At 49.8% G+C, this 116,592-nt stretch overlaps 3 protein-coding genes across 3 annotated transcripts; 1 reads left to right on the forward strand and 2 right to left on the reverse strand.

Moving 5' to 3' along the window:
* The first annotated feature begins 9,317 nt into the window (after positions 1 to 9,317).
* On the forward strand, positions 9,318 to 49,021 carry PNPLA1 (patatin like phospholipase domain containing 1). Its single transcript, XM_069488519.1, is given in 9 exon segments — positions 9,318 to 9,522; positions 30,616 to 30,848; positions 32,319 to 32,384; positions 33,408 to 33,617; positions 34,549 to 34,609; positions 44,375 to 44,959; positions 47,659 to 47,734; positions 48,894 to 48,983; positions 48,985 to 49,021. Coding segments are annotated over 9 exon segments (1,563 nt in total).
* Positions 49,022 to 58,332: 9,311 nt separating this feature from the next.
* BNIP5 (BCL2 interacting protein 5) lies at positions 58,333 to 70,890 on the reverse strand. Its single transcript, XM_069487991.1, has 12 exons — positions 70,257 to 70,890; positions 69,224 to 69,343; positions 67,784 to 67,848; positions 67,560 to 67,589; positions 67,293 to 67,515; positions 66,090 to 66,221; positions 64,224 to 64,285; positions 63,706 to 63,937; positions 62,807 to 62,938; positions 61,817 to 61,881; positions 60,027 to 60,281; positions 58,333 to 58,368 (listed from the first exon to the last, which is right to left on the reverse strand). Exons 1-12 carry the CDS (start codon positions 70,888 to 70,890, stop codon positions 58,333 to 58,335), a joined length of 1,986 nt encoding a protein of 661 aa, XP_069344092.1.
* A 29,838-nt stretch (positions 70,891 to 100,728) lies between these two features.
* ETV7 (ETS variant transcription factor 7) lies at positions 100,729 to 108,314 on the reverse strand. The gene is made up of 6 exons (XM_069488453.1): positions 108,193 to 108,314; positions 106,529 to 106,660; positions 104,128 to 104,358; positions 102,685 to 102,827; positions 100,949 to 101,049; positions 100,729 to 100,852 (listed from the first exon to the last, which is right to left on the reverse strand). Exons 1-6 carry the CDS (start codon positions 108,254 to 108,256, stop codon positions 100,750 to 100,752), a joined length of 774 nt encoding a protein of 257 aa, XP_069344554.1. The 5' UTR covers positions 108,257 to 108,314; the 3' UTR covers positions 100,729 to 100,749.
* Between the last annotated feature and the right edge of the window lie 8,278 nt (positions 108,315 to 116,592).

Consider the following 116,592-nt stretch of genomic DNA (forward strand, 5'->3'; position numbering starts at 1 on the left):
CCGCGCCGGGCCTGATTTTTTTGTTTTTCTAAGATTGCATCACAAGCATTTCTCTATCTTTCTGTACAATTGTTTTCATTATCCTTTTCAATGACTGATTTTGTGAGGTGACTGGACTACCATTTAATAACAACTCCCAAGTGAATATTTAGGTCTTTCCCAGCGTTTTGCTATCACCGAGAACACGGCGATGACCACTTACTCATTCAACAGATATTTATTTGACAACCACAAACCGAGATCCTCCTATGTGCCAAAGTGTCTTCCCCTAAGGGGCTTAGAGTCAGCAGTGGGGACAGCCCTGGAAATAAATAAGGCGCAGTGGTGTTCCCATCGCCCCAGGGAGCCTCTGAGTACAGGCTGCGCTCCCACATGGGGGAAAGAAAGAAAACCGAGGAAGCATTTACCTGCCTGCACTGGCGAGTGAATTAACGAGCTGGCTACGGCTTATTCATCAGGCTCGTGATCCTGGCTACCGCGCATCCACCTCCCGGGTAGACTCGGTCTCCGTGCACTGACGACATCACTGTCCAAGGCCCCAGCCGTGCTGAATTTACAAAGGTTCAATAAATCAATAAAGAACAACGACGGTTAGCACTGTGCAAGCACTTGCCACGTGCCAGGGCAGCCCCCTACGAGGTATTAGTATTTTTCCATTTTCTAGATGAGAAAACCAAGGAACAGAGATACTAGATAACTTGCCAGGGGTGCAGCTAACATCGATGTGACTTGAAGCAGACAGCCCTGCTCCCTCACCGCCACACCGCACTGCCCTGAGAAAGGCAGCTGGACCTACCCCTGGCGACAGATTCTGTCTTTGCTCTGTGGATGCCGACCCGTCCCTTCCTTTTCTCAAATTCGACAAGGGTACCCTTGGGTTCCTTTAATTCTCACTCATTGGGTGAGCATTTTCCCGGGTTGAACTTTCCCAGCCTCTCTCCCTCTGGAGGAATTACCTGCCAGAACCTTTGAGGTTGGGGTCCCCTCCTGCCCTGGGGCAGGGGTGCAGAGCGTCTCCGACCCAGCAGCCTGGGAGCCTCGGGGCTCCCAGACAGACCTCCAGACTCACACTTGGTTGGATCCTCTTGGCTCCCACCCATCCCACCTTCAATCCGCTCTCCCCCGTGCCCCCACCTCATCCTGTCCCCCGCCCCGTCGCACAGACCACCCTCACGGCCCCACTTCTCCCACCCGCCCTCGGTCCACAGGCAGCAGCGGGCCTGGCTCTCCGCCGGCTCTGCAGCATGTGATGCAACCTCCTGCTCACTTGTGATAACTCAATTTCTTCTTAGCTGCTGGAACAAAAGGCCCTCTTCACCTCAGAGTATTCCAAATGCCAAAACAAACAGCAGCAGCAAACAGGATGGCACAATGTGGCCATCCACAGCGATTCTTCTTTGTTTACCGTAAGGGAAGTAGCAATGGAAGCAGCTGCAGGCGATTGCCGTGGAAAGTGGGTTTCCCTCCACCCTCAAACCCCAGTCCCCCTCCTCACAGGGAACTATCCTCAGCAGTTTTATTTCTGAAATTTTGCATGCATATACATAGAGAATCTATTTTTTTTTTCCTTTTAGACATAAATGGTAGCATACTATACTTACTGTTTGGATCCTTGTTTTTTTTAATTTTTATTTTTCTTACTTACCAATCTATCTTGGAGAACGTTCCCTGTGAGTACATCCGGATCGACATTATTCTTTTCAATAGCTGCAAAGAATTGCATTCTGTGGCTAGACCATAAGTCATTGAACTAGCTTGCCACCAATAGATATCGAGGTTACTTCTAGATCTTTGCTGTCACAGTTGACACTGTATTTAACAACCCTGTGCATATACTTTTTTTGGAGGGTTCCTATGAGTATTGCTGCAGGATAAATTCCTGCAAGCAGTGATTTTTAAATAGATGGTGTCCCCCAAACTGCAGTTTTTCAATGGAGACTGAATGAATAGCTTAGACTAGATGGGAAAATCATTTAAAATAACCAAGACTTGGCCGGGCGTGGTGGCTCATGCCCGTAATCCTAGCACTCTGGAAGGCTGAGGTGGGAGGATCGCTTCAGCTCAGGAGTTCGAGACCAGCCTGAGCAAGAGCGAGACCCATCTCTACTAAAAAAAAAAAAAAACAAACAGAAAGAAATTAGCTGGGCAACTAAAAATAGAAAAACAAATTAGCTGGGTGTGGTCGCTCACGCCCATAGCCCCAGCTAGTTGGGAGGCTGAGGCAGGAGGATTGCTTGAGCCCAGGAGTTTGAGGTTGCTGTGAGCTGGGCTGATGCCACGGCACTCTAGCCCGGGCAACAGAGTGAGACTCTGTCTCAAAATAAATAAATAAATAAATAAAATAACCAAGACTCTATTTTATATGAGAGAGCATCTTAATGCATTTAAAACACAAAAATATAAATCATAAAAGGAAAAGAATGATACATTTTATTACATTAAAATTTAAAACTTTAGTACCACAGAAGACATCATTACAACGTTGAAAGAAAAGCCGCAAACCACACGAGGATATTTACAATGCATTCAATGGAGCTAATATTAGTACCAAAGTCTACACATTATTAACGAAAAGACAAATACTCTCCCACCCCAAGTGGGAAAAGGCTAAGAACAAGCGACTCAGAGAACAGGAAACTGGAATAACCAATGAACACAGGAAACGATGCGTAGCTTCACAGCTAATCATGAAAATGCACATTAAACGGCAGTGAGGTAGCACTTCACATCCCTCAGACTGGCGAAATTTTTTTAATCTGGTCATAGCAGAGAAGTGAGGCAATTAGATCTCTTATAAACGCTCCGTGGGAGTATGAACTGGCAGGACACTCTGGAGAGCAATTAGGCAACACCCCATAGAATTGAAGTGCACAACGTATTAACTATATTGCTTTATTTTGCGTGTTCTTGATGCTCTGGCATTTGTGGCGTGTGTGTGTGTGTGTGTGTGTGTGTGTGTATGTGTGTGTCAGACTGCCCCTCCCAGGGCTAGCCAATTCTTAGTAAAGGGCACACGTCTCCCATGTGTAAACTAGCCAATCCGGAGCCCTACTCTGAAGCACCTCTTCCATCTGGCTCTCACCCTCCAGGAGGCAATACTCCTCTGCCCTAATCGCGCAGGGCCACGTACCAGTCAGCTAGGGACCACCCTAGAGCCTGCCAACTTTACTCAAACTAGCCAACCCGAAGATGTTTCCCTGCCTCTCCCACGGCAAACACAACAAAGGCTGTGGCCCTACTCTTTCCCCACTGCTTCCGCCACCGGAACAAACCTGGGGCAGATGTGGCCCTCTGTGGCAAGGAATGTAAGTATCTGAAGCAGAAATGTCCTATCAATGGCATTGGCCTCTCTGTGTCACAACTCAGTCACCTCCATAAATGGAAATCCCCTGGGTACAGTAGAGACACCCACACTGTGAGCGGAGAAATTGCTGTACAATGCAAACGGAGATGTATGCAAAAGTGCTCACTGCAGCAAAACACTGGGAACGTCCATCAGTAGAATGACAAATATGTTGTCCCGTGGTCTCAGAGTGGGTCACCAGAAAGCAGTAAAATGAAAAAGGCTAGAGCTATGTATCATAATGTTGAGTAAAAATAGCAAATTGCAAAATAAATGCAATGCGTTTATGTGAAATTGAAAAAGATTTATAAAATAATATCATATATCGTTTATAGAATGTATTCACATAATAAAAGCACAAAAACATGGAAGGGAAGAATTCTCGTCGATCTGGGACATAGTTTTCCATGGGGATGAGGAAAGAGAGAGTGAGATTAGGAAGGAGTTCAAAGGAGGTTTCACCTCTATCTGTGATGTTTCATTTCTTTAAAACCAAAGAAATATTTGGGTGAAATGTAGTAAAACGTTAAGATTTGTTCCATCTGGCTGGTGGGTACGCAGAGGTTTGCTGTACTAGTTTTGGGACTTTAGTCTGTTAGAGCTATTTCATTATGAGTGAAAGATACTACTTAGGATGCCTGAGGGATCTCAAGGTCACACGAAAGGACAAGAGGATGGGATGCCAACAAGCCCTGTACCTATCTCAACTGTGTCGAAATTTCTTCTCTCTCCTTAAGTTGTATCTTTTAAAATTCCTGACTTTTCAGAAGAGCTTTAAATACTTGCACCCCCCACAGAGGATAAATCTGTATGTTTAGTGATCAAATATTCAAAAATTAAGTCACACACCTCAAACAGCAAGTGCTACATTAGAGGGTTGTTCAATTAATTATTTGTTCTTCTCAAAATACAGGCTGCATTTTACTAGAAATATTTAATAGCCCTTGCATGGGTCATGAGGTTTTCAGCAACAAATATCAAGTGAACAGTGGGTTAAGCAATAACAATTTGTTATCTGACATAACCGGAAGGTGTAGACAAATGATCTGGGGGTCGGTACTGTCACTCAACAGTCTCCTTAAGGACGCAGGCTCTTTCTGGCTTTCTCATATGCTGTCCCTACTGCCTTAGCCAGCCTCCAAATTGGCCCTCAATAATCCCCACCTTCTGGTATTCTCACCATTCCTACATTCTCACGTTCCTACATTTTACCAGGGTTGGTCTATATGACCAATAGGATGTGGCAGAGATGTTAGCATCACTTCTGAGATTAAGTTATAAAAAGACTGCAGCTACCATCTTGTGGTCACACACACTCTCTCTCCTCGTTCTATCTCTTTCTTTCTCTCACTAACTCTCTTGCATCCTACACTGTGGGAAAAGCAAGCTGCCAACCCATGAGCAGCCCAGTGGAGAGGCCCGTGTGGTGAGGCACTGAGGTGAGGATTTCTGCTAATAGCCAGCTAAGAACAGATGCCCACAACCATGACAGTGAGATGCAAGTGGATTTGCAGCTCCAATGAGCCTTAAGGGTATTGCAGCCCTGGCTGTGAGCTTGAATGCAACCTCACAAGAGAAGCCAGAACCACCCAGTTAAGCCATTTTCAGGTTCCTGGCCCTCAAAAATTCTGTGAAATAATATGTTTGTCGCTTGAAAGTGCTACATTTGGGGGTTATTTGTTACGCAGCAATAGATAACTAATACACTCAATGTGCCTGCCCAGTTTCCCAGGACGGGTTCAGATGGCTACCATAGGACCAAACACCATGTTCTAACAGGGCAGTGCCTCAGGCAGGAAGAAAGGGGGATGGAAAGGGGGCCTTTTATGTGCCTTTCACCTTTTATCAAGGAGGAAAATCTTTCTTAGGAGCCCCCAGCAGACTTCCCCTACTTCTCATTGTCCAGAAGTGGGTCTCGTGGTCACCTTTAGCTGTAAGGGAGGCTGGGAAATCAAGTCTCAGGCCTTTTCAGCTGCTTTATAGGGAGGTGGCAGGGAATGGGGGCTGGGGAGTGTCTGCTGGTAGCCAGCAACGGTCCCCACCCGCCCACGGCCTCAATCTGTCTGATTGTTTCCACCTGGCATCATTTTTTATTTATTTATTTTTTTCTTTTTTCTTTTTTATGGAACACAGTATGGAGTTATCCACCTGGCATCATTCAACTCGTTCCCTCATACTCTGCATTTTACTGAAAACTGGAAGTTAGGCCTCAGTTAGATTCATGTTAAGTATTTCTGGCAAGAATATTTATAGGTGGTTTTGTGAACTTCATATCATATCACATCAAGAAACAACCAGTTTTTTCACTATATTAAAATTTTCAAGCCGGGTCCGGTGGCTCACGCCTGTAATCCTAGCACTCTGGGAGGCCGAGGTGGGAGGATCGCTTGAGCTCAGGAGTTCGAGATCAGCTTGAGCAACATTGAGACCCCGTCTCTATAAAAAACAATAAAAATAAAAATAAAATTTTCAAGATGTAAGCAACGGATGGCACACTGTCAACGAAAAGCCCACCCAGGATCTATATACGTCTTTCTCCCCAATATTGTCCCCGGTGCCTTCGCATCTCTTACACTTATGGGAAGTCCAGGTTCCCCCGTTGATCCATTTTGGGTGGTCTCGTTGGACTTCTGTGATAAGCAATCTGTTTCTCGCATGTGATTTCCTCAGGGACTGATGAGCCACCAAGCCTGTTAACTTACTTAGAAAAACACCTGCAAAGACTATGAGATGACTTTTAAAATCAAATACAGAAATTTTAGAAAGTGATTCTTCCTTGAGGTCGTTCACTGGAAGGTCTCAGGGCTTTAAGTTGAATGTCTGGAACAAAGGGAGATGAAACTAGCCTTCCCTATGGTTTAACCCCGAGACACAGGCCAAGCTGAGGCCTGGGGCTCACCAGCCCTCATCAGCGCCAGGGCCAGCACTTGGGGTCCCCGTGAACGGCTGCTCTGGGGCCTTCTCACGTACAATCGTGAATTTCTAGTTGGTTTGTTTGCATAGAGGCTGTCTGCGCATCCCCAGGAAACCGAAGCATATGCACATTCACAGAGGACAGGCGGGCCTGAGGGCTGGCATGCCAGGGCCTGTGCAGGGATGAGGAGATACCTTGGAAGGGGTGGTGGGCCCCGGCCTCCTGGGACCCCCTGCAGCCTGTGGACAGCAGGAGGCCTCACTTCCTATTTCGCTGAGAACATGGAGATGACAGGAGGAGAAACTTGTCCACGGCTGTCTTCCCTTCCCCGTACCCCATGCCCACCTCCTCTGCCTACCCCTCTCTGCTGCCTCAATGGCAGGGGTCTCTGTGTCCCTCTCTGGAGCCATCCCTTCCCCTGGTGGGCAGCACCAACATCTTGCTGCTATTTCGGATGCGTCTTAATGTAAAGTCATCCTCCACCTGGTTTCTCAACTCTGCCAAAGGCAGCCCCACTCCTCCCTGTCCCCAGGCTAAAAGCACGGCAGCGGCCGTGACTCAGCCAGCCCATCCAACCAGTCCCGGTCCTCAGAGCCTTCTGTGGCAATAACTTCATTAACTTGTCTTCCTTCAGCTGTCAGCCTGCCTGCCTGGTGTGTCATCCCCCAGGAGGTGGGCCACCGCCCTCCCTCTCTGTCCTCCAGCTTGCTGTCATCTCCCTGCCAAGGCTCTCTTGCCTGGGAACTCCCCGAGCTCCTCCTGCTGTCGCTCCGGGTCGAGCCTTCCTCTTCCGAATCTCCCCCCGCCCCTCCGTCTATCCCACCTTGGGGCCCATCTGTTCCAGAAGCCTCGACTCTTACTACCGTCGATAATGACAGATGTGCCACGTGCGCGCGTTTTGCAGCCATATGACTTTAGCCTTTACAGCTGCAGTGCAGAGTAGGAATCGTAGCATCGTCCTTTTCACTAATGAGAAAACTGGGGCCTGGAGAGACCACATGGGTCACACTCACTTAAGTGGCAGAGCTGGGATCCAAAGCAAAGCCCTTGATCCGGTGACTCTGACCCCATCACACCCTCCCCCCTCTGTAAGGAGCTCCTCCTGTTCCTTGCCCTCCCCCTCCTCCCAGCTTCCTCAAGTCCCAGCCCACAGCTCCCCTGCGCTCCTCAGACGGCTCCAGCCCACACTGCTCACCCGCGCTTCTTAACTTTCTGGCAGGAATCTCAGCCTTGCACAATTTGGTGCTTAATTATAGATTGCCTTGTGCAGTTCTCTGGTTCTTCCACATTTGCCTGTCTTGTTCCCAAGAAGCCTGAGAGTGTCTGAGCTGGGGATGGACCTTCCACTTCCTCCCGTCTGCAGGGCCCGACACAGGGCAGGGCACACTGCCCTCCGGGGAGCTGACCTGACCCCCAGGAAGGGGACGGGGTCTCTGCTGTTCCAAAAGCTGACCGGATTCCACCCTGACACACCCGCTCCCTCCACGCCCGTGGTCTGCCCCAGATCTCTGCGTGGGTGCGCGCACGCACACACGCACACACACACATTTTCTCTGTTACACGCACATCTAATCAAAAGCTCTCTTCCCACACTGAGGTGATGACATGCCTGGAACTGCCCACTCAAGACAGAAAACTCCTCACTGAATCCCGGGCATTGTCCTCATTGTGGAATTCCAAGGTGGCCCCGAGAGGCTGCCAGAGTTGCTGGGAGCTCCCCAGGGCCGGGAGAGCCATAGATGTCACATCCTGACAGACAGACTAGAGCTGGATCAGGCATTAGGCGGGGCCTTGGTGGCTTGATTGTACTTCTAGTCCTATCGCTGAGGTCTTGGTGGGGGAGTGGGGAGATGTGATCTTGCCACATCAGTCTTTGCAATATTCCCATGGGGTGACACTTGGTCCTCACCAGGACCACATTGCTCAGCCAGGGGGCGCGTAACAGCGGCCCCTGAGCCAACCCTGGTCCCCTTGCACCACCTCCCTTACCAAAACATCTCTCTCTGACCCCGATGTCTCCACCTGTGACCTCCTAAGCTGTTCCTCCTTGGGGTTAAATGCCGCCATCTCAAACTTCTCGTTTCAAAGTCAGAAGAGGAGCGTACAATATGAAGCCCCAAGCACTTAGAATGATCTAGATTTCAGACTGATTTCTTTCCAGACACTTGGGAGACAGCACGAGGGCACAGGGCTTGGTGAGGGGCACTGACCACAGGTCAAAGGGTCAGTGAAGGGCCCCGGAGAAGACACAGGGAGAGGTGGAGAGGCCGTGGTGGGACGTGCCCCTGAAACCAAACTTCTCTTCCTTTACAATTTTGCCCGTGGCCATTCCTAACCTGTAAATAAGCAAGCAAGTGAATAAACAAAGGAGTCCTTCTGTAAGAAGAGCAAATAAAAATAATTGTGTAATATGTCACCCATAGACACAGCCTGGAGGAACTGGGGCTGGGGGCACTGTTGGGGAGCTGTGGATGGTGTGTGTGCCTTTGGAAAACCAGAGCCGCACTCTGGGGGCGGGGACACCCTCCTCCGGGAGGAGGCAGGCTTATAAGTCCTTTACTGATGTGGCCATCGCGAGGGAGGCCCCGCCGATAACCATTGCAGAGGTTTTGCAACTGGGTGCATGAGGCTGAGGGTTGGGCAGTGCCGCCTCCTTGGGCATGCCCTGCCGGAGCCGTGAGCGCGCCTAGGTGTACCAAGGATGGGCAGAGTGCCGCCGAGCCTGCGCCCGAGATGAATCTAGCCAAGCAATGAAGCCGGCAGGGGCCCCTCAGGACCAAGACCCTGTTCTCGCACCCGAGGGGCCTTCTGCACCCCGCCCCGGGCCTGGGGCCCCTTACCGACCTTTGGGGCCGCCCCCTGGCAGAGCTTAGCAGGCCCAGGCGGTGGCTGCCTGAACCTCCTGCTTTGCCCCAGCCGCCCGGGCAGAGGCGGCCACATTCCAGGCTGCGGGCTGGCAGGGAAGCCGGGCGGCGAGTTCCACAGGGAGCGGCAGCCCGAGCCCGGCCAGGCAAGCGCTGAAGGGTGGTTCCTCCCCCGGGGAGGCCGGAGGCTGAGGAGATGGAAGAACAGGTGTTCAAGGGGGACCCGGACACCCCGCATTCCATCTCCTTCTCGGGCAGTGGATTCCTCTCCTTCTACCAGGCGGGGGCCGTGGATGCGCTGCGGGACCTGGCCCCCCGGATGCTGGAAACGGCCCATCGCTTCGCCGGGACGTCGGCGGGCGCCGTGATCGCCGCCCTGGCCATCTGCGGCATTGAAATGGGTAAGGCCTTTGTTCTGGTTTTCTGGGGGTCTCCGGAAGGATTCCACAAAGCGGAGCCTGAGGGAGGCTCGGGGGTGCTTTGGGGAGCAAAGCCAGGCGTGGGTGGCAGGAAAGGAAAGGGAGGCGGAGGAGGACAGTGGCAGCTGTGGCATCTGAAGGTTGGGGTCCGCCGGGTCCCAGTCTCTGACCCACGGGCTGAGCTTGGACCTGTCTCTCCCTCTGCCCCGGTGCCCTTCCCGGTGGGATGCACCGTCTCCCGGGCACCGGGGAGGCAAGGGCAGCATCTCCCCCAAACATCCCCGTGTCAGAAGTTACGCCACGGCACAGCCATACACTGGGGTCAACTGCTGCTCCGGCCCGGCCTCTTCTACCATGCCAATACCCTTGCTGGGGCAGCACTTCAAACCTCCGTCACCTTGGTGGGGATGGGTTTGTCAGCCAGCTTTCAGGTGGCTGGAAATATGAAAAGCGTGTGTGTGTGTGTGTGTGTGTGTGTGTGTGTGTGGCGGGGGGGTTGGACAGGAGGGGCCCCGAGGGAGAGACACCGGGAAGGACGGGTGGGGAGAGAACATGGAAGATGTCCCCTCACCTTCTGCCCTCCTGGTCCAGGGGCCCCAGAGAGGGGGACGGGGCCACACTGCGGACCCAGAGGGGGAAGTGCCGTCGCGGGCTGGGAGCAGACCCATCCAGCAGCCACGAGAACAGGCCCGGCAGCCGCATGGGCTGCCTGGGGGTGGTGGGGGAGGCCTTTATCCACCTACTGAGCTCCTGTTCTGTGCCAGGCTCTGTTCCAGGCACTGGGGACAAAGCTGCTGCCCTGTGGAGCAGAAATCCTAGCGAAAAAAGATAGTAAACCTTCAAACGAGGAACCTTCTAATGTAATGTCTAAGATCTATGAGTAAAATAAGATCTACGTTAGGAGTGAGATTACAGCGGGAAAGGGACAGAGAATAAAGTGGGTACTATTTTAAAAAGGTGGGAGGGGAAGCCTTTCGGAGGAGGTGACAGTCAAGCTGAACACAGTGAGAGAACAGGTCACCTGGAGATCCTGAAAAAGGACCTGCCCGGTGGGGGGGGCAGCTGGGCGCCCGTGGGCGGCAGAGTGGGGAGGGGGCGCGGGGGGCAGCAGGATGCAGACACCGAGGCGGGAGACAGCACCTGCTGCTCACATCTGATCCCAGCTCTGCCATTTCACAATGCGGCCCCGAGGCAAGTTATTGAACTTTCTGTGCCTCAGTTTCTCCATCTGTGAAAGGGCGATCCTAGTGGTTCGCTGATTCCCAGCTTGTTAAGGGATTGACTGAGCTAATATGAGTGACCTGCTTGGACCAGGGCCTGGCACGTGGCAATCGCTCGAGTGAGTCAATGATCTGATCTGTGTTTTCGGATCCCTGATGGCTGGGCAGGGAGGGCATGCTGGAGGAGGCAGGGGAGAAACGAGGTGAGGGAAGATTGGATTCAGGATGTACTCTGGAGGTAGAGCCAATGAGACTTGCTCTCTTGCCAGCTGCGGGGTAGGAGACCGTGGCTGCAGCCTTATCCCGGTGCAAGCAGGGCGCCTTCCTGCCTGGGGGTCCCCACGCTGGGTGGCGGGTCTGTTTTAAAGAATAACAGTAATGCTCATTCACTGAGTATCTCCTATGTGCAGGATAATTTTTTCTTTTTAATAATAATTTTACTTGTGAAATACACAAGTAAAAAACAAATTCTTTCTCAATGGACAAAATTCAAACAGTACGAAAGTGTAGAGTAGCAGTATGTATACAGAGTAGAAAGAAAGCCTCTACTCTCCGCTGTCTCTGATCCCACTCTCCCTCTGGTAGCCAGTGCTAAGGGCTCCACACCAATCTTTTTTTTTTGAGACAGAGTCTCTGTTGCCCGGGCTAGAGTGCCATGGCATCAGCCTAGCTCACAGCAACCTCAAACTCCCGGGCTCAAGCGATCCTCCTGCCTCAGCCTCCCCAGTAGCTGGGACTACAGGCGTGTGCCACCATGCCTGGCTAATTTTTTCTATATATATTTTTAGTTGTCCAGCTAATTTCTTTCTATTTTTAGTAGAGACGGGATCTCGCTCTTGCTCAGGCTGGTCTCGAACTCCTGAGCTCAGATGATCTACCCGCCTTGGCCTCCCAGAGTGCTAGGATTACAGGCGTGAGCCACCGCACCGGGCCCTTCCAGAGCTGTTTTAATGCACAGAGGCGTCTGTGAATGTAGCAGTTAATGCCCCATCACCCAGTGGACTCTAGGACAAGCCTTCAGAAAGGGGCCTGGGGCGAGCACCTCCCCCCGCCCCCCGCCCCCGCACTGTCCTGGAGTCACAGAACTCCTGCCCCAGACTCCTGGTTCGGAGATGCTCTCTCCCTTTCCAGGTGCCTGCGTTGTTCACCTGCCCCATCACCCTCACCCTCCTCTTGTCTTTGTATCAGCTTCTTAAAATACACCTTCTGAGCAAGTCATTGTAGTCTTCACACTCTGGCATTAAAAGACTTTTCAGAATTTATTCAATTCACTCGATTCCATAAATACTGCCAGGCTGTGATGGTCATGGACAGCAGGCAGGGGAACTAACACCCGTCAAAAGGATACCTAATTGTAGAGTGTCATCAAGGACTAGGCTGTGGGCTGCTTGTAACAGCGGCAGAAGGTCAGGGAAGGGTGAGGTGTGTGGGACTTGCTCTGTCCACGCGACAACATGTTTATGAGACTTAGGCACGTCACCCCCATCTAGCTCATTGATTTGAACTGCCAAGCAATTTACCATTAACTAGCATGTCCCGTGTGTCAGGCACTGCTCTCCCTCTTTGGCATATTAACTCATTCACGCCTCACACCAGCCCTTCCAGGTGAAAACTGTTATTATCCCCATTTTACAGAGGAGGAAACTGAGTCATGGAAATCTTAAATAACTTGCCCAAGGTCACACAAGCAGTACTTGGTAAAGCTAGAATTTGAACCCCGTCTGGCCAGAGACTACACTCTTACTCTTGAAACTACTCTGCTTGACAAAGCAGTGTTGGAGGAGGGGATGCTGGTTGTCTGGATGGCAGGTTCAGGGAAGTCTCTCTGAGCAGGTAGAGTGTGCACACCTGAGGATGTGACCGAGCATGTGAGCGAATGAGCCCAGGAATACCTTGGGGAGAGCGTTCTATGCAGAAGCAAGAGTGACTTCATGCAAGTCCCATCACCAGTTAGAAGCAGAGAAAGTACCAGGACTAGCTCTCCTGACTTTGCAAGTCTCCCATTAAGACTATGCCACAGTTCAGTTAGCCATTTTATTTAAAGACAGGGCCAATATTCTGTTGTAATAAAGAACACTGCAATGAACATCCTCATTTGTGTCTGTCATGCCCACGTGGAATGTGTATCATTCTAGAGTGTGCATGTCACTGACTTTGCTGGACTTTGACAAATTACTCTCTAAAGTGGTTGTAACTATTTAAGTACTAACAGCATTTACAAGTTCTAATTTCCCCACAATGTCAGACCCGAAAGTTTTATGCCAGTCTAATGAATGGTAAATTATATCTCATTTATTTTGTTTAATCTGCATATCCTGATTGCTAGTGATGCTAATCATCTCTATGTATCTATTGATCATTTCTGTTTCCTCTTCTGTAACTTACCTGCTCAACACTTTTCCAGTTTTTTCCTACTGAGTTATCTTTTTTTCTTTAACTTGTAGATGTTCTTTATAGATTCTACACACTTATCATTTGTCTGTGATAGCAACTGCACCTGTCTTTTCCCACTCTATGGCTTGTCTTTTTATTTTGCTTTGATGTCTTTTGACACTTAGAAAATTTTAATTTTAATGCAATCAAATGTATCCATCTTTTGCTCTTACAATTTGTGGATTTTTTGGTTTGTTTTCCAGGTTTTTTGTTGTTGTCTTTTTTTTTTTTTTGAGACATGATCTTGCTCTGTTGCCCAGGCTAGAGTGCAGTAGTGTGATCATAGATCACTGCAGCCTTGAATGGGCTCAAGCAATCCCTGCTTCAGCCTCCCAAGTAGCTAGGACTACTGGCACAGCACCACACCCAGCTATTTTTTCTATTTTGTTGTAGAGACAGGGTCTCACTATGTTGCCCAGGCTGGTCTCAAACTCCTGACCTCAAGCAATCCTCCACTTTGGCCCTCCAAAATGTTGGGACTAAAGGCATGAGCTACCATGCCCGGCCATATTTGTGTTTTTAAATATCTTTCTTTATTACAATGATTTCTTCTACATTGTCTTTCAAAAGTTTTTAAGTTTTCATATGTAGGGCAATGCATCTGGAATTTATTTTGTTGATGGTTGAAGTAGAGATCTAATTTTTAAGTTATTTTGCCATATGGTAACCAATTAAAAGCAGCTCTCTCCACACTTGTTTGAAATGCTGTCTCTGGTATATTAACAGAAAAAAAAAACACAAAAAAACGAAACAAAAAAAAAACCCAAGCTCTGTAAAATAATTTAGAGAGGCTTATTTTGAGCCCAATGTGTGTGACTGGTCTGGAGTACATGGCCTCAACAGATCCTGAGAAAATATGTCCACAGTAGCTGGGTTTGGTTTTACACATTCATGGAGACAGGAATTACACGTAAGATCTAAGTCAATATGTGGAAGGCGTACAGTGCTTTGGCCTGAAAAGGCCGGACATCTCTAAGCGTGTGGCGGGGAAGGATTACAGGTGACGGTGGGTTTAAAGATTCTGTGATTTGCAATTGGTTAAAGAAATGAAGCTTTGTCTACAGGCTTGGAATATTTTAATTGAAGATAAGGATGTCTGTTAGTCAGAGACAAGCCGCCTGACCTTTACTGAAACTTAAGTGATCTGTTAAACACACTGATGGCCTGTAGGTGTGGTTTAAGCTTTGTCTGGCGTGGCCTTAGGCCTGTTAAGGATTTAGTATCTTGTTACAAAGAGTAACTCTAAAAGGGAGGAGGCATAAGGAGGCATGTCTAACCTCCCTTCTCCTCATGGCCGGCTACTCAACTTTAAGGTTTTTCTGGGGTTTCTTTGGCCAAGAGGGGGTCCATTTAGTTGGCTGGGGGGCTTAGGATTTCATTTTAATTTACAGGTATATTCAAGTTCCTGAATTTCCATGAGCCTTTCTTAGAGTCTCTCTTCTCTTCCTTTGGCTAATTTGTCTATTTCTGTACCAAATTCCACTGTTTTAATCAGGATAGCTGTAAGGTTTTTGGATGGCTGGCACCAGAGAAAGAAAGACGAGCAGAGTAGAAAGGGGTAAGCAACGAGGCTTTATTTGAGCGCTCGGGGCGAGGGTAACGGGTCCCAGGAGAGAGGCCTAAGCAAGGTTCACGGGTCCTGGGAGAGAGGGGCCCGAGAAGTCGTGCTGCCCAGAGGTTTTGTGTGGGCTTATATATGTTTTACAGCTGGGGGGTGGGGGTTTCTTTGGCGGGAAGATTTTTGGCGCGAAGAGTTAGGAATTTTCCGTTACGGTTTTAGGGTGGGTATTGAGAACTAGGAGGGGCTGGTGGTATGCATAGATTCCAGGAACTGAGACCCTTATCAGGGTAACCATCCAGGTGTGGCTATTCTTTAACTTAGCTGGGCCTTGCAGGTGTTGTTCTCGGAAAGTCTCATGGGCTTCTTTTTTTTTTTTCGTTAGGGAGGGGAGGGGTGCCCGCCACCAGCCTTACAATAGCCTCATAATAAGGGGGTCGCTGTATATGGCAAGCCCTCTCCTCCCCTCCCTCCTGTCTTCTTCATACATTGCCTCTATTATTTTGGGCCCTTTTTTCCCCCATATGAAAAGCTCTGTTGGGATTTTGACTGAAATCACATTTATAAATATAGTTTATCTCTCTATTCTGGTCTTTTTTTGTCCTTCAATAAAGATTTTGTGTCTTTTATTAGATTTATTTCTTAGAACCTTATAGTTTTTGTTGCTATGGGAAATGGGGTCTTTTTTATCTATGGCATTTTCTAATCTAATTGATTATCACTGATATAAAGGAATGCTGATGGTTTTTGCATATTGATCTTGTTTTGAGCAACCTATTTACTTATTTCTTTAGCAAGACAGGATCTCACTCTGTTGCCCAGGCTAGAGTGCTGTGGCATTGTCATAGCTCACAGCAACCTCAAACTCCTGGGCTCAAGCGATCCTCCTGCCTCAGCCTCCTGGGTAGCTGGGACTACAGGCATGCACCACCACGCCCGGCTAATTTTTTTAAAAAGTTTTTTGTAGAGATGAGGTCTTGCGATATTGCCCAGGCTGGTCTCAAACTCCTGGCCTCAAGTGATCCTTCCACCTCAGCCTCCCAAAGTGCTGGGATTACAGGTGTGAGTGCCCAGCCAACATTCTTAATAGTTGTAAAAGCTTGTCAGTAGATTATCTCATGTTTTGTGTAAACAGTCACACTATCTTCCTATGATGAGAGTCTTGTCTCTTTTTCTCAAAAAAAAAAAAAAAAACATTCTTAAACACGTGGCCTCAGGGCCTCTCTCCTCAAAGCCACACCCCCTCTTTTTTCCTGGCCTGGTTCTTCCCTGTCCTGAGATTGTATGTTTTATTCCTGGAAAGGCTGAGGCCACAGAAGGTCCATCCTCTGGCCTGTGTGCTTAGTTCTGTGAGAGGGCCAATTTGGGAGACATGAAAATGTTTGTGAAAGCACTTAACACACGGTCTGATTTTCCTTAGAGATGCAGTAAACCTTCATTCATTCATTCATTCACCTAGGAAAGGTGGTCTCCATGACAACCAGTACAGGATCTAGAATTTCCAATCTGGTAGGAAGTGGGGTTGGAAACTTGCCTCAAAGCTGCGTTTACATAATTTTGAAAAATAAAATTTTTTCTTATCAGAGAATGGAAATTTAGCAGATTTAAAACCCTATCCCCGCTTCAGCTATCATTTGGCACATTTCTCCCCATAAAAACTGCACAGCAAGCCAGTTCCCTCCCTCCCTCCCTCCTTCCCTCCTTCCTTCCTTCCTTTCTTCCTTCTTTGCCCAAGTGTTAGCTGAGCATATACTAGGCCCTGCGAAGGATACAAAGATATCATACAAAATGAAACTGTGGTCTTGCCCACAAGGAGCTTACCTGAAGGCAGCCACTGAATAGTTATAATGCGAGAAAAGTCCAGTTGACCATTAGAGAACGAAAAGGCACAGGAGTGCAGAGGGAGAGAGGAAACACCTCTCATCATGGAAGGCCTCATGGACGTGGCAGTTGAGCTAGTGCTTGAAAGGCAAGTGGAAGTGGGACAGGTAGAGACAGGTTAGGCAGGAACCGAGGCTTGTAGCAAGGACAGGGCATGACAACATGACAAAGCCATGCAGTGGAGAAATGTGGTGCCGCCAGAGGGTGGTGAATAGTGCAGGTCGACTGACGCTGGGAGTCGACAGGCATTGCCTTTTCCTGTGGTTCCAGAGGGCCCCCGCCATATCTGCACCCCAGCTAGCCAGAAAGCGAAAAGGGGAGGGCATACCGCTTCCCTTTAAGGGCAGGGCTTGGAGGTGACACACATCCTGTTAGCTACATTCCGTGGGTCAGAATTTAGTCACATGGCCGTACTTGGCTGCACGGGAGGCTGGAAAATGAAGACTTTATTTTGGGAGGCCATGTGTCCAGCTAAAAGTTGAAGATTCCATTACTTAGGAGGAAGCAGAGAACGGACACAGGGGATGACTAGCGGTCTTTGTCGTCATAACCATATTGGTGATGGTGATATGAGGATGGTGGAGAAAACCTGTCGGTTGCCTGAGACCAGGACCACGACTCCGAAACCACCAGGTCAGGTGCAGTCTGTCATGTGTGGGTGGCTCTGCTCTGAGCCACCAGCAGCTGCCCTCCTGGTAGCAGGGGCACGAGTGCCTCAGTCCTGCAGGGGGCCTGGGCAGTACACACAGCACCCACCGTGTCCCCTGCCTAGAATGACCTTCTGCTCTCCAGGGAGATCACCTCCTGCCAAGACACCATCAATTTTACTCCCTCGAGCTCTCCTTTCCGAGACGTCTAGTTCGCCCGTAGTACCTGTCCACCTCTTCTGGCACTTGACGTTGTATAGTCTTAACTGTTCAGATGCTGTGTCTCATTTCACCAACTAGATTGTTTGAGAAATCTGAGGTGTGTGCGTCCCATAACTCCCACAAATTGCTCATCAAACAAGAGCTGCTTGATAACTCCTGATAGCTGCTGGCTGCTGGCAGGTGTGACACTGAATGTGTCTTTGCAATTTGTATTTTGGGGTTTGCCTGGCTCTTGGATAGTTTTCTGTAGTTATGGATGTGATGTATAGCACTAGAATGTCATAGCAAAAGATCAGTAAGTCCAACTCCCTCATTTTAGGAAGTGCCTCGTTGGAGGTGGACCTCACTTAGGCCAATGGTTTCCAAACTGTGTTCCAAGGAGCCCCTGGGTTCTGCGGAAGGGGCTAGAGAGCAGGTGCGGGCATACCTGAAGCCCTGGCGTCATTAGTGCAGCCCCACTGTTGTCCATCTCATACGTGGGGATCTTTCAAAATTTTATTTAAAGAAGTCTTTATTTATTTATTTAATTTTGAAAATCACTCTTTGAGCCTAATTCCCTCAAGGTGCAGACAAAGAGGTTGAGGACCAAGTCTGGCTGGGTTCCAATGCTGAAATAGCCCACGCGTGCACTTGCTCATTCTGGGTCCCGGGGAGCCGGCAGCGAACAGGCAGTTGGATGAAGGCCCTTGCAAAGCCGGCACGCTCTTGATGGCATCAGACCACAGATAACTAAGCACATAGAAAATGCCAGCATGTGGCTCCAAAGAGGAAATAAAGCAGGGGAAGGGTGGGAGGATGATGGGAGGGTGCAGTTTTAGGTGGGCTGGTCAGGGAAGTCCTCTCTGAGGTGGACGAAGCTCGGGGACTAAGCTGCTCGCTCTGAGGGATGCGCTCCAGGCTGGGAGGTCAGCCGGCACAACTGCCCCGAGGCAGAAACGTGCTTGCACTCTCAGAAAGGAAGGCGGCTTGTCCTTCGCACAGGAAACAGGCTCCAAAACCACCTTGCACAGCAATGCAGGGGCCAAAGGGGTGGCAGGAGACCCTGGTTCACACGTGTGGGTCCCACAGCTCCCAGAACCACTCCTCTGACGCAGACAGTGTTACTAAAGTTCGGCCCTTGTCCCAGAGGCCGAATCAGTGAGAACTAAGAATGAGGACAAGTGGTTTGAGGAAAAGGAAAGAGAAGTTTATTAATTTGCTGACAAATGAGGAGGGCAGCAGTCTAGCGTCTAAAAAGACCACCATCCTGCCTTTGTAGAGCCGGCTCCTGTGGTTTAAGATGCTGGAAAACCAATAGCAAAGAACAATTTCCTGCCCCTTGGATCACTGGCCTCGGGCAGAAATGCAAGTTTTAATTCCCAAAAAGGTTGGGGTTTTAAAGAGACAACTCATAATACATGTGCCGTTTTTCAGACCTTTACCTCTGTTACAAGGGGAGCTAGCAGTATTCTGCTCTGCCCTCCACCTGGGTCCAGTGCCGCCTCGGGCAGCTCCTGCCCTCCCAGTGACTAAAGGCCTCTTGGGGCCCTGGAGCCAGAGTGGCTGAAGTTATCGTCACTGGTAGGTGGCTCAAGGTGTATTCCAGGCCCACTGGGGACTCCGGGCCTGGCACGAGGGGAACAAGGCTACCTCTGTGAGAACCTGACTTTGGTAATTCCCTTCCTTAGTCACTCGTGCGCCTGTCTCTGTCACTCAGTTGAGGAATGAGACACTGCCAGGAGTGGGGGAGAACACAGTTCCCAGGAAGGAAGAGGGCTGAGCTGGATTCTAGCTCTGCCACTGAGCACTGTGGGTTCTTGGCTAGCCCGTAACCTGCCTCAGCCTTGGTTTTCCCACCTGTAACCTGGGGTTGGGAAAACATCCCTTGGACATAAAATAACGGTGAGGGACGAAAGAAGTCATGGATGTGTTCTAGGCACGGTGCGTGGCAGATATTCATCACAAAATAAGTCTTTGATGAATGAAGGTTGGATGAATGGATGAATAAGTGGAAAGAAAATTATCTCGAAATACAAAAGCATAGGTAAAGCAGTATTTTCCAAACTCATGGATGTCCTAGAGAACTGATTAAACTTTATTAAAATAAATAAACAAAGGTGACTGGAATCCAACCTGGTCCAGTTAATGTTTTTACTATTGTAATTGTGAGCTCATCTGCACAAGGACTTGGTTTTTCTTTTTATTTATTATTGTTTTGTTTTGTTTTTGAGACAGAATCTCCCTTTTTCACCCAAGCTGGAGTGCAGTGGTATCATCATTGTTCACTGCAACCTTGAACTCCTGGGCTCAAGTGATCCTCCTGCCTCAGCCTACCAAGTAGCTGGGACTATAGGCACAAGCCCCAACACCTGGCTAATTTTTCTATTTTTTATGGAGATGGGGATCTCACTCTTGCTCGGGGTGGTCTCAAACTCCTAGCCTCAAGCAATCTTCTTACCTCGGCCTCCCAGAGTGCTAGGATTATAAGTGTGAACGTTTTTTCTTTTTATTAAAAAAAATTTTTTTATAGAAATGGGGTCTTGCTATGTTGCTCAGGCTGATCTCGAACTCCTGGGCTCAAACGATCCTCCTGCCTCAGCCTGCCGAGTAGCTGAAACTGCAGATGCTCATCACTATACTCAGCAAGGACTTGGTTTTTCTGTGGGACTTCTGTGTGGCCTGGGCGATGGGAGGACCCATTTCAGCTGGTTTGCTTTGGTCCTGGGCAGGCACCCCATGGTTATTGCCAAGTTGGGACCAATTTTCATGTTAATTACTCTGCAGGTTGTACCAATTCAAGCTCTAAACTACATGTAATGCAGGCTTAGGGCTTTGATCTTTTTGTGGGACACTTTGGTTTTTTTTTTACCCAGAGCCCTGGCAGGCACAAGCCACTGGCACCTTTCAATGGTCAGGTGGCCTTTGGAGGGTCCTGGCTTTAAGCGGAGGTCTCAGTTCACCCAGCTCAAGACCATAGTCCCTGTTCCTGCCAGTTTCTGGTCTGGTAACAGTCTCTCCAGCCACCATATCATTAGCTTTCCTTCTCGTACCACTGGTTTTTGTTCCCTCTGCCTTTCTTCCCTTTCTTTCTCATGAGTTCCACTATGTCTTACAATTTTGTTTTATATTTTATTTTATATTGGACTTTTTGTTGTTATTGCTCTTGTTTCTGAAGCTGAAGTGGTTCCTCTTTAGCTCAGCTCACAAGACCATTGGAGTTGGAAGTTTCTCCAATGTTCTTCAAGACATGAACGAGAACCTCCGTATTTTCCTGTTACAGGTATGTGTGTGCCTGTGCGTGTGCGTGTTGCCCAGATGTACCTTGGATTTCGGTCCCAGCTGCTGGGTGCACTTTCAGAATCAAAATGTCTTTATTAAAAATCATTCGCAGAATTAGCCGTCTGAGATGGCAGTGTTTTCTGTAAAAAGGTAGACTGCTCAGATTCCATCCTAGTGTCATGCTAATGATAGCTATTTGCCAAGCACTTAGAATGTGCCAAGGACTGTGCTGAGTGCTTTGTATGCCTCATTTACTTTAATCCCTTAAAACCCTATCAAGCAGATAATACGTTATACTCAGTTACAAATGAGGAAACAGGGATTTAGAGAGATGAGATAATTTTCCCAGGTTTATACAACAGAGCCAAGACAGATTTCTCTCAATTTCTACATTCTACACCCTCTCTACTCATGATTTCAGAAGGTGCTTTGCAAACAACACAACTGTCTTGCTAAACTCCAGGGCCAGGTAATTATTTCCACATTGGTTAAGAAAGTGAGATCGAATGGCATGACAAATGCAAAAAGGACTTTTAATAAATACTATAGAAATGATGTTATTATGGGGTGGTTGTTGAAACTCCCACTACCGTTTGGGAATCAGCATCTTTCAACTCATTGGAAGGAACTTGTGTCTCACATGTTTAAACCTCTCCAGCCAAATGGACAAAGATTTATCTTCCCCAAACAATTCCTTGGACTTTTAAGTAGAACATAGGGTGGAAAATCTGGTGAAGCTCTGAACGTATGGATTACACAGTGGAAACATCTATTTGGAAAGCGACTCACATAGGTGACATACATTAATCCCTCCCCTCGCAGCAGCACTAGCTGAGCCCTGTGGGGTGCCAGGCACTGTGCGCCTAACAGCCTTGCTTGATCTGTGGGTTTTCTTAATTTAATAATAACAACCTTTTTGTTTTGGAATAATGTTAGATTTATAGAAAAGTTGCTAAAATAGTACAGATAGTTCTATATATCCTTCACCTGGTTTCCCCCAATGTTAACACCTTACACTTGTTAACACTAAGACATCAGTACCGGTGCATTACTATTAAACACACTGCAGGCTTTATTAGAATTTCACCCGTTTTCCCACTAATGTCTTTTCTTTGTCCTGGGATCCAATCCAGGATCCCACACTGCATTTGGTGGATCCATTTTTAAACGAGCTCACTTAGACTGTGCTAAAATAACATTGTTTGCTTCACTTTGGGCTCAAATTCAGGAAAGACAGTTGAGCTTCATTTCCAGTTTTAGGGGGACGATATGCAAACACACGGTGCACAAACCTCCAGACTTTTTTGGCTCCGGTGAGTTGGGAGTTGACCCGTCGATCCCGAGGGTAACCCAACTCTGTCCTGCTGAAACCACCACGTAAGGAAGAATCTTCTCCTCCGCCGGGCTTAGAGTCTCGTGTCCCTCCACGTGGGAGCACGAGTGGGAAGGAGGCTGGGCGGAGCAGAGGGCTCCGTCATTTGCTCTATCAGACCTCAAGTCTGGCCGCGTCGCCAAAGAATTCCCCTGTCCTCAGACCACTCGGAAAGATTCTTGTCAGCCCGGCAGAGTGGAAACCCTCTTCAGTCTCCTCTTCAGTTTGTTCATTCATTCACTCATCTTTCACTCATTTATCATGAGTTTATTCAGCAAACATTTCCTACCGTGTCCCAGGTACTAAATTATTAATAAGTGCCGGGCAGCAAAACAAAAATAGTCCCTGCTTTTAGCATTAAATAGTTCATTTACTCATTCTTGAATACCTACTTACCTTGAATTCAACACTGAGCTAGGCAATGGTGGTGGAGAAGGGTACTCATTTTTTTTTTTTTTTTTTTTTTTTTTTTTGAGACAGAGTCTCTCTCTGTTGCCCAGGCTAGAGTGCCGTGGCATCAGCCTAGCTCACAGCAACCTCAGACTCCTGGGCTCAAGCGATCCTCCTGCCTCAGCCCCCCGAGTAGCTGGGACTACAGGCATGTGCCACCACGCCCTGCTAATTTTTTCTATATATTTTTAGTTTTATATATAATTTCTTTCTATTTTTAGTAGAGACGGGGTCTCGCTCTTGCTCAGGCTGGTCTCGAACTCCTGAGCTCAAACAATCCGCCCACCTCGGCCTCCCAGAGTGCTAGGATTACAGTCGTGAGCCACCGCGCCCGGCCCGAGAAGGGTACTCTTGATTTAGGCCCTGTCCTCAAGGGATGTCGCCAGCCAGAGAGATAGGGCAGCGGCTGGGCAGCCTGAGATCAGTGGTGTAGACCATACGTGCCAGAGGCAGTTGTTCAGGGCACGGAGAGGGCTCAGCTCAGGTGACTGGGGAAGGCTTTATGGAGGAGGCAGATCTTAAACTGGGCTTTAGGGTAAGGTCTGGAGAGATGGCAAAAAATAAAAGTGGCAGTGGGTGGGTGGAGAGTAGCAGGAGTTTTCAGGAGGTGTTTATCACTGACCTGGCTTAAGAAGTGGTCGGGGGCCCACATTTCAATGTGTGATTTGGGTTCAGTTTCTCTAAAGAGAGTCTTCCTGTCTCCCGGGGACATCTGAGCCCGTAGGAGGTGGTGCCTAAGCTGGATCCTGGAGAGGCAGGTCCCCACGGGCCTTCGTGGAGCTATCTGGTCCCACCTTCTCATGCCACAGTGGGTCACGGAGGCTCTGAGGGGTGACATGCATGTCCCTGGTGGAGGCAGCGAGCTGTGGTAGAAACAGCACTGGCTTCAGGCCCTCAGGGGTTGGAGCCCAGCGCTGCTGGTTTTTAGCTGGGTGACTTTGGGCAAGTTACTCTTCAGCCTCAGTTTCCTCATCTGTAAAGAGGAGGTAACCATAGCACTTACCTGCAAAGAGTGTTGTGAAAATTAAATGAGACAGGCCTCAGGACCTGGCACAGAGGCTGGAAACAAGGAGGTACCAAAAAGCAGTAGCTATTAAGAGCAGTCAATCCTGTGGTTTCACGAGGACTTCAAGGTGCACGTAACATAGATGGAGAGAGACTCAGGTGACAGCCCCAACAACTGGAGCCTCAGATGTCTGGGGCATGAATAACTCCAGGTGGCGGAAATTAGCCTTATTCACCGTGGTTTCGAAAGAGGGAGGGAACCCGGCTGGCAGGGAGGCCGGGCCTTCCTCTGCAGTGGCGCCCTAATTGGAGAGAATGCCAAGTGAGGACACGCTCTGAGATGACCTCCTCTGGAGGTCCCCTGACCACACACACAGGTGAAACAACTCCTAAGACTAGGCGGTGACTGCTTCACAGCAGGCACATCATCCTGGTGTCCCCTGGGAGGTACAGGCAGCATCTATAGGGCAGGATGGGCCACAGCCTAGATGGAGGCAATACTGGTTTCTACCTTGGAGCAGGATCCTGAGGGGACTTCTAGGTCCACCAAAGAAAACAGAGGGAAAAGGATGGGGGCAATGGCCCTGAGCACATTATAGTTTCCAGAGAACTTTCTAGACACAGCACCTCTCCACCTGCTTCACCCGAGGGTGCTGAGTAATAACCTGCAGTGCAACGTTGGGAGGTGGTGCCTGGGTTCTCGGGGAGAGGAACATGGGAGCGGGATGAGGCCCCGGGCCCTGTACCCGAGGACTGGGAAAGAGGCTGGGGACGCCTTGCTAGGAGCCCAGGTGATGAACCAGCCCGAGACACTTCTGTTTCCATAGCAACCAGATATAAGACAATCTGAACTTTTAAACCCAATTCTTTAGCAAACTCCTAGAGTTAGAGAAAGGTCTGTGTGGAGGATTGTTATTATCCATAAAAAAAATATTGTTTGTTTTGATTTGGTTTGGTTTGAAGTGCTAAGTAGGTCAGAGTTGCTTTGCTTTTGGCTAAAGCCTATAATGCATTCAGAACAGAGCAGAAAAACGCAAGTTTTCTCATATGCTCTAGTCTGCTCACAAAAACTGTGTGCCCTAGGGTATACCCACCCCTTATCATTTATCCACCTGTCTAGCCAATATTCAACGATCTTAACCTACATCCTGGGTGAGATGTCTTGCCTCTACAATGAGAGAATTAGTTGGGACTATTTTGATTCCGGCTCATAGAATCTGAAGAGTTTCAGGGTGGTGCTTGAAGGGGCTTCCTTCCTAAGATGAGGAGGGGCGATGGGACAGAGTTTAGGACCCCATCTAGCTTCAACCCAGAACAGCTCTATTTCTAGCTGTTTTATATATTGGGTTTCCATTTAAGGTTTGTTTTGAACAAAGGCTTCCTGACTGAAAATTTGCTGACCCAGAGCGTCTCTATGGGCCTCCCAGTAGGGACACTGTAGCTTCAAGCCACATTGTTTTTCAGGCAATGCCCCTGCAGTGCAGGGTAGAGAAATAAAATGGTGACTAAACCAGGGTCGTTGCTCCTCAGGGGCTCGCTGTCACTGTGAGGATAAACTGAGATCACAGATGCGAAAGCCTGCTTGGGTAAACGGCTGTTGTTAAGGCATTCATTATTATTATGGTGGAGCCGGGCAGTCAGGATATACCCACAGGAAAATGCAGCCTCAGTTCATCCTGCAATTAGGGACCAGTAGGAGCAGCAGACTCCCAGGTGCTCCAAGCAGGGATTCCGAGACTTGCCAGGGCTTTCCTGCTAAAGCGCCGCTCGCAGGAGCCTCCCCAGGGGCGTGCGCTCCCCTCCCGGCTGGGCTCGCTGCTCCCGGTGCCCCCGCCCCCCGCCCCAGCTGCTCGGGAGCACCGCCGCCGGCGGCTGCGCCTCGCGGTGATTGGTCGAGCTGGAGGCTGTTGCTAGGCTACCGGTCCCACAGTCCCATCCTTATCCTCCGCGCAGATCATCCCGCAGGGCAGACCTAATTCCCGCACCCTGCAGAGAGGATCCCCAGCAGCTTCAATTGTCAGCCCAAGCGCCCGTCTTTCTAGGATTTTCCACTTAGAAGAGGCCGTGTGGAGGAGGGGAAGAGAAACCCTCTATTTTTACCCTCTGGGTCATCTTGAATAGCTACTTTTCTCTCTTGGCCTCAGTGTCCCCCTTCGATTTCTGGAGTCCGTTTATTTATTCATTATTCATGCGTACATGCATGCTTATTAAGTGCTTACCATGTTCTAGGGGAAAAGGAATGAGTAAGGCAGAGACCATCCTTGCCCTCCTGAAGGGGGGAATATTATCCACTTAAATAAGATAAGCACATATCCAATTATCCCTTTTCTTCCCCTGCAATAATTTTGCTAGCCCCCTTTTCCCCTACTAAACCTCCAGGGTCCCCCAAGTTGACAGGAGAGCGAGTGCACTGCCAACCATGCCCAACTACTCTGAAGCAGGGCAATGCCCCCCTCACGCCACGCTTTTACTTTGGTCCTTTGATTCCACACGTGAGCCTGGCCACAACTGGACGAGGACGTGGGGCAGGGGCATTGTTCCCTGCTCAGATGAGCAAGGTGAGAGTCAGAAACATCAAGAATCCTTGTCCATGATCACATAGGCGTTTACTGGAATGACCAATACTGGAGCACTTACTGTGTACAGGCACTTTGAAAAAAAAAGTGCTTCATAGCAACCCAGTAAGGTAGGTATTCTTATACCCATTTTACAGGTGGCAAAATTGAGGCTAAAAGAAGTTATGTAACTGGCCAGTGATGACCCAGATAGTATGTGGTGAAGCTGGGATTTGAAGCAAAGCTGCCTGACTCCAAAGACTGAGCTCTTTCCAAGAAATGGATGTGTTCACAAAACAGAGTAAAGACTTTCTGAGTGGCTGAAACTTGGAAATATGGCTTGAAGTGCCCTTCAAAATCTCCCAGTCCCAGCGTCCTAGTATTTTTCTACTGAAGTTCTTGGCCCAATAGATTCTTAAAACCTGATGAGCTGACCACACTAATCAGCACGGTTAACTCTGTTATCTACCCATCTATCTGGGATAACCTTGCCTTTGAACTTTTATTGGGTAATTAACTTAAGTAGTTCTTCCCTAGGAGCATCTCCATAATTCTCAGGTTTTCTTTTCCTTTGTTCACACATTGAACAAACACTAAGCACCCACCAAGTGTTGTGGGAGGCTTGGTGGGTGAAATGAGTATGGTTCATCTCTTCCCTGGAGGAGTTTCCAGCCTACAGGGAAGGTTTCTGAAGGGTCTTCAATGGGCAAAGCACAGTGATAGGCCATTGAGAGGGAGGAGGAAGACCACAAAGATCAGCCCTCAGACTTTCATTCTCTGAGTGGAAGCAGGTGTGGTAGTGTGAGCTAGGGGTGGGCATGGGCACCCTGGAGTTCTTCTATCAGGATGCCTTGGGCCTGCAGTGCTGCTTCTAAATCCCACCTTGCTATGGTCTGTGTGGGACACTGGCAGCCTGCAGCGTGGAGGAAGGAGGCCTTTAAATTGGAGAAGGTGCTGGAAAGTATTGAGATGTATAAAGAAGGAAGCTAAATTTATTCCTTCTCCCAGCACCCAGCAATCGCTGCGCTTAACACTTGACTTTCTACCAACATAGACTTGTTTAACCAGAAGGTTAGTTGCTTCTCCCCCAAGTGGGAAAAGAAAGAGTGAGAAGAGAGAGAGGAAGAGAGAGACAGACAGCCAGACTGAGACAAAGAGAGACACAGAGGGAGACCGACCCACACATAGACAGAGACCTGGAGAGAGGCAGGAAGATGCAAAGATAAAGGCAGCCTTTGGGCCGGGCGCGGTGGCTCACGCCTGTAATCCTAGCACTCTGGGAGGCCGAGGTGGGCGGATCGTTTGAGCTCAGGAGTTCGAGACCAGCCTGAGCAAGAGCGAGACCCCATCTCTACTAAAAATAGAAAGAAATTATATGGACAGCTAAAAATATATATAGAAAAAATTAGCCGGGCATGGTGGTGCATGCCTGTAGTCCCAGCTACTCGGGAGGCTGAGACAGGAGGATCCCTTGAGCTCAGGAGTTTGAGGTTGCTGTGAGCCAGGCTGACGCCACGGCACTCACTCTAGCCTGGGCAACAAAGTGAGACTCTGTCTCAAAAAAAAAAAAAAAAAAAAAAAAGGCAGCCTTTGGTTTGTGGCTCCAGGGAGCAGCAGGAAAGAATTTTATACTGAGCACCAGTATAAAATTGTCTGGGAGAAATCAGACAACCTCTTGCCCCCTCCCTCCCTGGCTACATGACTGGCTAGAGCAATGCTAATTCCCAGATAGCACTATTTTCAGATGTGAGTACACTGGAAATGTCAATACTGTTTCCATTATCTTGTCCACTGTTTTGTCTCTGTCACCCACCCCCAGTCCTGAATAGCTGAGAATTGACTGTAGATGAATGCTATACCAAAGCCGCAATTAAAATAAGCATTACAAGACTTTAATATGCATACCTTTGACCTAGCATTCTCACTTCTAGGAATTTATCCTAAGGAAAATAATTAAGGACATGGGCAAAGAATATAGCCTGAGATTGTTTATGGCACCATTATTTAGAAAAGCAAGAGAACAAACAAAAAAGGAAACAAACTAAATAGCCAACCCCTACTGGAGACCTGATCAATAATAATGGTATAACTTTACAATAGCTTTCCATGTTGCTTTTAAAATTGGGGTATAAATGGATATTTATTGAACTGGAAAGACACTCGTGATACATTAGGTGAAAAAAGCAAGTCATAAATAGTGTATATAGTATGATTTCCTATAAGTAAGAATAAAAATGAAATATATAATCTAGGAAGACAGACAAATGTTAGTCTCTGGGTGGTGGGATTATAAGACACTTTATTTATTTATTTTTTTCCTTTTTGCTTATCTACATTAAAGAAATTTTTTCCCCACAGTGAGCATGTGTGATCTATGCAGTAAGAACAAATCTCCTTGCATCTATCCAGTGGTGCCTCCTGCTGGGAGTCCAGGAGTGCTCGGGCAAGCTGGATCCTGTGCCCCTGGCTGCAAGGCATTGTGGGAAAAGCCACTGACCCACATGGAGCATTAAGCTGCTCATTAAGCATTCCAAAAGCAGCATGTCCCCACCCTGGTTAGACTCCCCAGCCCAGTTGGTCTTATGGGTGAGACCTCAGTGACCCAACACCTTGGCATCCAAATGTTTCATAACCTGAAGGAAAACATGACATGTGTGTCCATGTCAGCACATGGTAAAGCCAACCGCGCTAAGACTGCAGGGCCTTCCCCCCTGCCAGGAGCACCCTGCCCTCTAAGAGGTGACAGAAAAGATGCTCTGTTGCTCAGGTCTGTCCTACTACACACTACACACATGCAGGTGTGATTCTGAATGTTGGCAAGAAAAGGCCATCACCGTGGCAACCTGGCTCACTCAGCCTCTTCATCCCTGGGATGAGTCCAACACCCAGGGAGAAAAGGTGGGATTTGGAGCCAGAAGAATCACTGCCTGGCTGTGTGACCTCAGGCAAGGCACTTCGCTTTTCCTCTGCCTCAGTGTCCACATCTGCAAAATGGTGCTGAAGCTCCTTATCTAGCGACCTCTAAGGCTGGTGTGCACTAATCTGTGAACTGTAAAGCACAAGAGGAGTAGAGCATCCCTGGTTTTGATTTGTCTCCAGATTTCTGTGTGTGATTTTGGGTAAATTGCTTAACCTCTCTGTGCCTCAGCTGCTCTCTTTATAAATAAGAGAGAGAGGTACATGGTGATGACTCCGAGGTAAACTGTGAGGCGCCAGTGAGAATCCCAGAGTCTTAAAGCGGGAAGGAGTCTTAGGCCTTACCACCCACGTGGGAATCCCTTTGATAAGTTCTCCAACAGAGATACCTGTCCAGCCTCTGCTTGGTTACCTCCCGCAGCAGAGAGCTCACGACTGCACAACTTCCCAGGTAGCCAGTGCTACCTGGCACTCACTGTAAGAAAGTTCTTCCATATAGGATGTTTTATAATTAGATGTTTGGTTTAAAAATGTAGCATTCCTTTACAGAGCTGTTTCCACTCCGGATTTCCCAGGGGGCTTGCACAGGGTAGGAATGAGCAGCAGTCGGCAAAAAGCAGAGGCAGGCTCGGCTCTGGAAGCAGCTTAGGCTTAGCGTAGTCAAAGGAGCCTGGGTTCTGGGGTCTCACATCCTCGGTTAAAAATCCCACTTTGTCCACTTACTCACTGGCTGACCCTGGGCAAGTTATATTACCTCTCTGAGCCTCAGTTTCCCTATCAGTAAAATGAAGATCGAAATACCTACCTCACAGTATTGTTGTAAAGAATTATGCAAGTTAGCAATTTTCATTAAGCTTACAACCCAGACTTCCCTGGTGGCATTCTGGGGACTTGGGGTGGGGAAGGTTACACCCTCTCTGCCACCCTGGAACAGCACATCTGCCCACGGAGCGCCTGGCGTGTGTGAGCCTGCGTGTGCTCCTTCAGGGCCATCCCCCTCTCAGCCTTGTGCCAGGGGCCATGAGGGAAAGAGGACGTAATGGCTTCAAGACAAAGTTCACCCCCTCCTGGCAATTCACCTGCCTCAAGGCCAACACCCCCTCCCTGCCCACAGACTCAGTGGGCGCTAAGCAAGTGTCCCAGGGTGTCATTTGGTAAAGACTTTCGACTGTGTCAGTGTTTTAATAGGAATCTCATAGAGGGCCCACAAAAGTGTGGTCTAGCAGTGGGCTTCCAGGAAGGAAAGCTATCTTGGGGTGGGAAAGTGTTCCTTTAGCCATTGATGTGAAAGTTTCTGTTGCACAGCCACTCCTGGACAGGGACTCAGGGTGTCCAGCTCTGCCACACCCGGCTGTGGGCTCTCTGGAGCCACTGACTTCATTCTTCAGCGCTGTGCTTTCCCCCGCTGCAAAATGGCAGGCTGACTGCCGGGACCTTGCAGGCTTCAGAATTCTAGGTTTCCCCATCAGTCTGGTGCAGGATGAGACGACAAAATCACCCTAGACCCACTGGCCCCCGGATGCCGCCGACCACCTCCTGCTCTCTGCTTCCTCCGCAGATGAGTACCTCAGGGTCCTCAACCTGGGCGTGTACGAGGTGAGGAAATCCTTCCTGGGGCCCTTTTCTCCGACCTGCAATATGGTGAAGATGATGAGGAACTTTCTGTACCGGGTCCTGCCGGATGACTCCTACAAGGCCACCACGGGGAAGCTCCACGTGACCCTCACCCGCTTCACGGATGGAGAGAATGTCGTGGTTTCAGAGTACACCTCCAAGGAAGAGCTCATCGAGGTGAGAGGCTGGGCCTGGGGAGGGGAGGCTGGGCCTGGGGAGGGGGGGCTGGGGGCGGCTGGAGGCTGCACCTGCTCTCTCAAGACAGCGCGGGGTGCTCCATCTGTCTGCCGTGGTTCCCTAGTCCTCCCCTTCCTTCGTGCTCCTCATCTCTCTGTGCAGGGCGCAGAGGTAGAGGATACGGGACCAGAGAAGCCCAAGACAAAGCAGGCTTGGTCACTGTCCTCAGCACCTCAACACCCAGAGTCCCCAGGGCTCAGCCCCTGCTTTCGCCTGTGTCCTGCCCGCCCCTCTGTGCTAATCCTGAAGCTTCTCAGAGGCCCGGGTGCGACCCAGAGAGGACCATGCCTCCTTTAGGGCCTCCCAGCCTGGGTTGCAGTGAGTCCTCCCTGAATTACTCCCAGTTTTGGGGGACAGTCAGGCGACATGGGCCCTTCTGCCCCCTCTCTTTCAGTGGCCCTTGTTAAAGGATTGAATTATCTATCACTGAATCAGTTATTGTTTAGAAAAGTGCATGCTAACCCAACAGTGCACTGTTCTTGTTCTAAGCTCATTACTCTAAGTTTTATCTATGCATTATAATACAGTTGCTGGAGAGTGCCATGGCCAGGCCCAATTTCCTTTCAGGACAAAGAGGGTAAACTGCATCGACCTCCATCCCATATTTCCACTCTCCTCCTCTCCTCCAAATACAGGCCCTTTGCCACCCCATTCCCACATCCCACACTGGCCTGGCCATGGTCCTGGGGGTGGGAGATGAACAGGCAGTGGGCACGGACCCCCTCCACATGGCTCATGGCCCTTGAAGTTCATTGGCACCCTAATATTCAGATCTGCCTCCTCATACCCTCCCGCATTCTGACGTCATCTCTGACTGTGTCAGTTTTCTCTCCCCAGCCCTCTCCCCAATCCGCCCACTGCCACCAGGCCACCATAGCACACCTCATACACACCGGACCTCTGGGCACCCTCTGCCTGCATCCCCTCCTTCCCTCTCCCCTGCTTCTCCTCTGCAGAACAGGCACTCCTGCCCCGCCCCACCCTGGGGCCACAGTGCCCATGTCACCTCCATCAAAGCACCTGTCACCCCACTGTACTGTCACCTCCTTGCTTGCTTCCTCTCTTTGACATTCCCGGGCCTGGCCTGGGACCAACACACACACTAATGGCTGTTGAGTCCCATTGGTTTCATAAAAATTTTGGCATCAAAAGTGACCCTGGAGTGCTCGCTTCGGCAGCACATATACAAAAGTGACCCTGGTGACATTGGAGCCACCCTCCCCCTTTCAAGTTCTGATGTCAGGCCCAGACTGACCAAGTAGGGAATTGAACCCAGGGCTCTGCTCCTCAGGGCGGTGCCTTCACCATGGGTTTCAGGAGGTCCAGGCTGCTGGTGGGTGGTCTGGGGCGGACAGGTGACTTGTCCCCGCCCAGCCGGCCTCCACCTCTCAGGCCTGTCCCCTCCCACAGGCGCTGTACTGCAGCTGCTTCATCCCGGTCTACTGTGGCCTCATCCCCCCCACCTACCGCGGCGTGGTGAGTGCTCCCTCGTGGTGAGGGGGTGAGCTGGGATCCTGGGGCACCTCGGGGTCCCTGTAACCCACATCTGGGGGAGAGCTGAGGGGTCGTCTCAGAATGCAGTGGGAGGCCCCAGAGTTAGAACGTTTTTCTTTTTTTTTTAAACTCAGAATTCCCAATGTGGGTGGATTTGGGAGGCTTTAAGATGAACTTCCCCAGCTGGTTGGGCTTCTCTCTAGACCCACCAACCCATCACCGAGCCCGGCACATCAAGGCTCCCCACGCTTGTCTGATTCTCCCAGACTTGACCGACAGTGTAGAACACTGGCCCTGAGCGCTGGGACCCGGAGTCTCAAAGGATGAGGATATCTGAGACCTTCTAGGCCAGTGCCTCACGGACTTTCATGGCCCAGGAATCTCGGGGAGCTGTGAAATAATCCAAATGCTGACCCAGCCAGTCTGGGGAGGGGCTGAGATTGTGCACCTCTAACCAGCCTCAGGTCACGCCAGTGCTGTGGGCCCACGGGCCACACTCAGAGTAGTGAGGGTCTAATCCACGCCCCCCCTCATTTCATATACAGAGAGAATAAGGCCCAGAGATTAGCATTCACGTAGTAGATGGAGCCCACATTGCATGTGGACAATCCTCAGGCACCCCAAGAGTTAGAGCCTTGGTGTTTGTTGTCCTTCGTTTTTAGGTGAGGACGTGGAGGCCCCAGGAAGGGCAGGGCCCTGAGGGTGGACACACAGTGAGGCTGTGGCAGGGAAGCACGGTCCCCCTCACAGATCCCGGGAGCCCCACTCTCAGCACCATTAAGATGCTGGGGGCAGGGGGCAGTGCAGGAACAGAACACTGGGCTGGGAGTCCAGAGGCCAGTGTGGACTCGCCAAGTGGCCTTGGGCACACCACTCACCCACCAGGACCCCAGGCTCAGGGCTCATGCTGAAGGGTCTTCTGTCCCTGCTGCCTCTTGATGTGCTCCCTAAGTGGGGATGAGACCTCCGACCCCAAATGAGCATTTTGCACTCCACCCCTCACAGAGGTACATCGATGGGGGCTTCACGGGCATGCAGCCCTGCTCCTTCTGGACCGACTCCATCACCATCTCCACCTTCAGCGGGCAGCAGGACATCTGCCCCCGGGACTGTCCCGCCATCTTCAACGACTTCCGCATGTTCAACTGCTCCTTCCAGTTCTCCCTGGAGAACGTGGCCAGGATGACCCAAGCACTGTTCCCACCGGACCTGGTGGTGAGAGGCAGGGGGGGCCTAGGAGACAGGGGAATCGGGGGAAGGTGACAGGGCCTGGGGCTGGGATCAGGGACCAGTTGGCCGCACTCAACTTCCATCTGTGTCTCCTCCCCTCAAATGATCCCTTAAACCTCCTCCTAGACCAGCATCTTGGCCGTGCTGCCAGCTAGCTATATGAACTTCAGTAAGTCCCCTACGCTCTCCCAGCCTCAATTTCCTCCCCTGTTAAATGAGCTGGTGACAGAACCACTGATAGATGTCAACTGAACCCTTCTACCCTGACAGTCAATGTACCAAAGCAAGGGTCAGCATACTGTAGCCACGGGCCACATCCAGCCTATGGCTTGTTTTTGTGCAGCCTGTGAGCTAAGGATGGGTTTTCCATTTTTAAAGAGTTGTAAAAAAAAAAAAGAAGAAGAAGAAGAAGAAGAAGAAGAAGAAGAAATAGAAGAACATATGTCAGAGATTGTATGTGGCCAGCAAAGTCCCAAATACTTTGTGTCTGGCCCTTTACAGAAAAGGCTTCCTAGGCAATATCTCATGTAATCCTCCCGCATCCTCTGCGATAGGTGCTATTACTGCCCGTATTCGACAGGTGAAGAAATTGAGGCTGTGAGAGGTTACATCCGCAGAGCCCAGATCTGAGCACAGACTCCAAATCGGGCTCTTCCTATGGCCTGAATGCGCCTTCTCTGGTTCCGCCATAAAATCTCACCCTCTCCCGCCCAGGGGCGGCTGCGGACCAGCTGGGAATGGTGTGACTCATTAATGCAGCTCTCCTGGGTCATGGGACCAGGAATTGCTGCCCAGTTCTTCTTAGCAGATAGTGAGGGAGGGGACACTGGATGGGACGTTTTGCAAAACCCGTCAAATAAAGTTCAAGAGCAGTGAAAGTAGCTGCAGCCGTATTTTCCTGGCGCCCCACCCTCAGATCCTGCACAATTACTACTACCGAGGCTACGACGACACCGTCCTGTACTTGAGGCGGCTGAGTAAGTACCCAGGAGGGCCCCGGGACGGGAAGTGTTGGGGGGTAGGACAGGACAGGAAGCAGAAGGTCTGAGTAGAGGGGCATCCTTCTGCTCCCCCCGTCTGTGACGTGGAGACCCCCTTCACCCGGGAGGGCTGGAAACGGGGGTGGGGACCTGACAGCCCACATTGTCCAGGACACGCCACTGGGGCCAGAAATCAGGATCTCCGTGGAAAGGGGGCTTTGGGGTCAGCTAACCGCACGGTGTCTAGGTGTTCGTGCACATGTATTTATGAATTTAAAAACTATGTTTGGGAAGTATGTAGTTCAAATCGTCCTGGAGAATTCCATTTTCATGTTATGTCCCTCTCTTCTACTTTATTCTCTTTCCAATAAAACCATACTGTTCATGTAGAACTAGCTGTGACTAGTTTATATCGTGTAAGACGTTGAGTGACATTGATCAACAAGTCAGAGAGCAGAGCCCCTGCCCTGCGCTGGCTGGAAAGGTGCGTCCTCCGCGCATTACCAGGGCGGTGGCGCCGGATGCGCCCGCTCCATTAGGCCGTGGCAAGCATCTTCGCTGAGACAAAGGAACAAAAGCTTTGCCATATTGAGAATTAATTCCTTCGAACGCGTTTTCAGAACAAGGGATTATTAGATCCAAGAGTGCTTTCCTAATGCTCTGCCTGAAGCTTTCTCCACGCTGCCACGTGGTCCGCGGGAGGGGCCCGCTGGCAGTCGTGTGATGTCCCCCGCAGCGTGTGGCAGGCTTGGCTCGATTGTTGTCTGAGTTTCCAGATGTTCCCTATTAGAAGCAAGGCTGTGGTGACCTTTTTTGTGTGCGCGTAGGTTTAAACAATACTTTCATGGTGAGATGAAGGGGTCGAATGAGATCTTTCTTCCTCGGATATGTTTACTTTTTTTTCTTCTTCAAAATTGCTTCTTGCTTTCCCGAACTCCCCTTATCCTATCTCTTTACTTTCTCCCGGTCCTTCTCCCCGAGTGGGCTGGGGAGGAGAGCCGGGGAGCGGGGTGGGGAGAACGTGGGCTCCGGAGCAAGAGGCCCTGGACCCCACCTGCCCCCAGTGGCGCAACCTTAGGAAACTTCCTTCTGCTTTCTGAGTCTTGGTTGCCTAATCTACAAAAAAGGGCTTAGATCTTAGTTCCTAAAATCTACCCACTTGAGCTGGTAATTGATAGTCTGGGGCCTCAGTTTCCTCATCTGTAAAAGGGGGCTAACCGTGGAACCCACCGCAGAGTTGTGTTATGCACGTAAAGCAGTGAAGCCACATAAAGTCCTTAGCGTGATGCTCAGTAAGTGTCGCCCGTGACGAGAAGGGCAGCGTGCTGAGTCCTAGCCTAGGTCCATCCAGCCCAGCGCCGGGTGGAACCTGGCGGTAGCGCTTCAGGAACCCACCCCAGACCTCGGGCAGTGCGTGGAGGATGGCAGCTTCTCCCACGGCCCTGAAATCACTCCAAGTAGGAGCAGGTACAACTCACCCAGAAGAAAATGGCTGGTGCTGCCTACCAGCTATTTTTGCCTCTTCCGATTTGCCAGTGTGTGCACGGCTTTCTCAGCGCAGGTTCCGCCTCCACCACCTAAATCCTCTTGGATTTGTTGGGCTGGATTTTTCTCCTGCATCACATGTGCGCAGGAACTACTGACACATACTCAGAAACTGTGGGTGGTGCCCAGAGCCACACTCATCCCCACCTGCCATCAGGGAACAGAAACGGGAGGCCGCCTGCCTGCTTATTGGATGGGGGGCATCTTGGCAGGAAGCCACACCCCCAAAAAGTGTCACTCTCACCTCCTCAACTCACATTCTCACATCCTCTTCCTCCTCCCTCCGGAGGCCTTGCATTCACCTAATTATTCCCGCGGCCAGGCAAGCCACCCTCTCCACACTTGGCCTCTGCCAAAGGGAAAGGCGCTGCAAGTTGGCATGCTTGGAAACCCACGTTCCCCACAGTGTGTGAGTGGGGGTGTCCACTGAGGTTGGAGCTCAGAGGATGCTGTGTCTAAAACATCCACCCGGCATCCAATCCAGGCATACCCGGCCAGACCTTCCTCCTTCCCTCCTCCTTCCCTCCTTTGTCTCTTCCCTCCTTCTTTTCCTCCTCCTCACAATTTGATAAATTCTCTCTCTCTCTCTCTCTCTCTCTCTCCCTGTCTCGCTCTCACCCCTGTGACACCATTATGATAATCAAGACAGTAAACATTCCAACATCCCCAAATTCCATCATGTCTTTTTATAATCCCTCCCACCTTCCTTCACCCCCATTCCCAAGCAATCCCTGATCTGCTTTCTGTCGTCATAGATTAGGCAGCATTTTCTGAAGTTTTTGATACATAGAAACTTACAATGTGAACTCTTTTTTGTCTGAACTCTTGCACTCTGCATAATTAGTCTAAGACTCATTCATGTTATTGCATGTATAAATAGTTCATTTCTTTTTTCATTCCATGGCACTGTAGGAATATACCATAGCTCGTTTATCCACTCACCTGTTATTTCCAGATTTGGGCTCTTACGAATAAAGCTGCTAGGAACACTCATGCGTAAGTGTTTATATGGACACATGCTGTCATTTCTCTTGGTAAACACCCAGGGGTGGAATGAGTGGCTTGTATGGTATGTGTATGTTTAACATACGTACATAAATATTTAAAAAACACATATCATAAAATTTACCATCTTAACCATTTTTAAGTGCACAGTTCAGTAGTGTTAACTATATTCATACTGTTGTGCAATAGATCTCTAGAACTTTTTCATCTTGCAAAACTGAAACTCTAGACCCATTGTTCAACAAGCTTTTCTCCCCACCCCCCAGGCCTGGCAACCCTCACATAGTATTTTTTGTGACTAGCTTATTTCACTTAGCATAATGTCCTTAAGGTTCATCCATGTTATGGCATTTGAAAGGATTTTCTTCCCTTTTAAGTCTGAATAATGTTCCACTGTACATACAGGTTACAATTTCTTTATCCATCCATCCATCCATTGAAGGACACTTGGGTGGCTTCCACGCTTTGACTATTGTGAATAATGCTGCAACAAACACGGGTGTGTACATATCTCTTTGAGATCCTATTTTCAATGCTTTTGCATATATAACCAGAATGTATATTTGACTTTTTAAGAAACCGCCAAATTGTTTTCCAAAGTGGTTTCACCATTTTACATTCCCACCAGCAGTGGATGAGTTTCAGTTTCTCCAAATTCTCACCAATACTTAGTATGCTCAGTCTTTTTAATTTTAGCCATTCTAATAGGTGTGTGGTGGTATCCTTAGAGGTTTTAATCTGCATTTCCCTAAGGACTAGTGATGGTGACCATGTTTTCATTTGCATATTTGCCATCCACGTATCTTCTTTGGTGAAGTGTCTTTCCACTCTTTTGCCCATGTCCCCCCAGACCTTTAAGAGGGTTAGTTTTTTAGAATAGTTTTAGATTTATGGAAAAATTACAAAAACAGTTCAGGTTAGGGCATTTCCATGTACTCCACACTCAGTTTCACCTATTATTAATGTCTCACATTTGTTAGATGTTATAGTATGGTACATATATACATAGTACAGTACATTTGTTACAATTAATGAACCAATATTGATATATTATTATTAATAAAAGGCCATGGTTTATTCAGCTTTTCTTAGTTTTTACCTAATGTCCTTTTTCTATCCAAGATCCCATCCAGACACATTACATTTTATTTATTTATTTATTTATTAAACCACACATGGTCAAGTCAAACCACATTACACTTAGTTGTCCTGTCTCCTCAGGCTCCTCTTGGTCATGACAGTTTCTCAGACTTTTCTTGTTTTTGATGACCCTGACAGATTTGACTCCTGGTCAGGTATTTTGTAGAACATCCCTCAGTGGGGGTTTGTCTAATGTTTTCCTCATGATTAGCCTGGGGTTATGGGTGTCTGGGAGGAAGGTCACAGGGATAAAGTGCCATTCTCATCACATCATATCAAGGGCACATGCCATCAACATGACTTATCCCTGTTGATGAGGACCTTGATCACCTGGCTGAGGGCATTTGTCAGGTTTCTCCATTGTGAAGTTACTCTCTTCTCCCTCCATCCCTACCATAGTCTTGGGGAGGAAGTCACTACATGCAGTCCACGCTTAAGGAGTGAGGAGTTACGCTTCACTTCCTTAGGGGCCAAATATCTACATAAATTCTTTGGAATTCTTCTGCACAGGAGGTTTCTCTCTTCTCCCTGATTTGTTTACTTATTATATCATTTGTTTATATCAGTATGGACTCCTGGATAGTTTTTCTTTCTTTTTTTTTTTTTTTTAAAGACAGGATCTCATTCTCTTGCCCAGGCTGGAGTGCAGTGGCACAATCATAGCTCACTGCAACCTCAAACTCCTGGGTTCAAGTGATCCTCCTTCCTCAGTCTCCTGAGTAGCTAGGACTACAGGTGTGCAACACTGCATTTGGCTAATTTTTAAAAAATTTTTTGTAGAAATGAGGTCTCACGATGTTGCCCATGCTGGTGGCAAACTATTGACCTCAAGTAATCCTCCTGCCTCAGCCTCCCAAAGTGTTAGGATTTACAGGCATGAGCCACTGCACCTGGCCAGATAGTTATTTTATACTTTGGGTTATTATTCAGTACTAGTTTATTTATTTTGTTTCTCAAATTGTTCCAGCTGTAGCCACTGAAAGCCCTTTCAGCTGGCTCTTTTATCCCTTTTAAAAATTGAATTGTTCGTTTTCCTATGTAAAAGATTTTATATAGTCTAGATCAGGGACAGGGAACCTTTTCATGTTGGAAGGCCACATTCATTCAGCTATAATCAAATAAGGCTGCATTCAAGAAACTTCAATTAGATATGCTTAAAAATGTATATTATTTTGTAAAAATCTAACTACTATGTACTTAATACTTTTAAAAAAATGAAAACTATTTGTTAATTTTAAAGGTAACTAACCTTTTAATGACTTTGTTGTGTCTGCTTTTTGTCGGGTGCATTTGAATATTTGGTTGTATCATAGAGGTCCACAGTTTCAGCTGATCCTCTAGAAGGGTATCAGTCATTTGTGACCATAAGGGCATCTTGATTTGGGTTAGGTAGGAGAATGTAGATTCACAGCAATAAGTGGTTGAAAAGCAAGAAAGCATTTTTCAAGCATGTTGCTGAAGGCTTGTGTATTCTACTGCATTTTTCCATATTGCAATTGAATCTTTCTTAGCACCAAACAATGACTTTAAAATGTCATCTACTGAGAGCTCATTCAATTCCACCTGTAGTTCTTTAAGTGCCTTGGTGATATCAACGAAGTGAGGCTGAAATGCTAATTTGAGTGTGATGTCATGATCTCAAAGTCAGTGAACCTTTCATTGCATTCTCCAATTAATAGGTCTATAACAGCTATGTATTCTTCAAATGATTCACATATATCATCCTGCTCATCAATGACCTCTGCTAACTGGGGAAAATGTTCATCTGAAATTTCCTTTTGAAGAAGTGTTTTGAAAAAAGATAGCTTTTTATAGACCAGGTGCAGTGGCTCACGCCTGTAATCCTAGCACTCTGAGAGGCCGAGGTGGGAGAATTGCTCGAGGTCAGGAGTTCGAGACCAGCCTGAGCAAGAGTGAGACCCTGTCTCTACTAAAAATAGAAAGAAATTATATGGACAACTAAAAATATATATATAGAAAAAATTAGCCAGGCATGGTGGCACATGCCTGTAGTCCCAGCTACTTGGGAGGTTGAGGCAGGAGGATCGTTTGAGCCCAGGTGTTTGAGGTTGCTGTGAGCTAGGCTGACGCCATGGCACTCACTCTAGCCTGGGCAACAGAGTAAGACTCTGTCTCAAAAAAATAAATAAATAAACAAATAATAATAAATAAAAAATGAAAAAAGATAGCTTTTTACGAAATTCTTGGATTTTTGCCACATATCATATATAGACTTAGTTTTACCTTGCAAAGAAATATTCACGTTGTTTTGATTTTACAAGATATCATACAGATATTCTGCATTCCTATAGAAATCTTCTTTCAATAATTCACATTGCTGATCCTGTTCTTCATAAAATTTAACTATCTGGTTCTTGCAGAGATAAAACTTTGGCTAACACCTGTCCCTGAAATAGCCAATGCACTTTAGAATGATACAGCAAATCCATACTGAATACCTTATCCCTCAACTTTAGCATGTTATGAAACTGACGATGCAGTGTTGCATTTGCATGAATGTAGTTAACAATACTTATAACTTGTTGCAAAGTGTCACTTAAAATAGTAGCTTTAGCACAAAGATTTTGCTGATGCAAGATACAATGAAAAGGAATGAGAGCATCTGTATCTGTTAATGCTTTTTTTAAATCTGTGCAATAAACCCTCTATGTTTTCCTGTCATGGAAGGTGCACCGCCTGTATGTACACTCACTAAATTTACCAAATTCAATCCAACTTCATGACACTTATCTTGAAAGTTTTTGAAGATATCTATTCCCTGTGTTCTGGGGAACACTCTCTGCAAGAGTTCCCAAAGTGAGTAACTCTTCATAGCAAAGAAAATCTTCTGTTATGACTCAAATGAAGTATTAAACCTGCACCAAGTCAGTAGTATCGTTGATTCATTCAAAGCGATTGAGTAATATATTAATATATTTTCTTTTCGGAGTATTCATGAGTTGTTCTGTTAAGTTTAAGGCTAATTCATGCTGCTGATCAGTTATGGTTCTCCTTGAAAGAGGCAGTAGTTTGTACTTTAAGACATCATCAGGGTCTAAGCATCCTACAACTTTGACAATACATTCTTTCACAATTTCTACATCACTGCATGTCTTCCTTTTTTTCCTGAGTATATAAGCTACTTTCCAAGTTGCTTCAGTGACATTATTTCCAGGTCTTATTGCTGCTTGGAAGAATTGTCTTTGCTTTTGCTTTTCATCTTTTAATTTCTGCAATACAACCTTTCATGCCTCTCCCCCTAATTTAAAATATGTGTGGTCCTCATGAGTGTTATAATGCTGATGAGCATTGAATTTCTTTAATGTTGATATTGCAGTATCATAAAGCAAGCAAATCATCTTATCTTTAGCAGAAACAAGGTAATATTGCAATCCTCATTAAAAATTTGTTTTCTTCCTTCAGCATTCTCTTGGTCTTCTTTGACATCATGGGCTGTTAAGCAGATAGAACTAAGAAATACTGCGAGCTGTGCAACTATTCACAAATTCCACTTCAAACAGAAACACAGTGCATGGTTGTCAAAAATGATAACAGACTGGCATACTCGACCCCTAAAAACTCTCACCAACCAGCCTCGTGCAGTAGTGGCCCAGTCAGGCAAGAGAAGTTAGAACTAAATCATGAGCATAGCAGCCGTCAATTTAGCCTTTGTGGCTTCCTAATGTTCTAATTGTGTTGATCAATCTGGGAGGATTATTTCATTGAAACTTATTTTATTCTTTGGTATTTTAAATACATTCATTTAAGAAATAAAATGAAAATATAAAAGATGAACAAAGATGTACTAATAAAAATAAAAGGATTTGTTGGGTAAAATGTGGACTCAGTCCAAAGGCTACACTTAAGGACCTAGAAGGCCACAGGTTCCCCACCCCTCCCTGGTCTAGATAAATGCCCTTTATCAGAAATATGATTTGCAAATATTTTCTCCTAGTTTCTGACCTGCCTTTCCAATTACCTACTAGCATCATTGAAAGACAAGAAGTTTTAAATTTTTATGGTGTCCATATTATTAGTTTTTCCCTTTTATGGATCATGCTTTTGGTGTCTTATCTAAGAAACCTTTACTCAAGGCCACAAGGATTTTTTTCCTCCTATGTTTTCTTCTGGAAGTTTTTGTTTTTAGTTTTTTCATTTTTTGATGACTTATTCTGAGTTAATTTTTGGATACGGCATGAGATATAAATCAAAGGGGGTTTGGTCTTTTTTTTGGCAGGGGGTTGTTTTGTTGGATATTCAATTGTTCCAGCATTGTTTGTTGAAAAGACTATCCTCCATTGAAATGGTTTTGCACCTTTGACTAAAATCGGTTGTCCATTTTATTTTGTACCTTGATAGATTTCTCTCTTTTTACACCAATACCGTCACACTTGGTCACTGTAGCTTTATAAAAAATCTTGAAACCAGGTAATGTTAGTCCTCCTCCAACTTTGTTCTTTTCCAAAGTTGTTTTGGCTAGTCTAGGTCTTTGTATTTGCATATGAATTTTAGAATTAGCTTGCCCATTTCTACACCAAAAGCAATCGCACTATATTTCTCTTGTCCAGCTACTCTCTCATTCTCCCCAATTATCAGCTCAGGCCTTCCACGTTCCCTGCTTTCCAGCAGAGGACCTTCCTTGCCTCCTGCTTCACAGAAAAAATCAAAGCCATCAGAGGGAAGTTCCCTGCTACCATGTACACAGACTCACCTCTTCCTGTGCCCTCCCTCCCGGCACACTGAGCAAGCATCCCTCTTCCTGCCCAAAGCCTACCCCTCCCTTCAGACCCTTCCCCATTTCAGGGCCCTCCCTGAGACACAGCTCTCTTCCTCTCACATATCCAACCTTCCCCTCTCAACTCCTCCCTGTCCATACCAGCAACTTTTAAACCTCCCGATTCTTGCCTATTTTAGAAAACTTGCGCTGTGTTCTGCTCTCACCCTCTCCTGACTCAACCCTGGCTCCTTCCCTTCTCGCTCTGCATTTCCTCCTAGGCAAGCTCCTCCACAGCCTCCACCCTGGCTTCCGTTGGCACCCATGTGCGGTGCTCCCAACTACACATCTCTAACCCTGATGATCTCTCTTCTGAGATCCAAACCCAACTTCCCACTGTCCTCTCTCCTTGAACATCTCACAGGTCCCTTAAACTCAACATGTCCCCAAACAAACTCGTAGTCTGTGCTCTCCCACTCCTCCCAGACCCAGTCCCCTTCCACGGTTACCCCCTCAGCAAACAGCACCAGCATCCACGGGCCATGCAAGTCACGAACCTCCCCTCCCACCCCCAGTCAGTCCATCATCAATTTTCATTTATTTTACCTCCTAAACAGAATCTACTACTTCTTTCTATGTTCTTCCAGGCGCAAGCCCCAAACACCACTCAGCAGCACCCTGGCAGGTTTGCCTGGGTCCCCTCTTGCCCCTCTCAGTCAGTCTGCATGGCCACAGTGTCCTTCTCGAGACCAGTCAGCTCATCACCTCCCCTGCCTAAAGGTCACACCATGAAATGGTGTCCACGGAAACCAAGGATCCTTACTGCTGCCTACAAGCGCTTATGTGCCCTGGCCCCTGCAGCCTCCTCAGCTCCCTGTTCCACCACAGACCCCAGCCCCCACCCTTGCTCCAGCCACAATGACCTCTGACCTTTTAGGCCCCGCCTCCTAGTTCATCCTCAAGCCCTATGGCTGTTGTGGGTTTTGTTCCCGCTGCTGAAGTCCTCCTCCCTGTCCTGCCCAGGCCATCCCGGACCACTCACCCTTCAGAGCTCACTGTCATTCCCTCAGGGAAGCGTCCCTCCCTCATATACCACCTTCCTCTCTTTCCTAGCACTTGCCTCAGTTAAGACTTTAGATTATTTGCGGGGGCAATGCCTGCTTCCCCACACTAGCTCCAAGGGCCCAGGGACCATCACAGTTGTTTTTACTCACTACAAATTCAAGTAAGTAAAGAACAGCCATTGCAAAGCACTAATCCTGTTTAAGAAAACAACTTGGGAAAGCAGTTTTTGCAACGCCATGCTGATACAGGGGTCAATAACGCCACCTGTGACCCCACGGTGTTGTTTCTCCTAGATGCTGCCTACCTTAATTCTCCCTCCAAGAGAGTGATTTTTCCCCGGGTGGAAGTGTACTGCCAGATAGAACTCGCCCTTGGCAATGAGTGCCCCGAACACAGTCAACCAAGCCTCCAAACGAAGCAGGCCAGTCTGGAAGGATCCACACAACTTCACAAGCAGTGGGCTCCCAAAGGGGATGGAAGTGGTGGCCATGTTCTACCTGTGTCCCCACCTGTGCAGGCACCTGCACCCACATGTGAGTGGCCTGTGGAGTCACCTGTTTCACCACCTGTCTCTTCATTTGAGCAGTCACCTGCATGGCCACTGGTCTCATCCCTGCCACATTCTCCAGCTGACTGGCAGCCTGGGTCACTCCCAGCTACGCACTCACCTCCTGGCTCACCACAGCCCATCACACCACCTGGGTTGTCACCTGTGTCACCTGAGCAGCAGGTACAATCATCTGGATCAACACCCAGACCCCCACCCTCCCAGGCGGCCATATCACCCAGGCCATCCCTGGGGCCTTCAGCTGTGAGGGCACCTCCAGCGTCACCTGCACAGCCACCTGTGGAGGAACTGGGCCCAGAAGAGCCCCAAGGTAAGAACATTCTGTTTCCTCAAGCTGTCTTCGTGTCTGGAGCCCCTCGGCAAGTGTGCAACAACACCGTGGCTGGGCCGGGTGCGGTGGCTCACGCCTGTAATCCTAGCACTCTGGGAGGCCGAGGCGAGAGGATCGCTCGAGGTCAGGAGTTCGAGACCAGCCTGAGCAAGAGCAAGACCCCCGTCTCTACTAAAAAATAGAAAGAAATTATCTGGACAACTAAAAATATATATATAAAAGAAAATTAGCTGGGCATGGTGGCACGTGCCTATAGTCCCAGCTACTTGGGAGGCTGAGGCAGGAGGATCGCTTGAGTCCAGGAGTTTGAGGTTGCTGTGAGCTAGGCTGACACCACGGCACTCTAGCCTGGGCAACAGCGCAAGACTCTGTCTCAAAAAAAAAAATAAAAATAAAAACAAACAAACAAACAAACAAACAACCACCGTGGTTGATAATCGCTGCTATAGGGGGTAGACTGAGGTCAGTTTCAGCGGCTCTGCCTGGTGGAGGACAGGCTACCACCACAGGGAGCAGTGTTGTTGACATGTGTTTGTTCCCTTGGCGTCATGTTTCTCAAAGTGTGGTTCCTCCCATGCAACAAAAGCATCACCTGGGAACTTGTTAGAAACGACAATTCTGAGCCCCTAAATCACAAAACTAAATCACAAACTTTGGGGGCTTGGCCCAGCTGTCTTTTTACAAGCCCTCCGGGTGATATTTTTGCCTGCTCACATTTGAGAACCACCGTTGCAGTAGAGTCCTACTGTGAAAGCCACTGCGCCGGGCAGTGCTGCTCAAAGAGCCGTCCGCAGACCAGTCAGCCCCGGAACTGCTGGTGCCCAGCTCACGATGGAATGAGAGCAGAGACTGAGAGTAAGCACTTAGAAACGTTTACGGCACTAAGATACAGCCACGACATCCAAGAGGTTGACCATTTTTTTTACTAATCATTTGCACTGTATTTCACAAAAGTGCTAGTCTGTTAAGAATTGCAAATACATTTTTTCAAGAAAACAGGTTCTTCACTACAGATCGTTTGAGAAGGGCTTCTAAAGAGGCTGCAGAGATGGACAGATTTCAACTGTCCCTACTCTCAGGAAACCTCTAGCAGAGGAGATGACATGGATATTAACCTCAAAAATATAAGAAGTATTAAGTACCATTATATATAATTAATAAAAACATGGTGTTGGAGAGTATTTGTAGAGAATAAGATCACTTCTTCCTGGGGGAATATGAAAGGCTTCTTGGAGGCGACAGGTGAGTTAAAATGGGCAGGATCTGGACAATCGTGGTTTGTGGGATTGGATGGGATGGAGTAGAAAGAGCATTCCCGAGTTTGTTTATTCACGAGGCTCAGGTGCAGGGTAGGAAAGTGCAAGGTACACTCAGGATGAAGAGGACATGTGTGTGACCACCATGGATGGGGACAGAGGAGACGGAGCCAAACGATGGACTGAAACCAGGTTGTAGAGTCCCCACAGCCCATCAGCCAAACTTCCATTGTTATTATGATAAACATCACAGCAAGGTCTCCTTCTCCGGGGATCTGCCCCAAGTCAGGGGTGACCCCTTCCTCTGGAATTGATTTACTTTGGTTCTTTTAATTACAGTGAGACAAAAATATCAGGACATTAAGAGTCAGAAAATTGGTCAAAATGTTTTATATGCTTTCTTATGTCCTGTTAAATGCAATGCATTTGTTTTACGTTATTTACACCTGTGCATAAAGGTGGGCATCTTCAGGTGCCTGGGCAATCCTGGACCTGAGTTGGTATTCTTCACGCCAGGGGTGGGCAGAGGGTGCATAGAGCCCAGTGGTTCTCAACTTGGAGTGATTTTGCACACACACACACCCAGGAGACATTTAGCAATACCTGTAGACACTTTTGGTTGTCACCTAGTGGATAGAGGTCAGGGATACTGCTAAATATCCTATAATGCGCAGAACAGCCCCTAAAGTGAAGAATTATCTAACTCTTAATGTCAGTAGTATGCACTAAGGTTGAGAAACCGTGTTATAGGACCCAGCTGAGCCTCAGCAGCGACGTCCATCTGTGGGAGCTGGACAGAGCAGACCCTGCCCAGACTTAGTGGGGGACAGGAGAATTGTAAAAAGCCCTAGGAAAATCCATAAACAAGGAGACAAGCCTCACTACAAACAGATTTGGGAGAACTAGGGACATCCAGCAGGTTCCTAACAAAAAAATTCCAAGTGGGAAAATCTAAATATATTTTATATTTCTTTATTTACATACATTACATCATTACATATTAACATATATCATGTACCCCATACTCACTGAAAACATGCAAAGAGCTTAGTTAAGAACAATGGTCATAAAACTATTACTATTCTTTATTCCAAGAGAAAGGAAAAAAGCACGACATAAAGCGTGTGACGGGAAGTTCGGATCCCTCCAGGGAGCTTCCTGACAGCATCCCCTAGCGCGCTGCCTTGTGAGGGAGTCGCCTGTCACTGGGCAGCCAGGGTCAGCATCGGCCCTTCCCAGACCCTCTGGGCTGCGCCTTTGTCAAACCCAGTAACACGATTGTGGCTGGAAGTATGAGAATCTGAGAGCAGGCGAGTTCTTGACTGTTTTGAAACGTGCTAGCTTACTAACTATCGTTGTTTCAAAATGACCAAGTATGCCCTCATTTCACTCATGGCTCCCGTATGTCACTTTCGGCTCTAGCTCCCCTTGCCTCTGCAAGTCAAAGTGACCCCGCACCTCCACGTCACGCGAGGGGAGCCACCAGCAAGTCTTTCCTGTGAGTTTCTCCTTCATTGGAAACATGTTCTTTCCTTTGGGCAGGGGATCGGGGCCGGCCTAGGGAATGTTTTCCGTCTCTTTAGCTGCCCCGGGAACCCTGGGATCCTTTCCTAGGACGGTGCACCCCTTTACGTCTCACAAACCACCCCCTTCCTCTTGCTCAGTGAGGGCGATGCGTGGGGAATGACGGAGCCCGTCCATGTGGGCAGTGTCGTTCTCTGCAGCTCCCTCCTGTGCACACCGGGACGCTCCTGTGAGTGCAGGGGGTGAACGTGCAAACACCCCCAATTTACATTTCACTCTCTAGTGGTGCCACAGTCCAAGAGGGCTAGCAGGCATCCCACACCCCAGCCTTAGGTAGCTCCTGATGGCATGAATTGAGGGACTCTATCGAAAGCCCCCCTTGGTCCAAATTATTTTCTGTCAGCATGATGAGGACCTAATAGTCCTATGTTGTAGATTGTCCCCAGAAAATCTTGTTTATAATGCCTATCAACTGTCTGGGCTGTGTAACATAGACTCTGTTGTCACCTTTGCAATAAGTTCTAGAGGGCCTGAGGATCTGTATTTGGGGGCCGCATTTCCCAAGCTCCCTGCTGGCTGAAGGCCAGTTGGATCAGCCAGAGGAAGGCCCTGCGGATCAGAGGGCGGGTCAAGGGTGTTTCTCACCCCAATCCCACCCTGAACCTCACCCCTCCCTGCCCTCGGGCTGCTCTGGCACTGGCTGGGTGTCTCTGGAGGGCAGGGCCGGAGGCATTCTTACTTTTGACGTTTGCACTTAGCAAGTCAAACATTAAAATTTACCTGCTTCTCGCATTAAGTATAATTTTAACTATAAAACTTTTTGAAAGAGCTTGTGTAAATTTAATAACTTAGAGCTTAGGCATAAACTATTTATTTTGTTCGCATGATTTAAACTTTTTTGCATTTATATATAACTGTATAAAAGCTTGAGTTTCAGTTGACTGGTTGGGGTGATGTCATAATACTTGGGTAAATATTCATTGATTATAAAAAAAAAAAGTTTGCCAGGAACTGTGATGCTCAGAGTTGAGAGCCACGGCTTGGGTGTGTGTACCTTCCAAGCTGAGCAGGGCTGGTATTGGAGCTCCCAGGACAGGGCAATAACGAACCATCCTCTTCTTCTCTTTGCCCAGGGAGAGCCCTGCTGAAGACTCAAACTGGGTGAATAAGCTCTTCAAGAAGAACATGCAAAAGACAAGTGGCACCAGAAAAGGCTTCCCAAGACCTGGGATCCAAAAAGCCAAGCAGCGGAGTGCAGTGAGCATGACTAATGTTTCTTAAATCCCACAGGGAGGAGCAGTTTCGGGAACTATCTGCCAGGAGATTGCAAGGAGCAGAGGGGGAGGGGAGCTTGGGCTTTGGAGTCAGGCACGCCCAACACAACGTCCCTGCTCTGCCAGTCTTGTTTAGTGATCATGGTTAGGACACTTGGTCTCTCTGAGCCTCGGTTTCCAGATCTGTAAAGTGGAGATGATGCCAGCTCATCAGGTGAGAGTCTAACGCGATCAACTGTGTCCATTGCCTCCCAGAGCGCAGGATGTGTGATGCACTCAGTAATACGCAGATGTTGCGGTTACACAACTCCCAGAGGTTAACTAGCTCCTGCTCGGCTTCTGAATAGTCTCTGTTAAAAGCCCAACTAGACGTGTCAGTGCCTACGTGACCCTCCACATGTGTACCTCCCAGCTGGTGCCAACGTACAGCTAAGAGCCCTAATCCATGCAGGCCTGCTTCTTATAGCTTTTAGACTATATTACATTGTCATTGATTTAGTCAACTTTTATTGAGCACCTACTAAGTGCCAAACACTCTCCTGGGCTCCGGCAATATCAAAAATGAATTAAACTCTATCTCCAACTTTCAACATTTGACCCCAAATCTTTACTTTAGACAAAAGGGAAGAATAAAACCTACTAATTTGCTGGACTTTGAACCCTATCTAAACCAAGTCTTATTTATTTATTTATTTTTAATTTTTTTATTTTTTAGAGACAGGGTCTCGTTCTGTCACCCAGGCTGGAGTGCAGTGGCACAATCACAGCTCACTGCAGCCCTGAACTCATAGTCTCAGGTGATCTTCCCATGTCGGCCTCCCAAAGTGCCAGGATTACAGGCGTGGGCCACCACACCCAGCCCCAAGTTTTATTTTTTTGCTGAACCATAGTATTTTCATTAAAGGCACATGTATCTGTATATTCAAAATGCCTGGTCAGACACAAACCAAGCTGGGTGCCATCCAGTTATTTCACTGGGTAATGAAAGTGTTCTCTGAATGGAACAGGCCCACACTGCTTTTTAATTTGCTTCAAGTCTTTGTTGGTCAGAGAAATCTCTAATCATTCTAAGCAACATCCCTCCTGGTTGCTCTTGTCCCCAGTGAGGGTTCTTGGTAGGCACAGGGATTTATCAGATATATGGGGGTCAGAGGCTCAGCCTGCTGGCCAAAGGCCCACCCTGAATCTGGGCAAGTGTGTACATGGTGGGGGGGAAGCATATGGTGGGGAGAGCTTCCCAGAGCTGCTGCCGGAAGTGGGGCAAACCCATGCGACCCTTTCTGGACTGAAGGTGGGCAGGGAGGGTGCAGGTGGGCAGCTGGGAGTCCCGGAGGTCATGGGGTCAGTAATCCCAGCCTGGGATTATTTTCACTCCATTCCTTGGCCTCCAGCCCCAGGACTTCCCTTGACCTTTGAGTCTCCCTATCTCTGTCTCTAGGAGCTCAGGGTCAAGTTCGTCCCGGGGAGGTTAGGCAGCCTGCGGCAGGTGTGGGGAGCCTCCGTGGGGCTAGGAGTGCTATCTGGGAGCCAGGCCCAGACTCCCGTCCCTTGATTCCAGGGCCAGTTCTCTGTCCACCACGGCAGGGCAGTGGGAACTGTGCGATGCAGCCAGAGCCACCTTCACTGATGACCCGTCTAGGAATAAAGGTGCTTTACAAAGAAGCAGGCTGTGGGGAAGACAAACAAGACAGCATTCGTAAGCTACGGGAAGCACTGTTGCCAGCGGGTCACACCCCTTGCACCACGCAGGTGGTCGTCTGCCTGCTCCTTTATAGAACAGGTGATGAGACTCCTCCATCACCAATTGATGATCTTAAGCAAGTCCAGGCTTTGAGCTTCAAAGGCCAGGGCAAGGGGTAGAAAGGAGAATCTGAAAGATATTAGGGACAGAGAAGGGAGAGTGATCCAGAAAGAGGCGAAATCTGCTCATTTCTTCCCCAACTACAATCACAAGAGACACTGTCATATCCACGGGCTGGTCCCGTGCAAACTCCTGGTCCCCAGCTGATATCCCTGCCAACAAGAGGAGAGAGGCTAGAATAAAAGCTAAAGGGTAGATGTTCCATAGACGAAGCAGTGGTGTTTTTAAATCAGAGTTTCAAATTCATACTTTGATGCAGGTTGTATTAGTCAGTTATTGCTGCTATAATACTGCATAACAAGCAACCTGCCCAATCCCAGCAGGTTACAACAGCAAACATCTATTTCTCTCTTTCATGAGTATGTGAGTTGGCTGGGATGGCTCTACTCGGGCTGCAGGTTGAGGGCAGGTCTGCTCCAGGCCCCTTTCATGCCAGGACCAGTAGCGATGCCAGACTTGCTCTTGTCCGGGAGCATGGCTGGAGGTATCAGCCCAGCGTTCCTCTGCTGGCCTTGTCTCCCCTGCAATGAAAGCTCAGTGGCCATCTGACTCTGGACTGTGTCACTGCTCTCAAAGTAGAGAGACAGACTGAGAAGTTAAGAGACTACTTACAGGCTACAAGTGGGAAAGGAGGAGGCCCATCTTGCCCCCCAATTCTCCTAATTGCTACCAAGTCTTTCAGACTCCCAAAATTTCCACGCTGAGAGAGCCCCTCCTTTGAATTTCTATGGAATTTCCCTCATTGAAATGTGGATGTAATAGTAACAGCTAAAACTTACATAGTACTTGTTACCTTCCCAGCACTGTGGCACAGAGAGGTTAAGAAACATGCCCAAAGTTACACAGTTAGTAGGTTGCAGAGCCAGGATCCCAATCCAGGTTGTCTGTCACCGGTGCATAATGTTATCACTAAGTGACACAGCCTCCCAGGGTGGTAGGAGCACTGGAGCAAGAGTCAGAAGTCACAGGGTCAGCCCTGGTTTTTCCATTCGGGCAAATCACGTAATAGGAGCCTCAGTTTCTCTCTATGACATCTACCCTGCCCTCATGCCGTGGCTATTCGGAGCTTAAACGAGAAGCTGAATGTGCAAGCATACCGTGTAATCCTGGGTAACAAAGACTAGCGTCCAGGCCGGTGTGGGACATCTAGGGGGTTCTGGGGTGGCTCGCAAGCCTGGGGCACTGAGAGAAAGGAGCAGAGAGAGAGGGTCTTTGAATGCATGGAGGAAGGACACAAGGAAGTCACCTGCTTGTGATTCTGGACAGGGTAATAAATATAGATGTATTAAGTTTATAATGGATCCATAATATTCCATTGCTGTGGATATACTATTAATGTTATTGATTTCATCTGTCCTCTACTCACGGACATTTAGGTTGCTTCCAATTTTTTGCTATTATCAATATTGCTATGACAAATATGCCATTGCGGGGCATGGTGGCATGCGCCTGTAGTCCCAGCTATTCTAGAGGGTAAGGCAGGAGGATCACTTGGGGCCAGGAGTTCGAGGCTGCAGTGCACAATTATCCTGTCTGTGAATAGCCACTGCCCTCCAGCCTGGGCAACATCGCGAGACCTCGTCACTGCATTAGAATAAATAAATATCCCCATAAACACATCCTTGTACACACAGCCAGTGGTCCCCTTGGCATACATTTCTAGAACTGGGATTTCTCGGTCACAAGGTATGTGAGAGAAAAGTTTTGATGCATGTTGCCAAATTGTCCTCAAGGGATTATAATGCTTAACATGGCAACACTTCCACCAGCAAACGAACCGGAGGCGGCTGTCCCCACCACATGCTCCCCAAGCTGGAGCGTCACAGGCCCATCATCCCTTATCTGGAATTCCGAAAGTGAAGAAGCTCTGAACGAACAAAAATTGATGGCCACTCTTTTGAAGCTGTAAGGGGTGTCCTCAGTGGAACTAAGGTGAGGGAGTCCTAGGTAAGGGACTCAGAAATGATGAATCTATGTCCTTTTCCTAGAAAGCTGTGAGCCAAACGGGGAAAGCCGAGCTGGCCCAGGAGAGAAGCTGAGCACCCCGAGGCTGAGCCTGCTCCCCACTGCTCTCAGACACCCTCCCCCGATCCCGGGCCTTTCGGGGGCCGGGGCGACACCTGCTGCCAGTCCTGATGGTGCGGAGGGTCTCCTTGCAAACGGCCTCTACTTCCCTGCGGTCCTTCCCACCCCTCCACTGCCCTGCTCTGGACAGACTGATGGACGGCAACGCTGCCCGGTGCCGATGGGCCTTGCTCCCAACCTCGGCCTGAGTTTGCTTCTTGCAGATGGGCCAGATCCTTCCTAGTCTGCCCAGGACCCAGCCCACAGCGCGAAACTCTTGGGGGTCCAGCAGGACGGAGCCAAGAACACCGTTTCCCTGTTTCCTGTGGTGTCAGGAAACCAAGCTCTTCTACTTCTGTTTTGTTTTTGTTCTTGTTGTTTTTGAGAAAGAGTCTCACTCTGTCATCTGGGCTAGAGTGCCGTGGCATCAGCCTAGCTCACAGCAACCTCAAACTCCTGGGCTCAAGCGATCCTCCTGCCTCAGCCTCCCGAGTAGCTGGGACTACAGTCTCGTGCCACCACACCCAGCTAATTTTTTTTTTATTTTTACTAGAGACGGGGTCTCTCTCTTGCTCAGGCTGGTCTCAAATTCCTGACCTCAAGCAATCCTCCCACCTCGGCCTCCCAGAGTGCTAGGATTACAGCCGTGAGCCACCACACCCGGCCCTATTTTGTTTTGAACTCCCCCAGTGAACTAAAGGTTGACTTGGGAGCACCGGCCCCCCCTCAGCTGGTCACTGGACTCGCCTGATGGAGCCTGTCTGGCAGCAGGGACAGCGGGATCCTTAACAGCCCCCCTGGGATTATGTGGCGCCGCCGCGCTGGGACAGGCTGCCCCCACTTCCCAGGTCCCGGTGTGGTTGCAGAGGGACGTAGAGGAAATGGAGGCCAAATGTCCCTTCTCCCCGCCCACACACGCGAGGGCAGACTCTGCTGTTCGCAGCTCCGTGAAAACGTTCACTGAGAAACATTCCTTCAGACTCACATTTTCCAGACTGTCCAGAAAAAAATTACCACCCCCCACCCCCGCTCCCCACCCCCTGCTCCCCAAAGAGCAGACAGCCTCCCGCCCCAGCCCGGCCAGTGAGGAAGCCTAGGCTGCCCGCGGGCCTCAGGTGCATTTGCTTCCCGAGTCCCGGAACGCAAGCCCGGGAGCGGGTGGGTGGAGGGCGCCCCGTGCAGACGTGCCCCCTGGGGCGGGGGTGTTCAGCAGCAGGCCCTGGGTGGAGGGCGCCCCGTGCAGACGTGCCCCCTGGGGCGGGGGTGTTCAGCAGCAGGCCCTGGGTGGAGGGCGCCCCGTGCAGACGTGCCCCCTGGGGCGGGGGTGTTCAGCAGCAGGCCCTGGGTGGAGGGCGCCCCGTGCAGACGTGCCCCCTGGGGCGGGGGTGTTCAGCAGCAGGCCCTGGGTGGAGGGCGCCCCGTGCAGACGTGCCCCCTGGGGCGGGGGTGTTCAGCAGCAGGCCCTGGGTGGAGGGCGCCCCGTGCAGACGTGCCCCCTGGGGCGGGGGTGTTCAGCAGCAGGCCCTGGGTGGAGGGCGCCCCCTGCAGATGTGCCCCCTGGGGCGGGGGTGTTCAGCAGCAGGCCCTGGGTGGAGGGCGCCCCCTGCAGACGTGCCCCCTGGGGCGGGGGTGTTCAGCAGCAGGCCCTGGGTGGAGGGCGCCCCCTGCAGATGTGCCCCCTGGGGCGGGGGTGTTCAGCAGCAGACCCTGCGGCGCCTACGTCTGAACAAAATGCACCTTTGCGTGCCCGAGAAGGAGCAAAGTCCTGGGCGTCTGGCATCCTTTGCCCACTCTGGCCGGACCAGCCACGGGAGGAAGCCGCCGGAGGTCTGTGTGGTGGCACCGAGTTGACCAAGTGGCCCAGGTGGCCACCGCCCCTCGTCCAGGACTGGTCTCCGCGTTGGCAGAGGCCTGAGGCGCGGGGCAGTGGGAAGGACGGTCTCTCTCTTGCTTACTTCCTGGTACCCAGGGCGGACTCCAGCTCAGTAACAATGATGACAGCTCAAAGCCCGGCTTTACGGCCCAGGCCTCTCAATGTCAGTTCTGCTACATTATCAGTGAATCCCTTTGCATATTCTCCCTCACTTCGGTCACTTTCTCTTTTTCTCCTTTTGAGGTAATTATTAATAAAAGAATTTTTATATTAGTTTCAGAGTTGCCAGATAAAATACAGGACATCTTGTTAAATTTGAATTTCAGATAAACAATGAATAATTATTTAGTAGAAGTATGCTGCCAATGTTGCAATTATTTATTGTTTATCTGAAATTCAAATTTAACTGGGGCTCCGGTATTTTTGTTTGCTAAATCTGGCAACCCTAAATTAGTTCCTTTCTCTTTTCTTTCTCTCTCTCTCTCTTTTTAATAAACACTAATGGGTTGTTTTTAACGTGCCAGCCGCTGTGCTTTGAAATTGGAGGGTCTCCGAGTGCCACGGGCAAGGCCAGGATGCCGTCTCGCCTTCCAAACAATCATATCTGAACGGCCCAGCCCTCCCTGGCACCGGGCTAACACCTCCAGCTCAACCGGTTCTGACTCCATTAGCTCTGACTCACCCACTTTGGCTCCTGACTTCCCAGAGGGAGGACATTTAGGTTAATTATGTCCTGATGTCACTTGCCCACCTTTTAAAAACCTTACACAGCCACAGGATCTCCATGCACCTCAGTGTTCTCATAAAAGCATCCGTGGTGGGAGTTGAGGGGGCCCACCCTTACAGAGCACCCTCACCGCTGTCCCACCCCCCATACTCCTATTGGGGCAAGAGCCCCGTAACCAGTGGGGTCCGTGAGCGTCCTGAGGGCAGGGGCCGTGTCTTTTGCGTTTGTGTATTCCATAGAGTTAGCATCCTGCCTGGTACATAGTGAGTGCTCAATAAATACTGGTTGAATAAATGAACTAATGGATTAGGCCAGGGGTGTCCAACCTATGGTGAATTGTATAAGGTTACAATGTAATAATAAAAGAAATAAAGTACACAATAAATGTAATGCACTTGAATCATCCTGAAACCATTTCCTCCCTTCCCCATCCATGGAAAAATTGTCTTCCGTGAAAACGGTCCCTGGTGCCAACCAGGTTGGGGACCATTGGATTAGACAATAAGGGAGAGGGCGCTAAAATAGGAGCTCACAGAGGTGAGTCCTGGCCTGGTTCTTTCTGAAGCTGGCTGTGTGATCTCGAAAAAAGCACTTCACTACTCTGAGCCTGGGTTTCCTTGTCTGTAGAGGAGGATGATAATGCCACCTTCTCCTGCTGTCCTCAGAGCAGCACGGTGAGCCTGCCAGGGTTGGGGAATGGGCATTCACGTGTTATGCGAGAGAGGGGAAGGATGCCTTTGATGTCTTTCCATGGAGAACACATTTCATGGACCAAAAACCTAGTGCTGCATTCTGACAATTTTTACCCTGGTTCTAAGTGACAGAATTTGGTCACCAGAGTTTAGGAACTAATAAGAGATGATACAGAATCAGGACTGGTCCAGATTTTCCCAGACGTATAAAGAACTGTCACCTTGACAGTCACAGTGTTGTAGAATGTCAATTCTGGAGAGTATCTTGTCCCCCAGGTCTCCTAGCCTGGGGGCAGCTGGACTAAAACCCAGGTCTCCTGATAGCCGGCCCAGGACACTTTCCCTCACTGCCTTGGCGAGGTGGCACTCTCTGGGTCCCAGCTCCAGGTGTCCCGTCCCGGAGAGGATCCAGAGAGAGCCCCAGGCAGGGACAAGGAGGCTGACCCCACAGCCCTGCAGGCACCAGAGTGCCAGACATGTGTCAGGTGGATATCTGTCTTGCCTCCATGGTGAATAATCCAGATCACAGCTTTGTGCGAGTCAATTTCTTTATTTGCTCAAATAATACAAGTACAAAAATGAGAGTCAGACGCCAGCATCGGGAACTCATAGCAAATACTCACACGGCTTAAAGAACATCATTCCAAATAAGAAAACTATGTACAAAAGGTCCCTGACCTTCATTTCCAAACTTATTCCAATTCTTCAGATTTTGGTGCTGTGTTCCTGAACACTGCCTAAAACCCATAAATAACTCACCTCTCCCCCACTCCCCAGAAGCAGCAATAAAACCTAAATGACTTTCAGCATATGTTTAGCTGAGCTTCCTAAAACTTTGTCTCATGTTTGAGGCCAATCCCATCTAAGTGGCCTCTCTACCCTTGGCTTCTCCTCCCCCCCAGTCCCACCCCACGGCGCCTACCACAGGTTCCACACGGCAACACCGTATCCTCCGTGGGTAACATGATTTAGTTTGCCACTCAGGTTGTGACATCCTCTCCCCTATGACCACATGTTCCAGGCAAAGTCCAAGGGAGCTGGACGTCTGTTTTCAGTCTTGTTGGGCCTGCTTGTAGATATGAAATGGCAAATTGCCCACCTGAGTCAAGCTGTTGAAACTGTTCAGCTGTGTAGAAGGCAGAGCCTCTAGCACCCTACATCTCACCTTTGTGCAAATACAAAAAAGAGCCCTTTGCTCAAGACACTTTACTGCCATCAGCTGGAACACTGTCATCATACATCTAGAAATCTACAATGCCTAGGATGTGAATGGCAACCCCGGGGGTATGATGCTCTTGAGCAGTGCACATCTGTGCAACCATCCATGGAAGTCCGACTTGAAGCCATCCTCTACTTCCTGAAAACCATCTAGATGTAGCTATAATAAGAATAATAACATACATGGACGTGGCACTATGTAATTTTTGGAATTCTTCACATCCATTTTCTCGCTGACTCAGCAAACTCCACGAGATGGGAGAGGTAAAAGGTATCAGCTTCATTTCTCTGGTCATAGAATTATAGGACACAGAGTTAGAAGGATTCTGCGAGACCAGGAGTCCCCAGTTTATAGGTCTTTCCTATCTGGGTCCTGCAGAGCTCCTGGGAGGCATCTATAAATCCATATGAGCATTAAGCACTGTTGACCAACTGAATAAATGATGTGTTGCACATAGATGCACATCTGTTTGTGTGTGGATGTTCTGGTTAGAGATTAAATAAAAAAATTATTTTTAAAACATCTGGAAAACTGTCAGTAGGCCTTCTGAATGACAGTCTAGAATCCAGGGTCTAGAGAGGAGAGGGGACATGTTCAGGGTCCTGCAGGAGGTTTGAGGCAGGGAGACTTCCAGTCTGGGGCAAGATTTCCCCCACCACGGCCTCTGCATCTCGCCCCGTGGGAAAGTGCTTTGCGCTTTCTCAGACGATAGTGTGTGGACACAGAGTAGCTGTCTGCTCTTGTCTTCAGTCATCTTTGTGAAGCATGGGCTTGGGACATCACGGAGCGTCTTCAGGGTCTCCTGGCTAAGGCTGCCAATTGTCTGGCCAGTCCAAGGGGAACCTAGCACGAGGCACAACTTTCAATCTGGACTTTGACTCTCAGGACTTACGATGTTCTGGGAGGAGAAAAAGAACATAGGTGTTAGCTACGGCCCAGTTATTTGTGGGTCCCACTCTGGTAACAACAGACGTCCCATTATCCCCTCAACACCCCACATTAGCCCACACCTCTGTTCCTGCAGCGCCTCCTGCCGACACTGCTCTCCCAATCCCTCCTCCCCAGACGGCCTCCTCGCTTCAAAGGTCAAAATCAGTGCCTGCCACCTCCCGGAAGTCTCCCAGAACCAACTCGCTTTTTTGGCCTCAGCTACTAGTCATTTGGCATTTGATTGCTATTTAATTTTGTCATCAGTAAACAGTTGTCTTTTCTATTAACAGATGAAGTCTTTGAAAGCAGAAGGTTGCACAAGCCCTCACTGCACTTTGCACGGCTAAGCGCCCAGGAGGCTGTCGGTGTCTACTGACTGGGTGCATAAATGCATGAATGAATGGTCAGGAAAACCAGACATGCAGTCACGGCAGCTGTTTGTATAATACCTTTCACAAAGAAGTCGGATCACTCTGGAAGCTATTACCTACCCCACCCTAATTACCCGGGCAAATTACCCGGAACATCCGCATTCTTGGGGAAAAGACAGTGAGGAGGTGAAAAGAGAGGTCTGTGGTCATGAGGAGCTCCCGCCAGGAAGACAAGCCACGGCAGAGTAGCGCATTCTAGTGACAAGGCGAAACTGTCCTGAAATAGACTAATTTTCTTAAGAGACTTCTCAAAGAAGTCTCGAGAGGCTTCTAAAGGTAACTGCAGGAGAGGAAGACAGAAGTACTTTGGTGATCGTAACTTCACTGCAAGAAGGGTCTGGTTTCCCAGGGGACCATCCAGATGCAGAGTCCTGGTCCTGTTTATCCAACACCAGCAAACAGAATATTTCCTTCCTTTAAAGCCACGCCTTCACTCAGTAGCTTCTACACTACAGATCTGGGCCACATGTTTGTAAGCAGGTTATCGTAAGTGAGTTAGAGAAGGATGGGGAAGTCTGTTCATCAGAGTCCATCAGAAAACATAAAAGCTCAGAATTTTTAAAAAATTAGTGGCAGACATCATCTCTAAATAGAGTATCTCAAAGCCTTAGGGGAGGGAGGATGATCAGCCATAGCACGGAAGCGATCAGAGCAGTGCGGTGCTGGCAGGGGAGAGGCTGTTCTTAATCAGCAAGGCGAGGTCCAGGAGTGGTGGCCTCCTGGCAGCCTTCCAGGACCAAACAGCCCCTGGAGCCTTCTGGTCTACCTCAGCCACCCCTTACTGGATATAGAACCTTGCTTTGTTAGTTAAATTTTATGACAGTCTAGAACTAGGAAGCCGAGCAGCAGAACCTGTGAAATAATAACAAGGCAAGCTAAGATAGTGGCCGGCCCAATGTACCACACTGATCTCAAAAAGTGTGAGGATGTACACACGATTGGAGACCAGAGCCAGATAAAATGATGGTAATAATGGGGTAAAATCAGTGAGGTTTGGGAAAAGAAAAAAAATCATTGTGGTATAAAATTGTCTCAGAAGGTCCCATCAAGGAGGAAGTGGCGTTTGAGCAGAACTCGGAAAGTTCTGAACTAAGCAGGGGAGGGGAGAGGACAGTAAGTAGATCCCCCTGGAGGCCGACTGTGAGCCCGTGGTCACTTGTGCCACACTGCCACTGCCCTTCCCGCCCTCTCTCACCGGCTGGGACTCCCTGTATGGGAACTCGGTGCAACTGTAGTGGCTTCTTAAGCCCATGAGGATGGACATGGTGTGGCTCTTGTGGCCGGCAAATTTGCTAGTCAAGCCAAAGCCAAACTGGTAGGGTCTCTTGGCGAGGCTCCTGTCCAGCTCAGAGGATTGGGCCACCTGGCCGCGCAGGGTGGCTACCAGCTTGCTGAGGGAGGAGTCTGAGAACTCGTAAAAAAATCTCTTAAAGCTGGGGTGTCGTCTGATCTGGAGGCAGAAAGAAGGCAGGCCGTTAGTGCTGCAGGCAGTACCCCTCTCCCAGCTCCACGCAGCCAGGCTGGCACCTCCGTGTCCCTGGGATGAGCGCCCCTTGTTGAGTTCCTCTACCACCTGCCCCCGCCCCAGCCTCCCAGAATGGGTCCTGCGAGGTCCCGCTCAGAGCAGCAGGACAAAGTTGGGGCGAGGAGGGAGAAAGTACAGGTCCTTAGACTCAGGTAATTCGGAACCAAATGGCCCCAGAGCCTTCTCTTCTCCCTCAGCCACCCCCCATTTTATATATAACCTTACTTTGTTGTTTAAATTTTATGAAGTGGAGAATCTGGGTGCTTAAGTATCATTTACTAGCCATGTGGCCTCTCTGAGCCTCTGTTTGGTCATCTGTAAAATGGAGTAATGATATCCCCCCACCCCCAGATTGTTGGGGGGGAATTAAGTGAGATAGTTGGCGTAAAATCTTTAGTGCAGAGCAGATGTGAGATAAATTTTGGTTCCCACTCTAGGGTTCCTCCAGTAAGCTCTGTCCTCTTAACACCTAAATGTGTTGGGTTGTTTTTCCCCAGAGGCAGACCCAGACACAAGGCCTTGGACATGGCTAGTTTATTTGTTAGGTGAACCCGGGGAGCACTGAGGGAGGACTGGAGAGCTGGGACATGGGTGACACAGCAGCCCATTCAGTGCAGCAATTGGAGCTTAACCCACAGAGCAGGCCGGGACCCAGCACAGCACACGCTGCTCAGAGTTATGTCTCCCCAGGGCGAGGGAGCGGGGATCTTCGTACACCAGCTCCCTTCAGCCGCAGGTGGAAGGCTGTGCTTGGGAAAGTGCGGGCTGTTAGTTCTGCCTATCACACGGACAGGAAGTGGCTCCGGGTCCACAGGCAAAAGGATGCAGGTGCTGGCAGTTGGGAGCGGGGCCGGTGTGCACTCTGGCGGTAAGGTGAGGTGCCAACAGCGTCAGCCACCCTGATGACTCATCTACAACCTGCCCCCTTCGCGTGTGATCTGTTTGCCTCTCCAAGGAGACTGCTTTTCAAGGGCAGGGAGTCTTTTGTTACAGGCTATCTAGCAGGGGAGGAAAATCAACAAGCTTGAAAGAATCGGAGACCGTAGAAATGCTGAAGTGTGTGCCCAAGACGGAGAGTCAACAGCGAGACAGCCAAGGACGGGTCAGCCAGGCTGGTGGCCGGGCGCGGGCAGAGGAGGCCTCCAGGGAAGGGGACAAGAGCTGAACTTCAGTGGTGGATTTGGATAGGGGGAGGTCCTGGCTGGCAGAGGGACCGCCATGAGCACTATGCTATTTTAAACTGTTACCCCATCTGCTACATGGCTGGAACTTTCTACATATGCACTAAGCTTGGTCAAGTAGATAATTATCCCTCTTTTTGCAAAAGAGGAAACCGAGGCTCAGAGAGGTTAAGGGACATGGCCAAAGTTGCCCGGAGACCCAGATTGGGGACTGAACCCAGGTCTCAGCTGGGGGCAGTGAGGCCCTGCAGTTGGCCCGGGGGACTGTGTGGTGCTCACCTGCCGCCCCAGCTGGCCGTCCACCTCCTGGAGAAGCACCACCAGCTCCTGGATGATGAGCTCCTCTAAGGGAGATAAAGAAGGACTGAGCTATGGTGACCAGGTGACACCTAGTCCCCTTTCAACAACAAAGTGCCGCGACAACACATCCATCAGTAAAAGACAGTCTTTTATCTCTAAACCTAAGCACACAGATTGGTTACGACAGGACCCAAAAAAATCTTCCCTTAAACTAGAGTGGGGGCGTGAGAGCTTTGTTTGCATTTGCTTTATAGAACTAGAAGGACTCAGGCTTGCGAGCCTCTCCTGTAACCATATTCAGCTCCATTTGACAGGTGGGAAACCGAGGCCTCCCCAGCGTCCCTTACCCGGGCTACCGTGGGGTTCCGTGGTCAGAAATGGGAATTTGGACTAGAAGCAGCTAATCAGAACACCAGGAGGGGAAAACCCAAGGCTACTGACGCGGCGGGAACGCACCCATCGGCCTGGGTTATAAGCAGTGATGTGCTGGGACTGGCTCGTACTACGTTCGTTGTAATATTCATGAAATTTGTGAACCAGTTGTTATGAACTCTTGGCAGCTTGAAATCGGCCAAGGTAGAAATATTTATACCATGGAAACGTGCAGATGCTACACAGCAGGGCTTCCCCACAGAGAGCCTGTTTGCCAGCACACCGCTGGCTACAGACCCAGCGCGGGCCAGGAATTTTACACGGAATATCCAGGCAAACTAATGGGGGATGTCAGTTACCTCCCACGGGATGCGGGATAGACAGGCGTCCTCTGTCTGGAGGAGGCTCCACTGCAACTCTGCCCCAACAGCCCCCGGTTAAAGGCCAGGCCTCTGCCCTCTGCCCTGAGCTAGAGTCTCCTGGGGTATTTGTCCTTCCCAATTCCCTCCCCAGAACCATTCCCTGCTCAGCCTGTGAAATCCACGAGAAAGAGAAGCCCCAAGAAGCTGTCCCCGGGAGAGCAGGGGCAGTACTAACTGGATTCACATGCTCCGTCCGGCTGAGGTCCCCCTTCTGGCTTGTGGCTTCTGGCCTGGGAAGGTGCTTCTGAGAGCCCAGCTGGCCCCCCTTCTGCAGGTGAGGGCTCCTGCAACTCGAGACCTTCTGCATCTGAGGGCAGGAAAGAGTTGGTGTGTTTTGCACCAGGCTCAAATCCACATGCACAAGCCGATCCCAGGTCCTGAGAAGACACTGTTCACGCTCGAGCACGAGAGGGCTCCTGGCTTCCAGGCTCCTCGGTGAGCGCCCGCCCAGCTCTGCCTCACAGGCGGGCGCAGCGCCGTCATGGCCTCCACCAACTCCTCTGCCTCCTCACCGTCTGGGAGTGCGCACAAGCACGCCCACGGGCCCCACCAAGGGAACCCCCTTCCCCTTTAACTCTTCGAGGCTTTTCAAGCCACTTAGCCTGTCTGAACCTCACTTTTCCCATCTGTCAGATGGGAGTGATGAGACTGCCCTCACAGGGCTGTGAGCTGGCTAAATGAGACAACGGGTGACAGTGGCGTGCAGTAGGCACTCGGTGACTGTCAGGGCCGTTACTGTATAGCAGGGGCCGCAGCTTTGGCGGAGTGAAAAACCAGGCCCAGGCCAGAGCCTACGTCACCACACTCGAGTCTACTGTTTTCTCTTAGGGTTCCAGGCGATTCTGACGCTCGGATGCTCTGATCTCCCGCCACAGTTGTTTTTAAGTGCGTGTTGGCGGGGGGGGGCATGTGTTGTGAGTGGGGGGTCCTACTGGCAACTGGCCCCTCACCTCTGCCCGCCTCCCCATGCCTCCCCACTCTGCTCAGAGCAGAAAGCAACAGGGACACGCCACACGGCAGCCACCCCTGCCCTGGAGGAAGTTCCGTTACCACGGCAACACCAGGCCTGCGTACCAAGGCTGCTGGAGACGGAGGGCCGATGGCCACCGACACACAGGGGCAGGTAGCTGGGCCTCTTGTGCCGCTGGGCCTCCGGGCTGGCAGCCCCTGCTCTCTTGGGCTCCTTAGAGTTGTGTTTTCTGTGGGAAAAGCCTCTCTTGAGGCTGGACTTTTTCTCCTGGGATTTCCTCCTGCCGGGTGGGGCCAGGTTTTCTACAGCCACGTCCACCTCCTGGACTTGAGGCTGCTGTGGAGGAGATGAGAGAAACTGAGTCAGGGCTCCTGACCTTGAGGAGACTGCAGGTGAGCTGGGCAAAGAGACCCGCTGTGGGCTGGCGGGTGCGGCCCAGGGCGAAGAGCGATGGATGCTGGGCCGGGGAAAGGAGCGTGGTCTGGAGCTGGGTGGGCGACGAGGGCCTGGGCTGGGCTTTGGCAAGACACAGAGTCGGGGGAGGGGCGGGGAAGTTATCCTGCCAGGCAGGGTTGGGGGTTCCATAGTGACGTCGAGGTTACCCAGGCAACGTCTTCCTTACCTTCTCTCCCCCCTGTTCCTCTGCATCCTGCAGTAGGGCAATGATCTTCTGGATGAATTCTCCTAAAAAGATCAAAGTGCCTGCTTACACTCCGGTGCTTAGAAAAGCCCTCCTATGGTCAATCTTCGTTTCCTAAGGTGGCTCCCTGGGAGATTCTCACAGGTCCTGACCGGGGCTACACACCCCAGCCCCTCGAGGGTGCCAATGCGCTGTCAGGGGGTCCTGAGGGCAGAGCTGGTTTCCTGGGACATGTGTTCACTTATCTGTTCACCTACCAGGGCCCACAAACAGATGCGGGACCCCTGGCTCCAGGGGAGGCCTGCGCCCCACAGGTCCTCCCGCTGCACCTCCCTCCCTCCCTCCAGGTAGAGCAGGGCCTTTCCCGCTTCCCTTTCAAGGCACATAGTCAATAAAAAGCAAATGGGGGCCGGGCGCGGTGGCTCACGCCTGTAATCCTAGCACTCTGGGAGGCCGAGGCGGGTGGATCACTCGAGGTCAGGAGTTCGAGACCAGCCTGAGCAAGAGTGAGACCCCCCCCCCCGCCCCGTCTCTACTAAAAATAGAAAGAAATTATATGGACAACTAAAATATATATATACAAAAAATTAGCCGGGCATGGTGGTGCATGCCTGTAGTCCCAGCTACTCGGGAGGCTGAGGCAGGAGGATCGCTTAAGTCCAGGAGTTTGAGGTTGCTGTGAGCTAGACTGACGCCACGGCACTCACTCTAGCCCAGGCAACAAAGTGAGACTCTGTCTCAAAAAAAAAATAAAAAATAAAAATAAAATAAAAAAGCAAATGGGGCAGAATAGGGGCAGGGAAGCAACGATCGTTAAAAGTATTTTCAGACACGAAGAACTGACAAGATTACATGATTCTAGGCCTGGCTCTGCCTATGGCAAAATAATAATAATAGTGGTGGCAGCTACCATGTGCTGAGCTTCTCTCCTGTGGCCCCCGCCCCTCTTCCTACCCTCTTTACTCTCCTGAGGCTCTGTCCACAAGCTGGGCCACCTAACAATAAGAATAATGACAAGGCCGGGCGCAGTGGCTCACGCCTGTAATCCTAGCACTCTGGGAGGCCGAGGCAGGAGGATCGCTTGAGGTCAGGAGTTAGAGACCAGCCTGAGCAAGAGCGAGACCCCGTCTCTACTAAAAATAGAAAGACATTATATGGACAGCTAAAAATATATATATACAAAAAATTAGCCGGGCATGGTGGCACATGCCTGTAGTCCCAGCTACTAGGGAGGCTGAGGCAGGAGGATCACTTGAGCTCAGGAGTTTGAGGTTGCTGTGAGCGGTGGCTGACGACATGGCACTCTAGCCCGGGCAACAGAGTGAGACTCTGTTTCACAAAAAAAAAAAAAAAAGAAGAAGAATGACAAGTGTCAGCTAACACGTTATTAGCTGCTAACAGGTCCTGCTCTAAACGCTGTATAGGCATTCATTCATTTAAAGCCACCAACAATTTTAGGAAGTGGGTACTATTATTGTCCCCATTTTGCAGATGAGGAAACTGAGACCAGAGATGAAGTAACTTGCCCAAGTTCACACAGCTTGATGGGGTCAGAGCCCAGATTCAAGCCCAGGTCCTAAAGATCACACCAGCCCTTGCTGTGGGCCAGCGTGTTCCTCCCACAGCCTCACGCTGCCCCGAGGAGGCCAGCGCTGTCACTGTTGACAAGTACTGAGGCTCGGACAGCGTGTGTAACAGGCAGCCTGGCGTGGCCTCCCCAGCCTGCTGGACTCAGAATGAGGTCTGGACAGGTCACTGCCTGTCTCTGGCTCAGTTTCTCTTCTGCAATTGGAGAGTCGTACCGGAAGTTTTCCCAGGGGTCTCTGAGGAGAGGAGAGGGACACTGACTGTATTCCGAGGCTCTGTCCAGCTGTGACTCCTCTTCCGGTCCCTGGCTTCCTGGGTGGCTGGAAAGTTCAAAGGGGCTGGGACCCCCGCTGTCTGTAGGCAGGGCCCCTTGGGCTTCAGGTTCTTCCGAGCCTGAGAAGCAAATGAAACAGTGGGGGTGCTATGTCAGTCTGAGGGTGTTAACTGCACACAGAAGCTGGCGCAGGCTCTAATGTGGGCACCGTGGCTGGATCACGCTAAGGCCGTCGCGGGCTGGAAGTGAGCGGCTAGGCCAGGCCGTGTCTCTGGCTTACTGGTCCAGACCAAGCTCCCTTATCCCTTCCTATTTCCATAGAACCGGCTTTCCTGGGCTTTGCTGCCCTCTCCTCCCTCCCTTGGTGCCCCCACCCTGCAACATTCTGGCTTGATCCGCAGGTTGAACGGCAGATGCCGGATTCCCCGCATGAAGTAACGGATCATGGTCAGAATTCCCCTGCATGAAAGTATCTCCCCGTGTGGCCTCAAATTCCACCACTGGAGACCCACTCTTTGGTGTTAAGCATCAAAATGTAAATGACCCTGGCCAGGACACCCGATTAGACTGCTCCTCCCTGACACCCAGGAAGAAACTATCTGATCTTTTCTCCCTCCAGCCCTGGCTCCATCACCGATGGGCCGTGTGACCTTGAACATATTGTTTCACCTCCTGAAGTCTCCGTTCCCTCATCTGTAAAGTGTGGATAATAACTGTATTTCATAAGATAGCTCTGAGGACTGACTGAGATACAGGTACACAGTGGGGAAATATCTTATTTTGTCGGTGAGGAAACTGAGGCACAGAGATGGGGAATGACACAGAAATCAGCTCAGAACCCAGGTCTCCTGCCTCCTGGTTCCAGTTCCTTCCAGCACAAGCTACCAACACTTCCTCCTCACCAGTGTTTGGAAGAAGGTGCGGCTGCAGAGAGATGAGGACGGCTGGGGGAGCCCTGAACAGATCTCCGTCACGGGCTCAGCTGGGCTGCCCGGACCTCAGTGAGGCTGTGTGTGGAGGGACCTGCTGGCTGCCTCCTCTCCTCCCGCGGCCCTCCTCTCACCACTCAGGGCCGAGTGCAAAAGTCAGGCTGGGCGGCAGCCTTTAAAGCGGCCAATTCCAGCCCTGGGGAAGGTTCCAGAGTGGGAGGCAGCTGCAGGGTTGCTATAGCAACTGTGGGGCCGGCTCACCAAGGCTGCTGGAGACGGAAGGCCGATGGCCACCGACACACAGGGCCAGGGGCAGAAAGCTGGGTCTCTTGGGTGGCCGGGCCTCGGGGCTGGGAACATCTGCAGCCCCTGCCCTCTTGGGCTCTTCAGAGCTGTGTTTCTTAAGACAAAAGGCTCTCTTGGGGCTGGACTTTTTCTCTTGGGATTTCTTCCTAGGGGCTGGCGCTGGGTTGTGCAGGGCCATCTCTTGAAAGTGCTGTGGGGGAGAGGAGAGAAACGGAGTCAGGCCCCTGACCTTGAGGAGAGGGGAAAGCTCCCCTGGAAGCGACTGAACAGCCCGCCAAGGCCAAGCGGCAGGGCAGCCCCCGGCAAGGGGAGGGCTGAGCTCTGGGAGCAGCAGGAGGCTTCAGGGAGGGGCGGGACGGGAGCCAGGCCCGCAAGGACTGGGGGAGCTTGGCAGGGGAGGAAAAGGCATGAGCCCTGGGGATCTGCATGGGCAGTTTGCTCCTCACCTCTTCCTCCCACTGGTCTCCCACTCTTTTGAGCAATTCCACTATCATCTTGATGATGGCATCCTCTGAAAGAAAGCAGATGTACCCGGTTACTCTCTCTAAATGCCCTGATAACGCTTTTAAATGACTGTCTTGGACTCCTCTTAAAACAGTTCCTTAGGCCATGCGAGGGGGGAAAGCACCACATTCCAGGGGCCGGCCCTTCTGCGAGAGGGTCGGAAGATCTGCACGGGAAGGGCACTAAGTCAAGCATGCCATTTCATGTAGGAAACTCAGGTCAGCCCTTCAGGCATTCAACTTGTGCTCCACTCTTTCCTTTGAACTTCACAGATCTCTGAACGTCCACTTTGTGTTCAGTAAGCTGTGTGAACTTGGGTAAGTCTCTTAACCTCTCTGGGCCTTCATCTCTTTCCATGTGAAATGTGGATCATAATCCTTGTCCTCCCTCCCTCAGAAAGCTGTCAGGACATCAGATAAGGGACTTGGCTTGGAGACACTTTGCAAGGCCAGTGCTGATCTTTCAACCTGCAAAATTCCACTGGGGAAAAGGGTGGGTACGCAGCCCAGCTAAGGTGGAGGACAGAAGGACATCAGCAGGCATGACAAGGAGAGAGCCTGCCACACTGAAGCCTCAACCACACTCCCCAGTCGTCACAGAGAAGCCACAAACAGCAGAAATGGTTTCCTTTGACCTACTCAAGGACAACGTGCTCAGACTGTCCTCTGCCTGTCGCCAGCTGATCTGTCTACATGCAAAGAAATGCGGACAGACTCCGCTCCCAGGCTGTCTGCAGGGTCCCCTCCCCTCCTCCCTCTCACGTATACACTGTCTGCTTGTGCTCCTGGACTTGGTCAGGTGATTCCCTCTCGTGGGAAAATGAGTAGCTGTAAAATAACTGAACAGCCTGCAGAATAACTAACTAAATACCCTTTAGTTATTCTTTGACAGATGCGTAGCTCCTCCATTTCGTATCTTTTAAAATATACCCATCTTTTTTTTAACAGGGAATTAGATGAATATGGTATTATTCTCTCTCTCTCTCTTTGTTTTTTAGAGACAGGGTCTTGCTATGTTGCCCAGGCTGGCCTTGAACTCCTGGGCCCAAGCAATCCTTCTGCCTCAGCCTCCAGAGTAGCCAGGACTATAGGCATGTGCCACCGCACCCAGCTAAAATAAATTTTAAAAGACTAAAAAACAGTCCCATCCCCATTAACACATAAGGCAGGAGCATTTGCCGGCAGCCTTCCCAATTCCTCAGACTCCCTTCTGGGAGACTCTAAAATAAGCAAATGTGGCCAGAAGTACCAGAAGAAGAAAGATCGGTGCACATATTTTGAGAGCCACCAGCCAAGGTCTCAGTCTTCATTCAGAGCACTCCATCTCATCTGGTGACAGTCACCCCGGCCAGGGACAAAAAGACACTAGAGATTCTCACTCACGGTCAGGCTTTTTGACCTCCTCCTCTTGCTGGTGACCGATGGCTTGGGGAGAAACGTCCCAGGCGGCAGCACCGCCCTCCTCAGCGAGCAAGGACTGGTGGGGACCATAACCCTCCCCTCCTGGAAAGCAGAGGAAAGCAGTGGGTGTGTGGGTGTGTGCGTGGGGTGTCAGCGACATTCTTCTAACTTTGTTAATCAACATGAGAAAACAACACAGAATTCACAGCACAACAGGCTCTGCTATAGTCAGCTCTAGGCTTACCAAAAAATGAGGAACCCACCAAGGTTTTTATTTGAAAAGAGGCTGCGTCAACCCAGGTGCCCCTCTCAGTCCCCGATCCCTCATCCTGGGTCTTCTCGGGTCCCTTCTCCCCTCCAAAGCACAGTGGGTTTTGAGTGCTACAGCACAGAGCTCCACCTCCCTGCAGGGGCCAGGTGGTGCCCAGCTCCAGGGTCCCAGGGCCGAATAGGAAGGCCCCTGGGGAGGAGTTCCCTCATTTATGAATGAGTAACCCAACGTTCCAGAAGGAGCAGCTCAAGCTGAAGTTCACAAGGCAAGTTTATTTCCGATGGAGCCAAGCCTAGAACCAAGGCCTAGACCCAGCACCCCAGCAGCACATGTGGCCGGTGGGGGGTGGGTAGGACTCCCCTCGCCCTGCTCCCTGCCTTCCTTGTCTCCTGGGTCTGTGCTGCTCACGCTAGAGTGCTTCACAGCAGCGACCAGGCGCTGAGCACTTCCCTGTGGGCCACGGCCTTCCCACAAGAAACTGTTTGATCTTCATTTTATCCAGGAAGAAGAGGGAGGCTCAGAGAGGGACGTTGCCAGCCCCAGGCCACACAGCTAGTGATGCTGGAACCTCAGGCAGTTTAACCTGGAGCTGTCAGCTATGGGGCTGTTCTACCTCAGAGAAGGGTCACAGTGACGCTGTGACACTGTCCCCGCAGTTGAGAGGTGTGTGGAGCAAGCTTAGCAAGCTCTGGCCCTTGGGGTGGGGCAGTGGGGTTCCCACAGGAACAGGCATGGTCTGCTCACCCCCGAGGGCTGGGCCCGGGTCCGCTTCCCTGGAGCGCGGGGCAGCAGCTGCCGGGGACAGCCCTGCCTCTGGGCCTCCGGCAGCCTCAGCGTCAGCCTCCTTGGTTTCCTCAACAACCTGTCTCTTACGACCGTGCTTCCTGCGGGTGGCCTTCCTGTCCTGGGCTCTCTTCCTGAGGGCTGGTTCCCCCGGTGCCTGGGGGGGCTCCGTGGGCTGGGGGAGGCCCTCCTTCCCCTTCGACCTCCTGCTGGTCCCTTCCCAGGGCTCCTCAGGGCCTGTCCCCAGGAGGAAGTTCAGCACTGTCTTCAGCCACCCCTGCTGGGCCCGCCTCTGGCCCTTGTCCTTCTTGGTGTCTTGCGGGGGCCTCTGCTGTGGGGAGAGAAACTCGCTGGCCTCCTCCAAAGTGAGGGCTGCGGCCCCAGTGCCCTGAGCCTCCGCAGACAGAGCCAGGCTCTCGGGACGCCTGGCCCCATCACCGGCCGGCTGGCGCGGCGCCTTCCTGGAGGAGACAGCAGGCGGGGAATGTCGCTGGCGGTCCCGTGCCTCTGAGTCTTTCCTGGGGGCTTGCGGCCTGTCCAGAGACTTGGTTCTCCTGTCTGCCGCCGGCTTCCTGGGGCGCCTCGGAGTCTCCATTGGGCTATAATCAAAGCAAACAGTTCCCTTAGGACAGGCCTACCGGAAACTGCCATCTTGGCCACCAGTGCTGACCAGTGGGCCGCTCACCCTGCCCGTTCATGTGAATCGCGTCAACCTCTTGTACTGAGCTGTTGTCTAAATTCCTCAACGACCCCAGGGTAAGGAGGTGTCATGGTCCCGTTTTCCAGAGAGCACCACGGAACCGCAGGGGGACAGCTGGTCAGTGGGACCTCTAGAGCCTCCGGAAGGGACACGGCCCTGCCCGCACCTTGGTTTTAGTCCACTGAGACTGATTTTGGACTTCTGACCGCCAGAACTGTAAGATAATCAATTCATGTTGTCCCAGAGCCACTGACTTGTGGCATTTTGTTTCAGCTGCGATGGGAAACCAATACGGCTGGAGCCAGAGGCCAATCCTGCCCCTCCCTGGCCTGGGGACTTGGGGCAGCTCACACGCCTTTTCAGGACCCTCGTCCCCGCCTGAAACATGCCTGAGACCTGCCCTGTCTCTCTGGCAGGCTGGCATGAATATTTTACGAGGCAGCTCTGTAAACGGCAGCTCTGTTCTTCCGACTGCTCAGGCCACAACCATGGAGTCGCGCCTGACCCCTTCCTGTCCCCTGCTGGCCGCAGCTCCGCCGCACTCCCCACGCTGCACGCAGGCCCCACCCTCGCTCACCTGGCCCTTCCGACCGCGCCCTTAGCGGTCTCCCTGCTGTCCTCGTGCTCTCCTTACTCTCCCCCTCAGCAGCAGTGGGGGCTTTTACAACAAAAATTTTATTGTAAAAGTCCCCTTTGTCTATTTTGCTAGGTCTGGTGTCCCGAGTGCCTAGAACAGTGTCTGGCACGTCGCTGGCACTCACTATGTACTTATTAAATCAACGAATAAATGCACCAGCCTGAGCAAGAGCGAGACTCCATCTCTACTTAACATAGAAAGAAATTAGCTAAACAACTAAAAATATATAGAAAAAATTAGCCGGGCGTGGTGGCGCATGCCTGTAGTCCCAGCTACCTGGGAGGCTGAGGCTGGAGGATCGCTGGAGCCCAGGAGTTTGAGGTTGCTGTGAGCTAGGCTGACGCCACGGCACTCTAGCCCAGGGAACAGAGTGAGACTCTGTCTCAAAAAAAAAAAAAAGAATAAATTCATAACACAAACACTTAGTCAACTGTACAGTATGTAAGGTATGTTTGGATGTGTAGTTAACGCGCAGTGAGTCCCATCCTAGAGCAGCAGGGCCCTTGCGTTCTCCAGCCCCAGAGAAGCGGCTGCCCGTGGAAAGGAGGAAGGAACCGCCTCCCCGGGCAGCATGGTAAGCAGGCCTGGGTGCGGGCCGGGCACTCAATCTGTGTGTGTTTAATCAGAAACTCTCGGGGCTTTCCAGTTTTGCTGAAATTGTCAGAAACCCTTTGCCCATTGGTGGATGGTAAAAGAAAAATAAAAGGTGGCTTTGAATCCCAACCCTGCGTTCCCAGAGATTCTTACCAAGCTTGGGACCATGGGTTGCCTACTCCAATTTGTCATGATAGGTTTAGCACGCATTGACTAGGTGTTATGTAGAGGCATGGGATGTTAATTATGTATTTCCATCTTATCTCCTGCCTTCACCAACCGATTCGTTTACTCTAAAATGTATCTATTGCTGTGTTCAGCTTAGAGGCAGAAATAAGAATCTATAATTACCATTTCATATGTCTGAAATCTATGGGAATGTGAAGAAGAGACATAGAAGAAAAGACACAGGGACACAAAGAAAGACTTGAAGGTGACGGTAACATTCAGGGCACCTTCCCTCCCTCAGCACCCGTCGGGGGAGGAAGGACTGGGCGATGCTGCAGCCCCAGGTCACCAAGACCAAAGGCCGCTGGGTACCACCAGCACAGCTGGGTGTCCACCCACAGACGACCTTGGAGGAAATGAGAGATCGGGCCAGGAAGGAGGCAGGCAATTTGAAAGGCTTTGTTTGTTGTTTAATGTTCCTTAAAAGGAACATCTGGGCTACACAGAAACTCTTAGCAATATGTGCCTGTGCCTCATATGGAAATTCACTAATGTTCCTGAAGCCTCAGAGGCTGGTTGTGCTTCGAAATAGGGAAGGAGGTAGGCAAAGGAGAACAAACCATAGAGGGAAATATCTGCGTTTGTTCTCATTTATTGCTTTCAACAAACATTTAATAAGCACCCACTATGCCCCAGAAATCATGCTTGGTGCTAGGGATGTAATCATGAAGAAGATGCAGTATGTGTCCCCAAAGAGAACATTCTGGTCCCCCTTCGAATGGGCAGAAGTGGGGACGTATGTAGGTGGTGAGGACAGGAATGCAACGCTCCCTGTGTCTGCTCTGTCTCTAGTAGCACACGGTCTTAGGAGAAGATAAACTTAGGTGGAATTTCTCTCTGATTTTAAGATCAAAGTAAGCTGAGCCAGAAACATAAACAGCTTCAGGATTCTCTCTACTTTTTTCTTATGTTCCTAGGTCAGGGCAAATTGGATGTGGTTGGCAGAGAAGCTGCTCGATAACAAAACCACAAAACCAGCCAAACACACAGGACACTCCTGTCCAGTTCAGCCCCTTTTCCTCCTGCACTAACGTAGCTCCAGGAGACCGAGCACAGAGGGCCAGAGCATCCTTACCCAGCTGGTGGGAAGAGAGGCGCAGTGATCTTTTAAGAAGCTGTCATTGCCATGGAAACGGTTCTCACCATGCTGATGGTTGCAGTATCCTCTTACTGCATTCAGAGGACACACTGCTACTTCTAATCAGAGCATAAACACAATTCCACCAGCAAAATGTTTTCCTTCTTGATGTTTTCTCAAAAAAGTGGCCTTGATTTGGCCACCCCCTGCCTGGAGTAACCATTGCCCTAGCCCAGAGGGAGGTGGGAGACACTCAGGACAGAGCCGCACAGCCGCTGCTGCGGTGTGGGGGCAGGCAGGGGCTGGGGGATGGGCAGCCTTAGCCATCCTAAAGGGTCCCCAGTGAAGAGAGATTCCAGGATCGCCCAAGGCGCCCAATTCCAAATCCAGTGATCTCGTTCCATTCCTTGTCCTCCCTAAAGTGCTGCAGCGTTTGAGACTGTATCCACTTCCTTCTTCTGTAAGTGTGTCCTCTCTGGGCGGCCCATCTCTCCCCTCCCTCTCTGACTGCTCCTGCTCCTTAATGTTCCAAAGGTGGAGCGAGCTGCTGGCCAGGGTGGGCAAGCCCACCCACCCCAAGGGAGACACCTGGAGAACCTCTGGATGTTGTGTCCTCAGACTCTTAAAGTCGCTACGCCCTGAGAAGATTGTGTTTTAATATTAACAACCTCCCCCATTCTATATGTGCCAAAACTGAATCGCTCAAGACTTTTTCCAAGTGTAAAATTCTGTTTATCTAAAATTCATCAAAGCAAGGCTTTTTTTCCCTTTCCTCCTTTTTTCTTGTTTTGTGCCCAAGGTGCTCACCTACATTTGGCCGGATTGTGGGGGAACCCCAGCCTGCCCAGGTTGTGCTCCCTGGCCAGTAACCCCAAGACAGCAGCGGAGTCATTGCATGGAAACCCAGCTGCTCTTGTAAACTTGTTTATTGCCTGGCGGAGAGTGGATTTCAGAGCAAAGTCCAAGTGAGTTCAGAAATACTTGAGTGATCTGAAGATCACAGGACTTCTGGTAAGTCATGACATACACCAGTGACGTGTCTAACAACAACAGCCGCCCAGAGAAAGCACACAGCTGACCCTGGAGCAGGAAGTTTGCCTATTTTTCCCAAGCATGCTGCTGCCGAGTTTGGTTTATTTTCTCTTTTATTTACTCACTTTTTTTTTTTTCTTTTGAGGCAGAGTTTCGCTCTGTCACTCAGGCTAGAGTGCAGTGGTGTCATCTCATTGGAACCTCCAACTCCTGACCTCAAGCGATCCTCCTGCCTCGGCCTCCTGAGTAGCTGGCACTACAGGCACGTGCCGCCACACCCAGCTAATTGTGTTTGGCTTATTTTCTAAATTGCACGCTAACCTCGTCTACCTACTGTTCTCTAATTTAGTCATCTGGCCAGTTATTCTGTCATCGCTCTGGTGCCATTTCATAAAGGTATTTTGCACTCCCCTTCTGCACCCCTGCACTTCACACAACAGGTGTTTAGCAAAGAGCCACGTGCTACACGCCCACGCCAGTGCTCCCAGGGACAGTGTGCATGCGGCACACACGTGTGGACCCACAGTCGACACCACAGACACCCATGGGTCACAGGAGCACACTCGTGCACAGATATGTGCAAACACAAACCAGCTCACCTTTACGCTGCCACAAGGCATCCGGGGAGCCCTTTCGTTTACATTTTCCCATTTACTCTTGGCCGTGGGCCAGCAGTGGGGGACCGAGGCTCTGAACCAGTAAGAGACTTGCCCAAGGCCCATGGCCAGAAGCAGAGGGTGGAGACTCGAACCCACGTCTCCAGATTCTAAATCCTATCTTCTCCCTCCTACACCAAATGGCCTCATGTAAGCACCAATACACACACACACACACACACACACACGTGCACACATGGACTCATCGGGGAGCAAATCTGCTGTTTCACGCTGACGGAGAATGCTATTTCCCATTCGCACACATGCTTGCTGTGACCTGTGCTCAGAGTCCCTCGTCCACGGGTACCCAGATATAGACACCTGTGCCCCACCCCCACCGCACCCTGTCCTCCCCCCAGGACCACGGGCAGTGCAACGCTGCATGCGGAGTGGGGCAGGGCAATGGCTTGTGCTCCTCTCTCCCCTTAAATCCTCATCAGAGAGAGCAGGAGGCCACCAGAGTTCTTTTCATGAGATCTCCCTGTCCGTGCACTAACTTCCAAAGACCTGGAAAATCACAGAACTTTCGTCCAAATACAGTAATAATAACACCTCCCGTTTGCCTGGAGGGTCCCTCTACTATGTACCTTCACTTAAAGTCTGCAACTCAACCTCTACAGCATCCTTAGGGAAACTAGCATGTGAGGTGTATGACGCTGCCCCCCTTCTACAGATGAGGAAACTGAGGCCCAAGGAAGTGAAGTTCCTCGCTTAGGGTGGCAGCGAATAAGCAGGATCAGGACTTGAGTACGGAGCTTTTAAGACCAAGTTAGTGCAGAGCTCTTCGTGTAACACCTAGTTGAGATCATGTCATTGAACCCGGCTCCATCTTTTTAGAAATAAGAAAACTGAGGTCCAGGGTGGGCCCAGCAGGAATTGGGACTGGACTCAGGATCTGACTCCCAGGACTGTTCTCCTCTTAGGACCCCAAGATACCTTACCCACTACCCCAGAGCCCAAGGAAGACGGTATCGTTCAACCAACCTCAGATCATGGAAGTCGCTCCTGTCCTGGGCCACCCTGGGCTGGGACCCCCAGAGCAGGGGGCTCTGTGTTGGGCACTGCTCCCTGTGGGCTGGAAGTTGTGTCTGATGAGGGCTCAGGTCCAGCTCTCCCAGGGAGAAGATGCTGCTATTTGCTGCTGGCAATTTTCAAAGTGTCTTAGAAGATGCTTTGGTCATATATATATATATGGTCATATATACTGTGTCTCCCAGAGCTGAGCTCACAAACAGCCAATCCGGACAGCCAAGGGCTGGCCCACTGGCCTCCACCTGCTACGCTTCACCTCTGCCACTGATAGGACGCTCAACTCAGCAACCCTGGAAAAAAACAGTTTCACTTGACAACTTCCTTATTGCACCCAAACCCCAACAAGAAACCAAGCTCAGAAAAAAACCTCAGGCCTGGCTGGGGGAGGCCAGTCTGTGGAATTGAAAACAAGCCTTTATGGGAAAAGCATGTTGGGAGAAGTAGTTTTATCAGTCCCACACCCTCCCTCAGTTCTCCCTGAGGACCAATGTGGACAGAATGATCTAGAAAGAAAGCTCCCGATGGAACACATACATTTCTTGACCTGGAGACAAAACCTGGAAGGAAGAGCTGAAAAGGGCCGTGTTTTCCAGGTCCTGCTGCCCCTGAGCAGAGTTGCCGTAGATCTGGGGAGAACATTCTAAGAAGTCTTCAGAAAACCAGACTTCCACTTTCTATAGTGCCTGATTCTTTGTTACAGAGAGTACATACGTGTTTACAATCAGAAAAGAAAAACTAGTTTTGTTTAAATGCAAGCAAACAATGTTAGAAATCCCATTTTGGTTCATTAAGGTAGAGAGACATTGAACAACAACCACGGAAGCAGTTGGGGTTGCCCCTGCGGGAGCTGTCTGCCAGCTGTGGGACTCCGGGCAGGGGACGCGATGTCTCTGAGCTTGCTTCTCACTTAGGGAAGGAATAGTCAGCTCAGAGGGCAACTGTAGGACCGAGTGGGGTAATCCTTAGAAAGACAGGAAGAAAATGTGTTGAGTGCCAGCCACTAAGTTCCTTCTGTGTATTCACAGTGCCTGGCCCTTGGTAAGTGTTCGATAAAGGGCCAGTGTTTTAGTATTGGTAGCAATGTTATTAATGCTTCATTCATGTAGTCAACAAACAGGTTTTAGACCCAGCTGTGTGCTAGACACTGTCTCAGCACTAAACTTAGAGAACTTATTAGCCCAAGAGGTGACCCATCCTCCAAGCAAGAGTTAAACGATATTCCGTATTTTTCACTTCTTGAAACCGGATCTGGCTAAGCACTTCCTTCAGGCCCTATATGTACTGCACATGTTCTCTCTCACCCAGAGGTGAGTAGGCCCAGCCCAGCCTGGCCCTCGTGGGGTCCACAGAGGAGTTGGGAAGAGAGAAACACACAGAAACAATTATAAAAGCAAGTGGAGGGGACGGGAAGTTGGTGTTTAGTGGACACAGAGCTTCCGTTCTGGAGGATGAAACAGTTCTGGAGATGGCTGAATGGCGGAGGTGGCTGTACAGCACTATGAATGAGTGTACACTTAAAAATGGTTAAAACAGTGAATTTTATGTCATGCATATTTTGTCTCACACACACAAAGCAGATGGAAGGGCAGGGACATGAGCAGGCGGGACACTGAGAGGCTGCGGCCCAGGGCCCGGCGCTCCCGTCCTCAGGCCGTGTGCTTCCAGGTCTCCCCAGGAGGGAGAACCCTCACGCTGCTGTGGCCGTTCCACACCTTGTCCTGTCAGGGGGCTCCAGGGGCAGCCTAGCCCTGTCCTCTCGGCCTGTCAGACCCCGTCCTGGGCCGGATCTAGGGAGAGACTCTGGCAGCCGCCTGTCCCGAAGGCTGGGCCGGCTGCATCGTGTATCGGGACCTGTGCAAAATGAAAACAAACGGCCCTTGTTCAAAAAGGATTAAGAATCTCAAGACAGCAGAGCATTAAACCAAGTGCTGGGCCTTTCTGAGTGCAGGCCCTGTGCAACTGTCCCAGTCATACAGCCACGAAGAGGACTCCGATGAGGACAGTTCCCAGCCAAGTGCCGGGAGGGAAGATGGCCGAGGGAGGGAGAGGGGGAGACGGAGAGAGAATGTTTTTTGAAATTTTTAAGTATAACATATAGAAAAGTGCACCAATCCTTAAAGTATACAGCCTGATGAATTTCCACAAAGGAAACAAACCCGTGCAACCAGCACCCAGATCAGGAAACAGAACGTTCCTGGTGCCCCAGAGGACCCCTTGGTCCCCTCACGACTGCTGCCACCCTGACAGCTGACAACACGGACTGGTTTTGCCCGTGTTTGGGCTGCATGTAGACGGGAATCCGATCGCGTGCCTTCCTGCATGTCCGTCCGCTTTCACTCTGTGTTTGCGAGACGTGTGTCGCTGGAGTTCTGCTTCTCAGACGGACAACGCCAAGCGTCAGAGGGTACAAGGCTACCGGAACTCTCACATGCTGCTGGTAGGAGTGGAAAGTGGCACAAGTACTTTGAAAAATTGGGCGGCGCTCTCTGCTAGCACATCCCTGCCCACGACCCGGCGGTCCCACGCCTAGTCCCACGCACAGCAGAAAGGCAAACACGGGTTCTGCTCACACAACGCTTACGAGTGTTTACCTCCACCCACGCTACTTGTAAGAGGCAAACATTCAAAAACTTAAAACTACTCAAATTCATTAACAGGAAAATGAATAAAGAGTGGCACAATCACAAAATGGTGAGAGCTGTTTTCCCTGAGAGTCTGTGTCTTTGTTTGGAAAGACTATTTGCCCTCCTGTGTGGCCTGGGTACACAACATGGGACACAGAAGATAAGCTTGGCCTGGAGTGAAAATGAAGGTATCAGGGGGAGACGGGTGAAGAGAGGGCCCCTGTCCCAGGAGCCCTGGGTGTGGCAGTTCTGAGTGACAAATCTAAGAGAAGAATTTTCACCAGGGGCACTCAAACCTCTCTGCGTGTGGAACCTGCTTCCCAGAAACCTGTCCCCATCCTGGCCAAACCATTTACATATGGAAATTCCAGAGCAAAGAGCAGGCTGGCAGTGGCGAACCTGCCCTCCCTGCAGGGCCCGCCTCTGCCTGGCACCTGCCAGCTCGAGGTCCAGCCCCCACCGGGGTTTTGGGATCCAACCCGCCGAGCCTCCTGGCGCTTCCTCCTCCCCCCAGCGAGTGGTATCGGAAAACTGTCACGTTACCCTCCGCCAATCCCTGTCAGGACCGAGGACCAAAGTCCCTGGCACGAAAGTAGTCTCAGAATATTCTTTCTGTGGCTGTCTAAAACAATTGATTCAAGTCTCGTGCCTGAATCCCCTCCAGGCTGCCCGGCTTTGTGACTCTTCCTGTCCCTCCAATGGCTTCCAGTGGCCCCCAGAATCTCCCCTCTCTCAGTTGTTCCTGGGTCCCCGCTGCAAGTGGGCAACTCAGGTGACCTTCCTGATGGAGGGGAAAAGCCACGGCTTTGACACTGGACAGAGCTGCAGGGCAAGCCGGCTGCTCCCTGCCGTGGGCGTCCTCACAGCGATAACATCCACTTGCACAGTGGCCCACACTAAGAACTTGTACAGTACATTATTTGTGTTTACCCCCACAATGATGTTTATAAAGAATATATTGTTATCTTACAGATCAGGAAACTGAGGTTCAAAACAATAAAATAAAATGCTTAAATGGTACTGCTAGTAAATGGCATATTAAAACCTGCCAGTCAGTCTTCAAACCATGACACAGGGGGACATCCTGTGTATGGTGGAACATTTAGCATCATCCCTGACCTATTCACTAGATGACAGTAATGCCCATCCCACCAAATGTCCCCTGGAGGGCAAAATCACCCCCAATTGAGAATGACTGGCTTAGGCAATAACAACTTGTAATGACGTCATAATCTGGAGTCCCCGAAGGAGGGTAGTTCCAGGCTTGATGCAGCAGCTCAGCGGAGCCATCGAGGACCAGTTTGTGCAGACGCTCACCACCTCACAATCACAAGACGGCTGCCACAGACCCCACTGTGCCACCACCGCAATCCCATTCAAGAGCAGGCAAGAGGGGGAAAGTGATGGTGTCATTTGTGGCATCGCCTTTAACCTGAAGAGCTTCACCAGACATTGCTCAGCAGACCTCTCCTATGTCTCATTGGCCAACACTGAGCTGTATGTCCAGTCCTAGCTGCAAGGGAGCTGGGAAAATGACCAGGTGCCACGGGGGGGGGGGGGGCGGTTGGGAATGGAGTAGCCTTCCTCAAACATGGCAGAGCGGACACTCTTCGTACTTGCAGAATTATTTTTCTATCTGTCTGCTTTTCTCACTAGACCGTGAGCAGCTTCGGGACAGGCATCCTCCTGTTTTCCTCTGTGTCCTCAGAACCTAGTCTTGTGCTCAGCACTGAGAAGGTGCTCAACCTGGAGGGGCGCGGTGGCTCACGGCTGTAATCCTAACACTCTGGGAAACCGAGGCGGAAGGATCGCCTGAGCTCAGGAGTCCGAGACCAGCCTGAGCAAGAGTGAGACCTCGTCTCTACTAAAAATAGAAAAAATTAACCAAGCATGGTGGCGCATGCCTATAGTCCCAGCTACTCGGGAGGCTGAGGCAGGAGGATTCCTTGAGCCCAGGAGTTTGAGGTTGCTGTGAGCTAGGCTCCATGGCACTCTAGCCTGCCTCAAAAAAAAGAAGGTGCTCAGTCAATGTTCATTGAAAGAATGAATGAGGAAATGAATAATTCAACCTTCCGCTTTCCTTGCTGATATCCCTGAGCTGTAAACAGCCAATTATTTATTCATATGCAAATTAACTTATCTAAATACAAATAAGCCTATGGCAACATCTCCCAGTTTCTCCAGCAAGCCCTGATCTCTCTGGCCATGGGACATGATGTTCTACTTGCCCAGAACATTTTTCCTGCCACCTCCAACCTCCCCCAACCCCTCTCCATCTGGCCAGCTCCTTCTCACTCTCTGGGTCTCAGCTCAGACATCACTGTCTCTGAGGAGCCGTCCCTCCCCTCCCCCGGGTGGCTCAGAGTCCCCTGTGCTGCTCCATCCTAGCACTTGTCACCCTGTGCTGTGACTGTCCCCCTAGCAGAATAGTAAATGTTCATGGCGACCTGAGTAGCTTGTTCTCCACCAGTAGGTTCTCCATAAACTTTTGTCGACTGAATTATTTGTAACAGGGGTTGGCCAAGCTCTTCTGCAAAGGACCAGACAGTATTTTCAGCTTTGCGAACCATCTGATCTCTGTTGCAACTACTCAGCTCTGTGGTTAGAGCAAGATAGCAGCCACAGATAATACTTAAACAAGTGAGCATGGCTGTGTTCCAATAAAACTCTATTTATGGGCACTGAAATTTGAGTTTCATATAAATTTTACATGTCATGAAATATTATTCTTTAAAAAAAATGGGTCAGGGTGCTGTGGCTCATGCTTGTAATCCCAGCACTTTGGGAGGATGAGGCAGGAGGATCACTTGAGGCCAGGAGTTCATTCAAGACCAGCCTGGGCAATATAGCAAGACCCCGTCTCTACAAAAAATAAAATAAGATAAGATAAAAATTAGTTGGGCGTGGTAGCACACACCCATAGTGTCAGCTACTCGGGAGGCTGAGGCAGGAGAGTCATTTGAGCCCAGGAGTTTGAGGTTGCTGTGAGCTGTGATCATGCTGAGATAGAGAACTGGCAGGTACTGCTTTGGGCACTACGTTAGGCATTGCCTGACTGAGTCAGGAAGTCTCACATCAAAGTTTCAAATTACCCTGTTCAAAATGCAATGAATTTTGGGACTTTAAATGAGAGTAAAAAAAAAAAACAAAAAAACACCCCAAACAAACAAAAAACCAGGATGGACGCAGGGCAAGTTCCAACCTGTTAGAACCCAGACGGTGAAACACCAACCCTGCCATGAATATTCCTCCCCTTGCTCAGCCTATAATTAAGCCATAGCTCAAATAGAAAGGCAACAGAAACCAGGAGGCTGGTTCTCTTCTGCAGCGAGAACAGCCTCTGCTCTGTGGAGTAGACCTTCTATAGTTTCTGCATAACTCTCACTTTCACTTTATGCTGTCAGCTCGCTCCTGAATCTTTCTTGCGTGAAGCTAAGGACCCACCTGGACCTCGAGAGGCTCCCAGCACTGAAAGGCACTTTCTCGTGTCAGCGCCACTGTCCTCCAGCCTGGGTGGCAGAGCAAGACCTTGTCTCAAAAAAATAATTTTTTTTTCAACCATCTAAAAATGTAAAAAACATTCTTAAAGGCTTTGGGGACATACAAAAGCAGGTGACAGGCCAGTTTGCTGACCCTGATTAATACTGAGAGTCAAATGCTTTGAGTTTTCCAGGTCATTCACAGGGATGCATCAGGATCACTTAAAGCAGTACTACACAGTGTTTCTTAAGAGCAAGCAGTAAACTTCAAAGTGCATTAAATGATTTAGCCATCCACAACCCAGAAGACTATACTTTAGGAAATCTAAATGAACATTCATTTAAGATTAGGAAACTGTCACTATCTGGATCCACATCAATAGATTCAAACAAAAATGCTTGATAATTTCTATATGCAATCCTGATGGAAATTCTAAAAACTAGGCATAGAAGGACATTTCTTTTCCATGGTAAATTGATTTATCTTAAATAATATGCAAAATATTATTTAGATTGATGAAAGTAATCACTGGAAAGACTGAAAACAAATTAACTGAGACTGGTTGCCCCTAGGGAGTGGGAGTGAGGGTGGGTTTCCCGTAATGCCAGTTTTTTAAAAAAACAGGTTTCATGTATGGCTATGACGTGTTGGCCAGGTCATCCATGGGGACATAGGACCTTCCATGCACTGGTTTCGGAGGGTGGGTATAAAAAGCAGTGCAGCCATTCTGGAAAAGAGTCAGGCACTATTAGTCATATTAGTCAAAATTGGTGTATGGATTTTCGGGATCCAGCAATGCCACTCCTAGATACGTGTTCCAAAGAAATCCTTACACAGCTTCTGAAGGGCGCTTGTACAAGAGTGTCCACGGCAGCACAGTCTGTGGTTGCAGGGAGTTGAAAGATCCTAGGGGAAGGATAGAGAAAATGTAGGGGATGTGCACCCTGGAGAATTATGTACATGTTGGAGGCATCCAATTGGGCGAACATATAGCAATGTGGAAGTATCCTAAAAATATCGTGTTTAGTGAAAAAACAGTAAGAAACAGAATGAGATGTACCCAGTAACATTTGTGTAAACTAAACATACAAACATGCAAAACAACGATGCCCTGATTGTAAGAGCACACACAAAAACATACACATTAAATGCACAAGAAGGGTTACGTTGGGAGAGGAAGACATGGGATAAACACACATGACACATACAAGAGGGGGCCTTGCATGGGCCAATGATGTTGCGTAATGAACTGCACCGGAGGTTCCGAAAAAACTCAAAAACAAAACAAAAGCAAACAAGAAAATAATAAATCTTTTAAATTTACAAACATCATACCCAACATTGAAACACCAGAGGCATTCCTATGGAAAAGAGAAAGCCAATTATCTCATAGTTAATATTGTTTTTGGAATTGCTGACCAATGCAGTAAGACATGAAACAGAAATAAAAGGTCAATAGGTAGATGGGCGTGTAAAATAGTGCAGTCACATGGAAAACAGTATGGAAGTTTCTCAAAAAATTAAAAATAGAATTATTACATGGATTAGCAATCCTATGTCTGGATATTTATCAGAAAAAATCAAAATCAGGATCTCAAAGAGATAACTGCACTACCATGTTCATTGCAGGATTATTCACAACAGCCAAGGTGTGGAAACAACCTAAATGTCCATTGATAGACAGATAGATAAAGAAAATGTCTTGGCCGGGCGCGGTGGCTCACGCCTGTAATCCTAGCACTCTGGGAGGCCGAGGCGGGTGGATTGCTCAAGGTCAGGAGTTCGAGACCAGCCTGGGCGAGACCCCGTCTCTACTAAAAATAGAAAGAAATTATATGGACAACTAAAAATCTATATAGAAAAAATTAGCCGGGCATAGTGGCGCATGCCTGTAGTCCCAGCTACTCGGGAGGCTGAGGCAGTAGGATCGCTTAAGCCGAGGAGTCTGAGGTTGCTGTGAGCTAAGCTGATGCCACGGCACTCACTCTAGCCTGGGCAACAAAGTGAGACTCTGTCTCAACAAAAAAAAAAAAAAAAAAAAAAAAAAAAAAAAAAAAAAAAGAAAATGTCTTGTATACACACAATGTAATGTTATTCATCCATGAAAAAGAAGGAAATCCTGCCACGTGTGACAACATGGGTAAACCTTGAGAACTAGATGAAATAAGCCAGGCACAGAAGGACAAATACTTGGTGATTCCACTTGCATGAGGTATGTAAAATAGGCTCATGGAAACAGAAAGTACAATGGTGGCTGCCAGGGGATAGGAGAGGGGGAAATAGGAAGGTGCTCTTCAACAGATACACAGTTTCGGCTGGGCGCGGTGGCTCACTCCTGCAGGCCTAGCACTCTGGGAGGCCGAGGCGAGCGGATTGTTTGAGCTCAGGCGTTCAAGACCAGCCTGAGCAAGAGCGAGACCCCGTCTCTACTAAAGATAGAAAGAAATTATATGGACAGCTAAAAATATATATAGGAAAATTAGCCGGGCATGGTGGTGCATGCCTGTAGTCCCAGATACTCAGGAGGCTGAGACAGGAGGATCGCTTGAGCCCAGGAGTTTGATTGTGGTGAGGTTGCTGTGAGGTTGCTGTGAGCTAGGCTGACATCATGGCACTCTAGCCCAGGCAACAGAGTAAGACTCTGTCTCAAAATAAATAAATAATAAAATAAATAAATAAAAACAGATATACGGTTTCAGCTGTGCAAGATGAGTAAGTTCTAGAGATCTGCTGTACAAAATTGTGCTCATCATTAACAATACTGTCCTGTACACTTAAAAGTTTGCTAAGAGGGTAGATCTCATGTTATCTGCTCTTACCACAAATAAATAAAAAGATAGCTAGATAGAGGTAGAAGTAGAAATAAAGATAAAGGCAAAATTATCATCACTTGCAAAAATACAATTGCACATCCAGAAAATTGGGATCAACTGAAAACTTTTAGAATTAATAACACAAAAGAGCCTGTCTGCAAAAGAAATATATATTAAAAAGTCAAATTTTCCATTTACTATTATTTACTAATATTTTCTATTTATTTCTATTAACATATAACCAGCTAGAAGGTGTAACAGCAGAAAATAGTCCATCCACAATAGCAATTTAAAAACATACTAAATACCCCTAAAAACAAATGTGTAACATCTACAAGAGATATAAAAGAATATCTGAGTAAATATTTTAAAAATCCACATTGAAAAATGGAAATGGAAAACTTATGAAAAAACTTTCAATTCCTTCCTGGTTAATTCATAGCTTACCACTCTTTCAATTGAAATTCTAGTAGAATTTAACACAATTAGAATTTAGAAATGGATGACATTTTCCTGGCTGTATTTCACCTGAAAAATTAACAAGTAAGATTACTAAAAAAATTTTGGAAAAAAAGTAATTGGGCTGAGGAAGGGACACCACTTTCTCTGCTATATATTAAATGTATTATAAAGCTAAGGGAGTAAAAATGCTGTATGAACGAACAACAGTTAATGGGCAAATCAATGGGGAAAAAATAGATAGCTCTGAAACCATTTCAAATAATACAAGAATTTCATGCATGAGAAAACAAGCTCACAAACCAATAAGAAGAGGTAGATTAGGCAGCAAATGGTATCAGAGAAATTGGCTAGAGGGTGGGAGAGGATCAGTTTATATTCACACTTTATACCGTGCCCAGAGAATAATTTCCTGATGAATTAAAGCATTCCATGTAAAAGTAATGTTGTTACAGTTTTTAAAAACTGTAAAAAATGAGTAAATAATAAATTTGAGTGAAGGACTTTCTAAAAATAGAAGCAATAAGGAGAGGAATCACATAAGGAAAGAATGATAGATTTGACCAAGTCAAAATTATAAACTTGCTCATACAAAAACACGATAAAAAGTTAAAAGACAAACAACCAAGCTAGGAACAATTATTTGCAACAGATAATATGGGCAAAAGGTTACTCTTCTTATTTTATAAAGGACTCAAAAATAAATTTAAATTTTGAAAATAACAAACACATAAAAAATGTTTAACTTCACTGTTAATGTATAATTGCACCTCACATACACAGTTTACTTCCACGGATATATGCTGTGACATGATGTTAAATAGACACATCAGGATATAAAATTGTATGTGATACTAAATAACATCATATGAATGATATTAAAACATATACACGTTCTTTAAAATTGAGTATAATCACCTAAATATTTTAAATGACTTTCATTTGGAATAGAATTGCAGGTGATTTTTATTTATTTTCTTTTGTATTCTTTGCCAAGTGTTCCAAATGTTCCATGGCCAATGGATATTATTTCTATACCCAGTTTCTGAAAATTAGTTAACAGTTTCCCTGGCTTGGCCCCCAACCAGGTAAATTACAGAGACAGGCATTTTGTCAAAGGGGATTCCAGGGCAGGATTTTTGGAGTATGTCCCATAGTGACAGCTGCCAGGCCACCGTGCCCCATGGAGAGCCTCTTCCCGTCCTCAGAGGGCTTCAGACGCTGCCCAGCCTCTGCAGTTTCGCGGAGAAGCCCCGGCTGCACGGCCAGGCCTTCCCTGTCATAAAGCAAGTGCCAAGCAGTGGTTCCAGCTCTCCGGACACTAAAGAAATCCAAATCAAGCCCTTCCCCTTGGGGAGTGGGGGCTCTCCCCACCAGCACAGGCCCGGGGGTGACTACAAGCAGAGAGGAGGGGAGGGGCTCCAGAAGGCCCTTGTCTTCATGAGCCAACCATCCGCCCCAAATGCCCATCTCCTTCCATTGAGCACCTCAGTTTCTTCTGCAAATGGCCCCACTGCGCCACCCTCCAGCCAGGTCCGAACTGGCTGAAAGGATGCAATTTAGGCCTCAGGAGCTGGGGCCTCTTTTACAGATATGAAGTTACACGAATGATTAGTCCAGGAGAGATTAGCAACCACCACTCCGCAACCGCCATGACTAACTGCGGTAGCTTGAAGGGCAAGGAGAGCAGTAACTGTCCTCGGCTATGTCGGGTCCCCCTCTGTAGTGGGCTAAACAATGGCCCCAAAAGGGTATGGCCAAGTCCTAGTGCCCAGAGCTTGTGAATGTGACTGCGTTTGGGAAAAGGGTCTTTGCAGACGTAATTAAGTTAAGGATCTCAAGATGAGATTGTCCTGGATTTGCAGTGAGTCTTAAATCCAATGACAGGTGTCCTGATATAAGAAAGGCAGGAGGAGGTTTGCAATTCACAGAGACACACGGGGAAGCAGCCGTGTGAGGGTGGAGGCAGCACGTGCCCGGGGGCGACCTTTGAATAAGCTCCTCCAGGCACGTGACATCACGCATCATGTGGATAGTTGGAAACGTTCAATAGATAAGGTTTCATAACTCGCTCTTTTTTATTTTGGTTTTTGGGTTTCGTTGTTGTTGTTGGGGTGGTGATGGTGGCTGGTGGCTCCCCCAGTAAATGTTGTCTTAAGGGAGCTTTTGGCCACAGAGCAGGGGAGACTCCCTTCTCCCTCCCAAACCTGAATAGTTTCTTTTTATTAACCTTAGTGAGCAAAAAGGTTCAGAACGCCAAGAGGTCATCAGTACTCAGGAGGGTGGTGTCAGCCAAGTCCTTGCACCTGCCACACAAGGTAACAGCAAGGAATGGCTGCATTTTACCCACACGGGCTTCTCGGCCTGCAGCTGATGCCCTTTCTCCTGGAACCTTCCAAAGCAGGAGTGGAAACTGCAGCCCCTGCTCCCACTCCCACCTAGGCTGGCAGGGATGGGGGAAGAGGACGAGGAGGTGGACCCAAATCAGCTTGTCCCCAGTGAGGTCACCACCTCCCTCCCTCTATAAACCCCAGACAGTTGACAATTAAGACGTCCAAGTCCGACGTTTCCTTCCTTGCTTGGGGCACCGAGAGGTAAATAAAAATCTCGTGACATATGGAAGACATGAAACTAGAGAACATTCCATGCTTTTAGTCTAATTCCTTGAAATAATTTATAGAAATTATCTCATGAAACAAAAGTGACTACGCTTTGCTGTGCCATGGTCTCTACATGACGGTTTTACCAATTCCAAATGTTCACAGACAAGGGTGGCATCGCCACTTGGCAAATGGCCCAGAGACCCAAGCCCTGAACCTGCAGGAGCCTCCCCGGTCCCTTCCCCGCCAGTTCTTACAGATCTCCTCACACTAGCTGCAGCGTGTTCCAGTGTGTTTATTTCCAAACTCCATTGCTAGCCATTTGGTTTTCCCCCACGTTCTGTACCATAACCAGTGCTTCAAAGAACATCCCTACCAATAAATTTTTGTGTGCATGTGAGAACATTTCTGAGAGGTGTATTCTCGGAAATAGAATGTCTGGGTCACAGGGGAGACACATTGAAAATCTTGGTGGCTCTGCCAAGTTTTCTTCCAAAAGTTTGACTTCTTTCCACCCGCAGCTACGGCAACAGCGGGACTGCTCCTTCCCACTCTCACCTCCTGGGGGCGCTGTTGAGCCTAACTGCTGTCCCCGGGGTGAGCCACTCTTGTTTTAGTTTGCCTTTATTTATTAGTGAAGTTAAACATCTTCTCAAACGCTTCTTGGCCTCTGAGTTTGTTCTAGCTTTGTTGCTAGCGTCAGCCTAGCTCACAGCAACCTCAAACTCCTGGGCTCAAGTGATCCTCCTGCCTCAGCCTCCCGAGTAGCTGGGACTACAGGCATGCACCACCATGCCCGGCTAATTTTTATATATATATATATATATATATATATTTTAGTTGTCCATATAATTTCTTTCTATTTTTAGTAGAGATGGGGGTCTCGCTCTTGCTCAGGCTGGTCTCGAACTCCTGACCTCGAGCGACCCACCCGCCTCGGCCTCCCAGAGTGCTAGGATTACAGGCGTGAGCCACTGCCCCCGGCCGCAGCTAATTCTTTATCGGAAAAAAAATTCCCGTTACAAGTTCTATTGTTTCCTCCCGGAAGTGCTCATTACACCCGAGAGAGTACTGGAAGCCCTTTCTTCCTGCCGGGCACAGGTCGTTCTCACCTCCCGCGGAAAAGGAGGCTATTCGCCCCGCATCAGCCGGACGCCAGGCCCCGGGGCCGGATTCGAGCAACGGGAAGCCACTTCTCCAGCCCTCCAGGGCGCCGGCGTCCACAGATGGGACTTCAGAGGTAAATGGTTACACGCCACACACAGGAAAAAGCCATTTCACGCCGCAAATATGATTTTTATACAGACACAAATAAAAGGATTGTCAGTCATGTCAAGTAAGTATTGAACCAAAGTGAGCGCTCAAATCTTGATGCAAGGAGGCAGCCCGGTGGATCGGCTCATTCGCCTCCAGCCTCCAGCCCGACCTCCTTCCAGGGCCCCTTCCTCCCCCTCCGAGAAGCACATTTCCCAGACTCTCAGCCGGAGTTTCAGCTGGGGGTTGGATCTGACAGCTGTCTGTCTGCCCCGCCCGAGTATCGGGGAGGAAGGGACATGGGGGCGTTTTCCTGTGGATCCAGCTGCGGCTGGAACAAGGAAGGTCAAGGAGAAGCCGTGTCCTTTCAGCGATGTTCCTGGCGCTGGCAGTCCCCGTGGGCGGCGTGGCTCCCTGCTGTCTGCCACACAGCCACAGGGCCGGTGTCCCGGCTCTTTCCTGGAGCCCCACCTGGAACTCACTCCTCCGACCCGTCCAATGACTTTGTGAGGGTCTGATTCCTTGTCTGCTAAAAATAGCTGGCGTGGTTTCGTTTCCGCCAACTGAACCGCCCACAAACACTCTTTATCTTGACCGAGCCATGCGAGATAGGAGGGAAAAAGCCTAGACAAAGGTCAACACAGTCATGAATCATGCTCATTATGGTCTTCCTAGTAGCACTTTAATCAGGTACCTTGTACCTGTAGACAGTTTGAGATGTACACAAAGAATGAAATAAAAATCATTTGTTCCACAAGAATCAAATATTGATGAGAAGAAAACATTCAGCCCCACTGAGAGAGATGTCAGCCCCCCTCCACAGCTGTGGTTGTCCATCTGAGTGCAGAATTCCCGGGAGTGAGGGAGAAAAGTTGTGGCAACAAAGTGTGATGATACCCCGTTTGTCTCCTGGCAGAAAACCCGAATGCCAAAGTGTCTAGTCCTAATCACAGACCTGGCAACACGCATGGGACCCTGAGTGTCTGTACTCTACCTGCCACCAGTCACCTCCCTGAACCTCACGGACCACCTGCCGTGCCTGGAGAGGGTCCTCCCAATCCTTCTGGCCCAAGCTAGCACCTAAAATCTATTTGTCTACTTATTTAAGCTGGGCCTGTTCTTTCCACCTTTAGTCCAAGGTCAAAGTTGCCTTCCGAAGACCTCTTTCCTTGGTAATAATAATAATAATAAAATACCTAACATTTAGTGAATACTCCAAGCTATCAAGCAGTTGATCCTCATAAGAACCCCACAAAGTCGGAATTATTCTCATTTTACAGATGAGAGGCTCAGAGAGATTGAGTCAATTTTCCAACATTCCACAGCTCGTAAGATGTGGAAGCAGGATTCGAACCCACAACCATTCAGGATTCAAAGCCTGGGTTCTTAGTCCTTAGGCTACATCCCATTCTTCCAGGTCTAGGGAAGCGCCCCTGACCTGCTGCCCTCTCTGGAGAAGGTGTCACTCCATATAGAGGCTCTGTTTGCTCAGAGATTTGTTTTGTTTTTTTAAAAAAATAAGAGCTTTATTGAGACTAATTCACAAGCCATAAAGTTCACTCTTTAAAAGTGTACAATTCAGTGGGTTTTAGTCTATTCACAGAGTGTGTATCAATCCCCACTATCTACTCCACATTTTCATCACCCTGGAAGGAAATCCCATACCCATTAGCAGTCACTCCCCATTCCCTCCTCCCCCAACCCCAGGCAGCCATTAATCCTGTGTCTGTCTATTCTGGACATTTTGTACAAATGGAATCATACAGAATATGGCCTTTTGTGTTTTGTGTCTGGATTCTTACATTCAGCAAAATGTTTTCAAAGTTCATCCATGTTCCATGTTATAGCATGTATTAAAACTTTATTCCTTTTTTTTTTTTTTTTTTTTAGACAGAATCTCTATCTGTCACCCAGGCTGGAGTTCAGTGGCCCAATCATAGCACACTGCAGCCTTGAACTCCTGGGCTCAAGCAATGCTCCTGCCTCAGCCTCCTGAGTAGCTAGGACTACAGGCACATGCTACCACTCCCAGATAATTTGTCTTATTTTATTTTATTTTTGTAGAGATGGGGTCTCACTATGTTGCCCAGGCTGGTCTCAAACTCCTGGCCTTAAGTGATCCTCCAGCTGTGGCCTCCCAAAGTGCTGGGATTACAGGTATGAGTCACTGTGCCTGGCCTTATTCCTTTGTATGACTGAATAATATTCCATTGTGTGGCTATATCACGTTTTGTTTATCCATTCAGCAGTTGATGGCCATTTGGGTTTTTGGGTTTTTGTTTACTTTTGACTATTATGAATAATGCTGCTGTGAACATTTGTGTACAAATTTTTGTGTGGATGTATATTTTCAATTTTCGTGGGTATATATACTTAGGAGTGGGATTGCTAGCTCATATGCTAACTCTATTTTAGCTTTTTGAGAAGTTGTTAAACTGTTTTCTACGTCAGCAGCACCAGTTTACATTCCCATCAGCAATGTGTGAGGGTTCCAATCTCTCCACATCCTCTCCAATACTTGTTATTGTCCATCTTTTTTTATTCTAGCCATCCTAGTGGGTGTGAAGTAGTACCTCATTGTAGTTTTAGCCACAGTTCCCCAGTGATTAATGATGTTAGCATCTTTTCATGTGCTTATTGGCTATTTTTGGAGGAATGTCCATTTATGTCCTTTGCCCATTTTTAAATTGGGTTATTTGTGTCTTTAGCGTTGAGTTGTAAGAGTTCTTTATAAGTCCTAGATACAAATCCCTTATGAAATAAATGATTTGGAGATACTTTCTCCCATTCTGTGGGTTGTCTTTTCACTTTCTTGATGGTGTCCTCTGAGGCACACAAGCTTTTAATTTTTGTAAAATTCAATTTATCTATTTTTTCTTTTTTTGTTTGTGCTTTTGGGGTTATATTTAAGAAATGGTTGCCTAATCCAAGGTCATAAACATTTACTACTATGTTTTCTTCTAAGAATTTTATAGTTTTAGCTCTTACATTTATGTCTTTGTTATATTTTGAATTAATTTTTATATATGGTGTGAGGTAAGGGTACAATTTTATTCTTTTCAATGTGGATACCCTGTTTTCCCAACACCATTTGTTGAAGAAACTATTCTTTCCCTATTGAATGGTCTTGGCACTTGTCAAAAATCAATTGCTATAGATGTTTTGTGTTTATTTCAGGACTTTCAATTCTATACCATTGATCTGTATCCTTTTGTTAGTATCATACTGTTTTTACTATAGCTGTGTAGTAAGTTTGGAAATCAGGGAATGTGGATTCTCCGCTTTGTTTTTCTTTTCAAGTTTGTTTTGGCTATTCGGGATCACTTCAATTTTATATGAATATTAGAATGAGCTTGTCCATTTTTGCAAAAGCAGTTGGAATTTTTAGAGGGATTGCACTGAATATGCAGATCAATTTAGGGAGTGTTGCTATCTGAACAATATTAAGTCTCACAATCCAAGAACATGGGATGTCTGCCCATTTATTTAGGTCTTCTTTAATTTCTTTCAACAATGCTTTAGAGTTTTCAGAATATATGTCTTATACTTTCTTCAAGTTTATTCTTAAGTATTTTATTCTTGTTGATGCTATGTAATAGAATATTTTTAAATTTCATTTTCAGATTGTTCATTGTTAATGTATAGAAATACAATTGACTTTTTTTGTAGACTGATCTTGTATCCTGCAACCTTACTGAACTCGTTTATTAATTCTAATCTTTTGTGGATTCCTTAGAATTTTTAATATACAATATCAAGTCATCTCTAAACAGGGATAGTTTTACTTCTTCCTTTCCAACCTGGATGCATATCACTTTTTATTGCCTAGTTGCCCCGGCTAGAACCTCCTGATATTAGGGAGGAAGCATCTAGTCTTTCACCATTAAGACAGTAGCCATAGGGTTTTCATAGATGGCCTTGATCAGGTTGAGGAAGTTCTCTTCTTATCTTGGTTTGCTGAATATTTTTATCACAAGAGCATTTGGATTCTGTCAAATGCTTTTTCTGTGCCTATTGACATGATCATGTGGGTTTTGTGTTTCATCTTATTAGTATGGTACATTACACTGATGCTCATAAACTCTTGACATATGAGTTTGAGAGAAAAATAGAACCATATCCAAATACCAGGCCTTTGACCCCTGCAGGAGGAGACTGCCCACAACAGGATCAGTGACTGTTACCAGGAATATTCCATACCACCCAGTTAAATCTCCCATGCTCCCATGCAGCCACACCCGACAAAGGACCCCTAGATACAGGAACTTACCTCCTGGGAAGGAGAGAAGCGCCAGCCCTCGGAATGAACTTGAAGGGTGCCAAACAATCCTTTGGCTAAAAACCACACCTCCTCCTCAAAAAATAGGGCTTTCTTAATTGTCCAGGACAGAAATCCCAACTCCAACCAACTTAAGTAAAAAGGAGATTTATTTAAAAGCTACAGGCCGGGCGCGGTGGCTCACGCCTGTAATCCTAGCACTCTGGGAGGCCGAGGTGGGCGGATCGTTTGAGCTCAGGAGTTCGAGACCAGCCTGAGCAAGAGCGAGACCCCATCTCTACTAAAAATAGAAAGAAATTATATGGACAGCTAAAAATATATATAGAAAAAATTAGCCGGGCATAGTGGCGCATGCCTGTAGTCCCAGCTACTCGGGAGGCTGAGACAGGAGGATCGCTTGAGCCCAGGAGTTTGAGGTTGCTGTGAGCTAGGCTGACGCCACGGCACTCACTCTAGCCTGGGCAACAGAGTGAGACTCTGTCTCAAAAAAAATAAATAAATAAAAAAAATAAAAGCTACAGAATTGAAAGAAGATCCGCAGGGATCAGGACAGCTCCCAGAGCCCCAGGATTGGAAGTGCAGGCCAGAGCCAGCTGGGACTTAAAGTCACCTTCCTGCCTCTCTGGCGTCCCCTTAGGGCAGATGGCACAGCCACCACCAGCTTGGGCTCACTTCCCAGCCAGCGCCAGTTAGAAAAATCCCAGGGAAGGACTCCAAATGGCCTGGGTAATGTACCATGGACCAGTTGCTCGTCATGGGAATGGGCTTCTCTTAGTGGCCCAGCCTGGGTGTCAGGGCTCGTCCCCACAGTCAGGGACAGGACAGAGGAGTCGCTCCCAGAGGCAAAATCATGTTGTTACCAGGAGGATGGCAAGAGGGCTGCTGAGCAGAGACCTGTGTTACCTCATTGCCATATCTCTTGGGGGTTAAGGCATTGCCCTTTGAAGATTCGTGTTTCGAGCATAGATGTGCTATTGAGGGAAAGTTGAGGGACCCCATTACCACCCATTAAACCGACATTAAGCCAAAGTACTCAGCCATAACGCAGAGAGGCCTTAAAGAGCTGGAACCCAGGGTGGAGAGGTTCTGATGGGGAGCTGGGGGAAGATACGTGGCAGGCAGTGGATTACGGATCACCTCTTTTTTGGAGCGAGAAGGAGAAACCTATGTTTGAGTCCACGCGTATGGAGGCAGGTATCTCAGGGCAACCAAGATACCATCTGTTTACTGGAGGGGCTGCTGAATGTCAGTTGAACAGATTTCTTGGTATCCAGCCATTTGTTTTACAGATGAGGAAAGTGGGCACCAGTGAAGAGGGATTGCCTAAGGTAACGCAAACAAACAGCCCATGCAGGGAAAAAAAAAAAAAAAAAAAGCATAGAGAAGTGGGCAGGCACAGTAGCTCACCCCTGTAATCCCAGCACTTTGGGACGTTGAGGCAGGAGGATCACTTGAGGCCAGGAGTTCAAGACCAGCCTGGGCAACATAGCAGGACCCTATCTCTATAAAAAATTGAAAAAAAATTAGCAGAGTGTGGTGGCGCATGCCTATAGTCCCAGCTACTCGGGAGGCTGAGGCAGGAGGATCGCTTAAGCCCAGGAGTTGGAGGTTGCTGTGAGCTAGGCCAATGCCACGGCACTGTAGCCCGGGCAACTGAGCGAGACTCTGTCTCAAAAATAAAGAAAGAAAGAAAGGAAGGAAGGAAGGAAGGAAGGAAGGAAGGAAGGAAGGAAGGAAAGAGAGAGAGAGAAAGAAAGAAAGAAAGAAAGAAAGAAAGAAAGAAAGGCATTTCATCTTGCTCAAAATAAAGATGTGGTTGAGCTGCCAAGCTTCTGCTTCTGTTAATTCACTAGGGATCTTCTGCTGCTGCCTCTAGTTCAGGTCTCCTGCTTTGTCAAAGGTCCTTTTCTCGTTTTGTGGCCAAGACCTAAGTTGGTGAATTAGTCACTAGTCAGGCAGCAAAACATGTTCTTCATTGCAAATCACTTTCGAGTTTGTAGAGGGCTAGGTTGGCGTGGTCTCTTCCAGAGTTTGAAAGGGGCTCTGGATGAAAACTGGGATCCTGGACCCTCGAGCTCTCCTTGGCATCTCTGACCTTCGGTTCCCCCTTCCCAGAACTGGGTTGGCTCACTGATGTGTGTGGGGGCGGGTGGGAGGAAAGAGCCGCTGTCAGGTGCTTCCGAAGCTCTCTAGAGATTCGCATGCCACGTCCAGCCACCCCCAATCAGCCATAGCCTGAGGATCTGATGTGCACCCCCAACCCTGCACCACAGGTTGAGGACCTAAGCTTGTCGCTGGCTGGAGTGTGATCATGGGACTAAGAGGAAATCTCTTCCTGCTCAGAATTCCTGGGATTTCAAGAGCCGTATTTAAGAACTCTGGGGCTTTCCAGCCAGAGCACTTCTGCCAATACACGGTGGGTCCTTGGGTTGGGAGGCTTAGATGAGCCTGACCCGGGAGCTGAAGTCTACTCCGGAGACTTTGTGATCCGGTGACCTTGGCTTGTGGCTCCCCCACAGGCAAAGGCAGGGAGGGACAGAGGGGGCAGCTCTGGGCCAAGCTGGTCTTCTCCCAGCCTTTCTGTCTGTTATTCATACCTGTTAGGATTGCATTTGATCACTCACAGGGGTATCTAACTACAGTGCCCACCTTTCGTGGTGGGACCTGCAGGCCAAACAGAAAGGGGACAGACAGACTACAGGGGAGAAATTGATGTAGGTGAAGATGGCTTGCTCCTACTTTCACACGCTTTTTACATCCTGACAGCTCAGTTTAAGGTTGTCTCCCTCCCTTGACTCTATTTTATTTTCCTTCATAGCATGCATCATTCTGCATTGATGTGTTTACTTACCTGTTTGGTCACCACTATGCTCCCCAGTGTCTAGAACAGTGCCTAACATATGGAAGGTGCTCAAGAAATATTTGTTAAATAAGCGACTATATCATTTCATTTGAAATTCCTCAACAACTTCAGTGGCAAGCAGGACAGACCATGCTGTCTTTCATTTTACAGAAGGGGAAACTGAGGCCCAGAGGGTTGGCTTCACTAAAGCCACTAGGAAATTAGGGAAGCCTTGGTCCCCTCAGTTTCCAAGCAGGACTACACGTGCGGGGGCAGGGCTTACGTCCCAGACCTGTAAGAGGTCTCACCCAGGCCCCTCTCAGAAGTTCGGTAAACTACTCGAGGATAAAGTGACCGTAAGAAAAGGCAGTACGAGGTTTTTGCTAACCTAGAGACTGGGAAGACAGGAGTTTCGGAAACCAGGGGTTTGCACGTTGGGAGAGGTAGGGTGGCACTACCATTGCGCAGGTGGCTTCTTGGTGCCCCTCAATTGCACCTCACCGCTGCTACTTACTCTGGCCCCAGGAAGTGTGAGCGCCGCGTCACCGGAGGTCTGCAAGCAGGGGCTGGGTGTCCACCTACGCAGCATCCCGGTGAGAGAGGCGGCCGGCGCCCCACAGAACGCCGACGGCCCCAATACCAACACAAAGGGGGCTTTGCGCCATCTAGTGGACATGGTTCTAAACTGCAGGCCTTTCCGCGGAGAGACGCCCACGCCTGAGCGTTGCAGAACCCCATTGTCCCCGCATTCTCCCTGAGCCCTCAAGGATCAGAAGGCCCACGGCCCCAGTGCGCCTCCACACCTCAGCCCTCCAGAAGGGAAGGGCAACAGAGAGCGGAAGCCTGTATGATTCTCCTGAGGGACACTCCCTGGTGCCTCCCAAGCAGATCCACCGGCAGCACCACGTGGTCCCCGGCTGTCCCCAGCAGGCACACTTCCCACTGCACCTCTCCCTGGGGACTGCCATGGTCTGCCCACATCTTCCCCCTCTTATGTGCGAACTTTCCAAGGCCAGGGCCTTATTCCCTTTGTACGCTTGCCACATCTCCCTCCCCCCCACCCCGCCCCCCATGTATGAGCAATTAACTCACAAGGATTTCAGAATTTTAAAAATTAAGATCATGATGAAAATATTTCTTAAATATTTCTGATTTCAGAACAAATATGCTTATTCTAATTTCAGAACAACCCACTTTAAACTCCTCACCCAAATTTTGGGGATGTCCCAGTGGCGGCTCAGTTCAGAGGTCCCACTGAGCGACCAGGCCCACAGGGGGCCTGAGCACCAGCATTGGCCAGGGCTCCTGGGCCCACTGCCCTGCCCATTTACCACCTGTCAATAGTAAATAGTTTATGAAAAAAGTGAATATATTAAGAGGTTCATTAATGAAACAAATGATACAAGCCACTGTCTTGGTCCCACCAAGCCATTTACTGCATTAACCCATGAGCACGAGCTCTATCCTCCACTCTCTCTGTTGTGTGGATTCTTGCCAACAAAGCCTTCTTCCCTCGCAAGGAAGTTCCTGATCTAGCACTTTCTTTAATCCTGGTGGCTCTGCTGTGTCTTGGGCTTTTTCTGCAGGAAGCCTGGGCTGATGCAGGTGACGCATTGTCTTTGTCGTGGAGGACCCTAGTGGCGACAGCCTTCCTTGGCTTCTTCCTCTGGTCCTTCCCCACGGCATGAATCCACATTTCTACTCAAGTGTTCTCACGAGAGTTCTATAGAGACACATCCCTTTACCGGGCCAGGTCCTGTGCCTCTGAAGTGCCCAGAGTATGATGACACACTCTACTCAGGGTGACAGATCGAGACTCTGTCTCAAAAACAAATTTTTTTTTTTTTTTGAGACAGAGTCTTGCTCTGTTGCCTGGGCTAGAGTGAGTGCCGTGGCGTCAGCCTAGCTCACAGCAACCTCAAACTCCTGGGCTCCAGCAATCCTCCTGCCTCAGCCTCCCGAGTAGCTGGGACTACAGGCATGCGCCACCATGCCCGGCTAATTTTTTTTCTGTATATATTTTTAGCTGTCCAGCTAATTTCTTTCTATTTTTAGTAGAGACGGGGTCTCGCTCTTGCTCAGGCTCGTCTTGAACTCCTGACCTTGAGCGATCCTCCCGTCTCAGCCTCCCAGAGTGCTAGGATTACAGGCGTGAGCCACCTCGCCCGGCCAAAAAAAACAAAATTCTTTATGAGAAAGTCTGTTTTGACATATGCAGTTTTCAGGGACCCTCCACTTTTCAGGACTCAGTGTGAAAAATGTATGTAAACTTGGAGCATCACCTGGTGCCAGGTACAGAGCAGGTGCTCAATTAGTGCTTGTGGAAGGAAGGCCCAAATGAATCCCTCTATTCCTGGCATGCAGGGGCCGTCTCCAGACAAGGACCTGATGTGCCTCGTGGACCTGCCCACGCCTGCCCTCCCAGACGCCCACTCCTGGCCCTGAGGGTCCCGGCGCTGGGTGAGATCCATCACCCTGGCGTAAGCCATAGCCCCTGGGAGAGCAGCTGTAGACGGCCATTGACACACTGGCAAGTAAATGCCACTGTTGTAACTGGAAGAAGTGGCCTAAGAATCCAACCTGTCGTTAAACCTCTTTATCCTGGACCCACGAGCATGGCGATGAGACAAGGAGAAATGAGGCGACATCGGCAGCCCAGAGGCCGGGCTGGGCTGGGCTGTGTGATCTTGGGCAAGTCACTTCCTCTGGCCTCAGTGCCCGGGCCTATGGATGAGGGCCTGGACAGGTGGATTTCAGCAGTCCCCGCCAGGCCAGCTGTGCAGTTCCGGGGTGAGGAGGTGATGGGAAAAGCTCTGGCGCACAGATTCACCCTGGGGCAAGGTCAGGAGATGGGAGTCTCAGAGGGAAAGTGAAAGGGCCGGGCATTTTCCTACTGAACCTTGTTTCCAAAGCCATCTGCCTGGCCCCTTCGGGTGTGTGCTGTGGCTAGGACCAAGCCAGGAGTTTCCCTGCTCATAAGCTGTCACAGCTTTGCGTCCCAAAGTCCGAGAATCCTTATCGACTTCTCCTGTGCAGGGACTCAGGCCAGCGCGGGCTCCCCGGAGACAGGAGTTTCCTGACTTGCAGAGGGCCCGGGGCAGAGGCGGCTTCCTCCTTCCGAGGAAGAAGATGTGCATCCAAGAAGTTGTTTTCGAGTCAGTGAAAACGCTCCCTGCTCTTTCTCCCCCATCCTTCCCTGGGGGGTTGCAAGGGCACAGGCCCCACTTGGTGCTGGGGCAGGGGGGGAGGGGAGGGAGCCGAACCCACAGGACGCAGGTGCTTTGGGTTTGCAGTGTTCATGGCTACCGCAGAGCAGGCATGTACGCGCACTGCACGAATACCGCCTTACTGGGGCTTCCCGGCAGCCCTGTGAGACCAGGTCAGGAGACGCATCCCCATTTTACAGAAGGGAAGCCTGAGGCTCCAGAGAGGAAGAGCATCTTGCCCAAGGTCGCATGGCAGATGCAGGGACAGGAGCGCAGAAGTGAAGATTGAGAGTGCAGGCCAGGGCCTCTGTCTGAGAATTGCCCAGATACGTTCAGAGGCACTGAAGGAAAACAGGTCACGGCGCTGTGTTTTGGAGGGACACGCCAGCTCTGCGAGCCTCTGCCTCAGTTTCTTTGTCTTTAAACCTGAGGGGGTTGGTGTGTGAATTAAGTGAGATAAAACATGTGCAAGGCCCTCAGCACGAGGCCTGGCATGTAGCAAGCACTTGAGAAACATCGGCGACCAATGTTGTTATTGTTCCAAAGGCCGACACAGCACTGGCCTTTCTCCCACTTCACGCAGCAGCCCCTGAGGGTGGGTTATTATGAGCCCCTTTTACAGATGAGGAAATCTGAGGCCCACTCCCTTCCCACTCCCACTCCAGTCGTTTCTGCAAACTGAAGGCGTTGGGCTGGATGCCCTGTCCACGTCGGGCTTCCTCTCGGAGGGAGGCAGGTCCCAAGGGGTAGGGCATTCTACCCAAAGGATGACCCCTACCTCCACCGTCCTGGATGTGAGGCATCCTAGCCCTCCCAGGTCCCCAGGCAGCTCTGAGGCCCAAGACAACGGCTGCGGTCTCATGGGTACAAGGCCCGGCTGGGGATCCCTGCTGCCCCGGGAGGAGGAAGGAGGCTGTCTTCATGGGAGTCCTCCTGCCCGTCACAGAGAGACTTCTGACATCTCGTCCTTGAACTCCTGGCTCTCCAACCGTTCCAAGCAGCTGTCCTTGTCCTGGACCATCCTTCCCGGAGTCTTTAGAAATCTGGAATTCAGGGTGTAACTGCGAATCAGCTCCTGCCCCAGCCCACCAAACCACCGCCCTGCTTCCCCTTTTTGCCTCAGCCCCTAGGCTGCTCACCTGAACAGGAGTTTCTGCCCAGGCTCCTTCTTAATGATGTTCAGCTTATAATAGTGGCGCAGGGCACGGGACATCTTCTCGTAGGTCATGTTCACCCGGTTCTGGAACGCAAAGCAGCCCACATCAGACCCCCACTCCACACCCAGCTTCTTCCAGGCCTGGTTTTCCACACCTGGAAGGGAGCAGGTCAGACCAGGTGGCTTCTTACGCCCCTCTGCCCAGGATTCTGTGAGGGTTTATAAGAGCTTGCTGGAGTTTGGAAGGGGAAAGGGAGGGGGAGATTGGGGAAGAAATAACAGGATGTTTTCTCACCTACCCAGCTGAGACTGTGGGGTGGGAGGGAACTATATGTCACTTTCAAATAGCAAATGTCACAAGCAGTAACAAATAAGTGTACACATTTGTGGGGAATGCAATCAGAGAGATACCATGGTGCAGTGGCACGGATGACCTTGCCACCAGCTGTGTGACTTTGGCCAAGTCTTTTTTCCTGTCTGTGGAGTGTAGGCAGTGCAGGGTCAGATCAGAGAGCCTGGGGTTTGGCATGAAGCCCCAGCTCCACCACTTGGCAGCTGTGTGACCTTGGACAAGTTTCCTTACCTCTCTGAGTCTGTTTTCCCGGCTACATAAGGAGAAGGAGAGCATCTGTCTCACTTGTTTCTTGTGAGGATTGAATTAGCTAATCCATGAAGCCACTTAGCACAGTGCTTGACATGTAGTATGTGCTCATTAAGTGGAATTGCTGCTCTCTGGGCGTCTCCCTCCCTGTGTTCTATGGGGATTGGACCAGATAAGTAACCCCGAACTGCTGTTGTTTGCATCCTTTCGGCCACCAGCACTGCTAAGAGCAACATAATACAGTGGAGCACGGGCCACACAGCCTGGGTTCAAGTCCCTTGCGGGCGCTGGGGGCAGGGAGGAGAAGTAAACTCTGGGGCAAGTCGTTAACCCTCACTGTGCCTCAGTTTCTGCATCCAGTAACGCTCACCTCACAAGGTGGTTGGGAGCATTAAATGAGTTGATGCAGGCAAAGCCCTCAGACCGGTGCCTGGCAATCAGACACGACTGCATTTTAGGAATCGCTATAAACTGCCCATTACCAATATTGTTAATAGTTTTCTTTAAAGGATCCATTTTTTTTTTTTAGTTAAACTTCTTTATATTTTAAAAAGGACACATTCTTTACATTACTACTATAAATCATGAAATAGGAATAGTAGTCACATTTTTAAATCTTAATTCAAAAATAAATACTTAATTATGAGAATTTGGGGTCAACCGCCTAAGATCACCTCGCAGACACCCGTGTAGGTGTAGTCATTCTCCTACATGCGGCCTCAGCCATTCCCAGGCCTTTCCGGCTGTGACAGCTGATGCTCCCGTGGGGCCTGAGACCTGAGTTTCTGTCCCAACTTCCTCATCGGGCCCAACCACCCACAGCATTCACTGTGCAATTCATGTAAACATGCTTTGAAAGCCTCAAATGTTAAGCAAAGGTAAGATTTAGCAATCAGAAGGCACAATTGTTGAGTTTCAGGGACATTCCCCACCCATAGGAGGTAACCGCCTGTCCCTGAGTATCTCCCAAAATAAAATGATCCTGGCACTTCTGGGGCTACTGGTGAAGGCCCCATCAGTTGAGGACTGTCTTCTAGTGCTGAGGGGTCCACTCTGACCCCCTGCTCTATTCTCTTCTGGAAATGTTGAGACCATTTCACCTGCTGACTGAGGTTCACCTTGTGGTTTCCCCAGAGTCTGGCGAGCCCATTTGGATCCACAACTCGAAAGATCTTGGCGTCCTTGTCTTCCCACCTGATGTAGGGCTCATACCTGGTGTCCAGGAGCAGCTGATACACGTAATCCCACAGTAGCCGGCAGTCTGCAATTTAGCACAGGGGTGCAGCAGCCTTATTGGAACTATAAGGACAGGTGTTACAAAGGTGCTCTCAGGAACCTTGAGGCCAGGGCCCTGGGAGCACCAGCAGGGTGGTGAAGATGATGGTATTAGCAGAAATAGCCAATTATGGGGTCTCCTTCACTGTCTCATTCAGTGGGCACAACCCTAGGAAGTGGCTACCTTTATCCCCAGGAAGAGGTGAGGAAATGGGGTCGGGGAGGTCCGGATGTGTCTGAAGTGGCCAAGCCCCTAAGTATTAGGCAGGTGGGGAGTCGAGCCCAGCAAAGCCAGGCTCCTTCGTGACAGGGCAGGCAAGGGGCCCAGGGGTCGGTGGCCGGGCCTTGGACTCCAGGTCCTTCTCTGCCCCTGCCCAGCGGCTCAGCCCCCTGACGTCTAATCCCTATAACACCCATCCTCCCGAGCCCCTAAAGGGGAGGCTCAGGAACAGCGAACGTGCCATCATGCAGGGCAGGTGGCAGCGGGATCCGGGAGCAACTGTGATCTTAACTGCCAGTGCCTGGGCCTGCTGGCTGGGCCCTCCCAGGCAAGTCACCCGGCCTCTTCTGAGCCACAGTTTCCTCGCCGGGGTGGTGTGAGGATTGGAACACAGCAGGCCAAAACCCTTAGTGCAGTGGCTGGTGTACGGGAAGTGCTCCAAGAATGCCAGCATTACAATGAAACAGGTCCAATAATTGTGTTTTAACTGATACGTAATACTTGTACATACTTACGGGGTATAAGTGACATTTGGTTACATGCACAGAATGTAATGATCAAGTCAGGGATTTTAGGGTATCCATCACCTCAAGTTTATCATTCTTATGTGTTGGGCCAATAATTGTGTCTTTAGTGACTTTCAGTTATTTCCAACCCAGATGCCAGGCTCCTGCCCCCTCTGTGGTGGCCCCACCGTGGCTAGAAAACATGCTTCAGAAAGTTGGGCAGCTGTGCTCTCAGTCTGTCTCGTTGCCCGTCTGTTAATCAATCCTTTGACAATGAATGCAAAGTGGAAGTGTGTTATTTGGTTGGAGCTCAGGCTCTGGAGCCAGACTGCCCCCGTTCACATCCCAACTCCACCAGTGCTGGGTGATCTTGGGGAAGTTACTTAACCTCCTGTGCCTTGGTTTCCATATCTGTGAAACGGGCAGCCCACTCACCCCCCAGGCCCCAGTACAAACCCCCTATCATCCAGGCAAAACAACCCTGGTCCTTATCACCCATGACCCCTCTGGGACTTGGCCTCACCCACCTTCCCCTCCCCGAGAAACAGCCTCCTACTCACTGGCGATCCTGCCGTCCATGGGGGCCTGCGGCATCGTGGGGAAGGAGAAGACCCCCTCGGTCTTGCAGCCGAGCTCCACACAGTGAGATAAGCTGAGGGACTCCTCCCCGCCGAGGGGCGACCTGGCCAGGCCCGGGGCATCCCGGTGGCTGAAGGAGCTGGCAAGCCCTGGGTGTGGTGGCTGCTGCAGGAGGCCCCTTCGGTGGGCCGCCCGAAAGGGCCCGGTCCCCTCTGCAAGCAGATGAGCACGTTGATTCTGTGGGCCCCAAGCCTCCCCCACCCCAGCCCCTTAATGGCGAGCCTGGGGGCCCCGTGGGGCAGCACCCCTGATGCTCTGCCTCCACCCAGCCCCTGGTTAGAAGGTCAGGGAGGGAGTGGAGGGCAGGGTGTGAGGGCCAGTAGCCCAGGTGCTAACTGCAGCCCCTGGACAAGTAGCTTAACCTCCCAAGCCTGTTTCCTCATCCGTGAAACTGGTTGCAAAGCCAGCAGGTGACAGAGCTGGGTCTAGAACCCAGGTGCCCTGTATCCAGTGTCCCCTGTATTTGCCCAATACATATTTATTGAGAAACTTCTGTAAATCAGGCATTGTTCTAAGAATCTTGAGGACACATCGTTGAGCCCCAAAAAAGCCCCTGCCCTTGGGGAACTTATATTCTAGTGGGTGGGTAGACAATTAAAATAAAAAAAGAAATAGAAACAGTATATAATATGGAGAGAAAAAAATAGAGCACCATAAGGCAGATAGAGAGATGGGGAAAAGTGCAGGGCTGCAATTTTAGAGAGGTCCGTCAGGCCTCGCTCACGTGGTCACATTTGAACAGAGACCTGCAGGAGGCAAGGCGTGAGCTACGTGGGTATCTAGAGCAGCGGGGAGAATGCCAGGCAGCGGGAACAGCAAGTGCAAAGGCCCTGAGGCAGGAGTGTCTCAGACTTGTTCCATGAACAAGGAGGCCTGGCTGGCTAGATCAGCACAAGCAAGGGGGAGAGGGGTTGGAGAGGAGGGCAGGGGCAGGATGTCATTGTAAGGACTGTGGCTGTGGCTCCGAGTGAGAAGGGAGCCACTGGAGGACTCTGAGCAGAGGAGTGACTTGACCTGGCCGCTCTGTTGAGAACAGACCACAGGAGGTCAAGAGCGGAGGTGAGCAGACCAGTGAGGAGGTTCTGCAGAGGCGATGGGGGGGGGGACCAGGGGCCGCAGTGGAGGACTGGAAGAGGCTGGATTCTGGATGAATTTGAAGATAGAGCTGACAAGGATTTGTGGACAGTTGGGATGAGGGTGGGGAGAAAGAGAGGAATCAAAGATGATGTCTAGGCCAGGCGCGGTGGCTCACGCCTGTAATCCTAGCACTCTGGGAGGCAGAGATGGGCGGATAGTTTGAGCTCAGGAGTTCGAGACCAGCCTGAGTAAGAGCGAGACCTCGTCTCTACTAAAAATAGAAAGAAATTAGCTGGACAGCTAAAAACATATATAGAAAAAATTAGCCGGGCGTGGTGGCGCATGCCTGTAGTCCCAGCTACTAGGGAGGCTGAGGCAGGAGGATCGCTTGAGCCCAGGAGTTTGAGGTTGCTGTGAGCTAGGCTGACGCCACGGCACTCTAGCCTGGGCAACAGAGTGAGACTCTGTTTCAAAAAAAAAAAAAAAACAAAGATGATGTCTAGTGTCTTGGTTTGAGCAACTGGAAGAATGGAGCTGGGGTTTGCTGGGGTGGGGATCCTAGGAGAGGAGGGGGCATTTGGGTTAGGGCTGTCGGGGCCATCCCGGTGGAGGCGTGAGGCAGGCAGTGCGCGGCGTGCACGTCTGGAATTTGGAGGTCGAGGCATATATGGGAATCATTGGCATTTCATGGTGTCTAACACCCGGGGTCTGAGTGCAGATAGAGAACACGAGAGGCCCTTGACCCTGGGGTGCCTCGGCATTTAGAAGTGGGGAGAAGAGGAGAAACCAGAAAAGGAGATGGAGAAGGGAAGACCAGAGGGGCAGAGGAGACCCAGGTGAGTAGGTGTCCTGGAAGCCAAGGGGGGAAAGAGTTTGGGGGAAGGGGGTGACCCCTGGGTCAAAGGCCGTGAGAGGTCACAGTGAATAACGACTGAGCGTGGACATGGACATCCCCATGTTCAGGTCCCTGGGACCCTGACAGGAACGGTTTCCATGGAGAGATCAGGAGAGGAAACTGAGACACGATACGGACAACGCTTTGCTGCAGAGGACAGCAGAGCAGTGGGGAGAGACGGGAGGGCTGCGGTAGGCAGGGCTGCCAGGAGCGCCCAGGCCGGGAGGGCAGAGCCGGGAGGGAGCAGCTCAGCCCACGCCGGTCTCTTTCCTTGCTCCACCCGGAGGAAGCCCTGCCCGCCCAGTGAGGCTCAGCTGAGGGGCTCAGAGCTCCACGAAGAGCTTCCTCACCTTCCCCTTCCAGGGGCCTGGAGGGGTGCTGGGTGAGCATCTTCTGCCTGAAGGCCCCTCCAAAAAAGGGCCCATACACCAGGGCTCGCCGCTGGGTCTGGATGTACTGGAGCAGCTCATACAGGACGTCACCTGGGGTGGGCGGATGGGAGGGCAGGACGCTGAGCAGGCCGGGAGGGTGGGGCCAGCCTCCTTCTGTGCGGCCACCTGCCTCTCAGGGTGAGGCCCGCACAAGCAGGAGGCCGGGGGCTGGTGATGGGCTGTGCCCGTGTCGCCCCCTGGTGGAAGCATATTAGAAAGCCATCCCTTCCTGCCCCGGATGCAGCCGCCTCCAGGGCAAAGCTTGCAGAAGCAGCCCACACACACCCCCAGCTGAGGGCCTGTGTGCAGTGCACAAACTGTACAACTGTACCTCATGTCCCTGGGGGCAGTGACAGTTCTTCTAAGGCTCATGGGATCCCCAAGCTTTATTAAAAGGCTGCCTCGGCTTTCTAAGGAGCAAAACAGTCCTAGTCTCTTGCTACAAGGCGGGATCTGGCCCTGTCCATGGTTGCACCTTCGGGCTAAGGTGCTGACAGTAGGGCAGGAAGGAGGGGGATCCATGGGCAGAGAGCCAGCCTGGGGGTTCCGGGCAGCCAGCCGGGTGAGGTGTAGGTGGCGGGCACTCAAGGACCAGAGGTGCTTGTGGGGAGCAGGAAAGACAGACATGGGCGTGATGGGGACCAGACCCAAGCTCGCCTGCTCCCCAGTGTCGCCTCAGTGTAGGACTGTCACGGCTGTGCCGGGAGCCTGAAGCCTTGCCTGTCTGTCCCTGCCCGCCCCCACCACGCCCCAGAGCTCTTAAATCCGAGGACTAAAGGGACTCAAGTCCCAGCAGCCACTGGCAGAGGCTCACAGGGGAAAGCGGGTGACAGGACTTGGGTGGATGGGACATGAGACTGGCTGTGGCTTGGTAGGAGAAAAGGAGTGAAGAGAATATTTGAGAAAATCTCTTTGCCACAAACGCCATGGGCTTGCTTGGCCAAAAGACGGGAACAAAACATGAGTGTATTTTTAAGGAAAAGATACCAAACAGGCACAAACGTGAAGCGCCTGCTGAAAACAGGTGCTGTGGGCATCAGAGGTGATTCCAGGGACTCCGAAGGGCTGTGCTGCCCCCCCGCCCCCCACTGCTCTCCCGGGCCAAACTCCGTGCTGCAGAAACACCGTCACGGGACATTCGTTCCCTTGACCTCAGACCAGACCTAGTTTCTGGTTGAAAACTCACGTTGAGGAGGAAGGCTTTTGCTGTTATCAGTCATTTATACCTCAGTGTGAATGAATTTTGGATCTTTCCCTGGTGGTGGTGGTGGTTGTTTTAATATTGATAGATGTAGGGGGCGTGGGAGGCGGGAGGGTGGAAATGGAAGAGGAGACAAGGGCCGCGGCAAGGGGAGGGGAGAGGGAGAGAGGACAGGCCCCTACGGCTCCGAAACCAGCAGCCGGACTGTCTCCTTTGCCGAGGCCCGCCCCGGCTGGGAACCACCAGGCAGACATTTAAGGACAGTGCTGGCTGTGAGCACAGTTCCCTGAGGAAGACCCCCTCGATCTCCCTCCCTGGGTCCCTCTGGCCTCCCAGGGGTCCCATCAAAATGTTTGGGGGAAGGCCAGCGAGTTTCCCTGACCTGAACCCGGGGCGCGGTGCCGGAAGTCGTCCTTGGTGAGGATGCAGAGGGCGCGGCCGTTCATCTGGAACCTGTGCTCCCGGGCGCGCTGCAGAGAGTACTCCTGCTCCGCCCAGCGCAGCCAGTGCAGCACGTCCTCCCTGCTCCAGAGCGCAGGCTGGATGCCTGCAACCGGCAAGGACAGGGGCTGGGGGGAGGTGGAGGGACAGGGCACGCGGTAGGACCGGGACCTCTCCCTGTCCATCTGTCATCAGTCCTGTGTCAGGCCCTGTTTGCCCTGAGAGCTCTCTCGGGGCAGATGCTCTCCTGTCCTGCTCCCCAAGCCCCATCATCTGCTCTGTCACTGTGTCCCGTTCTTTCCGTTCCTGGTACCTTACTTTCTTTGTAATTATATTTCACATTTGATATATGTTCATGTTTATCATTATATGTATATGCACACACACAATATGTATTCACTTATTTATTGTTGGTACTCCCTCCCGCCGACCTGTTTTCCAATCATTCGTTCAACAAATGTTTAATTGGGAGCTCCTATGTGCCAGGCACTGGACTGGGTGTGCTGGGGTGCACTGTCCTGTGTATTCAGCACCTAGAACAGTGCCTGGAACACAGCAGGTGCCTAATCAACACGTGTTGGATGACTGTCCTACGAATGGGGTGTTATTGCTACAGTCTCCCAGAGGAGGCAGTGAGGCTCCCAGAGGCTAAGTGATTAGCCCACAGTCACGCAGGTAGCAGGAGGTACAGCCAGGCCTGGAACCCAGGTCTCTCTGCTCCATGGTGCCAGCTCAGAGCTGGGTGTCCTCTGGAACATCCCAGAGGACAGGCAGTCTCCTGCACCCGTCTCCAGTCTGTGCACCCTTATTTCTGGCAATCCCCGGGCAAGTGGCTGCTTCATTCTCCCCACGTTTCCACTCTGCCTGGGCCTACTGTGCTCCTAATGCCAGTTATTTACGTCACTGATTTGCGTTGTGTTTAACGGGGCCACATCATGACTTGCATGGACCCTTGGCACATTTGCCTTTGTGGGCACCTTCCTGAATTAAAAAAAATATTTAAAATTAAATTTTATGACTGCATTGGTATGAAGACTCAGAGCTCACCGGGTTCAGTTTTACAAGTAAGAAAGCTGAGGCAGAGGAGAGAAGCAACTGTCCACAGCCACACCGTGGCAATGACAAAGGCTAAACCAACCTCTGACTGCCCTCTACTCAAAGCAACACACAAAATAAAATTAATGTTTTTTTGTTTTTTTTAGACAGAGTCTTGCTCTGTCACCCGGGCTAGAGTACCATGGCATCAGCCTAGCTCACAGCAACCTCAAACTCCTGGGCTCAAACAATCCTCCTGCCTCAGCCTCCCGAGTAGCTGGGACTACAGGCATGCGCCACCATGCCCGGCTAATTTTTCTATATATATTTTTAGCTGTCTATATAATTTCTTTCTATTTTTAGTAGAGACAGGGTCTCGCTCTTGCTCAGGCTGGTTTCGAACTCCTGACCTCAAGCGATCCTCCCTCTTCAGCCTCCCAGAGTGCTAGGATTACAGGCGTGAGCCACCGCGCCCGGCCAAATTAATGTTTTTTTTAAAAAAGGTCTGCATCATTCACTCAGCCAATACCTAATGAGCACCAGCCCCGTGCCAGGCACTGTGTCACTGCCAGGACTCGGCATGGGGCAGGTGTGGCAGGAGGGAGGGACCCCACAACCAGTGTCTAATGACAGTCCTAGTCAGAGCACAAAGGGAAACCCGGAGCCCAGTCTGGGCGTTAGGAGAGGTTTCCCTTACTTCTATTTGGGGACCTAAGAATGAATAAGAGGGAAGAATAAATGTCTGAAATTGCCCCAGAAATTATTTAGAGGGGAAAAAAAGAACAGAGGTGAGAAGTGACCTTTGTGCCATGTAAGTAAGATTGACTGGTCTTAAGCTCAGGCCTGACAGGAAAACAGGTCGGAGGGAAGGGGGAGGTGCCTGGAAAAGAAGACGGAGCCCAGCAATAAGTGCGTGTGCAACTCGCGTGCCTGTGTCTGTGTGCACAGCTAATGCAGGACAGAGGTGGGATGTTAATTCAGTGCTAGGATATGGTAAAAACACAACTGGCTCTCCACCTGGAAAAAAATATATTTGGACCCTCCCCTCCCACCATTCACAAAAATCACTTCCAGGCAGTTTAAATGCCACCCCCACCCTCTGTTATGGGTTCTATTAAATGTCGTATTAGAGAATAGAACAATGTAAGTGTTAATAGCAGTAGAAATAGAAAATAATAAGCATTAACAAGGGTAGGGAACACCTCAACCACACAGGAAACTCAGAGGCCATAATCAAAATGAAAGACACATTTGACTACACTAATTTTTTATGCGTGTGACAAAAGATACCATAAACAAAACTAAAAGGGATAGGTTTCGGGGAAATAGTTGTAATGCAGATGAGAGATAAAAGGCTAATGCCTATCATAGGTCAAGAGCATCTTAAATTGATTTTTTTTTTTAAAGACAAAAAAAATCTTACCAATAATTCAGAGTGGAGCAGGATTTCTCAACCTTGGCACTAGTGACACTCTGGGCCTGATCATTCTTTGCTGTAGGGGCTGTCCTGTGCATCCTGGGATGTTTAGCAGCACCGCTGGTCTCTACCTACTCCATGCCAGCCCAATTCTAACAACCAAAAATGTCTCCAGACATGGCCAAATGTCCCTGAGGGGAGGGGGGCAAAACTGCTGCCAGGTGAGAACCCCTGTGGTAGAGCAAATTCATCAATAAACAAGAGACAGGACGTGTCACCTCTATGGTCAGGGACAGACACGAGAAGAATGAGCTATCATTTTAACAGCAGGAGTGCTGGGAAAAAGATGTCTTGCTATTGAAAATAGGAATTTAGAGTCTCCATGGGGAGATCAGTCTGGTGATACACAAATGAGACATAAAAAGCTGAAAAGTGTAAAATGCAGAGATCGCAAGATGGTCAATGTCAGGCCTCCACAGCCTGCCAGGGCTTCTGGGGCTGGGGGGCAACTGCCAATGGCATGTTATCTGAATTCACATTTCTGGTCCACTATACTTGATGCTGTCAGCCTAAAAATTCATAATTATGATTTCTCAGTCAGAGGGGTATGTTTTCCTGGGTTTGGCTAGAGGGTGGAGGTGGATTACATACCCATCTGGCTGTTCCATCTTCCTGAAAACACTAAAATTACACTGAGAGGGGAAAACCCTGCACTTTGCAGACATCATCAACCACAGATACAGTCCTGCTCCCCAGGTCCAGAGACATGGGCAGGGGACTTACCAAGATGTCTCCAAGGAACCATGAGGTCACACACAGCCTGCAGTAGCACCTGGAAACTTAAGGTCTGTCACCACTCTCTGTCATTACCCTGCGCTCACTCCTGCTTCACCTTTCACCCCGTTGCCACCAACACCTCCAGTCCAACGGTATGGAAGAGGGACCATTTTGTTCACCATGTTTTCAAAGAATACTAAGGTCCAAGGGCTTTCCAATGGACTTGAGCCCCCAGCAGATGACCAGGTCCCAAGCAGTGGGTCAGCCACCAGGGTCTCAATCAGACCTAGCAGTGGCTAAAAGGCCCTCACGCCTGCAGCATTGCCCCTCACAGATCAGCCACCTAGTGCTGGACCAAATCCCCAAGCTCAAGGTCCAGGTTCCAGCTCAGCCCTTTGCTAACCAAGTGTCTTAGTCCATTTTCTGTTGCTTATAACAGAATACCTGAAACTGGAGAATTTATAAAGAAGAGGAATTTATTTCTCACACTTATGGGGAATGAGAAGTCCAAGGTTGAGGGGCTGCATCTAGTGAGATCCTTCTTGCTGGTGGGGACTCTGCAGAGTCTCAAGGCAGTGCAACTCATGGCCAGGGGCTGAGCATGCTCATGTGCTAGCTCAGGTCTCTTCTCCTCTTCTTATAAGGCCACCAGTTCCCCTCCAGTGATAACCCACTAATCCATGGACCCATTAATCCATTCATCTCTGAATAATCCATTCACGTGGACGGAGCCCTCCTGACCCAATCGCCTCTTAAAGGCCCCACCTCTCAATACTGTGACACTGGGGATTAAGTTTCAACGTGAGTTTTGAAGGGGACATTCAAACCATAGCACCAAGTCACCTCAGATAAGCCACCCACCCTGTCTAAGCCTCAATCTCCCCTCTGTGAAATGGGGCAATAATACCGCCTCTCTGGTGGGCTCCCCTGCTGTTTGAGGGTCAGTGTGCAGCAGTGGTCAGGAGCCTGGGCTACATGCCACCCAGCACTGCCACTCCCAGGTAGAGACCCAAGAGCTGGTGAACACCTCCACCCACAGATGTGCATCTGAACGTCCACAGGGGCTTTGTTCATAAAAGAAAGGAACCGGCAACATCCTAAACGTCCATCAGCTGGAGAATGGACACATTGTGGTATTTCCATGCAACGGGCTGCTGCTCAGGAAAACCAGAAAGTACGCACACTGCTACACACGACACGTGGATAAAGCTCAAAGACACTATGTTGAGGAGGAAAAAGCAAGATATAAAACTATGATCACAAACAGACATGCTAATCTGCGGATAAAAATCAGAATAGTGGTCACCTTTAGGATGGGAATTGACTGGGAAGAGGCACAAGGGACACTCCTCGGGCGTTGGAAATGTTCTACATCTCGATCTGGGTGGTGGCTACACAGGTGTATACATAAAACTCACGGAGCTGCACACTTGATATCTGTCCACTTGACTGTATGTAAGTTATGCCACACACAAAAAAGTAAAAGTAAAAACAATGACAGCATCAAAAGCACAGATGATGGTGCCGGACCAGCTGTAAACTGTGACCTAAGACTATGCCTAAGTTTCCTCATCTATAAAATGGGGGTGACGACAAGACTGTACCAGCCACACAGAGCTGTCACACGGATGCTAGGGATAACCAGTTTAAAGAGAAGTGTCTGGCATGTGGTACGTGCTTTCCAAGACAAATGGAGCTCTGCATGTCAGATGAGGCAACACGTGCAAAATGCACGGGTGCCAGCACACATGCGGGCAAGCATTACCTAAGGCGTCAATTACTCCCAAGAAGTCTCCCTGATCTAGTCACCAGGATGAGCCTAACTGGGACCCCCTGTAACAATCTAACCAAGTTAAATTCAGGGGCTTCGCCTGCAGACCAGCCCACGGCCTCTCCCTCTCTCAGCATAATCCACGGCATTTGCGGTTTCTTCCCATTAGCCGTCTTTGTCTCTCGAGACTCCAGCCAGATACACTCTTACTCTCCCTGCTTGGTGGCCTGCTCACCAGGGATTTCCAGCTCCCGGGACAGATCTAGACAGAGCCCCCAGCTGGGGAGGCCAGAGGAGCTGCCAGTCCAGGACACAGCTGGAGAGCTCGGTGCCTCCCCCATCGCCCCAGCAGGGCTGGCTGCGGGGGCTCCTCTCCGCCTGCTCAGCCGCAGGGCCCTCCAGGGCCCCTGTGGTGCTCCTGTACATAGTCACTGCTCCCCCGACTAAAACGACTAAAACGTCAGCTCCAGGAGGTGCAGACTTTGCCTGCCTCGTCACTGTTGTCTCTCTGGCACCTAGAGCACTGCCTGGCACAGAGCAGATGCTCAATAAATATGAATTGCCTAAATAAGTGAGCTGCGCAAATCAGTGTGGGAACTCCCCCAGGCCTCCTGGCCAGCCCCCTCTTCAGCCCCCCACCCCACCCCAACCAGACCTCTCTTCCCACAGCACCCCTTTCACTCTCTTGCTCAAGAAATCAAATTAGCAAGCCCATCAAGTCAAAGCCTCTCTGTCCTGGTTTCCAGACCCCTCAAGCTGCCCCTCCCCACCTGATCAAGCTGTTTCCCACCACACCCCTGCGGTTTACTAGGTCTAGTGACCTCCAGGAGCAACAGAGCTGGACTAGCCTTCAGAACGAATCAGAACAAACAGCTGGCTTCTGTCTACCCTGTAGGGTCCCCTTGCAGGAAGAATGCAGGAAACAGTTAAAGTGCTTGGCCAGTACCCTAAAACTGGGAGCTATCCTCACCTGACGTGCTGGAAGCTGTTGCTCAGAATAAACAACAGCTGTGGGGTCTGAGGGATGCAGGTCCAAGATTCAACTCCACCATTTTACTGTTGGTGACTGGACAAGATCATTCACCTCACTCTAAGGCCCAGTTTTCACATCTGTAAGGCAGGGATAATAAAAGAAGCTACTTCTGAGGCCTACTGAGTATATTCAATCAGACGACAAATACAACATGCGCAATACAACAGTGCAAGCTCAGCAAACGGCCTTTAATATGGTTGTCAGCATCCTCATTGGTGGAGACCAGCCTGAAAACAGAGGGACTAGCCTGTTACTCTTCCATGATGCCTGTGGCTTGTCACTCATCACTGCTCTCAGTTTATTGCGTGTCACCGTGTCTTCAGAGACCCCTCCAATCTGTCACCCTGGCGCTTGGCCCCGTTGTCCCAGCTTACAGTCCTTTCTTGGTGAGCACACTGAGCTTTATGGGCACCCCCAGACTGTGGGGGCAGGGCCAGCGCTAACAGCTGTGCCGTGTGCTGCACAAAGGCACCGACTGAGGGGAGGAATGAGAGAGTGGAGGTAAAATCCAGCCCGGGCTTTGCTTGCCTTCTTTCCAAATGAGGAGTCTTTTCAATTTGCACAAAAAAGCACATGGTCTAGCCCCGGGCCCTGCGTTTAGGGAAGAGGGAGGTTCTCTTTCCCTAAATTAATAGTTTTTGGAATTTCCCATCTGTCCACTGTTTGCCATATTTCTTTTCATTGTCAGGTGATGACATCACTGTCAATACTCACAACTTCCAGAACATTCACTTGGAATCCCCATCCTCCCCACTCCACCCCACCCCTCTCTCATATGCGTGCGTCCATCTCATTTCCTGCTTCTAAAGTGCCGCTGATCTAGGGCAGCATTTCTCACACTACCTTGACCTCCGCCCAAGGTAAACAGGCGCATTGTATAACCCACCCCACCCACATGTATATAAATAGCCTAAACCAAGTGTTCACGAATTCACAGCTACCTTTACTATTTACCACGGACTCTGATATGTTCTATTTCATTTTTTAAAAATATTTATCTTGATCCACTAAGTTGATTTCACTTCCCTGGTGATTCTTGACCAGCATTTTGAAAATAAAGTGTGGTCCTCAAGCCAGCGGCAGCTCATCACCCGGAGTTTACCAGAAATGCCGACTCTCAGTCCGCTCCAGACCTACTGAGTCGGAATCTGCATGTCAACAAGGTCTCCAGGAGATTCAAGTGCACATTAAAATCTGAGAAGCCCGGGTCTAGGATACCAGGAAGCCACACTTAGCAGACCTGCTCCAATCAGTTAAGTGCCCGGGAATTCTCTTACAAGCGAAGCATGTGAACTTGACACAGCATCTAAAATCTGTTCGAGCTCCCCAGAGGCCCTTTCCTCTTGCGTTGCACTCCAGGGAGTTGCAGAGAGGTGTCACCCCTCTCCCTGTGACTCGGAATACAGGAGGTGGTGCTGTATGTCTCTTCCCAAGGCTTATGCACAACTAGGAGCTTTGAAAGGCACTAACTTCAAACACAAGATGTCTCAATTCCTCAGCATCCGAAGTGGGAAGTTCACAACCTCCTGAAGAGACTCAGGACCAGGAACTAAGAGTCCTGGGTTTGAGGCCCAGTCTGGCCATTAGTGTCACAGATGACTCTCTGGCCCTCACTGAGTCTCAATTTCTCTGTCATTGAATGAGGCGGTGGTGGTGACCATCTCTAAACTGCCTCCTCTCAAAATTCCCCCAAGTTGCCCCTGGAGGGTTCATCACCTCCCAGACGCACTCCTCTGTGACCTCCGCAGGACCACACAGTCCTAGGGCCTGCCCTGACAGCTGTCCCTGCCCTGCAGCTGTGTCCCTTCATAGCTCCCGACCCACCCCAGCCTTGGGCAGACCCCCTTGGCCACAGACCGGGGATGGGGAGTGAGATCCTCCTTCTGTCCCCACTTTCTTGTGGGAAGCGTAGTTGTGAATCTCGCGGACACCCTGCCGGAGCCGCCCAGATCCCACTCCTCCACCCCAGCCCATCTCCTGTCACTGGCCACAACACAATTGTCCTCAGGGTGGCCTTGCCACTGCTCTACAGCACATCTTTGTCAGGCAAATAAACACAGAAGAGAGAGCTCTACAGGCAAACCGGTTGTGTGCTCCACGTAGCGCCAACCCACGGAGCTAGGCAGAATTTATTTTGTTTGTTCACTTCCTACTGAGGCCGATGGGTCCTGACCATTAGAATGGAGGCCAAAGGAGAAGGAGGGAATGGGGTAGGCGACTGGGAATAAATGCCAGAGAGACGCCCAGAGATGGAGATCCAATTTCCAGGACTGTGGGAACAGGAGGTTGGTACCACCCGAGCCAACTG

This window comes from Eulemur rufifrons, chromosome 15 (genome assembly GCF_041146395.1).
Source record: "Eulemur rufifrons isolate Redbay chromosome 15, OSU_ERuf_1, whole genome shotgun sequence".
NCBI classification, from domain to species: Eukaryota; Metazoa; Chordata; class Mammalia; order Primates; family Lemuridae; genus Eulemur; species Eulemur rufifrons.

What these genes read in the sequence shown, in the direction of transcription:
- BNIP5 (XM_069487991.1), bottom strand. Translation starts at nt 70,890, where the DNA reads ATGGAGACTCCGAGGCGCCCCAGGAAGCCGGCGGCAGACAGGAGAACC. An exon ending in CCCGGGCCCAGCCCTCGGGG is followed by an intron (nt 69,344 to 70,256) that starts GTGAGCAGACCA and finishes TCTGCTTTCCAG; the next exon opens with GAGGGGAGGGTTATGGTCCC. An exon ending in CTCCGTCTCCAGCAGCCTTG is followed by an intron (nt 62,939 to 63,705) that starts GTACGCAGGCCT and finishes TCCTGCCCTCAG; the next exon opens with ATGCAGAAGGTCTCGAGTTG.
- ETV7 (XM_069488453.1), bottom strand. Translation starts at nt 108,256, where the DNA reads ATGAACGGCCGCGCCCTCTGCATCCTCACCAAGGACGACTTCCGGCAC. An exon ending in CAGGCCCCTGGAAGGGGAAG is followed by an intron (nt 104,359 to 106,528) that starts GTGAGGAAGCTC and finishes ATCTGCTTGCAG; the next exon opens with AGGGGACCGGGCCCTTTCGG. An exon ending in GGGCAGAAACTCCTGTTCAG is followed by an intron (nt 100,853 to 100,948) that starts GTGAGCAGCCTA and finishes CCTGAATTCCAG; the next exon opens with ATTTCTAAAGACTCCGGGAA.